Here is a 121,896-nt window from a genome sequence, read left to right as displayed (position 1 = left end):
CACATGTCATGTAGGATTCTGGGGAGATGCTGCCAGGAAAACAAGCATTGCAGTAGAAGAGTAGTTGTCAAATAATGACATGTCAAAGCCCAACTTTTACCAACTCTAAATCATTTAGTATATATCAGTGTAGATACCTTGACATGTTTCTTTGGGTCCAGGAAAGAAATGAATAACCCACTGTATCTTGTGTATTCAATGCAGGGGGTAATTTGGACAAAATGATGTAATGTTTTTGAAAGCATGACAAGAAAATTAAGGATGAATAAACTCCAGAATGACTTTATGGATGAAAAGAACCTGCAATTGCTTTCCATCCCTTGACAGATGTTACTTAAACTGACATACTATATCATGCAACAAAGCTTACAGGGGAAATACAGGATTATGAGAAAATGTATAAACCATTACCATTATTGTAAAAATTTCTTTTATTCTTCACAGAAAGACAAAGAGAGGAAGGATACTTTTTAGGAAGAACTTGATGTAGAGTACTGTAGCAGTATTTTCAGGAATCAGCAAAATTAATCTATTCAAAAAAAGAATGGAATTAAAAAGAAGGGAGAACTTTCTGCTGTATCCCAATCCCACACAATCTCTCCCTTTCTTCTCCTGCCATTGTAGCATCTGGGAGACTTGCCTATGTATTAAAGTAAAAACAAGAAGACTCTTTCCTGCCTTCTTCTATGTGGAGAAGTAAAAGAATCAGAAGGGGAGGAAACAGTCATTGTCAAGAAATAATAGGTGAAGAAATGAATATGCCTTGGCTGTAAACATTCTCAGTTGACCTCAGAGGGAGGTTTACAGCTTAGGACTGTTGCGGAGTGCACAAGTCTCCACCCCTCACTGGTTTTGCTTCTGACTTTGACACTTCCCTGCTCTTGATGTGTGTAAGAAACAGGGGTGCAGCACACACAGAGTAGGAGGGTGCCTCAGTACCTCAGACCTTCTCCAAAGCAGCCTCTGGAGATGAGCATTTTGGGTGTCAGCCCCAATGAATGAAGAAACCCTCGAAGAAGTAGGGTTTAGTATATGTTCTTACCAACCTATATGACAGAGCAAGTAGAGCACTGTTTTGGACCAAATGAAGCTTTAAAAGATTCACAAAATCTCTTTTGGAAAGATTCATTTAATTCTGAGGTACAGACCTTAACCATAATGAGGCTGCAAACTCAAAGTTTGCCACAGCCAAGTTCAAGTCTGGTATAATGTGTCTGAGTTTTTTGCTCATCTATGGGTCCTTTATTTTTCTCTACCTGATTTTTGGCATTGTATTCAATATGAAAGCATCACAGAAGAGTCACTGAGTAACCATAGTGGATAGATTGAGTGTAGCAGTAGACAGATGATGAAGATTTTTCCCCAAAGTCAGTACTGGTGGCTGGGGCATATTTTTACTAATTGTTTTTTTAATGCCTTGCTACCTTTTAAAAAGGTTTAATATTGGTGGATTTTTAATAGCGTGGGTGTTCTCTCATGCTAAAGACTTCTTATTGCTTACTTTTGTTGTAAGGAACATGAGAAAAGAAGCAAGAAACAAAAAGGCATTTTAACAGGAGACTTGGAAGTATTTAACAAAGAATCATAGAAGCAAGTTAACTTTTCTTTCTGTTTATCAAATTATGTGAGGATTCAGGCCAAAAGAGCAATCGTTATTAATAATCTAATAAATTACATAAAGTTTCTCTCTTTTTGCCAGAAGTTTCAAAAACATTAAGTGTTAAGGCACTGTTTTGCCATTTATCCATACAGATTTGACACTGATACCCTAAAGCAGCACAAAAAAATGAAATATTCATCCATATTAAAATATCTCCAAACATTTCCAGACCTTTGTATTTGGAAAGCCGCCACTACTCCCATTTCAACTGCCATACTGTGTCTGCTTTGGAAAGGCTACTTTTTGACGTTTTGCAGAACAGCCTCTAATCGTCTAAGGCAACTCTGGATTGAGATTAGCATCCACAGCAGAAAGGCATCTACAGACACTACTGTGTGTGAGTAATGCTGTGGGCGTTCGTCCAAGCTCAGGAACGAGTGGAATGTACCCCTTCTCCAAGGTATGGGTGAAAAAACATCACTGAAGTGGAAGTGGGGTTTGAGTGGAACTGAAGCAAGAGAGAAACTCATATATATGTCATTTCCATGTGTATGAAAATGGCTGTCTACTTATTAAAAAAAATATCGGCAGCCAATATTTTAATTATTCACTGCATATATTTGCTTCTGATGGCATAAATAATCTATCATCTTAGCGTGCCACACAAAAAGTCAGAGGAACATTTCCACTTCAAGTCAAACGAAAAAAAAAATAAATCAACGTAATGGGACTTTTCTGTGAACTCACATAATGAATTTCTTTGTTTAATTAAACACTTCAGCAAACCAAATACCTGAATTTAAATTGCTGTTTATTATGGCTTCCCCTCAGATACAGGTGAAAGACTGCATAGACATATGTTTTCCACGGTGACTGGCATTACCAAGCAAGCTGATGGAGAGCTGACAACACCTTGGCAAGCAGGAAATAATAAGGTAAATTATCAGCAATATTAAGAGAACCCAGTTACGGGCTGCACCTTTACTTTGGCCTGCAACGTCTGGGGCTGTTACTTGGGAAAAAAAAAGAGACAACAGCCTCCCTTTTTACCTTCAGCTTTCCCCCTGTGTGTGTGGGTGGACATGTGGGTTTATACGTGCACAATCGCACGCAGACTGGTGCTTAAATACGTTTCGGTGTCCGAGGCTCCATGATGAGTTTCCCACCGTGCCGGGAAGGAGCGGGACAGGAGGGGGAGCTCTCGCCGCAGCCGCCGGGCGGGGATGCTGCTCCTCGGGCCGGGGGCGGAGGGGCCGCGGCCCCTTCTCCCGCCCGCCGCCCCCGCCTCCCACCGGGCAGCACCGCGGCCCCGGGGATGACCCCTCTTGTCCCGATTTTGCCTCTGAAACCGTCACGTTGTTTCCAGAGTGCCCCCAGAGCACCGTTCGCTTGTTGCTGTTGCCTTCTAAAACCTTTCGCTTTGAAGCCGTCGTGCTGCTTACATATTTAGCAGCTGGAAAAATCAGGCCTGCTTGTTTATCTCGTCCTCCCCAGCAGGCAAAAACCGAGAAGAAATAGCTCATTAATAATATTAAAGCGACTTACGCATTAATAAAGGCCAAAATGAAGAACTTGGAGCAAAGTATTTCTTTTGTGTTACCTAAAAAGCAGCTCTGGTATGTGGATAGGTCCCCTTTTAAAACATGTAAACACTGATAAATAGGACTATGAATAATAGAATATAAATTAAACCTGGGGTGATTTATTTTAGGCAATTCATTTGCACATGTCATTTTATGAACGATACTTGTTTTACAGAAGTCCAAATTATTGTGCTTGCAAAAACCCAAATGCAAATTCAGAGCTGGAAATAAATCCATGATGGAACAAAAATATGGGGATTGGTAAACTATGGAGCCTTGGGTGTAAAGCATGTGCTCCAGCAATGGAAGGAAAAGCTCAGGTTCTTGCCACGACTTAGGGACCACCAAACGGCAGAATCCCATAGTTTCTTCCTGATTTTGAAAGTGACCAAAAAACCAACCAGCTTCAAACCCTTGAACCGTCATGAGAGTGAGGGACTTTCTCTATTGCACTGTGGTTAGAGAGAGCACACACTCTGATACATTGATTTTAAATCACCTTGGATATTTCACAAGGAATTTGGTTTCATTAAACTCAGGAGCAAAATCTCCACTGATTCCCACAGGATCAGGGTTTCATCTTTGGCTGCAAACTGCTTACTGATACCACATATCCTGGTATCTCTGTCTCATGGAATAAATCTGAGCAGTTCTATTGATCCAATCAGTCACCTTTATTCACCTGTTTAAGATGCTTGCAGAATCCATATTGAGAAGTACTGAACCAGGATTCTTTACCAAAAAATATAGGTTTTCATACAAAAAATATGTGGTCCTGCCACACTTCAGTAAATGTGTTTAATGTTAGGATGCCTGTAATGTAAATAGCAGATTTGTTTTCTCATAGCTTTTTGGAGATGTTCAGATCAATGCCATTGTACGGCTGACAAACACTTGGGCTTCCATAGATTCTGTTATTCTGTCTCCCCTGATGAATTCACGAGCTACCACTAAAACCTGAAAGCATTCTTTTTTGTTAGTCATTCCCTCCCCCTTAGTAACAAGTGGAATAATTAGATAGTTTCCAAAACTTATTTCGGTACCTCCAATGTGTGTCAGATACAGTCTGAGCACTCTAAATGCATGAACTTCTGTGTTGACAGTTGATGGTCCTCCATATGCTATCACTAGAAGAACAACTTCCCAAGAATATGCAGTGTAATAATATGCAATATATAAAGGTAATAACAGCTCTAGAAAAGTAGGAATCGTGACAGTCACAGAAATAACCTGCTGTCAGATGGAGATATTATTATTAGGACACAGAGAGGTAGAACTTTTGTATCTGTCCCAGTCCTACATTAAATACTGAAAAAAACAGGGTATGTTTTAAGACTGTGTCTTTCATCTGGTGGTTGACAAGGTACTGGGGGACTGGAGGTTCTTTTTGAAGAGCTTACCAGAAGTAGCTGAGAAAATGAACCTACTGTCAGGAGAAAATAAGTTCACATCTCCATTCAAAAGCATTCAGAAAAATACTGTGAAAAAAACCCAACTGAAAGCTGCTACTTTTGGTGATCAAAAGTGAGAATTAGCATTCAGAACTGGTAGTAAGAGGGGTGGGAAGTGCTTCAATTTGCAGCCAAACCTTCAGGTGTTAGTCAGGAAAACTGGAATGACAGACTTGATCCTGAAGACAATTCATTCTGGTCTACTCACTGTAACCTGCTGTAGTCAATTCACATCACCTGGGCTTGCAAATACCTTCTCCAAAGTATCTTCCAACATTAAAGGAAGCTCTGTTTATGCAGGGAGTCTGAGATTAATCTTTTTGTCAGATTGCAACTCAAACCTGTTAAATTTATGCAGTGAAACAGTGCCAGTGCTTTATTACAATACACATAGTAAGTGTTTAGGTATAGTCCTCTGATGTTTCCCTGAACAAGAACCATTTGAGGCAATACTCCGTTTAGCAGAAGTTCTAAGGTTTTCCTTAAAACTCCTCCATCCACTCTACAGAGAAACTAGCAATATGTCTAATACAAGAACTAGTTTTGCCTTCTTGATTAGAATGACTTAATGTATCAGCAAGGTGGTGGCCGTTCAAAGCAGAATAGTGGTCTGAGGTTGGCTGGCTTTTTCCAAAGAGCCATGTGAGGTTGTGTTTAAAAGTAACTTCCCCTTGTGCTGCTTGTCTTATCGTGTGAAAGAATACACTGAGATTCTAGGAATATCTTCTGTACTTAATGAGAGATCAACTGTACCAATTTGTAATAGAATACAGTAAGCAAAACATAGAGGTGAGTTTGCTGGTGGCGGTGGGGCACAGGAGGAGGGAAACCTCCCTATTAAGCACCATCCTTTGGAGGTTACCTGTAGTCACAAGTTAGCTTCCACAAGTTTGAGAAATCACTGTATTTTAAAATACTTCAAGCAAGAACAAAATAAACCTTGGTTTCTTCTCGTGCTTGCTGCTTGCTGGGTTTGAGCCCAGACCTTGTGTTCCCTGGGGTGTGCAGAATGGACTGAGCCCACAGCACGAGCCCTGCTGCAGCTGAACTCCTGCAACTCTTTGCTGTCAGCAGAGCCTTCTCTAGGGTCTCTCCGAGGTCCTGCTGCTCTGTGAAAAACAAACGATCAGGGCTGGGTTTTTTCCAACATCTGCCTGATTCTTTCAGGCAGCGAGGGGAGTGGCAGCACCTTCGCATCGCAGCGGCCGTGACCTTACCACTGCGGATGTGCTCTAGGATTTTACAGGATCAATCTGGTTGCTATCTTACCTTTAGATGGTAGATGCTCTAACAGCTGAGACTGTGCAAAATCCCAATTTCTTCTTATTCTCAAAGTCACGGGGGAAAATGTGCCCTGTGTCTCTAATCGCTCTGACAGGCAGGCAGGCAAGGCTCATTTTAGCAACAAAACGAACAAAGTTGTGCTCAACTTTTCATACTAAGAAGTGCCAGTGATTTACAGCTTCGGAAACAGAGAATGTAAATTAGACATTGTTGCACGCAAACCGAACTTGTCTTTGACAGGCTAAACAGAGATTTTTATGGGGAGCCTACTCAAGCCCACACGGAACGCAGTTTATCTTTCGACTGTGGGTTTGGGTGTTTTTATAAAATAAATGTATCATTTTAAGGTGCACCGTAGTCATAATGAGAAACCCCGTACCATTACAATTTTGACAATCGGAACAATGGACACCCCCGTGCCGTAATGCGTTGTATCGGGGAATCAGGGACTGCCAGGGAAAGCGGGAAAGCAGAGCCTAGGAATAATCAATGTATCGCCCACAGTGAGTGCTGTAATCCGGCACCTCCTCGCTGAAGCGCGTCCCACCAAACCATTCATCCGCACCTCCCCGCCGCAGATAAAAGGAAAAACAGGAGTGATCAGGGGAAGAGCCTCGGCTGAAGGCGGCGGGCACGGGACGGGAGCGGACGGGACGGGACAGGTCGGGACGGGGCGGGTCGGCTGCGCAGAGGAGCACAGGCGGGGCAGACCCCTCGGGTGCTCGTGGGGGCACCGGGCCCCCTCCCCACCCCGGGCTGGGGGCGGGGGCGGGTGCGCACCGCCCCCTCCGCTCCGCTGCGCTGCGCTCCGCTCCGCCCGGTGCTCGGCGCGGCGCCTCCCCCCTCCCCGGCTCCCATGGCGGGCAGCGGCGGCCGATTCGGTGCCGGCAAGCCCCGCCCGCCGGCGGTCCGGGGCCGGCCTCCCCCTTCCCTCCGCCGCCCCCTCCGCGGCAGCCCGCCAGCAGCGCCACAGCAGGCGCGGGGCCGGCTCGCTCCGCGCTGCCTCCCGCCCGCCCGCCCCGCCGCTCCCATGCGGGCCGGCGGCGAGGCAGAAGATGGCTGACTCGCCGGGGCACCCGCGCCCCTGCCCGCCCGCGCCCCCCGCCCGCCCGCCGCCGCCGCCGCGCTCCCCCCGGGCCCTCCGCGGCGCCGCCTGCCACCACTGAGAGCCGCCGCCGCCGCCCCCCCGCGCCCCTCCCGGCCCCCCCAGAGCACCAGCAGCCATTTCATCTCCACCACCACCACCACCAAGTAGGCGCAAAAAATGGCAGAAATGGAGAAAGAAGGGAGACCTCCCGAAAATAAAAGGAGCAGGAAGCCGGCTCACCCGGTGAAGCGGGAGATCAACGAGGAGATGAAGGTAGGTGCCTGTGATGGGGACGGGAGCGGGGTCCCCCCCCGCACCCCCCGCCTCCGAGCATGGAGATGAAATAAGAAAGGATCTCTTGTCATTTTTTTTTTTTTGTAGGATGCACTGAATGTGTCTCAACTCCGCCTCCTGGGCTGCAAACAGAGACGAATTCACAGGCTGCAAATCCTGTTCATTGACCAGCTTTATTTATTTTTTAAAAATAACTCTCTCTCGTTGGGCTTTTAAGCTCCTCGGGTGCCAACGATGAGCCTTTTTCTTTTTTTTTTTTTCCTTTCTTTCTATAGCCACCCCCTCAGGTAGCTGGGAAGCCCTTAAAGTTAGGAAAGAAAGGGATCTCTTTTAAACACTGTATTTTTGTCCATTTTTTCAGTAGCCAGCTGCAACTGTGTAATTAAATTGTCAAAGTGAAACGTTGCGGTCTGAGCCGTGCATCAGTCTCGCACTTCAGCGCCGAGACCCCTTTTCTCTCCTGCTCCCTCTCGCCTCCTCCTCTGCTGTACCGCTTCGCTCCGCGGTTCATGGCAGCGCAGAGGTGTCGCTGGAAGGTGGCTTGTCCGAGGGCTGCTTTTGATGGAAGTGTATTTACCGCGCGGAGGGCTGTCCTGCCCGATAGGAACCGCTGCCAGTCCAGCTGTGCTCTGGCGGCCGCTCCAGATGTTGGGATGGCTGCGATGGCACAAACCCGCTATTTTGGAACTTCTTTTATCATTAGGTCGCTGTTCCAGGCTTGACCGGTCCTATTTTTCGCGCCTGTTTTCGCGTCTGTTTCATGTCTGTTTGTTTGATGTCTCTAATTCCCCAGAGTTGGTAACAATGTATTGCTAGACTTCTGCTGAACTTGTTGTTAAATGCGCAGATAAAGTGACTAAAACAGCATAGTCTGGCTACGAGATAAAGCTGCTGAGATTTAATTTGAATATGTCATTTATTAAAAGGCTGATTGTAAGTGGAAGACTGCCTGGAAAATGTCACTCGTTCACATAGTATGTATACTATATAGGCGAGTGTATAAATATGCATGATGCCTAGTGAAAATATCTTTGCTTTCCAGAACATTGATCTCCCAATGTAAAATTAAACGGGAATGCACAGTCCCCTCCCCTCTCCCCTCTTTTGCACACCACTAATTTCGGCTAGGTGCCCTTTCCTGCCCAAGGCAGGCGTTCTTGCTCCTGCTGCCTGCGTAAAGAGCGTGTACACGGTGCTGCGTGCACTTCAAGTGTAAATGTGGACAAGAGTAGTATTAGGGGCACGAACAAAATAATGTGTTGCTGCATCTCTTTGGAAACAAACTGTAGTAGCTTCAAGTCCAGAGGAGTGGGATCTTTCTTTGTGAGATATGTGACACATCCTATTTTCGGAGAGGTCTCTGTTGCAGCCACCGGAGAGTCATTGCTCATTGTAATCCCACATAGTTTTGGAGACTGCAGAGGTCTGTAGTACAGGGCATTGGCCCCTCAGAGCATCGCCTAACGCGATCTATATGGATTGCAGCTTTTAAGTTTCATAGGTTCTAGAATTACAAATTAGCTAATTTTAATCAAAACATGTGAAATGTTATCCTGGCTGGATATAAAGGCTGACTGTGCTGGATCCTCTGGGTTTGTTTTGTTTACTTTGGCTGCAGGCGCACTCAGCGGTTTGGGAGATAGTTGTTCTTCTACAGTATAACAGATGTTTGTCTGAAAGGGTGAGGAAGAAACAAAAACAACATTGTGTGAAGGAGAAAAATTACACAATTTTAAACTAATGCTTTGGTATTAAGCACTGGCATTAACCTTCATGTAGAGAGTTCCTCTTTCTTAATCACGGATAACTGCTTAAGGTTAGGAACCTCAAGATTTCAGCTGACTTAAAAACTGAAGGCGGGTAGAAAGGTCATTTTGAACCCATGTAATTTCTGGTTGAGAGTGGGACAGCTGGTGGCAGAACCTTCTGTGGCCCACCTTTCAATGTTAACAATGCTATATATGCTGTGCATTTTTAGTAGGACAGTTGGCTGCTATCACCTAAGAAGGGGAAAAATAAAGGGGAGGAAAAAAAAGTAGTTTGAATTTTTGACTGGTTGAGAAAGTTAAAGTCCTGTGGTGATCACTTACCCTTTTTCTTTACTGATGAATTAAGATGTCTACTTGTTCTTAAAAAACCCAGAAAATACAATAATGTAACAAATTTGTTACAGTGTGCAAAATGTTTGCAGTGAGATGACAGAGGGAGCACAATGTGCCCTTGTGTAGGTTTGTATCTGTAATGTTCAAACAGGCTGACTGTTTCCCTTCATCTGAACTGCTTTCATCTGGACCAGTGTAAAATAAGCTCTGGTAAGTAATCACGGCAGAGCAGAAAGAAAGGAATGTATACAGCAATAGACAGCCTAAGCTGTAAAAACTGTAACTTGAGTATCAGCAGCAGATCAGATATCAAGGCTTTAAGGTAGGGGAAATGAAAGAGATGAAGGGGAGGAAAAGACGAGAGAGGGAATGGAAAAGTCAGTTGGAAAGTAAAGGAGAAGTAGGAGGGCCCCCTCAGGGAAATTTGGCTCAGGGGTTAGGGAATTTTATCATGGTGTACAGTGACCTACTCAGGTTTCAGCCCATGTTGGATCAAATTCCCTCCCTTTGCTAGCAGAAAGAAAAAGGACTGGTGTATATGTGATTTCTGTCTTTTCCCCCCTTTGGAGAATAAAAAGGCCATTGGTTCAAGTATCTATTTTAAGTACAGCAAATTCAAGGTACTATGAATGAGCAATAATATTACCTCATCACAGAGACTTCCTTCGAGATTTGCTGTTTGATACAGTCAGATATTTACTCAAGAAGGATCACAACACCTAACTGCTTGCTTTGGTGTTTTCCAACAGTAGTGTCACAGCATGGTTTTAACATGACTGGATGGATATTCAGGTTGCTCACTCTTTCCTTATGCCAGATATTGAGTTACGTTTTTGTTATCGCTAACCTAATGTACACGATGGTTATAACAAATTTTAATTTGATACAATGTTGTGTGCAAAAGGTACATGACTCTGCACAGTTTTCTGATATTACGTTTCAATGAAAAATATATTCACGAGGAACTGTTTTGTTACACTGTGACCTTTACAACCACTCTTCCTTATTTTCTAGTTATTTTTTCTTTTGTCCTCCATCCTCCTTCAGACGATACTTTCCAGTTTTTCTCACAGAGGTAGAATTCACCTCGCGCTTTGGAAGAAAAGCAGATAGTTATTCTGAAATTCAGTTTGGTGCCATTTTTCACTTGCTGGTGTATAACAGAACACCTCATAGATCCAAACCTGTTGTCATCAGGGAACCCACTACTATTTTAAGACCAAAATATTTTTAAAAGTTTAATTGATGAAAGCACTTGTCGAGGCACAGTGGTGGATCCCCCATCGATCTCTCCTCAGCTTATTTCCATTTGCCATCCTGCTTCCAGGAAGCAGTGTTGCTCAGTAGGGATAGCTAGGTGCTCGGCCATGCTGTGAAGTGAGGTTACATCCAGTACTGAATTGCACTGGAGTTCTGCACAGATGAGACAATGTATCCACGTGTCTCTAGCAGTTGAAAGGTAAGCAATTAATTTGCGTTGTAATTTCACAGGGCTGCTCCATGTGCCCAAGGAGTTTGCTGTCTATAAATATTCTCAATAACTAATTTGTATCTAAAATGCGGCTTTGTTCACGGTGCCTAAAGCTTAGGGGAGCCCCATCTGTTATCATTTAACAGTAAATTCATCAGAATATCTTTCAGTTTAGTGTTTAAATAGTCCCCATTTGGCATTTGAAAGTTCTACTGTCAGAAGGAGGAAAGCGGTGAAGCAGGCGTAGCAGCCCTGGGCCTGGAGCGAGCCAGTTTGCTCAGAGTGCTTGGAAGATTCCAAGGAAACTCCTCCCTTCTCTCCTGAAAAGCAAAAAATGTCTTTGGGAAAGTGGAAAAGCAGACAGACTTTATCAATTGTATTATTTCAGGAGACCAAGGTTTTTCTGTGGAGTCTGCGTGGAAGGAGTTTTGTGGGACGGCTGCAAAGGGGTTGCCTGTCTGCACAGGGAGCCTCACCTGGCGGGGCACTGCAGAAGTAGTGCTTCCCCAAACAAAGTGGGTGATACAGAACTGAACGTCCATGAGAGGACTAAGGAAAGTAAAGCATCATGGAATTTTGCTTTCTGATAGCATAAAGGTCTAACCGTAGAATTCAGTATGACAACAACATATACAAGCAAAGAATGTGAGAGCTGGAAAAAAAGATCCAAGTTTGTATTGGGCCTATAGAAACATTTTTATTTCCTTGATGCAGTGAAAGTGAAAAGTGAATTTGTGGGGCTTTGCACCGAGTGCGTTATGCAGGCAAGGAAATGGAATGGAGCCTCTATGCTTCCTCTCAGATCTGAAATAAACATTCAGCAGTAAAACCTAGAAGAAAATGAGTCTGACAGACTCATTCTCCCCTGTGTTTCCTGCCTCCATGTTTGCCAGGCCTCATTCGGTGAAGCCAGGCCTTGCCCCCTGTGAATAAGGTTCATAGAGAAGGAAAGACAAGAGATCCAAGATGGAAAGAGATGCATGGCATAGCTTGAGAATGTATTAATTAGCAAAGATTTGGGGAAATGATGCATTGTAATATAAAAAAATCAGACTGTAGGTGTACTGTTACAATGGAATGAATCCTAAAGTGGGAATAAATGTGATTATATTTTTACTGCCTAGTGTGTAAGTCAGACTCAGAAAGGAGGGAAACCACAGTCTAGCGAGTCAACTCACTCTTCTTCATCTTTCAGAGGAATAGGAAGCAAATTCAAGTAGAAATACCAATGAGCATAACAGTTACTTATCGTGGCTTTTCCAGTAGGGAAGATATTTCTGTGTAGTACAAGAACAGAGAAATCATACAGTTAAAACATGTAAATTACACATTGCCCCACATTGGTGATAAATCGTTTGGACTTAGCAGTGAGCAAAAGCTGAATGGCCATCTATTGGGAAGGAAGGGCTTTGGCTGTGGTGCGTGACTGGGGCCACTGGAGTGTTTTTGGGCCAGTTCCTTTGGCAGGGATGAGCTGGTTGTGCCGCAGCCATAGTGAATGCTCTGGCAGCTCAGCAGCCGCAGTGGTGCTCTGTCAGCTAGAGAAGAGCAGGAGGTTTGGCTCCTGTGGGATGTTGACCAAGTGCCTGGGTGCACTGGCAGCTGCAGAGGGGATTGTTGTTTCCAGTGTGGTCTCGAAAGCTTGTCTGCTTGTTGCATGGTGTGGCAGAACGAGCATGGAAGGATGTGGGACAGGATTTCTGTGGTTGTCTTCTCAGCTCAGATGCTGACCCACACTGTGGGTGGCCACAGGGGACTGAGCATTGCCTCCCCACCTGGGTGAAGTTCAGCTCCATGCTGTACATTTGCAATGAAATCTATGGGTCCCTGCAGAGGGGGGCTCCCTTTGGATGTAAGGTGGATGTAAGGATCCCAGCTTAGCAGTATGATTGCTGACCTGGGATTTTATTGGTTATGAGCAAGGTTTTCTCTCCGTGCTAGTCTTTCTCATCATCCCAGCCTTTTGGCACAGCTGTGAGATTGGGGTGGCAGCCTCATCCTGCATATGCTCCACGTCCTTTTGGAGAATGAGTCTGAAAGTAGGCATGGACTAGCTTAATGCCTCCGCTGTCCTGTTCCTGCAGAAGCTCTGAATCGCAGCTCCTTGCACATCCTTCATCTGGTCATCCCCACCTGCCTTCACATCTCCTCCCTGGTCTTTGTCAGGTCTATTATCTTGCAGTTCTGCTGGCTCCTGTCTAAGCCTGCTTGATCACTGCTGCTTCTGCTTTCCTGCTCCAGTGTTGAGTCCACATTCCTCCTTTTCTCAAGCCTCACTGTTACAATCATCACCCTTCCTTTCACTAAGCCTTTGAAACTTGTGTATCTTTCCATGAGGTTCTGCTCTGCATGTGCAGGTTGTGTATTAATTTGCTTTCTTCCTTTCCTTAGCTTCACCAAGAACTGGTCTTTGTCGCTCTTATTTTTCTTTTTCTTCTTTCCCCCCTCACCTGCATTCACACAGAGAAAAATTATCTCATCTCATCTTATCATTTGTGTTTTGACTATTGCCACCGCACTGGTCTTTACAAATCCCGTCTTGTTACCATGTCTTGAATCCCTGTGGATTGTGTCTATCATTGAAATGGAAGAAGGGAAAATACATGAAAACAATGAATTAATAGTGGTCAGCTTCAGGGCAGCAGCTTCAGCATGATCTCAACTGCCAAGGCGTTAGACATCACTACGAGTGGGTGCTGTAGTCAGGAGTCTGAGGGAAGGTGATGTTGTTGTTCGTTGGATACCCATCTACGCAAGAGAGTCAGTGTGGAAAATAACATTTCTCAGATTTGACACTCGGCTTGCTGAGGACAGGGTCATGCTTTCCGTTTGCTGTGTATGAGGTGTGGTGTAATGAAACTCTGGCTGTTAGCCACTGAGAGAATGGTATTAAGGGTGACCTGCAGCATTGCAGTAGGTAAGATAAATTTTGAAGGAGAATGGCTTAATTGGTTTTTTCTTTTTTTCTTTCTTTTTTTTTTTTTTTTTTAAACCCAAGACACTCTTTTTGGGAAATCAGTGTTAAAAAGGTGCTTACTTTGTTACTGCTGCCATGCAACCTCATTGTACTCTTACTGAAGTTAGTAGAAAAGACCCCATTGATTTGCTATTTTATAACAGAGTCAAATCTCTGTGATGTGTGATTTTGAAATCCAATGTATTTTTGTCAGTATGAATGTTCATTTTGTTGCATCACTTATCATGGATAGTTTAAATGAGACGTGAAAGGTACTTAAATTTGGTGCCATTACAAACCCAACCATTTTGACTACATTCTGAAGGGACAGATACATGTATGAATTTTCAGGAAAAAACAAACATATATACAACCTTGCTTATGTATTCCTTGACAAGTAATTAGAAATTATTCATTGTCTGAGTGGATCAGCAGTGCAAATAAAACACAAAGCATCCACAGGAGGCAAATTTAGAGCTACTCAATTAATTTGGTTGCATGGGGTTTAAGTCAGTAAGACTTTATCGATTGGTCTCTACCTTGCTAGATTAGTCTCTAGGGCTGTCTCTCCATAGATGAAATTCAGCAAAGCAAGGAAAGCTGGCAGACCTTGTCTTTGGGCCTCCCCAGACCCTTTCAGGTCATTTTGGGTGAGCCGCAGAGGTAAGATTTGACTCCCCAGGTGCAGGTATTTTTGTTAGTGGGTTCCCAAAGGTTACAGACAGGGTGAGTGCATTGGGACTCTTCAGCGCTAAGAGAGAAGTTTTCTAAAAAGCTAAAAAAGAAACCAAACCATAAAAACCAATGAAAAACAACATTTAGAAAAATTTCACCCCATTTTTGCTAGTATTTCAAACACAACACTGCATCATTCAAATGAGTTAGGTAGTTGTTAGCCACATTTACACTGCACTGTACTCGTTGAAAACTGTAGTAGTGGCATAGTTCAGATATCATACTTATAATGCTGAGTCTAGAAGCAGAGGTGGGATGATGGAATATTTTCCAGCAATTTGGGGCTGCACAGGACAGCCACAGAATTGTGACTTCCATCAAATGGTAAGGTGAAAATGCAAAGGGGAAAAACCAAAAGCAGATGGATGTTTCAGGGGTCTGCTCTGGGGTTTTGTTTTGGGTTTTCTTTTCCTGAAATGTGTTTGTAGCATAATTGCACAGATGATACTCTTGAAAGAGTACAAATTGCTTGTGTTTATTGCTTATAGCTGCTTTACAGCGCTCCTTGAGTGACAGGAACACCTATGTAATCTGGTGTGATGAATGAGCCAGGAGCAGTGCAGCACTCCGAGGTTCTGGGGCACAGCGCCTGCTGTAGCTTTGAATTCGAAAGCAATTATCATCTGATTAATTTTATTTATTTGTTTAAATGACTGGAGAATTGCTGTGTTCTATCATTAGACTTTCTCCCACTCAAAAATTAAGATAGAGCAGTTACTAGACAAAATCTGGCAACCTGCAAATTTGACATGTACCATTTGTTTTGAATTGGTGTTGTATTCTCCTTATTTCTTTGCCAGAGTCCTGGGAGACGGTGCTTATCAAAAGCATTATTTTAGAAGTCTTGGAGGAATATGAAGTTTGGAATTTGTTTTAAAGAGTGTTAATACAAAAATAGCGAAAATCAAAGAGAAAGGCTCTGTGTGTGGTTTTTTTGTTTCTACTTACAGTTGTCATACTACTTTAAACTGATCTTTGCCATCACAATAATTCATTAGCTGGTTTCCTTTGGTAGTTTCCTAAATCCATAAGCTGTAGAGCTCTGTGGCACTATTTGGTTTCAGAAAGCTTTGTTGCCTGGCTGCAGATTTCTTACTCCACTAAATCTCCTGGCCCAGTAATGAGCATTTTCTACAGAAACACTTTTGCCTCATGACCTAGAGGACATATTTTTAATAGAAATTGAGGGTTATGACGGTCATGTTCCAGACTTTGCATTTCCATACAAACATAAAATGTAACCACACAGCTGCTTGGAAATTGGTTTGAAAATAAATACGGCAAAATTGAGAAAGGTTTTCTTAGACAAATATAAGAGATATTTGTATGAAAAATGATGGTAAAATGCTTTCACAGTGAAGAATCTTTAAGTGCTTCAACTGTGCAAGGGTTTATAACCGAGGAAAAACGTCTGCTGTGATTTTATTTGATTTGGTTCATGGGCACCTCAAGGAACTGTAATTGTGTCAGTGACCTGCTCCAGCTGAAAAGACTGTAGCGCAATAAGATTGATTAACTGCTGGTTGAAAAAAAAATCCTGGTTTTCTCTTATTCTCTTGCTGCAGTCTTAAATATTTTATGGCAACACAGACAAGTTTGTGTGAGGAATGTATGTTAAAATATTTCTGACATTGAATGTCAGAGCAAAAGTCATAAATAACTCTCCTTTTCATTTTCTTTAAATTGCAGACATATGAGTCTCCGTCATAATTACATGTGCCAGTTGGAGATTTAAATGCATTTCACTTTATGCACTTGAGTTATGAAATGAACATTAGTCTTTGAGGAGGTGGGCCAAACCTGACACTTCCTCATGTAGCACAGATATGGTTCGATTTATGCAGTCCTCCCTTCCTTCCAAATGGTTATTGATTACATAAATAAGTAGGTAATTTTTCTCTTTCAGAACTTTGCTGAAAACACTATGAATGAGCTCCTTGGCTGGTATGGTTATGATAAGGTAGAACTGAAAGATGGAGAAGATATTGAATTCAGGAACTACTCAGCAGATGGGGAAAGCCGCCAGCACATTTCTGTTCTCAAAGGTAACGAGACTTCGTGTTTCTGTGTTCATGTAAAGAAGGATTAATAGAAGGATTAATCAACCTGTCTGAATTGGTGTGGATTTCGAAGCATGTTCTCCAGCCTGTGTCTTGGTTGCTTTACATAAAAATATCTGAGAGTACTATGTGGTACAGGGAAGCCAATAGGCTACAAGGAAAGTCACTTAATAAATTTGCTGTTAGTATATTGATATACTGTTATGTATTGATATGTATCTTCACAAATAATGCCTTTTGTGTGTCAGTTGAAAGTTGAGTACCTGTGGTATCAACAGACTACTCACAACTGGAGAAAGAAGGGAGCACTTTCTTAGCAGGGTGGCTTTAAGGAACCCTTTTGCTTCCCATACTAAGGCTGGTTGGCCTCCAACTTTTTAAAATGTTAAAAGATTTTAGACTGAAATATTCACACATGTAGGAACAAGTGTGAATGTTCACAAAAGGCTTCTCATCCATGTTTGTACTATACTGTCTTCTGTACTGTGGTATAAGTTTTCCATGGATGGAATTTGTTTGAGACGTTGCTGAATCTTTGTGATTCAAAATGTAAAGGATGAGATCTTGTTGTTTTCTTCAGTCATTCAGTTTTTGCCTTCTGACTCCTCAGTCTCAGGGAATGTATAGGGGCTTGTCATCAGAATAAGGAGAAGAGTAGAAAATTGCTGCATGTTGATTTATCCAACAGGAGTTCATCAAAGGTGAGGTAAAGAGAGGAAATTCCAGCAGCTTTTAAGCAGGTGGAGTGCTACTTTTCACTGTATTCGTGGACAGCAGTGTTTGGGTTTTCTTTCTGATAGACAGCAGCAGCACTGTATTCAGTGAGTGTTGCAATGAGTACTGACTCCAGAGGGACCAGTGCTGAGGGACAGATGGCTAGAAAAAAGGGGAAAAAATTAGAGGTAAGGTGAAACAACCTAATTGTGTTAAAATTGAATGTTTGCAGCTTGTTAGTTCTATAACAACATTGGTGATCAATATTTATTTTTCATTGAAAATGTAATGTTATTAAGCTACCTTTGAAGAAACTTGGTCCTGTGTAGTAATGCACTTAATTTATTTCTGTTTTAAAAAATATATCTTTTACTGAATGATTACTAGCTCCAGTCTATACTTGATGAAATTTGTGACATACTTTTTTTATCGGCACATGATACAAATCATATGTTTTATGTACCATAGATGTCAAATGCCTATGACAGGTAGAAATTTTTGGTGTATGCAGTTTTTGGGAGGGGGAAAAAAATCTTGTTCTGAGACATGGGAGAAGAGGAAGTAATAAGAATTAAGTTGTGCCCCATGGCGGAGGTGTATTAGAGAAATTCCTACAAATAAGAATCCTGAGGTGATTTGGGATTAAAGAATTATAATAATAACTGTCAGCATTTTATGCACACTTTGCTGTGATTTCAATATTTTGTTCCTTTCTTTAAATTCTTTCATAATTACTACTCATATTATTTATAGAGAATAGGAATTCTTTTTTCCTTCATTTCATGCTCCTTGTGCTGGTGAAGTCACAGTACACCGAGTGTGATCACCATGCAAACAGTAGAAATGAAGTGCAAGAGTAGGATGCTGTTGACTAAATCAGACATACCAAGGATATGCATGACAAAATAATCCCACCTTTTACCTTCTGCAGAAAGAAAGTGTGAGTTTGATTTTGAAAAAAATTGAGCATTTCTGAAGATTACTGGAAAGTATCAATTTCTTTAAAAGGGAAAATGTCTGGGGGTTTTGTGCACCATTCTTATATTAGAGTAAGTAATTTAATGAAGAGATTGGTGAAAGTATGCAGGGCCATTTAAGAAATATATGTGTCATACTGTTCAATGTGTTCTTTGTGTTTTACAGAAAATTCTTTGCCAAAACCAAAATTACCTGAGGACAGTGTTATTTCACCATACAATATAAACCCAAGCTACCCAGGGCTTGCCACAGGAAATGGACTGTCAGACTCACCAGCAGGGTCGAAGGATCATGGGAATGTACCTATTATTGTCCCATTAATTCCACCACCTTTCATAAAGCCACCAGCAGGTAAATGCTAATGAATATGTAAAAATGGTTACTGGTTATTGTCAACGTCCTGAGATTACTGGATCATAGTGTCTTAGCAAGAGGGCTGATTTCAAAATTATTAAAATCCAGTCCCAGGGAACTTTAAAAACGAACGGGAGAGTGGCTTTAGTCACTTTAGTATTCTTGAAAAACTCCTTCAAATGCAATGACAACAAACTTGCTCTGCTTGTGAAACTCCTCATGCTGGATTATGTTCTCAGCAGTTCAACAGCATTTGCTTTTAGGAAAAAAAAGGTTTTGTTCTGGTGAATAAAGCCTTTAACTAAATTAATGGAAGATTATTACATTAAAAATAGGCTGCATGAAGGAAGCAGTGAAAGAGAAAAACCCATCAAATCAGTATCATGTCTTTATATCTAGTTAACAAGCTCATACTGAGAAAACTGTCTCTTGATTCCCATTGAAATCCCTGACTGCTGTCTCTCAAGGGTTTAATATGATCTTGACTCTACCTAGGAGACTGCACTGAGATGTTTTACATTTTCATTAGATTTTTATCAGGAGTGGTTTTCTAACATGCCATTCCTCAGAGTTTGCATGAAAAATGATTTATTCCCCTCTGCATGCTGCTTACCGTAATCTGTGAAAGGAGCTCTTAGGGCTACACCAGGGTGATTAATTGTTGTGTTATCATTTACTGCTCCACACGGTGTGAAAATTGGTGAATCCAGATAGGAGCAGGCTGAGTCCTGCTTCCATGGACGTCCATGGGTGGTGGTGTGGTTGTTCTTTAGTGACCAAGGCACTGAGGAATACAGGGTGACATGCATCTCCTACCCAAGAACATCATCTCTCCACACACAGGGCTACAGAGATGCCACCAGGTGCCAGGGTGCTTCTGCAGAGGCAGAACTGCTTGCAGGATCAGGTCCCAGGTGTTAGATGGTCACCTCTGCCCTTTGTAACATTGTCTAAAGGTAGCTGTAAAATACTGATTGATCCAAGAAAGTGTTTGCCTGTTGTCGGTCGTGTAATAGACTGCAGTTGCCCCTCCTAAATTATTGTTATGCCATTGAGTTTTATCTCTAAAGAAGTATCTAATATGCTATGAATAATTTTCAAATGTTACTCAATATGCACTCCCTGCCAAAGATTTTCAATCTATTTTATACGATATTTGCTAATTACCAAAGCTATTTGGGCCCATTCCTGCAGCCTTTACACAGCTAAAGATCTCAGGCCATATGGGCTGGATCCTCAGCTGTTGTTGATTTGGCCCTAAAGCTTTAATCAAGGGCTTGTGCCATCCCAAGCTATTTTCTACTCCAATCTGAGTCACGACTGAATCCAGAATGCTGAATTTGTGGTATGTGAACACAAGGCTATAGCATGCATTGTGCAGATTGCCACAGTTGCTGCGTTTTTATGACACCAAAAAGCAGGAGGAGATTGAACTATGAAGTAGAAAAACAAATTACTGCAACAGTAGTTAAGTGGACACAAGGGAATCTTGGCCAAGTCAACTGCCTTCTGTTCTTTGCCTGTCCACCTACAACATATGATCCTGTGTTCAAATGTACCTCTAAGGGTAATGTGTAGAGAGAGCTTTTCGTAAGTGTTTTCCACCTTTAGGTTTTTATTTAATTCATTAACAATGAATATCATTGTTTTACCTGCACAGGAGATACAAATGCATAATCTCTGCCTCCTCTGACTTTATCCCACGATTGGTAATGAGGACTAGATTACCATGACTTCTGAGCAGATGAATGTATTTATCTCACCTTTGTTTTAGAGACCAAAGCTTGGGAGGGTTGGAGGGGGAGGAGAATCACAACCTTTGTGGGATTTGCAGTAAGCATGGGTAGTAATGGTTTTGTTTTATCTTAGGGCGTAGGTGCCCTAGTCATGATCATCCCAAAGAGCCTGGCAAGAAACAACTGGTAGGAAAGGGAGTACAAAGGAGCCAGGAGAGCCAGTGTGCGAGGCAGTGGTCTTGGCACTGCACTTTGACACCATTTTGTGGGCACTGCATCAAAGCAGAAAACTTCAGAGTGATACAAAGCCAGACAAGAGTAACTCTGGGGATGTTTTCTCGGAGTCCATCGCAGGCACAGGGGATGACTTTGGAAACAGCACAAAGGTGCTTCTTTGACTTGAGCAGGTACATGGTTAGACTCACATCATTAATTAATAAGGTGAAGATTGACATTTTCAGCATGGAGTACAGACAGGCTATGACTGAACTGTCACAAACACCAAAGCATTTATCCATGTTTGAGTGGATAAATGAAGTAAGGGGACAGGAGAGAGAGGCAGAAGGAGGCCAAGAGAAAGCTTCAAGGTTAAAATGCTAGGCAGGAAAAGGGGTCTTTGCAGCAGATTTTGTGTGGACACACAGAGGACAAGGTTACATTACAGGCCAGAGAGAACATCGGGTGGTAATGCACTGTAGTGACTGAGAGGCTAAGAATTAGGATGCATCCAGAGTTTGTTAATGGATGAAGAAAGCTTTTAGATATTGTACAGGGAAAAATCTACAAGACTTAAATATAGCTCAAAAGGGAGTGTCCACAGGTGAAAATGATACCTAAATCATGGACCTGAAGGATAGGAAAGATGGTGCAGTCCATCCTTATTGAGCAAATAATATGGAGTGAGCACTCAGGGAGAAATTATTAAGACTTTAATTCTTGCTGTATTGATCTTGAACAGAAGGGTCAGCATGAGTAAAGAGGTGTCAGAAAGACAGGCTGAGGTATTCATTTGGACAGGAGTGTAATGGTCTGAAGAGGATAAGCAGATCTGTTGAATTATTAGTTGAATAATTTTTGCTGATAAGATTCAATACAGGTAAGAGGAAGAAGAGAGAGCAGAGCATAGGGGCTGCTCACAAACCTGAAGAGAAACAAGAAGGATACTCTGCAATGTGCACTGACGTAGCAATTGCAGAGGTAGAAAAGACACAGCCAGGAAGCCAAGGGAAACAGGATTTCTAGGAAGGCAAATATGATTCTTTATCAGAAACAGCTATCAGTTTGGAAAAGAGGAGGAAGGAGTGTTGGTCCTAAACTGTCTAGGAAGCTGTCATTGAAGATTTCAGCAGATTAGGTTTTCCTTGAGCATGCTGGAAAGCTTTGAACAGTGTCCTGTCTGCATTCATATTTTGTTTGACCAGGCTAAAACCTTGAAGAGTTAACAAAATTACCTTTTTTTCCTTCATGCCTATTTTGTAGTAAAGTGTTTTTTGTTTTGGTTTGGTTTTTTGTAATTTGAAAACCAAACAATTTTGAGCAGTCTGACTAAAATTTTATCTTCAAGCTGTTCAGATTTCTGTTTTATATGTCAGTCAGATGAAATGTAAGGTTCCAATTTGCCTATGTGATTCTGGAAAACATTAGGGTGCTACTAACCAAATATAAACAGCTCCAATAAAGGCACTCTCTCCTTGCTGTACCTCATAATTAAACCCAAAAAATGCTGAGTTAAATGCATGGGCCCTATGTGGTGCACTGAGTGTCTATAGACTCAGGTTATGGTGTGTCAATGCAGGATGCTAAATCCAGTCATGGGAAGCCTCCACCAGGAGAATGCAAGTTACTCAGATGTGGAAGCTATCTGCAAGAGCACTCCTCTGATCTCCAGCACCAGGCAGGGAGACCTCACTCAAGCAGTGCCCAAATCAGACATGACTTTATAAGCCAGCATCAGCTGTCCAACCTTCATCTGGAAGCAAATAAGAAGTCAGTGCAGCCTCCAGAGAGTTGCTGTAAGAGTCTCTATGTGGCTGGTAAGAGTCCATCTTGCTCAGCAGTCTGGTAACTACGTTTAGACCTGGCAGCAGATTCTGAGTGATCTTCAGGGCTAGTCTTGAGTACAGCCTATTGCAACAAACTGATCCTAAGATTAGTTCTACTTGGTGTTAGAAGGTTCTTATTTTCTGCACAGCAATGTAAAGAAAGCTGGTGGGGTTTTTTGTTTGTTTATTTGGTTGGTTGTTTTTTCCAATTTAAAATTTGCATAGAAATACTGAGGAACAGAAATGCAATAGCCTGGAATGACCTAGAACTAAAAATCTCACCACAGTTGTGCAGGGTATAGGGCCTTAGTATGTAGTGTGCAAACCTTCTGCTATTCTGCAACCCTTAATGATAGAGTAAATTTGAGAGGGCACTTAGGGTGACTCTGCCCATTTGCTCGGGCAAGTTTGGACAACTCTTGTTACCTGGGATGAAGGAAGGCTGAAATCAAGAGCAGTTGAAGAAGAATGCAAAAAATTCTTTCAGTGCGGGTGAGAACAAGCTGCCTCCTTCCCCTGGCACCTGCTGGAGGCTATGGTGTCTCAGTTTTCCCATTTCTTTGAGTGCTCTTTGATTTGTTTTATCTTGTGATCCCCACAGCAGTGCATTGGTAGGGGATACAGCTGCTGGTTGGTCTATCCTTTGAGCATGAGGGTCGACAAAATCCTTCCCTTTCCTGCGTCCTTCTGTGTACAAGTGATGCACAGAGTGTGCCTGTTGCTCTGAGCATCCCAAACAAGAACTGGCTTCCTGCAATGCTGTGCCACTGCCAAGGGACACAGTACAAGGGGAGGCAGAAAGGATGATGTCATGTAGTTGACTGAACTTTCCACAGAGGGAAAAAGTACAAGGGAAAACTAATGCTCCCTCCCAAGGTTTTCACAAGATACCGAAGGAAAGGGGATGTAAATTCTACAACCCACTGATGAGTGTCTCTACATAATGTTGGATTCAGTGATTTCCAAATTATAATGATTGGAGTTGTACCAGAAGTTATCAGAAACTTGCGGAAGTGAAGGAGGACTGGGCTGGAGGAACTGTATCTGGTGAGGCAAAATGTCTTAAAGGAGAAGCAGAAACATTTCCAATGCTGACTACCTTGTAAAATCAGCCTGTTACCAAAGCTGGCAAAGAAATACCAGATTCAAATACTAAAACAAGTATTTAGTTATTTTATACAAAGGAATGAGTGATTTTCTGAGTTATAGTTTAGCATTGCTTTAGAATTAAAGTTTATAAGAGATTTTGTAAATACAAGTGCAGATAAGTAACTTTGTGCAACACAGTGGAATAAGCAGAGTTCCTGCCCTACATTCTGGAACTGCCTGCTGTAACCTCTCTCAATACTTGAATTGTATTGGAGGAATCTGAAACCATTAAAGATGTTTTAAATGGTAGTTAGCAGGCCACTAAAAATTAATTCCAAGATCATCTGTCAAAATTCACTGAGGAATTGGATCTATGACTACAGTACCAAGAAGTTTGATTCCAGGCAGAACCCAGTGGCAGTTTTCATTAAGTAAAGACTACACTATCAGATCTAGTTAAGTCTATATATGGAATAGACTTTCATTTTACTATTCTCTGCATCCCTCTTCAGTATTTCACAAGTATCTTCTGGTTGCTGAACAGCGTTACAACTTCTCTAACTGTAGGTAGGCTTCACCCTTTGATAAAAACCACTGCAACAAATCCTATAGTCTCTAGTTTTCAGTTTGAAACATCATCAAATTTACACTGATCGTAGAGTTATTACTGCCTAGGTTTTTAAATGCCAGTGGTTGCCAGGATGCCTGCCCCATCTAGCCCACTGTTGATGTCTTTTGCTCTCTGTGGAGGGCCAAGTGTTTCCTTTGTGCTAAAAAGAAAATCATAAAGTCCATGTATGCACCTTAATAACATATATTCAAAGTACACAGGGAGTTCCCCCTCTATTAGCTGAAATAGGTGCTTTTTTTGTTTGCATGTTTAAAGCCTGCCTAACTGCCAGCTTTTGTGTTGTGCATTCAGTCCCCACTGAACTATGCATAAGAATGTGCCTCAGCTCATGCATAGAAAACATAGGCAGGCTGTGGTTCCCCAAAACGATTTTTTCAAAAGGGACTGGGACATTTTGCTTTATTGGCAGAGTAGTGAACTTGAAGAGACTGGTCCTTAAAAGGAAATGCATGGTAGAGGCTCTGAGGTATTTCCATAGCGATGGCTGCATCGAGCTTTCTGTTGTCAGCCTTATATTTTAATCTTCCTCTGGTAATTCCTTTTTTTAAGGCACTTCTTCTACCTTAAGTTTGTCACATGCCCCATCTGTTTAGAGGATCAGTACTTAAGGTGATATCACAAGGGGATCTGTAGCAATGTCTCAGGAGTTTTGTTTCTTCACTTTTTTTAGTTTGAGATTAATTTGCTAAAGCATTTCGGGTGTAAGAAAATTGACTGTAATGGTGCTTCTGCTTTGCTTGGGATCAACAACCTCAGGAACTACTTTGGGATGAAAAATCTGAATACATGCTACTTGGTTTTCTTCAATGGCGATCTGGGATTTCAGGAGCAGCAGGCGGGTAACTCAGAATTATCCAATTCTGAAATCCTGGCAGGTCCCAGTGGAAACAGTGAGCCTTTACTGTTATTGCTGCAGATGCTCAAGTCAAGATCTAAAGTCTTTAAAAAGGAAGTTTTGCAGCTTTTCAATAGAAAGTAATAGTGAAAGCAGCTAAAATATTTAAAGATGTATATACCAGTGGATTGAGTGCAGTTCCCAGCTCAAGGTAAAAGGGCTATTATAGCTCCCTACCCAGAAAACCTGGAATCCAAGCTGCCTCTGTGAGGGGGTGGGATGCAGCAAAGAGAAAAAAAGAGGAAAGTGGGTGAAAGCAGTAGTGGAGAGACATGGCTTCTGATAGTGTGGTGGAATGAAACTCATGCCAGAGATGAGCTGGTTGGTTGGGAGACATGGAGGAGGGATGGGATGCCAGAATATTTTTTTGTATCAACAACCACAGTCAAGGTACAGGTTTCACAAAGGCTCACTCAGTCCAGGTGCTGTACTTCAGATCTCAATCCCAAACACTGTCCTCCTGGTCTTCCTTCTGCACAACAGTACTGTGGTTGGGCACCTTCAGGAGAGATGTTATCTTCTTGCCAGAAGAATTGAGTATCTCCTGCTGGATTTCTTGCAAGGAAATATGGAAAGTAAGGTTTTGAAGTACCTGCCCTTGAATCATCATAACATGCAGGATTAGAGCTGTAGCTGCATTTAATTTCACCCAACTTTTTGAAGCTGGAGTTAAAATTGAAAATACATCTTAGTTCAAACCAGTAGAGTGTTGCAACCCAAAACTTAGTAAACTGATCAGGATTTAACTCCAGAATTTTAGGGATTTTAGGAACATTGCGCTAAACACTGTAGGTCATGCTGGCTTGCTTAGCTAAAGAGCCAGGGCTGTTCATGCCAGATTTACTCCATTGTACTCATTGCCTTCCTTCACTTCCCCCCACCTCTTTAAATTATGTCTCCATGTAAGATCGATTAGTGTAAACTGCTGCTCATTGGGTTTAAGAGGAACAGTTTTCTTCAGCTCCTTCACACTGGTTTGAAAGGAAAAAAATACCAAACATTCTGCTTAATTAAGACTTAAAGAGGCGGTGCAAACTTCTGATGATTAATTGAAGCATGCTTTAGACTGATGCATATTTAGTTATTATAATGCGATAATTTTATCTTGTTATACAAACTACTCCCTTTGGGAACATGATTTAACACTGCAAACACTCTGTGTTTATTGCATTGTTCATTATGAAAAATACACAGGCTAAAAACCACAAGGAGATGTAACTGAACAGTATCTGTGTGGTGGGTGCAGGGAGTACTTCTTCCACCTGTAATGACACAACCCAGAGGCAGAAAAACACAATACTATAACTCCCACAATATCTCTTCCTGTGAAGAGTTGAGAACTAGAAAAGTAGAGGCTGGAAATTTAGATCTTGTGCAGTACACAGAAAGAATTTATCTTTCTATTACCTGATCTAATTACAGAGGACAGCAATACGTATGTTCTGCTGAATGCCCTCCTGTTACTCTTCAGTTGTGTCAGTCCCATCTCCTCTTTGTCTCACCTGTAAGAGTGCCCATGCTACCTGTCGTAAGTGTGACAGATCTGAGAACATGCTAAACACTTTGCAAAAGCAGGTCATAAAGTTGCAGGCCCAGATGGAGGGGAAAAAAAAAGCAGTTATTAAAGAGTATTTTCTTTCACTTCAAAATGATCTGTGCCAGGACTTGCAAATGATATTTTTGTACTTTACAAACATGTGTCAGCACGGCTATATGAGTTCTAAAAGTGATGGTGAATGATCTTCATCAGAAGAGCTGCTCCAGTGAGAGCTCACATGATGGATGTAGGCATGGTGTCAGGATGAGCTCATGTTACTTTAAGCAGATATGCTAAGCTAGACTACCAGCAAAAGTCTGACTATGAGCAAAGGAGAACATTGCCGATGTAATAAACTGGTATAATTATTGTGGAGAAGCTTTCTTAGTCAGTTCTCATCAGGAAAAGATTAGAATAAAGATTGAAGACAGATAACCAGTCTTAAACTACTGGATTTGAAATTTCCTGCTTCCCTGTGATCTCTTAGCAGCAAGTTGTTCTAGCTGAGCACTCTAGGAACAGGGATTTGATACATTTTCCTGAAAGCAGGGCGGGAATCGGGTAAAATGATTTTCAAAGAATTTGGCCTTGAAAAACAAAAGTCTGTGAAAAAGTGAGAGGAATTTTATCTTGAATGGAATGCAGGATACAAATTTCTGGTTTCAGATTATTCCAATCTGTGTTTAGCAGATGACAGCACTTAAATCCCAAGAGTCTGTCTTCTCTTATTTCACACAGTCTTAGTGTTTTTAGACTACGTTATTGCTTCTCATTGCTCATAGAAATACATGAAGTACTACTTTCTGCTAATGTTGCAGTCCTCTTTTTTAGTTGCTAAGCTTAATACACTGTAACAGACATGCCTAATAGTTCTTTTCACAAGGTCTGCTCAGATCTCTACCACAACTGATATGAAGAAGGAAAGCACACAGTCAGGTTTGGACCTTTATCATTGTCCCCAGCCTGTCATCCAGGCCTTAGGGCACAGCTCTGTACTCTCCCAGGTACCAAGCATGGGTTCCTTTCTCTGCTGTTCTTAGCTTCACTTGTAGCTGAAAGAAAGGATTTGATTTTAGACCAAGTTTTCCTCCTGCTGGGCTGGACACATTTCCTATTGATGGTCCATAGATGTGTGATACTGGATGTTTTCTATTTCACTTAATGAACTGCATTACAAAGAATTCATCAAAAATTGACTTGGGCAAATGTGCACCTGAGGGAGCAAAGATGACTTAAAAAGTGACGTATTAGTGTCCTATCCCAGGAATTGTGTACTCTGAACCCCCTTCTGAAGTATTGCTACTTCCTGGCTGCTTCATGTGGTCATACTCAGTTAATCCTTTTGTAGCAGTGTTCCTGAGTCTATTAAATTGGAGAGGCATCTGGTTCTGTTATTGCTGTTACCATGAAATGAAAAGGTTTACATTGTTTGATGACTAGGGTGAGAAAGGAGTAGAATAGAGAAATAGTTGAAGTTCTTTGTATGTAGCTAGACTATTTCCCTCCCTTTCACCCTTTCTTCTTTCAGAATGATGACCATTTTGACTAAAATTGATGATGCCTCCTGGATATCACATATCACTTCCTGGAAGTGCATATAGTGGCTGGAAGTAGTAGTTTATAGACCATTTTGTGCTATTTTTTTGATCGTCATATCCATGGACCATAAGTGAAGCAATGCTGCTTCACAGGTTTCTCTGTGAGGCAATGGTGAAGCTCTGCTGGACAGGGCATGGCAAGACAGCAACTTGACACAGAAGGTCTCTCTCCTCTCCTCCCCTTGCCAGGATGTATCTTAGAGGAAGTCTTTGGTAGAAGGAGGTGGACTGAATCTGACTGTCCTGCATAACTACCTGCAGAAAAGTGGAGAAAAGTGAATAACATGGCTTTTCCATGTAAACAGCTGCTGCTGGGAGCCTGTGTAATTAAAAATGAACAATAGTGTGGATCTTTCTCATCATCCATGGGAGACAGTTCTTGTGAATCACTGAACAGGAATTGAATGACACCTGAGGTGTTCCCCCTATCGAATCACTCATGAAAGCCCCTGAGAATCCCAGTGGTGCATCTCTGTGTTTCCTGTTAAAAACTGTGCCCCAGACAAGCCAACCTGCTTCAAAAAGAGGTACTTCAGTGCCTACTTTGCCAGTGAACTCTCTTTCCGCTCCGTAATATTCTTTTTTCATTTATGAGAGTTCCTCTCACCAGAAATGAAGGCGATTAGAAAGGTATCACTGGTAGATCTCCTCTTTTCCAGAGATAAAATACTTCTTATCAGTAGGGAAATATATGTTACTGTTATCTGAAACAAGAGTCTGCTGTCTGGTTCCTTTGATTCAGAGGATCTTCTGTTGTCCTGGTACATTCAAAGGGGCAGGTTCAGTCTGTAAGGCATTGGTTTATTATGGTGCAAAATTAGCTGAATTGGGGTGCTTTTGTAAAAGATAAGTACTTCAAATGGCTCGGGATAAGAATGGGGGGAAGAGCTCTAGGTCTGTGCTGGAGTAGTGGGCATCCTGGACAAGACCAGCCTGCAGAGAAAGCTGCGACAATCCCATGCAAAACCAGCACAGCAGAACCCTGTGTGCCTGACTTATGTTACAGCCAGCTCAGGGCAGGCTTTTTGACCCTATAGATGGCTAGTGATAATTTTGGCCAAATTGTTTTGATTTCCCTTCATGTTCAGTATATCAAGGCGCTTATGATACTGGCAAATCCCACTGTAAAGGGTAAGTGATACAATACATTAAACACAAATCTGTGCCATAACATGGCCTTAAATATAGGTTTAAAGGTAGGCAGTCTGATTAAAACTAAAAGGTCATTATTTTACATTGTAGAATTTCATTTGTAGCTGTAAATCATAATACAATTTGTGGAAGGAAAAAAAGTTGTTAAACTGGCAATATTTATTCCAATAAGGTGAGTAAAACTCAGCACGTAGTTCTGAGTTATGATACTCAGGGAAAGGAGCCAAATCACTCTGCTAAAAATTAGTTTGCCAATAATTTTACAGAATGATGACAGCGTAGCTTCAAAAACAAATCCTTTATAGGGAAATAGGATGGCTGCATGACAGAATCTCTAAGCTATGAATTCTCCACAGCTCATGGACCAGGAACTGCTTTAACAATTAGTCTCCAGGGATATTTTTTCCCAGAAGTTAGACAATGGCTGCTGTCTGTAACTGAAAGGTCATCCAGTATCATAAACTGGACATAAGAACGGAAGAATTCTGAGTTTTAAAAAAGTCAGATTCCTGCTAACTTCTTGACTTGATCTGTTTAGTAGACTAAACTATTCACTGCTGTTGTCTGTGAAGCTAAGGTGGGAATGATGACCACACAAGGATATTGCTGCACATTAGTAAATAAGCTCTGGGGTCTTTTTACATGGCAGAAGGCACACATGCCACATTTGTAACACACATTAGAGAAGAGCTCAAAAGAGGCTTGGGAACTCTGCCTGAATTAAAATTTGACCAATGAGCATAATGACTGAAAAGTAATCTGGCAGATTTTGCCACAGTGCTGCATCTTCTGCCTTGCTCAAGTTTGTGTTTCTGTGACTGCTGAATTCACACAGAAGCTCCCTGTTTTGTATGCTAGTCATTATTTCAAAATAATGCAGAAAAGGGATGTTTTATGTTCCTTCTAATTTAGAAGAGGGTTCGTGTTAGAGACCTGCCTTGGTGCAGCACCTTCTGGCTGTGTTTTATCGCCAACTTGCTGAGCAGAGCATCTCAGGGACTCACTACAGCAGACTGTAAGTAACAAGCACAAAGCAGCAATACTCACTAAACCTTCAGTCTTGGTTACTCATTTAATAAAGATTTGTGCGCTCTTAAGCGTGCTAAAAAAGTTCTTGAGATTTCCAGAGATTTTCAGCAGTGCACCATTTTTGAAGCTAATCATCTTTTCCAGCCATTTTAGAAGCTTTGCCAGTCCGCTGAGTCTGGCTGGCACAGGTCATTGGCTGCCTGAGGATGAAGCTGGTGATCACAGGCAGGCACAGTTCTGCCCTCTGACAGTGAGGGAGTTAGAAATGAGATGAGCTGCTGCTGTTTGTATCTAAGAGTAAGTGTGCAGATGTCTGAGGAAGGTGTTTGCATCTCATGTAAACATTGTTCTTATATTTTTGTTGTAGAAGATGATGTGTCAAATGTACAAATAATGTGTGCCTGGTGCCAGAAAGTTGGAATCAAGCGCTATTCCCTGAGTATGGGAAGTGAAGTGAAATGCTTCTGCAGCGAGAAGTGCTTTGCAGCTTGCCGAAGAGCATATTTCAAGAGAAACAAGGTAAGAGAAATAAGGAAAGATGTAACCTACATAGACATGGCTTTAATCAGGCCCAGCCTGAGTCTCATTTAGCATCTAATAGAAACTCTTTTCTTTTGTTTTCTCTGTTTCACCTAGTCCCTCCACTTTCCATCTGTATTGTCTGTTGGACTGTCAGCCCTTTACTAACCTTCTTTCTTCCAGTTTCTCTCAGCTTGATGCTTGGGTTTTGTGAGAGTCAGGGAATTTAAATACTAATAAGCATTAATGTAAGACTCCAAATTTGGCCTTAGAGTCTCAGGAACTTCCTACATATACACAACTAAGAGGAAGTATCAAAGAAATAGAGAAAGGCTGTGTAGGGCGGTGCCACCAAGTCCCATGGCATTGGGATCATGGCCAGTGGGTAAATGCTTTTAGGGCCTAACTCTCAGTCCCATCACAATAGTGGATATCTTTTCACTGCTGCTAGTGAGCTCTAGTTTCATTCTTTACAAGTGTATCATTTTTAATAAATTATCATTGCTACAAAATTCAGACACTATACAGTTTTTGGGTTGGGGCAAGCAATGTTAGAACATCTAGAGTAATGTGAAAACCCCTCCTACTCAATTTAAATTTAAGTCCATCTAAAATTAGAAAGCAATCCTAATATTGAATGTCTACAAAAATTGCTGTAATCACTGAAGCACAGTGCCTGAAAATGCCCTCTAGGTTACTTCAGCAGCTGTTCTCTGCAGCAGAATTTGTAACATGTCATTTAAAGAAAAATAGACAAGAAACACTTCAAATTTTTAGTTGTTAAAAAAGTAGCTGTGTCCTTTTGTGCTTAATAGTGTGAGTCTTTGGGTAGATTTATTGTCTTAGAAATGTTTACCGTTCTTGAAACCCTTTTCATTTTGGTTTCCTAAATGATGCCATTTACCCTCATGCTTCAGAACATTCCAAGCCTGTCAAGTTCAAACTGACTTCAGGTCTCTAAATCTGGTCTTTTACATCTGTCGTAATAACAAATAAGTACATATGGATTCTAGACTCAAGATGTAATGTTACAGCAAATTAACCTCCTTTATAAATTTGGGTCACATCATCCTGCCAAAAAGAAAAAAAAAAAAAAAAGCCTGAAGAATTAGGTTGCAAAAATCAGTAGAGTGGAATATTAGTGGCAGTCTTGGAGAATCAAGCTCATAGTGTCTACTGGAGCAGATAAGCAAGTAGAAGTCACATGAGTCTTCTGTGAAGAGTGTTGTTTACATTCTTATTATCTAGAAAAAGTGTAGAGGAGGGAAATACATGCTCCTTAGATGCTCCTCATTTGAAAATAAATTTGCATGGATGAATGTGCATGTGTACATGTGCACATTTATGCACCTGCAGTTCAGTGTGCCTTACAGAGTGGATGGCACAGTCCAGACTCTCTGGGCTGACAGGATACAGATCTCTGTCAGCTGATGCTCCTGTGACTTCCAGTCACAAATTTACGTGGATAAGATACTTCATAGTAATGGAGGCATTGTCAGTGATCCTGGTTAGGTGGTCCTGTGTGTCCAGAACTGATGAGTACATGATAATTTGGGAAACCTTGGAGAGGCAGATGAAAGAACTTGCTGTATTCTTTTTCACCTACAGCTTAGATCCTGAAACAGGAGGTTTACATCCCCAGTATATGAAAATAAATGCATGTTAACATAACGCATAGGCATACTTCAACCTTCTAGTAACCCATTAGTAGCAGGATTCAGTAACAGTTTATGACCATGAATTCAATCAGTGAGGCAGTATAGCAAAAGGTTCCCTTTCACCTGACTTACTATTTATTACCCTTGTGCTTTATTGGAGGCTTTTTTGTCCTTGTATTATGACAAAGGATGAATTAGAGCTTCACATTTTTCTTGGTTTCCTTTCCTACATCTCTGTTAATTTCTTCTGGAAGATGTTGAATATTTCCATCCAGAAAGATCTCTGTAATCATTAATTTGTATGTGTGTGTGTAAATATATATACATACATACACACACATACACACAACAATAGATGTTCCTAATATTTTCATATACCAGCATATCCCAGTGAAATGTCCTATTATTCACTAAAGAGGTTTCAAACTAACAAAATGTCATATGGGAGGACTTGGCAAAACATGGTGAGAAAACATTATCGATAACATGTTGATTGGCTCTGCTTCAAAGTTAAGCCAGTGAGTTACATTTTCTTTCTCTTTGGACCTGTGGAGCCTGGAATTTCACAGGATCTGACAGAGCAGGGCAAATCAGTAGCTGCATGTGTGTTTATGGCATTAGATGATCAGAGGATAGAATATTTAGGAAGTGCTGCTGTTAAATTAAAACAGGCACAGTAGAACTCAGCAGACCCTCATGCTTCTTGTTTTGCACTTCACCTGTTAGTAACAGAGTGGGATCTTGAGGAATAAGATCAAAAGAACCAGGCTGCAATAGTTTCAGATTTAACTGCTGACCTTTGCTCTGTTACGGCTATTCCAGCAGCGTACCTGTCTTTTCCATGAGTCTAATGCTTATTTATGTGTTTTAAGGAGTTATGCCACTCTACACTTTCTCATTTTTCAAACAGAAGAGCAGAACAGTCACGTTTCACCTGCCTTATGCATGTTTTAAACAGTGGATCTCTGCCACAATATAGTGTTGTATTACATTAAATATGTACAGCTGCTGCGTTTCTGGGAGCTGATAGGACTTTGTGGTCACTTTATTTAAAGCTTGAATTTCCTAATGGATCACGTTAAGCAGTCTTCCCTCCCTCCCCTAGATAAGAAGTGCTGTAATAAGTGCTTGCCTCAAATGATAGGACTGTTCAAGTAGCAAAGAATTAGTCATCACTAATGCCTCAAAACAGCACTACGTAGTGCTGTGAATTATCCATCCCTGAATGACAGTTGCTGAGTTCAGAATGAGAACTTTTGTAATCATCCTAATAAAAAAATCTTTTCCCATGCACAGGGCAAATGCACACTGCAGTGCTGCATGCCACAGATTCTCAGCTGGGAGAAGGCTTGACATGAGCCTACAATGAAGTGCCCTGAAAGTGCTCCAGAAAGCTCCAGGTCATCTGGGCACTGGCTGCTCCTGACTTCTAACTCCTTCCCAGCCCTCTCCTGCGCTAGGTTTGGCAAAAGTAGCAACACACTGGAATAAGCTAGTACCTTCCTGGCCTTGGGAGCTTTTGAACCCAAGCAGTGAAGTCAGAGGTGCCCGTCAGGCTTTCCTGCCTTTTGTCCTGCTGGAGTCGTGTCTGTTTGTGTTCCAGAAGATGTGCTCCTGTATCCTCTGCATCCATACATAGCCAGGGTTGTCAGGGAGCTTCGTGCCTGGAATGGGAAGTTTGTAAGGAAAAAGACTGGTGCAACTTTAAGTTGCTTTTCTCATAAGAAATGCAAATTTTGCTCCAGGTATTTTGAAGTCATGACCATATAAAATTATATCAGCCAGCAGCCATGCCTTGCAACAATAGAAATATATATGTTTTGAAATTATGTATGTTTTGAAATTATAAAGGCTCTCCCAAAAGAGTAAGTTTATCTAAATTATCAGAGATAAATGAACAAAAAGTTGAGGCTTTTGCCCCATTAAGCAAAACCCAAAGTATTTAGACAAGATCCAATTTAGAAAGAAACCTAAAAATACCAGCACTGCCACCCCCAAACAAAAATAATCCGAATCTGCATTCCTGTTCCTGTTTTGTCAGTTTGCTGAGTCAAATACACATAACAAATCCTGTATAACAACAACATGTTGTGTATAATAATATTGATTAAAAGGAACCATTGCAGGAAAAGTGAGCATTTGGTACTAACGTTTGTAACTGAAGAGATAAGATTTGGATGCTGCCTTCTCAGATTTAATTTCATAGGCCAACTAATACAAAGTTAAGTACCAAAGAGTCGTGTGAGGGCAAAAAGCACTAGACCACCAAGTTTCAGGATATGAAATTTAAAGGGAATGGCTGGACTCATACTTGGATCCAGTGAGTCTGAAGCCTGAAATGATTAATTTTGAAATTAAGTTGTTTGACTCAATGGGTCAGAAAACAAATTTATTATGACCAAATAGGCAAACGCAGAGTTAGGACTGACTTCACAGAGGTTATAAACTCTGTTCACAGATATATTAAAGAATAATTTACTTGATTTGACTAAGGTTTTGGAGACATAGTGACTGCAAGGTTCTCAGGCAGTATTTTATACTCGACCTTGTCCCTGTTTTGCACTGCCTCCCAATTAGGAAGAAAGATAGATGTTTTTGTTTACAGTGCAGTCCAATTTCATTCATACTAATAAACAAAAAGGCATAAATCAAAAAGTAAAAGTCAACCACTCTTTAGCACCATGAAGATGTAAACAAGGATGACTCTTTTCTCCCTTTATAGTGATGGGCAACACTGTGTGTTGGTAGTGCAGACAGGGAGTGTGGTTTAGGGTCCTTTATCTCATCTGTGTGGCAAAAATGAATGTGAACTATCAAATGGAGCTGTAAGAAGTCATACACATTTATTTAGTCCTGAGTTCTATTGCATTAGATGACTCCTCACATTTTTAAGCTATATTTGAAGATGATAAAGAGCATGCAACATCCTGAAGCTTTAGCGCTCCTGCCTGCATAATTTTTTTGGTTAATTAATATCGATCACTAAGTGATAATATGAACATTTATATACAAACACGTACTATAAACTAGTAGTAAACAGCAGCTATCATTCCCCAGAATTATTACTGAGGATTGTCAGAGAAAGTTTTCTTGATTTCAAGCCTAATTGTGCGGCCTAACAGCACATGAGAGATATTTAACAATCTCACTGTTAAGTCAATGAGTAATGGCAAAAAAAGCACTACTTTCATCTCTTTCTTATGCATCTACAAAATTTAATTAGTAAAATGATCACTACTCATTGAAATTCAGGAAATTGCTTAAAGCAACTTGATGCAAATAATGCTCTGACCCCCCCCCCCCCCAAAAAAAAAAAGCTTAGCTATTCCTTTAGATTCCCTTTCCATAGTACATTCTGAAACACATGGGGCTCTGAATAGAAAATCTATTTCTCCTAGATTTAACTTGCATTAATCAGGTGTTCAGAAAGGTCAGTGCAGAGCAGGTGTCCCACCTTTTTTGCACGCAGTTGCATCCATATTTGGTTCTGTGGAGCTGTAGTGAAAAGCAGGTTTTAATAAATGGTTCACGAAGTTGCTTCTGCCGCTGTGGGTTTGCGTAGAACGTGCGTGCGTGTATTTGTGTGTGCACATCTGCCTGTGTGCGTGCATGTATTTGCCACAGCAGCCAATTAAAAAGGTTTCTTGCAAATGCTTGAAGGTAGAGGGGGAAAAGACAACATATCTCCATAGCTGTGATTGCTTTGTTGAGATATAAATGAGCGCTGATGAGTGAATGCAGATGAGACGCTGAGTCTGCAGAGGAAACAGCTCAAGCTTGGGGCACAATTGCAAACTTCTTTGAGGAACTGGCTGGAGAAGGAGGGATAAGGAAAATAACCTCATTCAGGAGATGCTTTTAAAGTTTGTGGAGGGTTGAAGGCCACAGATAGTGACCAAGAATCTGGAACAGAGACTGAAATATTAAGAAAGTCCTGAGCTGTGAAGGAAATGTGTGGCATTGGTTAGAAAGAAGATTGGCATCATTGTCTTGCTGTCATTAGCTGGCCTTGTTACTTACAGGATGCTAAACCCAGAGATCTCATCGAACTGCTTCCCCAAACCAGAGCTAGGATCTTTCATGATTAGAAGAGGCAAATGAAATTCCAAATTAACCTACTGAGGCCATCAGTCAGAATATCTTGCTGCTCACCCTCGGCAAAGCAAAATGTATTGCCATTGCTAACAATGAAATGGACAACAGCACCTGACTGATGCCACCAGTGACTTAATGAAGGGATCTGGCAAACCCAGTGTGCTTGTCAGTTTGCAAACTCAATGGACATTTTAATGTCCATCTGCTGCCATTTAATACCATAAATTTGAATCAAATTCCCATTGTCTGAATTACTAGCAGGTATCCAATCCAATTAAAAGGCGTGTTCACTTTTAATTTTAACCACCGTGTCACATTACATCAGTCGTGTTGCATTCTGGCTGCTTGGGTTATATCAAGATGAATATGCTAATTACAGCTGCCTCTTGAGGGGCAGGCATTTGATTCAAACAAAGCGACCGGTTTATGCGAGGTGTCCTCACATCAGTTCTGGACGGCTTCAACGGTTGTGCATTTTCTTTTTCCCAGAAGCAGGTTTTGTTTGCATACAGATGGTACAACAAAAAACCACTAATGGTGTTAGGACTTGACTGGAAATGCTTTTAAGTCTTTTGCACACTGGGTGAATGCAGTTTAGAGCAATGATTTGGATTTAAATAGATGTTCTGACACCTTGGTATTGGAGAAGTGAAAAAAGTTGCTACCTGCAGAGTGACTGAGGGAGAAACATGGCCAGTGGCCATTTTACTGGAGGTTACTAAGAAGCTTTACTGAGGTCTTAAATCACTTAGGATGAATTTTTGAAGGGGAGAGGACACTAGAGGATAAACAAACATTTTGCCCCTTTAAAAAGTTTGGCAAGATAGACTTCATGGTCTGCATCCAGGACATTTTTACATCACCAAGGGGTTTTTGATTAAAGAATTTAAATGAATAACAATGATGCATTCAGAAAATGAGCAGATATAATACACACTGGTGCTTATTTTACCTCTGAACCCCTTTGGCTCCAACCTATGTGAGCTAGCCAATTGCTCAAAAAAATATTGCTTTCCTCTGTTTCATGTCTCAGCTCAGGTTGCCTTAGATTAACCTCGGCTTTGTATGAAATTAGGCACCTTCCAGCTTTGTTTTCACATGCTCAACAGAGAATGAGCATCAAGAACAATCTTTATTCTGACAAAAGCTTAGGGTAGATCTTTCAAAGTGAATCTAATTTGCACAGACTGTATTTGGTGCCACTCTTCCCTTTCCTAATGAACACATCAATCATTAATACTAATATGAGCTGGGCAAATAAAGAAATGCATATTAAATGTTTGTTCAAAAATATCATGACATTTGAATAAATTATTGCCTTAATGCATCTGTTCATTTATCAGTCAGCTCATTAACTTAGGGAAATATTGAAAAGGAGGTTGAATATTTTTTTCACTCTATATATTTTTATTTGAAAACCAAAATTAAGCAAATATGGTTTTCAAAAATGTGTTTGGGTTAGGAACAATGTTGTGAGCAATACCATTTGTACACACTTCTAAAAGCGTGTGTGGAATACAGAAATTGGAATTAACAGTGTAGGTTAATGGGGCAAAATTCTGCCCAGGCAGGATAACAGAGTGGGCAGCAGTAGAAAACCTGAGGGGCCCAGCTGAAGGTGGAAGGTAATTTCTAGTCCTGAAGTGTCTCAGGAGCTGACATTGCTGTCACATTTTGCAAGTGGTGAAGTAATTTGTGCCGGTGAGGCAGCAGTTCAGTGGTGTTGCGACATTTCTTGTCAGCTGACAGTCTGTGTTTAATCACTCTATTACTCTCCCATTGTGGCGACTTTCCTCTCCAGCAGCCATAGAAATCTTACAATAAATTCAAGGATGAAACTGAGTCAGACCAAGGGAGTAAATCACATTGTCTATCTTTTTGGCCCCTTCTAGCCAGGAAAGTTTCGTCCCTTTTAGGTTTGTTTGGAAACGTCTGCTGGTTTATGGGAAGACTGAAGAAACCCTTACACCCATTAACCTTGAGTCTGGCCTTGTGAGTTTAAATGAGGCTAGGAGAGGCCAAATGGATATAACTCATAATCTGCCGGATGAACAGGAAAATGTACTACTGGGGATTGTTAGTTGAAGTCAGTTTCTTGCCATAAATCAAGCTGTGCTCACTGTGCAAGTGTTAAACTTGATGGAAGAATGAGGTGGGTTTTATAGAGCAAAAGTCTGAAAATGTAAAATGTCTTTCCTGTAGAAAATCGTTTCTCCAATAATATTTGATCACTTGGCGACCAGATAAATTCAGTGACCAGCTGTGTTCTGTCAAAAACCCAAGCATTTACAACTCACCCATTTGAATTTAAATTGAAAGTAAGCATGTATTGTGAGTTGTCAGACTTGATGCAATTTTGTATCTAAAATAAATGTACTCATCTGTTTCATAATATTTAGAAACAGTCATAGAGTATTTGATGGGTTTGGGGGTGGGGAGCGTGTGTGTGCATATGTGCGTCTTCAGTTGTGTTTGGTCTATTTACTCTCCAGCCTAAGAAGCAGGAGGCCAGAGCCTGCCTCTGTCACACAGAGGGGCTGGTGCAGATGCTCAGGCAGGAACCAGTCCTTTGTCTGGCACGCATGGGACGAGGGGGAGATGTGGCTGTGTTGTTTTCCATTTGCTTCAGAAGCAGAGCATCTCTCTGGCCCTTCTCTGGGCCTTGTGAGGGAAAGGGTCTTTAGTGGGGCATGGTAGCATGGTGCAACCTTCCAACCGTAGAGGACTCGGCAACTCCATTAGACTGGCCGAATCCAGAAATTTTCCTCTTACCACATAGATGGATATAGCACTGCAGTGTCCTGTGTATGCCTGTGGCCCTTCTTTCCCTTGAAATTCGGAGTCTCAAATTAAAAGGGAAACCTGTTGAGTTAGAAATCAAACAGCAACTCAGTCTCAATAGCTCTTATTTTTAATTTAGCCCCCAGGCTTTCACTGTTGTGGTGCACGATGCTACTAAAAAGTAGGTGGAAGAGAGCTCCTCGAACTAAATTACAAGTCTTAGAAGATTAATCTAGAGAATAAAACAGTGCACCAACATTTAAATATTTATGGGGAGAGAGGTTGGAATCATTTCATTGTGTAGTATTAATAATCGACTTTGGCTACTGTTGAACGGTTCAGTCTCATGCCTCTGTTTGCAGAAGCAATTTATTGATATCAATGCCTTGATAAGGCAACTTCCCATGAGTTTTGACTAATACACAAGCACTAAAGAACAAGTAGCTGTACTCCTGACTTCAGTGTGCGAAGATGGTAACTTCATCCTAAAGAAGGACCAGGAGCTCTGAAAGAGGATGTTCTAAAATACCGAGGAAAAGGGTTAAGCAAGAGAAAGTTTAAAAAGGGGGAAAAAAAGAAGCATTGAATCACTCTGGAGGCTATTTAAGAACACCATATTAGATGCACAGATGGTATGTATACCTCTGAGCAAGGAAAAAGTAGAAAGGGGAGAGTAAATCTGGCATAGTTAAGTGAAGAAGTGCATAAGCTTAAAGGGACACTGTCAACTTAAAAATCACACTTTTACTGGAAAATTTGTTACCTACTACTGTTACAAACAACACCTATGATTACTGTAACTGAATGATGAGACAAAAAAACTCCCTCTACTTTTTGGTGTACTTCCTTTGGGCCTGATCCAGATTCCATTTGCATCAGTGGGTGACATCCCACTGCTTGTAATTAGCTTTAGATCAGGCCCTGTGCATATTTGCCCTGTACATTGTGTACATGCAATTCAATTATTTTGCATCTGCTCTGTTTTCCTATTGTTTCTGTGGTTTTTCACACAGCAAGAGAGGAAAAAACAACTTTTTTCCAAATTTTAAGTGTGGTTGTTAAATGATGGAAATGCCAACAGGGTCCTAGGCATACATGGATCTAGGCAGAAATACCAAATGTTTTGCCTTTTTAAGACAGAACATTTCCTTCAAAAAATTTGAAGACACAATCAATCAGTTATAAGTAAAGGTTCCTGAGATGAAGTGCAGAAATTGTCTGAAAGATGCAGGTACCAGGCACTGTAGGAAGTATAGAAAAAGTGGCTCTGTAGAAAACAAGAAGCCACCTGTAGTGGTGGTAAGTGGTAAGTCCCCTGTGCCTGTAGGCCATCCAGCCATGGCTCTGACCTCTTCTGAAAAAGTGGAAAAGCGGAGAAACCAAATTAAATTTCCTGTGTCCGTCTTCACCGCAGAAGATGGTGAGGAAATTCCTGTCCCAAGGACACTATCTGCAGGAAATCAGAGTGTGGCCTTATAACAGAAATTGAAGTCTCTTAGGACGAAGTTATGGAGCAACTTCAGCTACTCCAGAGCAGTAAATCACCAGGAGCAGATGGTACTCAGCTGAGTGTTCCTAAGGAAATAAAAGTGTGAAGCAGCAGAGATATTGACAAGGATCTGCAATATATCATTAAAACCAGCAACTGTTCCTGAGAATTTGGAAGTCTTTTGTGTGGTGCTTAAAAAAAAAAAAAAAAGAAAAGAAAAAGAAAGAAAAGGCAACATAAGAAGGTTGCTTTCTTCTTCAGCATAGGAAGTGAGAGTTCCTAAATAATTTTTATTTAACTTGCTTAACAGCAGAGTAAGGTAACTTCAGTTAGGCATGACCTGGCAGGTAGTAACACTGTAAAGAACAGCTGGGATATAATTTTTATACTTAACAGCTTTTAGACAGAGATATTTAGGTAGTTACTTGGACTCAAGATCATGTTTGCTGGATAAGATTAGTTGGTTTTGATGTGTTGTTTGATATCTATGGATAGTTTGATGCCCTCCACAGAAGCAGTGAATGCATTTTGGCATGGCAGCATTCCTCAGTCCACGTTTTCATAGGAATCTGGACATTTAAATAAGAAAATGATTGCATTGCAAAGGACCCAAGTTTACTGCCCACAGAAGAATTACTTTATAATGTTGAGGAATGTTTTTATATGTTCTATACAAATTTTTAATTCAATTTGCTTGAGAAAAACTAATTGTTTTTTAGAAAAAAGTTGAGTTTTCCAACAAGCAGATATTCGATGCACAAACTCACTCAACCACATCCCCATTTTCTGCAGTTACACCAAATGGGCAAGGAATAACAGAGGAGTACAGAGGTTTTGCCAAGCAAACACGGCTAGTATGTACACACGCACAGAAATCAGCTGAGGAAGGCAAATTAGAAGTTCTAATGGATTTGAAATTTAGTAAAGCACTTGAAATGTCATCTCATGAAATCTTACCCTCAGATTAATTCAAATTACTTTGGATATGAACACTGTCAAGTGGCCTGAAAACAGGCTCAAGGAATAAAGTAAAGGGTGGTGATAAAGAGCAGCATATCAGGTTGTGGATAGAGATGTGCCAGAGGGACTTTAGTGAGGTTGGTCTTGTTTCATGTTTCATTAATGATCTCCAGGAGAGAACAGAGAACAAGTTCACTAACTCTGCAGCTGATACTGAGCTAGGAGGAGTTGCAGATACCTGACAGGACACAAAATAATTCTCTGGAGGAATTAGAAATAATGAAAAAACCCAACTTCTACTTTTACAAAAGTGAGTTAGTATGTCTAAGGGGGACAAAAAAACAGCCAAAAGAAAATATCTTAGGGGAATGAGTGAAGGTAGGCAACAGCCTAAAGCTGAGGATAGGGGAGGGGCAATAAGTTGGATGATGCAGATGTAAGGGGAGTTAAATGGACAAGGGTCTGGGGTGGTGGAGTGTTGAGTATAGTTGGAGGGTTGCTGTGATATGGATAGAGCAAGGAGTGGCAAGATTTGGGGAGAGTTTGGATATGCAGAGGTCAGTGATCAGAAGAATCAAAGATGATTTAGGGAATACGAAAATGTTAAGCCTGTGGAGAAGGAGGAGAGGGCTGAACCAGAGGTTCATCTTTTGCAATTTTGATGTATAATACTTTGAGGTGTTAACACTTGTAACTGGGGCCTGAAATGAGCTGCTTTGCTTGGGACTGACCAAGCTGGGACAAGCAAACATGAGTAAACACTGAAGCTGGCACTGGCAGAGGGAATGCTTACACCCTCCTCTGTGTATTTTCTGTCTCCTGCAGAAATGAAAGGATAGCATATTCAGATTCAGCAGGAGTTATTACTTCCCAAAATTACACTGTTCGTTTTTAGACTGAACTGTTACAAACAGTTAAAGACCTGAGCCACAAGCCACTGAAATAAACAAGAGTGCTCTGTTTGGAGTAGCAGTTGAACTGGTGCTGAAATTAAATGGTGTAGTTGCAGAGGTTTGATAAAACTGATTATTATTAGCAAAATATATAGCTAAACCAAGTGAAAGAGCAATAAAAGCCAAATCTCATTCATGAGAGATGTTGCCCACTGTGTCAGCCCCAGATGCATCCTATAACTCTGTAGATTATGGGAAATTTCCATTCCTTCCTTCAGGTATTGGCTATTGTCAGCTGCAATTTGCCAGATGAGATGAACAAATGGGCCAATCACTACGGCGAGACCCGTCTTCCTAATCAGTGGTTGCACTGCTGGCATAGCAAGCATGAAGGGCTCTGTGACACAGTCCCAATCCAAACTGACATGTCCCATTTGGTTGGGCAAATACATAGCTGGTGTAAGCAGGCGTAGCTTTATTAAAATAAATGGGGCTACTTGAATCAGCAGGGATTTTGGCCCAATGTAGGAGTATACCTCCATTTAGTTCTTACTGGGTCTGGAGGAGCAATAGGTTTGGTATAGCTTTACTGGGGAGTTTTTTGTTAATGTCACTCAAATGAAAATGTTTTGTCTCACTTTCAGTTATTCTCAAGTCTCTCTTACAAATTTTCAGCCTTCATAATGCAGTTATCAGTGTCACCACACTGCTCTTTTGGAATATTTTGAAAATGTCAATATTTTCTAGTATTTGCTGTTGGCGAAAATATGGAAAGTGTAAAAGACTTCTTATAAAAAGACTGAAGCAGTATGTGAGGTTGTGTTCAATCTCACACAATAAGGGCTGTTTTTAAAGAAGGGTCATGTAGAGCTCTAATTCATTGTATCTGGACATTTCAGCATGAAATGTAATTTGTAGCAGCTTCATTATGCCTAACTTTTCCAAAGAACACAACTAGAGATATTACATCATATCACCTAGTTTGTCAGTTGTTTCCTAAAATTGATTTCCTAAAGACGGCTTACAACAAATGTGGTTATTTTGAGCTTTTTATTTCTTCAGCCTTGAACTTAGGCATGAATAACTTAATATAAGTTGCAGAAAGGAGTATGCAATAACATACTGACCACCAGTTTCAAAACAAAGGAAGTAGTTTGGTCTTGAGTGTCAGGGGCAATATTTCCATTTATGTCAGGGGGATGAGAACTGAATCACAGACTTCAAGCCCGTGGTGGGACTATAGCAGGAAAAATGAGGAATTAGATATTTGTGCTCTACAACTATAACCTTTTGCTGATAGAGCTGTATAAGGTATGTTAATTTTAATCTAATTTATACTAAATGAAATAAAGCCCAGGTCTGCCACAGTTAGGCTGGATAGCTCTTTATCCTCCAGTAGCCCAGGGCAGGGAGGTAATGGACATTTTTCCTCCTTCACCATTCTACCTTATCCTTTCCCTTGCTTTATTAAATGAAACCTTTCTAGCCTTCACAATACAGCTACCAAACTTTTAACCTCTCTGTGGCTGTCTTCCTACATTTCTTATTCTCTTTCTGCGTTTTCACTGGTGAGGTTAGGATAAGGTATGGCATTTTCTGTTCCCTGTTGTGTTCTGTATTTGCAGCATGTCTTGTATTGTCTTAAGGATATTTTCTTAGGTTGCTTTTTTTTCAGTGAAAGGTACTGAGGAGAGGAGATTCTCAGTTGTTTTTTCTCTGTGCCCTTAATGGGGTTTAACTTACCACCCCATTAAACAGTCATTTCTTATGTGCAATTGTGATTGCTGGAATGTAGGTTGCTATTATTAATCATCTTTCCATTCTTGCCATTACATTAATCATGTGAGGAGACATGGGTGTAAGTTTGGATCCAACAGGATGACAACTTCTTGTTTGTGGTGATCCGAAATTCAATCCATGAAGCAAAGAATGACTTTTACAAGTCATTTTCATGTTTGCCAATTTTGAAGGCAGCTCTGTGCCATTTTGCAGTACTCCATGCTAATTATGACCCGTGTGGATTTAGGGATTTCATGAATAATACAAGAGATGCAGGAGCAGTTGGAAAAAAAAAAACCCACCCAGTTTCACACGTTGTTTGTGTCAGGGCTTGGTAATGGATTTACCCTCGAACGCAGTCAGCACTAAGAAGACGTTCTGGTTTGCAGGGCCTCACACTGTGCACGCAGGAGTCATTTCACTTTTGCACGCACGGCGCTCTGGCTGTTCTCCCTTTGTTTCCAAGTCGCGCGTGCTCTGCCGCATACATGTGCCCTCACATATTCCTACAGGAAATCTACTTTCACGCCCAGGAGGGAGAAAGTCTAGCACGTTTTCTGCAAATAAGCGTGTTCCTTCGGGAAGCAGACAAGCAAAGAGGACAGTACAGCTGTAGACATTCGGCACGGAGATAATCAGTGCCCCAGCAGGAGCACCTTCCCCACACAGCTGTACAATTCCCTTTGCTCTCTAGAAGGCACTGCACCCTACGTGCAGTTTCCAAGCTACATTTAACACAATTGCCCATCAGCACTTAGGAAGCAGTTACCACAGAAACCCAGCAGAGACCAATTAGTCACATGATTAAATTAATTAAAATAACCCAGGGTATCTGCCATCTTGCTTCTTCCTGCTATGCATAGCACATGACCCAGGCAGAGATGTAATTGGGTAGCATTATTGTGCCTTTTAATCCTAGAATCATCTTCATACTGTACTGTAGGTGGTCTTTGATTTTTCCTTTTCCACGGGTCTGCATAAATCCCTTCCCAGAGATCCGTCTTATTCCCTTGCTGCAGAGATGCTTTATTCGTTTTCTGGAGATCTGTGTTATTGCACAAAAAAAATTCTCCAGCCCCCTCAATAAGCCAAGTAGTATCGAATTTACAAAACATCAGATTTAACAACAGAAAGATTTGTTATGTTTGGGATAAGAGGATTTGGAAACATTTTCAATTGCACAGCTAAGACTTTTGGAGGTCTTTAATGACAGCTCTAACAATACTTGCCAGAGAGAGCTCTGTAATATGTATTAGCACTTGACCTGAGAATTGTAAAGCACTAAGAAAAGACTGTATGTTGTGTCTTCATTTCACAAGTAATACGGTTATTGCAGTGGGGCGCATTTAAGTGGAACAAGCTGTCTGCCTTGTAATACTGCTTCCTGGGAAAGGCAGGCAGTTTGGTTTCCTCCCTCGGTTTTGAAACCTAGAAGTGCACAGTCATATTCTAACTTAGTAAATCAGTGCTTTGTCCTTGGTCGTTTGGCTGCCCTGATAATGGCATCCCCCGAATATCCATGTCAGCTAGGGTTTTCTTCTGTTATGTCAGTGTCATACTTCTGCATGCACACAAATCATCTCTACCTGAAATGGCATAAAACAAAGAACATTGCAATTTTCATCTCATCAGTGATTTGCTGGTCACTGCTCTGAAGTTACCTTGATCCACAACACCAAAAGAAAAGAAAAATTAATACTATTTCTGGCCCCAGAGTAGAGAGCAGCTTGCCTCTCCAAAGCAGATTCCATACAAACAGACTTGACAAAATAGCATGCATAAATTACACGGCTCTGATGCATTAATTCGTGCCTAACAGAGCAAGTGGCAACAACACTACATCTACAATGGGTGGGTATAAGATGGAAGAAATGAAATCTGTGGGTTAATGTATAAATAATCAACTGTTACGGAATTTGCAAATATTATGGAAGAAAACTAGCAGGTTTTGCGTGTGCTGTATTGCTAAAGTGCCGTGCACAAACACATTTGCCAGGCTTAACTGGCTCTGAGTAGCCCGTCAGGAAGGATGTACATGTTTGGCAATGCTGAGGCACAGATGCTCCAATACGAGATAGGGCCTGGTTGTGAAATGAGGTCTCTGTCTACCAGAGCAATGTCAGTGGCAAAAGTGAGCCTTCACTAAGTCATAGCTCATTTCCCGAGGTGAAGCAAGCCTCCTGCCAGGTATAATGTGAGTCTGTGATTTTATAGACATTATCTCCAACTGGCCAACGTCCCCTGCATCCAGAACACATGCACGGACACACACAAATTACCAGGCATAAATGACACCAGTGCTCTGAATGTTTCCATTTTTCTTGAGTTTTACTTGTCATCATTTACCTTACATCATGGGCTGCTGCAGTGTGTGCAATACCTGTGGAAACATTGACTCTCTTCCTTATGTTTGATCTTGCTATTTCTGCAGTAAGTGGCAATAGGAACACTGGGAAAGAAATTCTCCATGGGATCACCCTGTTTTACACCGTAGTATTCCCACAGAAATTGGTTTTATTATGTTTCCAGAGAACTGAGGTTAACTAGTGGAAAATTTGGTTGAAAGATTGTAGGTGCAGCAGCCATGTGCTCTTGTTTCCAGAATTAAAAAAATGTCCCATGAATAAACTCGTGAAAAGAATCATGATAAGAAAGCTTTCTGCTCTGTATTTAAAGTACTTCATCAAGACACCTGCCTGCAAAGTTTTCAAAGCTTTTCTTCCTTTATAATACAGAAGAAAAGTATTTCTTTTCAGACTGCAGCGAGGAAAAGTTTTGACTGTGTTTTCTTGTCATGCTACATAAAATACACATGTCTGAAAGCAGAGAACAGGCTCTTCTGTAACAGCTAGAGTGACAGCAAAGGCTGAGGTAGCTGTTTTGAAGTCTCCAATATAAACAGGAAGGGAAGGGGTTTTCTTTGATGTGCAGGAGCTCTGTGTTATTGGTACAATTTTCTTGGTAGGGTTTCTGGCTTTTCTCAGGGAAAAGACAGGCTTCCTTATCTGAGTATTATGGAGGAGTGAGTAGCAATGGAAATACGGGTCCCTCTCCCAGCTGTCCTTGGAGAGGAGCTCATAAATGAGAAAGCAGGAGCTGAAGTGGGTCAGTACGTATCTCTGGGCCATGGCTGCATTTGAGAGAGTTGTGCCATCCTCTTCCTGAACCAGGAGAGAGAGCAGTTCATAGGGACCCTTCTGAGGTACTGCTGCTGGAATGGTCACTCCAGGAGCAGAGAGTTTAGAGGTAGGGATTGCAGAAAAACAGAAATACTGGAGACTAAAGGACATAATGTTTTGATTGTGGAGGTATCAGGCAGGATCAGCAGGATTCCAAGCTTTCTTTATAAAAAGGTGAAAAGATTATATTTGGCCTTCTTGAAATGAGAAAATGGGAGGATATAAAAGGAAACTTGATAAAGTGCAAGCAAATTTGAAATAACTTTTGTGAATGAATGGTCCAAACACACAGTGAATTGCATGCAAAAATAAATGAGAGCAAATCAAGATAGCAAAAGAATTTTGGTGGAATATTTTCTGCTTTCCACAATAAGCAAAATGAAGAATATAGGGCAGTATCATAACAATTTGATTTTCCTAGATGTTGTAAACACCTCATCTTTCAGGAAGTGTGATGGGGTTTACAGCTAGACATCCACATCTGGGAAAGTCAGGTCATCTTTAGCCTTTAGTTTGAAGGCAGGCTGAAGCCAGTAGGAAGCTTGAGCTGAGTGGCAGTAAGTGATAAGCATTTGGCTTGCATGTTTTTAAACAGGAGGAATGGATAAAGCATGTACTCCTGAATCATTTATGTATGATTTTTTTTGTGTGGTAGAGGACACGTAAGGTAGTCTTCAGGGCCTAAGTAAATAGTCTGATGCATTGCCTGAGAAGGAGTGCCAATGAAAGAGAAATGCAGTGCTCTCTCAGAGTCAGGGAGAAGGTAATCTGGGTGATAGGAGGTTAATTTTGGGGAATTCCTTTTTGAAAGAAATCACTGCTGCTAGTTCAGAAAGAGCTGGCGAGCCCACAGTAGTCTGATATCCAGGATTCATCTATTCCCAATCTCTCCGCTCATTTGTATTCCTAAAATGGCTCTGACATAGAACTAGTTAGGGCAGAAATAACCTCCTGGAGGTCATCAAGGCATTTCCCTACAATGCAAGAGGGTTTGTTTCATTTAATCCTAGTCTGTCATCACAGTGTTACTAGATAAAAGCATATAAAAAATAGTCTGAGAGACTGTAAGAAGGTACTTTCTCTTTTGATATATTTCAGTAGCTCTCCTCAACTCGTTGAAGTTCAGAAAGTTAAAAGAGTAAGTAAAAGTCCACAAACTTTCCCAGATTGTGTATAGAATTGTGGGGTTGAATTCTGGTCATTCTAATCAGTTTGAGTGATTTCTGTAGAGTAAGTATTTTTTTGGAACAGCTGTATTCACAAGTGGACCATTGCTTTAAGCATGTTAGTATGAATGATGTTGCTGGTATTCTTGATTAGAAACAGCATACAATTTTGGATAACCGTCAGGTGAGAACTATCTAACTAAAAGCTGGGAACAGATTCCTAGTCAGCTGGGGTAAAGGAAGGTCCAGGTGATTCCAGTTTAGACAGATTCAGCTTGTTCTGAGGCCATTTGGGTAGGACCCAGTTTCCATATCCTCCATGGCTTGTATTATCATTGAGGCTTTATGGGAACTGGAGGAGGAGTCATTCTGCTGTTGTCTGTTTCTCAAGAATTGCTCTGTCTGAGGGCTCAACTCTTTTTACTTCTCTCGAAAGCATTTCCATTAGTTCTTGATTTCCTATGCCCTTCCTTGTCTCCCTCCTGCCAACAGCTTCTGATTACTCCCTTGACTTTCCCTTTCTGTCCTACCTGCTCTCTGTATCTGCCCTCATGGACCCCAGCACTTCCTACATGCCACTGACACCTACTGTGAATTCCACAGGAAATCACAGGAAAACTGTTTCTCAATTCCATAGAACCAAGTTGGGTTTTTTTCCCCCCGGAAGCACTACCTTGTCTTTTAACATATATTTATACAAATTCTTTGTGCTAGGAAGTTATAGTAACTGTGTCCCTGTTATTGCCCTGGTTTTGCTGGTAGATTTATAGCACAATGGCAGCACAACGTGGCTCTGCCTCAGGAGCTGACTGCCACTGCAGGTGGCAGGGGGCAAGTGCTTATATATGTGCTTTCAACAGATTCTTAGTGGTGGTGTTGTTTTCTGCAGAAACACAACTGGTCCCCGTGAAGAACAAATAGTGACTCCAGGGAAAATTTTATTTTCTGAAGGTGATCTGTGAATTGTCATGCCCCTTTTGCTCTCCAGCTGTCCCTTTTGCTTCCCTCTGGTCCCAAGCACCACGGCTTTCTTTTCATAACTATCTCCAGTCTAAATCCTGGCCCCTTTGAAAGTCAAAGGTAAAAGTCTGTTGGTTCCAGAAGGGCAGGATTTTAGTCCAGCTACTGAGCAGATGCCATTCCCACATTGTGGATGGGTGTGTGTGGCTCTCTCCTGGGATGAGGCAGCAGCGTAGCAGGCTCAGTCAAGGAAGAGTGTGCCAGTGAGAGCCAGAGGAGAGGCTGAGGACACTAAACCAGGATGTGTCAATGTTTTTATTGCTGCCTTTCTGAGCTGCTTACAACACCATGCGCTCCTCTGTCAGTTCCACTCAGATTAAAAGCCGTGGTGGTATGTTCCTTTTTGTGCTTCTGAACGGGAAGTCAGAGATTACTTAGATACCTAATATGTATCTGAAAAGATAAGTGGGAGTTTTTTTCCACTTCTTTGAAGAGTATTGCAAAAAGAAACAGTTGTCATGAGCTATCTATAAGATGGTTTCCTTCTCTAGAGAGTTTATTACGCTTCATCTTTCATTACTCTAAGATATTTGCAGGTAGCATATTCATTACCTCGAACATTCCTGCGTGCTTGTACAGGCACACAGTGTACAGGTGTTTAGGAGACAGGCTCCTTAGTGCCCAAAGACAGGGTATTCTCATTTACCATTTTCATTTCATTGCACCAAACTGTGGAGCTGCAGCACAAGCAGCTTCGGACTTACTCAGCCTGCGAGACTCAGCGACATAGAGAGTTTTGACTGGTCACATTACATGTCATGTTAAAGAGCCTTTTGTCTCCATTCAAGCTTTCTGAAACAAGACAAATTATGATATTTTCCTGTTAATTTCTGTTAATTTCTTTCCTTAATGAGTTTGATTAAAATCAAAGCTTCCGGAAGACTGAGCCATGACAGCTGTCTAAAGACTGTTTCCCTTGCTATGGGCTGTTTGGGCTGAATAATTATTTCAGCTTTGTGAGGATTATTTCTTTAAATAAGAACAATGGCGCTCTGTTTGGGAAGAGAAACAAATGCTTGGAGTAGTGCAGTATAATTTCATAGCTCTGACTTGTAGTACTCAATGGCTTTAGGAATACCTGGGAAAAACACATCTCTCTCTGTTTGACATGTTTCTTAATGATATCACTTAAGGATACAATGGCAGCTATTTCAGCTGGCAAGAGAAAGTGGGTTTTGGTTTTTCATGAAGCAAATCAATTCTGCAAAAGACAGAGGGGCTTATTCTTTGCTCTTGCATTGCTGTGAATGTGACCCAAGAAAGAAAGAAAAAGCAAGTCTTTCTGGCTTACCATTCAAAAAATATTCCTATAAGTTGCAGACCTGATATTTTGATAAGATAATGGCAAATATTTCAGTTCTTTTATATTACCAGCACTGTAATGTCTTAAAGATGCATTGTGTGTTTCACAGCTATTGCAATTAAAAAGACAAGGCTTTTACAAGATAGTTCAGTCTCTTTGCTGAGCTGACCAATTTTTTTTGACACGGAAATTCTTAAATCAAGGGGTGGGAAGATGGGAATTTTACAGTAGTACACTACTTCCCAGTCTGAACTGGACACTCACCACCTGTTTTCACGAGCTGTTGCACCAAATTCCTTGTCAGAGTTGCAGAAAACCCGGCTGGTTTGACGGAGCTCGTGTTCCTATTGTGAGTCTCAGATTTCAAGACCCCAATAGTAGATTTTTGTTTGGGGAAACTGAGCATATTCTGAGATTTAGGGACACCTTCTCAACTTCCTAAATCCTTGTTCCCTGACCCCGGTTTCTAATCCTGTGTCCTTCCTGGTGCTGATTTTATCACACTACTCTTATTCCTTGAAGAATAGAGGCTAGTGGCCTCTGCTTAAAATGAGGTTGTAGTTAAAAACAGCACCTTCTTGTTTAACAAAGAGATTCTGCGTGCTCTTGTGTGCTTCCTGTGTTGACCCAGATGTATCTTGTCCCTGTCAGTGTGCCTGGAGAATGACTAGAGGACTTCCCACCTCAGTAAGAATCATCAGGGTAATGGTCAAGAAAGCCTGACACGCAGATATTTTTATTACCAGGAGTGAAAAAACTTGGAAAAAACACAGCTTAATTTTTGAGTTACAGGTTGATTTTATAAGACAGACCGCAAAGCACAACCCTATCTGGCCTCAGAAAGCCACTGCTGTAATGAAAAACAAAGCCGAGCGTATCTGATGTAGTAACTGTCAAAGGGGGAGTCTGTCAGAACTGGTCTGAGACAGCAGTCGCTGCCTGATGGATACTCAGGACACTGTATGGGTCAAAGTGTTTAAGGTAATTGTGAACTGGCCAGCTGACAGCTGGAGATCTGCAATGAATTTGCAGCTTGGACAGAGTTTCACAGGGAGGAGCCTGTCCCACAAACAAACAGCTACATATCAAGAAAAGGTGGGATTCTGCCATTTTATTTTCCTTTCTGATCGAGAGCTGTAGCAGTCAGAGAGGTGCATGCTCCCATCAGGAGAGGAAGAACACCCACAAAAGCACATGAAAGCCAGGTGGGTGATCCTGCACCACATGAGCCCCTTCCTCCACAGAGCACCCACGAAGGGAGCAGGAGGGTATCCTGCCACCCCACAGGAACACCACATCTCGGCAGCCCTGATGCAGCTGGGCATTTGTGACTTGTCATCATCACAGCTCTGGAATGAGGAAAGTGTTTCCTTTGCTCCTTTTGCCAAGCCTGAAATTTCTGAAAGCACAAGACAAAATTAAGCAACTGATTTCCCTGAAAAAAACCCAAAAAATGGACCTTGTTTGCTTAATTTATACCAGGTCTTCTGAAAATCCAAGCCCAAGTGACCTTGTTAGAGGGAATTGCATGGGCTCCCCACTCCAACACTATTGTATAAATCTAGAACCCACACCACAATCTCCTTCTGTCCTGTCTTAATTACTGTTGTGACATACTTTATAATGGGAAATTTCAGAAAGGAATCAGTTCCTCTTTAAACTTTCCTCTAATGAAAAATGAGAAATGAATGAAAGGAATGAATGAAAAATATTAGCAACATAAAATCAGTCACAATTAAACACTTTTCCCAAGAGACATGCTGTCTTTCTAGTCAGTTGTTGGTTCATTTTGCTTCAGTTCTTTGCGTCTCTGCCTTTACTGTTTCATGATGTTTTACTGCGGAGACTTGATCTTCAACCATGAAGGCTATTTCACATTTTCTGAGAACACCACAGCTTCTGTGCCCCAGGAACCTGTGGAGTGAAAGCCTTTGTGTGCATGATGGGCTTGGCTCTGCCACTTTCTGCTCTTTGGCTATAAGTAGCTGGCATAAAAATTTGCTGTCTTTCTTATTGAGTGGCAGCTTTTAGAAATCAGCCCATCTCCTGCATGTTACATGTAACAAATACAAAGGAGCTGGGTGCTTATCAGAGAACTGTAGTATGGTTTGTTTTGGAAAGAAATTTCAAGAACATACAGTTCTGACTCCCCTGCCATAGTCAGGGACACCTCCCACTAGACCAGGTTGCTCAGGGTCCAAATCCAACCTGGCCTTGAACACTTCCAGGGATGGGGCATCCATAGCTCCTCTGGGAAACCTGTGCCAGTGTGTCACGACCCTCATAGTGAAGAATTTCTTCCTAATATCCAATATAAACCTACCCTCTTTCAGTTTAAAGACAATCCCTCTTCGTGTATGGAGAGAGGATACATTTGGAGGGATGTTTGGAGTTTACAAAAGCATTGGTCACTTTTTCACATTAACTGCCCCTGTCCAATACCCAGCCTGGCAGACAAACCCCAGATTTCTGTGCTTTCAGCCTCAGTGGGTGGACCTGGAACCCAGTTAGTTTTAGCATATATTGTGCATGGATGTCTAGCTGCCTCTCAGTGATGTGAGAGCACTTAATTGAATGTAATCCATGAAAGATTTATTCTCCTGATCAGCTTACTTGTGATTTTAGACTCATCAGATTCCAGCTGTTGCTTAAATCCATTCAGCCATCAAGCCTGTCAATTTTATTGTGTGTATTCCAGGTCTGTTCCCTGCCACAGCCTAGACATGCGTCTCCTATTATTCTGTGTTCCATTTAAGTCAATCTAGAATAACACAGGTTTTCCTGGTGTGTGTGGGGATGAGGAAGAATGTGAAAAACACAAAGCAAGTTCATCTGATCTAGTTTATCCAACATGGGTGGGTTAGAAACTCCTTTTCTGTAGAACTTCTGCTTCCTGCATTGATCTGTCTACAGCAACCAGCACCTGGTGACCAAGAGGGTTGAAAAAATGATAGAAAAAGAAAATAAAAACCACATAGGCTTCTGTGAGCTCTCACAGCATTTGACCAGCCACAGCTATGTGTGGCAGCTCCACCCTTTCGTGAGGCAACTGTTGTAGCTGCTTCACAACAGTTGTAGTTTTAGGATGTTTAGGATGTTAACTAACTTTAAAGTTTCCAGTTACTTCCTGTGAGTAGTGGAACTAAACCTAGAGATTCATGTTCATACATGCATTTATGCACATAGTGAGGCCATTGTCTCTTTTCCTCAGAACCAGCTAAAGAGAAATGGCATATCATGATACAGCCAAGGGTTTTACTTCTTTTCCTTTACTACATTCTACTTTCCATGTCCCAGAACTCCGTAAATGTTACCACATTCCACCTGTTATCAAGCAAGTGACTGACAGTGGCAGGAGACTGTGGATTTGGGTATAGAAACTGATAGAGCTATTGAAGGTGATTTTGAAAGTCGTTTACAACTAGTAAAACTGTAGTGTCAAAGTTTATTAAAAATCTGTCCAAGATTAGTATTTTTTTTTAATCCCATTTTTAGTAAAGCATGTGTTAAAGGTCCTGCTGAGGGTCTAGACAAATTAATTTCCTGTTATCTCTAACTGCCCTTTCCCTTCCTGATCATGTGTTTTAGGTAAAATCTCTGAGTAGCTGGTAATATTTTAGCTAGCTCTCATTCCAGAAGTGGTGTTTTCTAGGATGCTCATTTGTAATTGTCTGAATTCCTCTGAGCAACACTGCATTCCTTAGATTGAGAGAGAAAGATTTAAATCCCTGCTGAAAGCCATCACAAGAGTGATGACATTTCTGGTTGCTTCATGTATCTCTAGGAGTGTGATCTAAGTTGATTTCCTGGATGACCATGTAATTGAACTCACAAATGCAGGTAAAACAGAAGAAAAGAAAGATAGGAGTCAGAGTGAAATTTATTTCTGTTGTACTCATTATATGTGCCTGTTTTCTTGTGGATATTTATGTGTTTCAAATCTAGTTGTCTCATTTTGGCTCAAGTCAGGATATTCAAAGTTGTTGAATTTCAAGAGTGCTGAACTTTCTCACAACAGGAGTAGATTCCTAGAATTTTTTTTGTGGTATGAACAGACAGCTGGAAGGCCAGAAAAGCTGTGACCTCCTGGCTTTCAAAAGCCCTTCAGTGACAAACCTTTCCTAGAGCATCTATAAGAAGAAAAGCTAGTCTGTGTCCCGTACCATCAGGAGATATACACCTGTGTTTTACCCTTCCACCTCTCAGCCAGTGTGTAGCTGTGTTTGCTGTAAATGTTGAAATCAACTCCCATCACTGAAGTTTCTCACCAGTCTCAGAAACAATTTAATTACCCTTTTCTGGAGGCAGAAATGATAGCCCCAACTAATTTCCATGGGTTACTTTCAAGGTTTGAAAACAGATCTAGAGTTCCCATTTCCAAAATCAGTTCCTAGAATTTGACTGCAGGAAGGCATGAATGTCCAAAAACTCCACCTGAGGTCAGCCTGCAGGCCAGACTCAGGGCTCCTTGCCTTGAGGCCATCTCTTCTGGTTCCTTGGAACTACTCTCATGTGGGAGTGTTTATGCTGTTGTTGTTAAGAGCTGAATATGTTCTTCCAAAGGCATTACACTTCTCCTGGATTAGTGCATGGTTTTGACCTGCACACCAGCCAGCTTGGTGGCTTGTTCTGCAAAGACTTATTTTGTAAATTTTTTGCACATTTATTGAAACTCTAGCTTTTTACATTGAGAGAAACAGTGGATAGTTAATGGATAGCTACTAGCTACTTTTGTTTTGGTAACAAAAATATGGGAAGGTTTTTTTGGTGTCATAAAAATATAGCATACTACATAGACTACTATCACATCCCTTGTCTCTCTTTTTTTTTTAAATTTGAGTGGGTAAGTCCTTGTTTTTGAATATCTTATGTAAGAGCTGTTCCAAAGCTCTGATTGCCTTTCATTTATACTATTTCCTTTAGTGCAGACCATGGCCAGGTTTTAAGGAGCCGTCTGCCATGTATTTAAAATAACTTTTGAAAAAGAAAGTTTACCCAGTGTGGAGATGCAATTAAAGTCAATTGTTGAAAATGAACTAACATCAGCAGCAATTAGAGTTTGGGGCAAGAGCTTGTTATTTTTCTCTTCCCTTGCTTCTCCTTTATTTTAGTATAATTGATAGGAGAGGTGACAAAATGTCTAACTGGGCCTTAAATTGCTCTTTCTTGTCTGTCTTCCTCTAAAAGTGTGACAGTCGTGTCCCCCTTCCCCTTTGCCATGGAGCAGCCAGGCAGGAAGAAGGCAGTGGACAAAGTGCAATGTAAAAGCCATGCAACTGTGGTCCCACGAGACGAGGCAGACAGGCTAAAACTGGCTGGGGGTTGTATTTCATCCCCTGCTGCAGGACTCCTGCAATGCCCTTTGGGCAGCCCCAGGAGTGAATTTGGAGGTGCCATCATGACTGTACTAGAGGAAGGAAGTCTCCTCTCAGCTGAGAGGTGAAGTAGCAGCTAGATGAAAGCTTCCTTATGGGATGACTTTCTCCCTCAGCTCCTGTTGACAGGAGGGTTAAGCTCCCCTTTTCCCTTGGAATCAGGTGGAGTCCTGCTTGAGAAAAATAAGTTTCTGTGAGGAGCAGAAAAGGGTGTGATTCCCCTGGATGAGTGCTTGTGGGATACTCTCCACAACCTGTATCTGTCAAGGAAGCTGCTGAAGCCAGAGACCCACCTTGAGAGTCAATATCACCTCGGGCAGTAGAGAGGCTGCACAGGAGGGATTTTTTTCTACGGCTGCGGAGCCCTCACAGCATCCATGGGAGGCAACACAGGTCAGCCCTGACAGGTCCAGCACTCAGCTGCATAAGAAATTCATTCCTATGGATCGGGAAGCAAATGTGATGTTTCCAGTCATGGCTTTCTTATCAGGGCACTTCCTCTGCATCCTAAAAATGCCATCTCACCTGCATTTCCCTTCTCTGTTTTTTTTACTCACCACACTTCCTCTGCCTACACATACATGCACATATGGAGTCTGTCAGTAGGTAGGGAGGGAGATGTACTATGATCTCACCTAACTCAGCACTTCACAGAGATATATGTGAAAAAATCCAGGAACTGTGGACACACAGGCCAAACTAACTTATCAAACCTCTTACACACCCGTTCCCACTGCCCTCAGGGCAGGTCTGTACCTCTGGAAGGACTGGTAGCCCATTGCTCCTCAGATTCTCCTCAAGAGGGTGATACTGGCTGCTGCTGGACACAAACCTGAGCTAAGGTACCTTAGATCTGACCAAGAGTGGCCATTCTTAAGGACCCCCCCAAGTGCTGTCAGTGCCTGGCCTTCAGACAGTTGGGATACTGCAGATAGTTATGCACGTGGTTCAGATTTAGATACAGAGTCCCTGTTTCAAGGTTTTTTACCCTGTGGTAAAAAAAAGTCTACCAGACATCTGCTTCAACCAGCGCAGGAGAATTTCCTACCATGTGTTTCCACTACCTTCAGTCCAATTTGCAGGGGGAGTAGGGAATGCAGGACTGATACCAGCTTGAAGGCTGCTGTGCAAGGCGAGGAAGAGAGGCACAATTGCTTTTTGGCTCTTGCCCACCCCCTCCTTGAATCCTGTCCTAGTGCAAGCTGCCTGCAAGCTCAGTGGGGCACGGGGGGGATGATTTGCCTGTTTGCTTCAGTCACTAGCTGGAAGCCATACACTGGGATTGGGAATCATTGTCCTACAACAAACCAGCAATGCTATTTGTGACCCGTGGCAGTGAAAGTCCAAAACATGAAGCTAGGGCTGACACTCCCTCTCTAACTTGAGCCACTGTGCTTTTCATCACGATGCCAGGAGTTGTCAGCTGTAACTCCGGCTTTTTTTGGCTTGTGTCACAACCTAATAAGTTATAGGCCAGCTTCTCCTGTCGATGTTTTTGCTGCACAGAAGGCTTCACATTTTGTAAGCTTTTACAGCACAGCTGTGCTCAGAGATAAAACAGAATGTGTATACAGTACAGTATGCATTCAACTGATGCACTAGATTCTTCCCACCATATGTATGGAGTGGTGTGCATTTCACTCCGATACCTCACTGCCAAAACTGCCAGAAGCAAATAAACAAATGGCGGAAGAGAGACACCATATGAGGCAGTGCCAGGCACATGACCTAGACTTCCAGAAAGAGACCCAGGCTGCTTTTAAAGGATTATAGTGGACCAATTTTTTTAAGGCTCACCTCCTGCCGTGTGGAATGTTCTGCCAGTGTATGCTGTGAAGTGTGCGGGTTGTTAAAGAGCACTCATAGATTTCCCCTTCCTGCTAAGCAGCTGATGTTGCTGCTTCTTGTGCTCAATACTCATTTCACCTTTCTTCGATGCCAGTGATTCCCCATCAAGTTTCTAAACTGAGGGAGAGGAACAATGGAGATGTGTGAAACAGTCTAATTCTGGAGGGAATGCTACTCTGAAAAGACAGAACACATGTAATTAGGATAATGAGATTAATAATACTAGTAACAATTTAACGATTAATATATAAACAATGGAAGTGAGACAAATGGTTGTTCCATCTCGTTCCCCACAAAAAAAGTCACTAAGTTGCATTTCACAGCATCGATGGTGAAGATGCCTGTAATAAACTGACACGAACATTAATTACATAGTTAGATGCAATTAATTGAAATGGTAATTCTGTTCCTGGAACTCACACTCTGCATATGAAAAGATGATTCCTCGGCTTCTTTTCTCTCTGACCAGCCTGTTGCTAATGAAAAGATGATGGCTACCACCACAGTCCTCTCCTGCTAGTAGTACTGGGAAACACAGATGGATTTTCCTGTCTACTGGCCTCAATCTTATGTTAGGCTGAACATCTGTCACTACCCCAGTGGTTATTTTGTTAGCTCTGGCCTTTGCCTAAGCTTAACTTCACTCATGATTGTGTGAGGGGCAAGTAGCTGCTTTCTTCACTTTAGAGTACCTTTAGGCACAGATGGAAAAAGTGCACAAAGACCAACAGAAGTTGAGACCATTCCTGTGCTTTAGAAAGCTGATGCAAAGTGGTCTGGATGCAGGCAAGAGAATGGGGCCTTGAATTTTAGTGAAATAAGTCAGGGAATAGAAAGTTACGTGAAGTTTCTCAGGTAGCAGCAATATTTAGTAGAGTAAGAATGTGCTTAAAGTGTTTATTTAGAGCTGGTTCTTTGCTTGATGCGTGTATACTTTCATGTAATGGTAGTAATTAGAGCACCAGTTTCCTCCAAGCCTTGCTGCCTCCTACTGCAATATACTCTGTGACCAAGACAGAGACTTCTGTATCTCAAACAATGGGGAATTTGTGGAGCTGTGCACCGTGTATGTTAGACCAAAGGCCACCTTTCTGCAGGTTTCTCCAAACTCTTCTTAGACAGGAACATCCTTTCAATTGAGCCTTAAAGTGAGATAGATTAGTCCCTGTGCTGGAGACAGGAGAGGCAAGCATTCGATTTACAGCCCAGGGGTGGAGAAACATCAGGAGTACTTTGGTCTCTGAATATTGCAAAGCTCACCAGGCTGCCTTAAGTCCAGCCCTCGAATGCAGGACCCAGGGGCACTCACAGTGCCGGGGTGCGATTTTGGCAGCTCCCAGCTCTGCAGCTGTGGTACCAGTTTTGTGGAGGAGTCCTATCCACATCTTTTTTCTTCCCTGTTGAAGCAATAGCTCTGTTTTTGAGGAAAATGAGACAGACCTGTGGCAGCAGACCTATTGCACAGGCCAACAGCTGGATTTCAGCAGGCCCAGCAACACAATGGGTGACACATTTGAGGTGACGCTGAATAGTCCACAGAACAGTGAAGAAGGTCAGGGCTGTAAGCAAGGTTATTGGCTAAGTATTTGCAGTATATATTGGCAAGTAGGAGCTATCTAAGGGGCAAACACATAAGAGTCTGGAATAAACACATGGAAGTTTTAAAAAGCTGACAGTGCCACCATGAAATGGTAGAGGTGGCATGTAAATACTCATACATATGCCTGAGGAGACATCTAGTGCTAACTGGGAGTTTGCAGAGTCTGGTGAAGCTCTAAGGGATGCTTTTCAAGACAGGAGCTGAGAGTGAGAAGTTGAAAAGAGAATCATAGAATCATTAAGGTTGGAAAAGACCTTTAATATCATCAGTCCAACAGTCAAAATCGGTCATCAAGTCCGGCCATCAAAATCAGGATTACAGGATTACATGGCAAAACATGCAGACTTCTACTGTGTGGTGAGGGGCCAGGTGAGTCAGGGGCAGAGCCACCTGCCTGAATGCAGAAGACAGAAAAATGTGTTTCTTTCTGTTCCTTTTTCAAGTGGAAGCATCCTCATTTTTTACGTCTATATTTAAGAGTTAAAGTAGTGTAATCTTTTTTTTCTGTAATAGCAACGCACAGAGTTGAAAAAAAGGTGTACTCTGATAAACCTTGAGGCCTGGAGTAAACTGCTGGGAACAGTTAGAAGTGGATTACTTTAGATTCAGAAACCTGGCCAAAGATCTACTCACAACCACTCCCCGTGGAAGATTGCAGTGAAGGGAGCTGGGAAGACGGAGGTGTTTTTCAGCACATTCCATCTTATTGTGACAGAAAGGAGAACTCAGAATGGGACTTCTCAAATCCCAAGGCAAGTTGGGAGGATAAATTATGGTCGGTTCCCTTCCATTGCCTGAAAAGATCTGTGCGCTCTGAGCTTTCTTATGAGTTTGAACAGACAGTTTCCTGGTTTTAGACATGATGTATGTTCTTGGAATCCCTCCCAATGACAGAGGGTTGCAGTGGGCAGTAGAGAACACAGGCATGCCACTGTGATTTAGGAATAACTTTCTGCCAGTGTTGGGAGCAAGCTCAGAAGTGTTTGGGTTAGGTCCCATTTGTCAGTGAGAGTGTGGCACTCCACACTGTCATGAGTTCTTATTTAAAATAGAGTGGAAATCCTGAAAAAGGAGGGGTTCGTCGTTTGGACTGTATCATCCTAGTGCTCTGCGAAACGTCTTTGAAAGCAAAACTTTGAATTAAAGCCTCAAAAAGAGGTGTTGGGAGATGAGGAGGAGGTATTGTACCTGGTGTTAGACCCAAAGGCAGTGGCAATATTGCGACCTCAGTCCCTGACCTCTAGCTGGGCTGCTGGGAGTTAAAATGAATCGTCCTCACCACCAGGCAGGTTTTGCTTTTTCTCTGCTTGTATGTGCCACTATCCCACCTTTTATTGCAGCCATTCATCATTGGCAGAAAGACTGGGAGATGATATTAAGGTTGTGGAATATGTAATTTGTATCAAAGCTTCCCTTTCTTCCTTTTCACCCTCTCCTTGCCCATTCTCCTGCCTACATTCAGTTCCTGTTGGGTTTTGCCCCCCTCTTCAGACCAGTGGTCCCTTGGCCCAGCTCATAAATGATTGCTTTAATAATATTACAGCCCCTCCATTTTCATGTGTGAATGACCCAAGTGACATGTGGCTTGTAACCAGATCAGGAAGAGATTTCTATTTTCACCCTTTAAAAGGGCACAGAAAATAGAGAGAATAGGATCATGCCTGTCTTGCAGTGACCCCAGACAAGCATTTATGGCTGTACAGTAGCTTGCAGACACAGCCCATTTGAGGGAAAGCTTTACCAGCCAGATCTGGCCATTGTTTTTCCTTCTCTGCATTTATTCAAAGCACAGAAGCGTTTCTGTATCACGAAGATGGGAATTGAAGAAAAAGAGTGCATGTAGAATTTGCCAGCTGTTTAAGTCTTATTGTTACCTTCTGTATCGATCAAATCCGTTGCCTCTTAATTGGATATTGACTGTTGTGAGGCAAATAAGGCAAGCTGTCAGAGGGGGGAGGGATGGGGCACAAGGTTTATCTTAATGGTATGTTGATCATGACTAGTCTGTAAAAGCCAGTAGGAGAGGAGTTCATTAAACCAGCCTGCAATTGCTTTAAAAAAATATGCTCTGAGTCAAGATGATTAATCATATATGTGACACTGCAATCAGAGAAAATCCGCATTGTTGCTCTGGTATTAACAATGCAAAAGCTTGAAATACGCAAATGCATTGAAACAAATTCACTAGGGACAGTGATTTGTTTGGTCTGTGAGCCTTAGCTAAACCTTACCAACATCTGATGGGGTTTTTTTCTGGTGTTTGTTTTGGGATTTTTTTTCTTTTTTTTTTTTCTTCCTCCTTGGTGTTGTGATTTGTCTCCCTGCTTCTCTGGCAGGCTCATTGGAAATGTGTGCTTGCCCTGTGCCCAAATCTGTCACCTGGACAGGGGAACCCTTGTAGAAATGGCAGCGGTGACAAGGGATACTTGAGCTACCTGACAGTGAAACACGCAGAATACTTTGGAAATTGATTTTATCTCATAAACGATAATAATCAGGGAATGTGAAGAGAGAGGGAATGCTTATTGACTATGCTGGTGTGAGCTACCCGTTACAAAAATGGAAGCTACCGGCAAGTCTGTAGTATATTTTCATTTCTTTCCTGGCCATATTTTAGGCTGTGTATTGAATATGTTGCAATAACTGTCAGGCATGGTCCATTAGTGTCTCTGGATCCGGCCTGTTGTGAATCAGGAGGGAGATTAGCAGGATAGGCTCACGTTTATGAAGATCCCACGCAGCTGCGACTTGCTGAAAAAATGTTCAAAGGGGCAATAAACAAAGTTTATTTCAAATTATTTCAATGTTATGTGTTTGTTATTATATTTATTCTTTGACAATTTGGAAGTGGTTATAAAAAATTTATGATATGGTTAAAGGTTTGTGCAGTTTGAAAAATTAGCTTTTGAGGCAGCCACCTGAACACTTCTCATACATCACCATGCCATGAGCTGTCAGGGGAAGGGTAGCACAGTCCTGCGGAAGGTGGGAAAGCTGCAGAAACTGCCCGGGTATTGGCCGATAGAGGAAGGAAAAGTCTGTAAGCCTGGAATGCAGTGGGAATATGAGGTTTAATGCAGAGTTTTCACTTGAGACCATTAGGCAGTTCCCTGCTTGAGCAACTGGATCAAGGCTGTACCACCTCGGCTTGCTTGTGGGCCTGAGTCATTTAACATTTCAAACCTTCTACTCCTCTTCCTACAAAAATCAGAAAAACGATCCAGGGCAGTAGACACTGCTATTTTTGCTTCAGTTGCTCTTTCTGGATGTACTGGGAGGCTGAAAATGATCACCAGTTTTTTCTAGGTATTTTATGACTGTGGTAGAAAGGGCCAAAAATGTACAGCATTGCAAACTGTATTAAAAGAAAATCCTGATTTTTCCTAGAAGGATGAGAAGTCCAGCAGGAAGTCAGGGTTCTTCTACAAAGTATATGAAGCAAAACTGGGGGAAGGGGAGGAAAATGTTTATAGAATCCAGAAAGGTGAATCCATTTTTTGGTGTAAGTTTTAAATGAAGTAGGATGGAAGTTATTACTTTAGCAGGCACTAGAGTAGTACTGTTATTAGTATTTCCTTTTGATCCACTTATAATATTCCTTACATTATAATGGAGTTTGCAGCTTGCATTTTAAACATACACTGTGGAGAATTTTATACCATGAAATCCTGAGTGAAAAATTTAATACATAAAGCTGGACCATTCAGAACCATAGCCTGTGGAAGACAAACATTAAAAAAAAAATTAAAAAAAAGAAAAGATCCTTAAATAACTGTTTCTCAGATTTGCAGGCAGATTTGTTTGGATTTTTTAATGTGCTTCAGTTATGCAAGAAAATGAACGTGACAGTCCTCAGTTGCTTTGACAAGGATAATTTCAGAAACACTGCCCTATCATTCCACAGCTTGGCACCTTCTCCTTCTTTGTTGTAATGCATTTTTTCTGGGTCGGCTTTTCTCAGCAAAACTGCCTGTTTGTCAGGAGATTTTACATGTGTTCAGAAAGGGATGGTGAGGTGGCGTGGGCTGGGTTTGGTTAGAATAGCAGGTTTGACCTGGTGACTATTTATTTTTGAAGTCAGGGAGTATTTCATCTGTCAGCACAGTGGAGAAGTTTGCAGGATATTCAGAATTATGTATTTTCTCAGGGCTTAATCACACTGGCCAGATTGCTGGCTCCTGAAGTCACTTCCACACCAAACCTTCTCCTAAACATGTGGACTAGAGATGTGTTTCTAATCCAGTCTGCCACTGGTAGTTTTGCATTCAGATTTTGTGTTTGCCTTTGAAATGGCAACTGAAGTTTGAACAAAGGTTAGAGTTTGGGTCTAGATTCATCACTGTCTGTACTGGACATGTCACAGTGAGGCAAGAGCAGCTGTGAGCACGAGCTGTGACAATGATAGGGACCCTCGTCTTGCTGAGGATGCCTGCAGGGGATTGAACCTCAGGCTCTGCAACTCCTTAGGGACTGCATCTCTGCAGGGATATCTTTGCTCCTTCTTGGGAACCATGTAACTTCACTCTGGGAAAGGGACTCCACAGTTGTGTAGTATGTACTCTAATGTGTAGGAGCCAGGAGCAGCTGAGTGCCAGGGGGAGACTTCAAGGAAGTCTGTGGAGAGATCCCAGGCAACAAAACGGCAACAAAACCTGTCTCCTGCAGTAGGCCCTCTTCTCAGGACCTGGGAAGAGCTGCACGTGCAGTCCCAAGGTTTGGCTTGTCACGGTGATGCCTTTCAGCTGGCTTCTGTCCACTGGTGCCCTCTTCCAGCATAAACAAGGTCTCGGTTCCTAACTTAAGTACTGGGTGGAGATGTGCACGTGTGTGTTGGTACATGTGTTCATGTGGCGTGTTTGGGGAGAGAAGAGGAGGCAACAAGTCAGCAAAAGCCCTTCTGGTTTTCCTTTGCATACTTAATAAAGAAGTTACAAGAGGGCATATTCCGAATTTCTTTTTAACTTTGTAGATCACCTCCAGTAGACAGATTGTCTCGCGGACCACTTCCCCTCCCCTTGGCGATCAAATAACATTCCTGTGGTGACTACAGCAGTTGCTTACATGGAAAAATAATGTTAGGAAAGTATTTAATGTATTTTTAGCTGTCTTTAAATGCATTTTAGCAGCTGGAAACAAGGGGAGTTAGTAGCACGTGACCTGCAAGCTCTCCGTAGACCACCACCAAGTGTGCAGAGAGCCACTGCTGGTAAAGAGACCCCAGGCTGGAAAATGTTGGGTAGGGTGGTTACCTCTAACCTGTACTGGTCACAGGAGGTCAGGCAAAAGGGATAACCTCAATTTTTGTGGGATGTAAATGATAACAGCTTGATAAACAACCAGTGTGGTTTTCGGTCCTTCCGTTTCACTGATCTGAGTCTTGAGAGATTTTATGCAACCTTGTCTTGACATGTTTTCAAAATACCTGGGACTTTTTCAAAAAGCTTGAGAAGATTTTAGAGGTTTGGAGTGGTAAAATACTACAACTGTAGAGATTAGTGAATAGAGTGCAGCTGAGAGAGGCAACAAGCAAATAAATACCGCTAATTCCATCATTCTGTGATTCAGGAAAATCCTGAAATCCTTGTGAAGAGCAAACCTCTCATCAAACATTAGTGGGAGCTTTTCCTGAGGAAAGACTTTCTCTGAGCTGAGGGCTGGCTCATTCCTGTAACTGAGTGGTTGCTGGACCAGGGAACATCCTCTCTGGACCGTCTTCCCTGGCCCTGTTCCATTCCCAGCACAGCACCACCACCCAGGACCCTGATGCTGGGCTCCCCCACCACCCAGGCCACAGCAAGTATGTTCATATTTCTGGGAAAAATATACCCAGCAGGTGGAAGTTTAGTACTATTTTTACTATTGCTGGTGCAGTGAATGTAGAGAGCATGATAATTGATTATCTGGGACAACAAAAATGAACAGGAACTAGAATTTCAAGGATTAGGGTCTCCCTGAGGATTTCCTTCGAGTTTCAGTGAAAGGAAAGATAACCTTTGTGGTGGAAACGGAAGCACAGCTTTCAGTTCCCATCTGCAGCCAGCCTCTGGAGACAATAGTATTAAGGGTGATGTGAACTTCCTCTGTTCATCACCACGGGACAGGAGCCTCCATGCAGTCATCTGCACTTCTATAGCAACGCTATTCAGCTCCTTGCAGCTTCTTTTCTGTCCTACTAGAGACATCCAACTAATGCCTGCCGCCTTTAACATATCTGGGGGTAACATTCCCGTGTTTCATCTGTTTCAAAGGACATTTATGGAAATTAGGCGGCAATTTTATCCCTAGTAAGCAGACTAATATTCTGTCACTCTGCCTTACCCAAGTGACTGTTGCTCTTAATGTTAGGTGGTTTTGGTTAAGTGGCATTAAAGTTTTGTGGACTAAGTAGTAGGATTTCACTGCAAATGCATTGTCCCATTTTAGTGGAAGCTTTGAATGAGCAAGTTCCATCTTAATGAATTATTTGGTTCGACCTGCCTTGTGACTTATACTATCATAAGATCCTGCCCTTAATATTAAAATGTAAGCACAGATTTCCTCTTCCAAGGCTAAAGCTGCATAAAAAGACTTACACTGAAGCTAAGAAATCCTCTGTCTGGATCAAGATAATTTTCTTCTGAGAATAAAGAGAAACAAATATCCACGCTCCTTGGAGAGGATGAAATTCTGCTGTAGATTGTTCTTCCTCCGTTGTGTTAAAAAAAGGAATCTTGACTGAATATATAGTCTGTTTCCAAACTATTGGCATCTTTCACAAATATAGGCTGGCTGGCTTACGAGCAAATAGCACAGTTTCTGTAGCCAAAGATAGTTGTCATCATGCACTTATTAATGAGCAGACATATCTCTGAACATCAAAAGCTGTACTATTTTCAGACAGGTCCTTTCAGATCCTGTTTTCTGGTTTGGTTTTTTTTCTAATTTTTTTTTTCCTTAGCCTCCTGCCATTTTCTTTCAAAGCTCAGCAATAGAAAGCAGAGAAAAAAGGGACCTAGGACAGGAGATGCTCTCATCTGTCCAGCTTCCCCACATCAGGAGCTACTCCATGTATGTCATTCCTGGCAGATGTTTGCCTCATCTGCTCTTAAAAATGTCCAGTGATGGGGCTTTGACAGTCTCCTTAGGCAATCTGCTCCAGTGCTTTGCTGTACCTCTCATTAAGAAGGGCTTCCTGATATCTAACCTGCAATTAAAGGCCATGATTTCCCACACAACCCATCATCAGGCTGACCTTACAGCCAGACCACCTCCACCAAGTCAACTGCCATTTCCTCACTAGATCCTCTTTGCCAACACCGCTCCTTGGGCAATGTGCTCTATGCTGGCAGTAGCAGTAAGGTGATGTGTGTGTGTGTGTGTGCACCACTGGTCTTGTCAAGTGTCCAGCCCGGTGTCCCCAGGGGCTGGCAATGGGCAGGTTTCCCTCTCGGATCCCATGCAGCTGACGGGAAGGCGGCTGTCTGCCAGTAGAGGGTATTGAATTAGGAGATTCAGTAAATCCCAGGAGAGGCACTGCCACAGTGAAGTTGCAGCAGTTTTGCACTGATAAAACTAGCAGTGCTAACCATGGTTCCAGGCCTCAGAATACGAGCTGATGCCTTTTTTGTCCTGGAACAAAACGTGCTGTGAGAGTAGTCATATTGTCCCATATATTACATACATGCAATCAATCACATCTAGCAGCTCGGATGTACATTTTTTGATGAGAGCATTCCAATAATGATTTTAGCAGTATTAAAGCTTTTTTTTAAAAAAATCAGAGTGATCACAGATTTGGCTTGGGTTTTTTTGCCGTTGTTTTCTTTTCAACAATAGCCTCCCATGGCAGCCAGGCCTGATGGCAAAGCTGTAGATGCCAGCTTGCTGCGAGTGAGCTTGAGATGCTGGGGAACCGAGGCAGTCACTGGTGTGCAGCAGTGGTTGAGAGTGGGTCAGTGTAGGCACAGCTATATCACAATATTACCATTGCAAGATAAATTCTGATCCACTTTTTTAATGTGCTTAGAACAGGGATGAACATTTTAAGAGTGTTTCCTTCTGCAAATTATTTACAACTGGAGTATGGTAGTAATGAATTAATGTTAAGATACTGGAGAGTTAGTCCTGGTCAGAGTAGGTGTTTTTCACAATGGAAACCAGCTAGCTGAATTAGGTATATTTCTGCTGCCTGAGCAAATTATGGCAGTATGTAGCTAAACAGGTTTTGATACTAGAAATTTCAGTGACATCCAAAATTAAATAAAGCAAAGTTTGGATCAGTAGGAGCAGGGGCATGTTGCCATGAGCAGGGGTGAATAACTTTTGTGTAACTGGTAGTTTTGGTAAGCGGGTCAAGGTCAGTGGGGTTTGCCTCTATATTTTGACAGATGCACTGCAAACACCCTGATATCCATTTGTTTTACAAGGTGTGTGTGTGCAGCAAGATAACGCTCCAGAGGGTCACTGGCAGGTTACAGTGTGCCAGCCGTCACATGCACAATGTATTGCGTGGTGCCAAGATAAAATTTCAGGGATCTGGGGGCACCAACAGCGATTCAGAGCCCCACACAACACCTGTGCCCCACCAATATCTCCCTAGCTGTCCATCACTGAGCATCCCATTGGCATCTGTTTTCCTGAGCTGACAGGTCTGTTTCTATTTGTGCAAGGCATTTTTGAGGCATTCATCCCCCAGTCGTCATCTAGATGACCTGGAAGAGCTTCAGTGAGTTGCCCATATTCCTTCATGGAGGAGAGGAAAGGACAAAGTTTGTTTTCAGAATGAGAATTTGGGCGGGGGGAGGTAAAGGGGGGGAGGTTCAGAAAACACAGATTTGAACTTTGCATTCCATGTAGCATGGAGGTAGACAAATTGTGTCAGAGAGGTTTCAGTTTCAAACTAATAATAAGAATGCATTTAAACCTTTGTCAATATAAGAGTGATTTCAGATGCTCAGGAATCCTCTTTCTTGTGGTTTTAAAGAAAAATTTTAAACATTTTTTACCCCACAACTATTGAGGGTGTAGAATGAAAATGCCTATAAACTGCTAGAAACAGAATAAACTTGTTTCCCACTTCCCAGTTCTTGTAATAATCATCACTTTTAGGTACTTCTCAAAATACACCTTTGGACTAATTTTGCACTGTTAAAAATGGCATTTTCTGTTGGGCAAACTGTGTTCACGCCCCATGGCTGGCAAGCAGAGGCCCGAGTCAGAGCCTGCTGGAGTCAAGGGGCTTTCGTTGAGGTGCAGACCCTTCATGTTTTCCTAAAAATCGACAGTGCTGTTAGCCCACGTCTCCCCTTTCCCACCCCGTCTCCTCGGGGAGAGGCAGAAGCCTGTTTGAAGACAAACAAGTCGCAGAGCCTGCAAGGTGTAAATATCTTTCATGAATGCCAACGCTGAAAAGCCTGAGTGCTGGGCGTGTGACATGCGACGACAGGCGGTTCACGCTGCGCAAGGGGCGAGCAATATGCCAGTGCTGCCACAGGCGCCGAGGTGTGCCCGGATGGCACCTGGGCATCCCTGGACACCCCCGCCCCAGGAGCACACACGGGGCAGCAGGAGGGATGGGGAGCAGGGTACCTGCTCCTCGCCCCGCTGCCTCTGCCCGTACCCCTCGCCCCCGATCTGGTCACCCCGCCTCTGCCCTCCTCCTCTCCCTGGCTTCTTTGGGCAGGGGCTGATTTAAATAGGTTGGCAGGGAGCCAGGAGCTCATCATTTTAATGCAGTGTAAAATGGAATGTGCATAATTATATGCAAGCCATATGTGAGGGAGACAGCTCAGCTGTGAATTTCGGGAGGCTGTGAGAGGGAGCGAGCGAACAGTCAGGAATCAGATGAGATGGAGCGGAACGGAGTGCAAGTGTCACTCAAATGAACAGTGTAATGAGCGTATTGCTGACACTCCTCCTTTCACCTGCTTCTCCCTTTTGCTTTAACTCAAAAGCAGAAAATGCTCGAGATGAGAAGGGAAAAATATTATATGCGAGCAGGATTGCTAATGGGCTCTGGTAATGTCTCCATTTAAACTTCAGCTTTCTTAATTAACAGCATAGTTACAAATAACCAGTAACTTCTAATGCATCTTTGTCATTAAATATTTTGACCGCATTTGACTGAAGGATCATTGTTCTCACTAGATGATTGCTCCTTTCAAAGCTTCACTTAAAACATGGAGGGGGAATCAATTTATTTGTAATAGTATTACATGTAAATTATGAGTATGAAAACTTTTTTTTTTTGGCCTTACTGTTAAACTGAAAATACAAGTACATTATCTAGGGATCACTTAAGCATGTCAAAAAGTTTAAACAAGTACATATGTAATGTAATCCTGAAAAATGCAATGGAGTAAATTGAAACCCTGAGTTTCTCACAGTTTCCAGCTCAAATATTTCATTTTGGTTTTGTCTTTTGTTGTTTTAATTATTACTCCACAATGAATTTGCATGTTCAATCTAAGCTATGTAAGAAAACAGCATCCCAAGTTCTCGTATCTAAAAGGTGTACTGACTATTTAAAGAAACTTTTTAATAATGTTGTATTTTGGGATTCCCGTCTGTTTTAATGATCTGAGCTGTTATGCTTTTAGCTATTTTTTTCCTTCCATTATTTGTAAGTCCCTAAATAGGCCATTATATTTCCCTTCAGGCTAGAGATGAAGATGGACATGCTGAAAATTTTCCCCAGCAGCACTATGCTAAGGAAACTCCAAGACTTGCCTTCAAGAATAACTGCGAACTACTTGTAAGAATAACATACTTACAACAAGTCTAGATTGTTACTTTAGCACAGTGAAAACCGTTTTTTTTAAAGGCTTTTGTTCATTATGACATACATTACGAAATATGATAGGTTTTTTTACTGTTTTCACGTTCTAATGCTAGTTCTGCTATCCATGAACAGTTTAAGATCTCAAATTGCTTGAAAAATATCTTATATTTGATGTCAGCACGTGAATGGCCTTGTCTTACTACCTTGACTTGCACTGGTAAATCAGGGAGAGCCATGCAGGGAGTGGCTGGTCATGCACGGAAAGCCCCCCCCCCCCCCCCCCCCCCCTTCCTCAGAAGTGCCCCAAAACTCACTCTCCCATCCACCTTTTATCTCTGCCTTGTTTTCAGGTGGCAGCACTGCATTTCGTTGTGCTAACAGGCAATCCTCCCTTTAGAGCTCGCCTATTCCTCCCCTTCATAGCTGCATGCAATCCAAAGCATCCTCTCCTCTGCACTCCTCTCCATTCCTCTCCTCTGCTGCGGGGAAAGAGCGAAAGCCAGGAAAGCACATACAGGGAGCCTGGAGTGTTTACAAGCCATAAGAGAGATGATATCAGCTGTGAAAGAATCTCTGTTCCAAGGCAGGGTTAATTCGCTGTTCATTTTAGCATTTGCAGCTAGACGAGATTAAAAGCAAGCAGGAATGGCTATTATATTTCTATTAAATGAATCTGTTGGGACCTAATGTTCTTGATTAGCTTGCGAAAATGAGTGCTCCACCATGAGTTTTTCTGTTTGCCTAAAGTAAACAGAGGATGAATTGTAATACATTTAAAAGAGATTCGTGCATGGCTTTAGAAAAGGGAGGTTTAGATACATCGGTAGATCTCTCCCTTGCATTCGCCTTCCTTCTCGTCTGTACTTAAGTAAACTGTATCATTTGGCTAAATGGAAGTGTTTGTGGAGAGTCAGTACATGGGGTTTTGCTTTGAAACAACATTTCTTTTTTTCTTGTAACCAGAGAAGAGGCGGGTGGCAGTGGAGAAGCAAGCTGTGTTTTATCTGCGTTAAAGCCCATGCCTGCCCTCCCAGGATGCAAGGCCAAGCACTACTCTTGGTGCCCCAGGTGCAATAGGCAGTGAAAGTTGAGCTGATGAGCTGATAACCCAGTGCTGAAGTTGGCGCCCAGGTCCAGTCAGCTGGTCAAAGAAGCCCACAGCAGGAGGCAGCAGCCCCGGGGTGGTGGCCAGTCCCTGCACCCCACACTGGTCAGAGTGCAGAGCATCTTGGCCACACCTGCACTACTGGGCCCACACTCTCCTACCCCACATGTGTCCCCTGTGCTGAGCCAACCCTTGGTTAGGTAAAGACAATGCTTTTTAGAGCCACAGGTGTCACTTAGAAGGTTCAGTTTGTTTCCAGTATAATTCTCCCCAGCCAAAAGCAAGGTGACCTGTGAGATCTGGTCTTGGTTCCCCTTAAACCCTTTGTGAAGTTCCTGGTGGTTTCAGGCATAGCAGTGTTACACCCTAAGGGGAGGAAACTAGACAAACACAAAAAGTGGTTCCCTGGTGTACTCATAATTCTTGTGCCAAATAAATGAAGCTGTTTCTTCAAGGCCATGCTTAATTACTGTGCTGCTAATCAGGCCTGACGAACCATCACAGCACACCAAGATGCTCCCAAAGTCAGTAGGGCTTCTTGGTGTTGAAGGAATTTAGGAATAGAGACAACATGATATAAATCATACAGTATTTCCATTGAAAATCTGCTTTATATTTAGTGCAAGCCATCAATGAACCAATTAACCCACTTTGTGCTATTAAAATCAAGCATTCTTTTAATGCCCAGTTGCTTATTCCTCTATTAATACGCATTTAAGTTTTTGCTTTATTATATCACCACTGTGTCTGGCAAAAGCTCAAGTCATCAAAGTTAGTCTTTCATGTGCTTTTTTGGACAAGTTTCAATTCTTGTTTAAGGAAGTAATAAAAGCAATTTGTTATAGTTTTATTTTTCCTATTCTATTGGAAACAAAATTGGCAGGGATGTAATCTGTACTCAATTTGTATGTGAAAAAAAAATAGTAGAAAAATAATGAATATGTACCTCTGCTATCTTTAAAGATGTATTTTAGGAACTTTCAGTGAAAATAAGATGTTGAGCCTAGGTGTGGGTGGTGGGGGAGCTAGTGTTATTTGTTGAAGATGCTGTGTTTCACAGAGAGGTGGTGTTATTCCTTCTACATTTTACTTTTTGGAAACAATGCTATATTAAAATGTGCTCAAATTTCAAAAGCTAATTTCACCAGAACTGGCCATTAAGAAACCTTCTTTCTCTTAAAGGCTAGTCAGTATTCCTTGGGAGAGGCGGGGAAAAAAAGTGAAAGAAAGGAGTGGGGACAGCAGATCCTCTAAAAAAATACTTTCCCAGTGGTGAAAACTTGCCCAGAATCTAACAGCACAAGTCAGATGCCAGCTGAGTGAAAAGACAAGGTTTTTTAAGTGAAAGAGAAACTGAAACTCTTTATACTTTTGAGAATGAGGGAATCCTTGGAGTTTTCTGAGTGCAGTTCAGATAAATAGAGTAATAGTCTGTCAGGTGAAATTGGAGGCTTCAGCACCAAAGTGCTTTCTTTGCTTTAGGGTTTAGCTGCCATTTTCCAGTGAGGTTTGTTTCGGCAAGGGCAGGCTTCTCTGGGAAATGCTCCTGCTGGGAGAGAGCTGCCAGGCAGGATCCAGGGCTGGGTTGCTGCTGCTGGGTCTGCATGCCAGGGCTCTCCCGCAGGAGCCAGACTACACTGGCTGAATCTTAACATCCCAGGTCACAGGCACACACAGCAAGCTTTAACTCTTCAATACTTGGAGAGATTTTAAAGCATGGTAACATAGCGTATTGCAAAAGTAACGTGGAGTATTACAAATTTTATGCTTTCTTCATTGCTTACACACCACAAGAGGAGATAATTTGATGAGGTACAACAGCTTTTCTGTTTGGTTTAGGCTTTTTTGAATGTGAGCAAGTTTGATAGGAAATAGAAGGAAGAAAGGTATCATTTAGGCAGAAGAAAACCCTGAAGTGTATTCAGTAGTTCTGCTCATTAGGAAAAGCAGTGACAATTAAATATTTTGGTTAGTATAGAAAGCCATTTTGCAGTTATGGGATTAGAATAGGGTACTCATTTCCCAAGCTAATTCCATATATGTTGTGTCCTGGCATTTGTTGTAGGGCACTAAATCCAGAGGGGTTAAAATGCTCTAATCAATGAGCACATCAGATTTTCCTTGTCGACTTTACAGTATTTTTGAGAATCATGTTGTCTAAAGTTTAGCTATCCATGATAAATATCGGGAACTACATAAAAGAAATCTATTTTTAAAGAGCCAGGTCAGCATGCTGTCTTGGCCAGCCATCCATTCTTCTCCCATAGGCAGTGCCTCAGGATTTTAATTTCTTATTCCGTGAGTGGCTGGAAGCTTTTCTTTCAGGCACATCTCTTTGTTTCCAGAAGGAAAAGGCAGAATTTAGTCCCCGCTGTAAGCTGATTGTCAAGGAACAGTACAGTCCAGCTAATAGTGGATGTGGGGAGAAAGATGGGATTAACTGCTGAGAAAGGGGAGGCTGGAGTGAAAAGGCCAGCAAGAAGCCCACAGCCCCAGCTCTAGCCAGATGAAATTCCTGAGCCATTGCCTAGAGAAAGGAAAAATCCATCTGGCACCTACCCAGGTTAGTCAGGGTAGGAAGAGTCATGCTTGGTTGCCTTTTAACAAAAGTGGGAAAGAAAAAGCAGCAGTTCGTCCTTCCTCCCCCCATTTACTCAGAATATTGAGTCAAGGTTTCAGATTGGCATGCTGCTGTATGAGGTAAGGAGGTTTTGATGGGTTAAGGAAATTAAACATCAGGTTGCTTTCCAGATCATTTGTTTACGGAGATGATGTGAGTACCACCCACTGCTATGGGATTATATGTAAAGCAAACAAGCAACCAAACAAAACATAAATATCCTGAAAAAAAATTCATTTCTAGTCCTACACCCAGCTGAATCCATGCTTTTCCTTCAGTAAAATCATGATCTTTTCATCTTTGAAATCAAAAAGTCTGTTCCTAGTAGTTCAGCTCTGAGAGGATAAATTTGTGAATGCAGTATGAGAAAAATTGTAAGTCCTGGTGCATAGAAGCTATTATGTAAAAGACACAATATTGGATTTAATGCTATTGGATTTAATGCAAACTCACCTACGGCCAGTTGTCTTTAATCACTGACAAAAAGAGGCAGAGAAAACTCTGAAAACACATCTACAAGGGAAACATGAAATGCAGAATGTTCTCTTATGAGCAAAAGGCCTTTGGGGAGGCTGTGGCAAAGCTGAGATGAGCCAGAGCTAGAGCTAATGCTTTGCTTGAAGTTGTGTCACTCTGCTCTGCTGTTCCAGCACTAGAGGCAGAGTCAGGACAAACAGCACATGTGGGGCACCCAGACAGGGCAGCGGGCATGCAGGCAGGTTAACTTCAGAATTATGGCACTGGAACATGGGAAAGATTTCATACCTAGACGGACATTAAAAAGCACTGAGAATATTTGTAATCAGATGATGCCAATAGGTTTTGCAGTTGTAGTCAAGTTAAATGTAAATATGCATATTGGTGTCCTTTGAAGGCCATGAGAGTTTTGGTTTCAGAAAGTGAGGCTTAAATTAATTTTTTTAAGGTGCCTGACCTGCTTACTGTGCCCCAGTGTCAAGCAAAACTGCTCCCTGTTAGTGCTTCAGCAGTAGAAGAAAATACCTCTCAGTCCATTTAAAATCACAGTGCCTTCAAAGAAGGACTGAATTAGGAGAAATAACTTTGCTCGTTCCGTCTCTTGCCCTTCCACCCTTTTTGTCTTCCCTGCTGTCTCCTTATTCCTAGCAGAGTGGAGAGAGAGAAGGAAGTTCACTTCCCCTTGTGCTTTCCCTGGCTCCTCCTTCACCCTGTTAGGTGCAAAGTAGCAGAGGGAGAGGGAGAGCACTTCATTCTGGCCACAGATTGGGGATGCGCAGGGCTTTTGGCCAGATAGCTAGAGCAGGAGTGCTGCCCAGCAGCTCTGAGGGATGCAGGGCCACATCTAGCCTGTCAGGTACCAATCCTGTGATCAGGAGGTGATTCTGCCACACTGGAGAGGCAGGAGGGGAGACAGGGAAAAGACCTGTGACACCTTGTGGAGTTCCAGATCATAGAGCTACCGAGCCTGGTGAGAGTTTAAAACCTCCACAACCATGCTTAAATGCTGTTTCAGCATCATTCGATGTTTGTCTCACTGCTGGTGCAGTTTTTTGGTGGTTTTCTGATGGATTTCATCAATTCCTTGCTCAGTTTGCCATCACAGTCTGAGGGCAGCTGGTACTACTGCATCAGTTGCACTGTGGCACACGCAGTGATTCAACCAGATGACTGTGCAAAACCCGTAACAGCTGCCGGAGAACCCACTGTTGGTTTCAGGGACTTTGGATCAGGCACAGAGAGCTGTCAGAATGGTGGTTATGGCCCTGGAACAAAAAAATGGAGAAAAGCAATTGTAGCAGTGAATTGATACTGATGTTCTTAAAACCTCAGTAATCTTGGCCACATGAAATTCAAGCTTTCTTGTGACTGAAATAACAGTGACGCTTAGGTCATATGGTAGATTAATCGCCTGTAGTGTTTCATTTTCAAAAACTAAATTGTCCATGAGCAATGGCATAGTATTTTAAAAAGAAACTCCCCAAAACCCCACTGAAAACATTGCACTCTGTTTCTTTTCAAGTAAGGGTAACAAACCAGTAAAAATTATTCTAAAGGGCTTTTTGTCCTTAATTGCTGCCAGGCTGAATGAAGGGGTAAGTGGTGCTCGCCTTATGTGCACATTCCTGTTGAAGTCCATGAGTGCTGTGTAAAAGCACTGAAAAAAGGCAGCACTCAGACCATGGGCATATTTGCAGCCCTGGGGAGAGAGAGCCCTGACACCCAGCTCCAGCTGACCCTCCCTGCCTGCTGCCTGCCGGCACAGGTAGGTACCACGGGGCACTGGGTGCCTTGGCATCTGTGCCCTGATCGGCATCTCGCTGGGGTAACAGAGGAGCAAACACAGAGCTGCAGCCTGCCAGCCACCCCGCAATAGGCTGTCCCCAGGAAATGATAGTCTCTGTGCCTGTCTGCACAGATCTATTTACTGGTTTAGAACAAATGCAGCCACTGTCTTGCCTGGCACACAAGCTGTGTCCTTCTTGCCCTGCTTTTTAATGATATGTTTTTCTATCCCACGATGGAAGCGAAGGCCATTCCTCACATTGCGACAGCATGGACTGGAGCTGGGAGGTTCTCTGGGCTGCAAAAGACCTTCTAGGAAGTCTCGAGAAATTTCCTTGGTCTTTCAGGCCTTCTGCTCCCCTTCCCCTGTCCTGCACCACTATGCTGCTAAAGTAATAAACTTTTATTTCTTAATTCATACCATGTTTAGGACTCCACAGCCTCTGATCCAAAGCCCAGTGAAATCAATAGTATCCCTCCTGTTAACTTGAGGTGGGCTCTGAACGGGCTACCTTACGTTCTGTAAACAAAGAAAGGTGAATGCCTGCTTTGAGACATCTTTCTTCTGTCTGACCAAAAACTGCAGTCGGCCAGCTAACAGCTAATTTGAAGTGTAGAAAACATGATCTTATTAATAATATCTAAGCTGAAGGCTGTCATCAGAGACCTGTTGTAGGAACTAATGGAAAACAAAGCACCGTTATAGCAAGTCTGAGGTAGTAGACTTTCTACTGGAAATAAGACCCAAACCTCACTCCTTCTACACCCAGGATTAGCAAGTGACCATGACCTGCAGCGCTGAGGAGGCTGAGGCATTCCCCATGCCTCCTGCAGAGGTGGGCAGGGGAGTGCCAGCCACACTTGAGAGTGTCAAGGAAGGCAAGGCTCTGCCAGTTCCCAGCAACACATAAAATACAAAGAATAAAATTCACAGGAGCATGAGGAATGGGCAGAAGGAAGGGAAGGAAGAGAATCTGTCATCTTCCTTCCCAGTACAAGCATTAAAATTTTCATTAATAAATCTGCACTTACTGATGACCTCTGAATAATTTCTCCAACCTTAATTTCTCCTTACTGCAATACGGTGTTGTATTACTCCAGTTTTACTCTTTACTTTCCTTATTTGACATGTTTACTGAAGTTATAATTTTCATATTAAACATGTTGTCACTGAAAAACTGATTTTTTTAATATTTAAAAAAAAGCCCCACAATCTTTTTATTGACCACAAATTGAAACATGTAAAAAGTTAAGAAACTACTAGATGAAAATGCATTTGTTTATTAGCTGACTAATTCTTAATAATGATTTCAATAAATTTTAAAGTAAAAAACCTGGAAAAAATTGTCAGCCACTCCCCCACCCAAACCTCTATAAATCTGAAGGAAGAAAAAAAAAAAAATCAGTTGAGAATTGTGGCTTAGCTTTAGGAAACTGGCATTCATAACCTGTGTTAGGCACAGCATCTCCAGCCAGGCAAAGGAGGGGATTGCCCCACTCTGCTCTGCTTTGGTGTGGCCACACCTCGAGTCCTGTGTGCAGTTTTGGGCACCACAATATAAGAAAGACATTAAACTATTAGAGAGTGTCAAAAGGAGAGCAACAAAAATGGTGAAGGGTCTTGAGGGGAAGCTGTATGAGGAGCAGCTGAGGGCACTTGGTCTGTTCAGCCTGGAAGAAACTGAGAGGAGACCTCATTGCAGTTAAAATTTCCTTGTGAGGGGAAGAGGAGGGGCAGACACTGATCTCTTCCCTGTGGAGACCAGTGACAGGACCCAAGGGAATGCCTGAAGCTGTGTCAGGGGAGGATTAGTTTAGATATTGGAAAAAGGTTCCTCACCCAGAGGGTGGTTGGGCACTGGAACAGGCTCCCCAGGGAAATGGTCCCGGCACCAGCCACTAGACAGAGTTCAAGGAGTGTTTGAACAAGGCTCTCTGGGACATGGTGTGTTTTCTGGAGTGGTCCTGTGCAGGACCCGAGTTGGACTTGATGTTCCTTGTGGGGCTCTTCCAACTCATCTTATTCTGTGATTCTGTGAAATAAAATTCAGACAGTTTTTATAGAATGTTAAAGAATAACGACATATCATGTTCCAAAGGAAGTGAAGTGTGATAAATTAAAATTCACTGGAATTCCTTCCATATAAATTGGAAATAAAATTTCTGAAGTCATCACTCAAAGCTATAAATATTTTCTCCCTGGGGTCTGTGCAGGAGATGCAGATGACTCAGCAGGGCCCATGGGATACCCTGGCAGCTACCTGGAGGAGCCATCCCTTGCAACGCATCTCACCACCACCATACCTGCAGGACAGGATCAGGCCATAAAACTGGCTTTGGTCCCCAGGGGCTCAAGTCCTTTTTCACCTCTGACCCTGACTCTCAGTCATGCAAGGTGTTAATTAGAATGGGTTTTATCAGGTCTCAACCGGAGCCTACATGAATGAGTGTGACTTTTTGTAATGGTGCAGTTGGCCTATGTCTCATCTTACTGTGTCTGTTGTCTTCCACATTGAAAAGTGTTTGAAGGCTTTGATCCCTTGTAGAGCCAACATACAGCAGTAAGAGAGTAGGGTTTTGAAAATCAGGAGACTCTACTCTTTTTATTTCTCAGACTTAAGATCCAGCTCGTGGGAAGGAGGGTTGGGAAGAGCTTGGCCACCATTCAACTGGACATCAGGGAGGTTTGGGGGTGCTCTGAGATATTGTGTGACTCCATCTCACTGGGAATTCCTGGGACTTCCAGGAATGGGCTTCCAGGAATGAATCCCAAGAAGGAAGATTAGTGCGACACAGTTGTCTGAAGAAGATCTGAATGCTAGGGGCACATATCTCACAGCTCACTGTCTATGGCAGACACTTTTTTTACATCTCAGCAGTGACATGTATTATATTGCTTTTGGGATGGGAAGAAAAACCCAAAATATAAATCCTGCATTTTATTATAGAAGTTAATACCAACAATTACATAAAATCTAATGAATTTCAGTTCTCACTTAATTGCTTCTGAGTAGTTCACTTAACTTATTAAAAAGAAGCAAGGACATAGTCATTTAAAAAGCAGCAGCAGCCTTGGCCTAGCATCTGCCTACATTCTCTTTTCAATTAATCAATTATAGTCCAATGGTGTGTAATTACACATTAAAAAAGTTATTGGATATCACAGCATGGCTGTCCCAGGGGGCTCATGAATACACTAATATAACACACCTGTAATGACCTGTTCTCATATCTGCAAATTGCTCCCATTTCTCTCTCTCTCTCTCGTTGCTAAATGAAGATGAGAGCAATTACCATTAACTTTTTGAGTCACATCTAGTCAATGAGAGAGAAAAAAGATCCCTACCAGCATTCATAATAAATCTGTCTTTTGCTACTCAGAATTTTAACTATACCAGGCATCAGGCTGGAAGGCAGTAAATGTGCATCGGGATCGTAAAGGGTTGTGGGGATCCCAGGGTCGTTCTGAGCGCATGCTACACCTGTAGACAAGAGAAACAGGCAAGCAGGAAGGTCTCGTCAGATCACATCCAGGAATAACTTGCCTGTCTTGGTTCAAATCAAACCAAACTCTGGAACTGATCCCTATGCAATGGCTCTTAAGTCTTTGCATAGCAACTAAGCCGTGTTGCTGTTGTGTTGGTTTTTTTTTGAATGCGAGAAAGAACAAAATTTACTATGTAATGGCAGAAAGGCTTTGGTTGTGCGAGAGGATACAGGCACCAATGCTCTCTTATTAATGCATAACAAATGAAACCAAGGAGAGACTCTTAATCTGCATAATGGAGTCTGACAGAGTCTAAATTGGTGATTCAGTCAACTAAAGGGTCCAAAAATGCTCCATGGAAGTGAGCTTTTTGATGGCTCCATAAGTCAAATGGGGGATGATATCTCTCAACATTTTTATAAATGTTGTCTTGCAGAGTGTGATTTTGATGTGCTGTTATCTCTCACCCTGGGAAGAAGTGTCTGTTTCCCTACAAGAAGTTTTCTTGTTCTTGCTTTCATTTGCAGACAGGGGTCTTTCAGGAGGGTGTACATGCAGATAAATGCACATCAGTATTTTGAGCACAGCCTTTTGCTTGTAGTAATCTGAAATATTCCTATGCTGTACACCTTTCTAGCCCTAACAATTTCAGTGAAATCTTCATCACGCCTGAGGTTGCTTCCCTGTTTAAAATCCATGCACATCTCCTTGTGCTTGATGTCTTTCAGGATAACAGGATAATCCTGTGGGATTCAGGTGATCAGATGTTGTTCTCAGTTGCATTCACAGTAAGGTGATGGGTGTTTCAGTCTGAGCTTCAGCTAGGTCTACATTTCACTCTGGTTTTCACCAGTGCCACGTTTCTTCCCAGTTCCACAGCACCCTTTGGTTTAGGACATGGTTCCATTCACATGCCTGGCTGTCACATCTCAGTATTTGGCACCTGGGCTGGACTCTCTCTCTAGGTCCCATGGTTAACAGAGGAGAGCAAGCACTTGTAGAGTGGGATTTACACAAAATAATTGGGTGTTGATTTAGGATCGGTTAAACCAATGTTTAGGCATGCCTGTATCCACTCATTAGCTAGATAAATACTTTCCATATGACACCTACATTGGAGGTACTACAGTCATTGCCTGAACCACATATTCCTGCGGTAGTCCAAAGTCAAGCTTGCAGGTAGAGCCATTCAATTCAAGCAGAGGGACTGCTTGTGTGCTTGAAGTTAGGTATCTGCTAACTTCCTGTTTAGATGTCTGGTCTCCAGCTTTGAAATGGGGATGCTGGTATTTAATTGCCTTTGCATGCAATTTGAGTTTGATCTTGAGATGTTAGAAGTGCAAAATATTATCTATTATTTAATGTTGTGTTGTACTCCAAATAGTGAACAACTGCATCCTTGGTATGTGCAAAGTTCATTTATTACGAATTGTTACCTGACACAGGAGGAAACAGGTTCCAAGATTTACTTACAGGTATTTAAAAACAATTTGAGTGCCCAGACATAGTAACTGAAGTAAGCAGAGCTGTGTGTGGATCCCACAAAGTGATCAAAGTGTGCATGTGCACAATGTTCTCAAATTCTGCTCAATGCACAGCTTTGTTTATGCTTGGGACCAAAATTAAATTTTGTGCCTTTTTTTTTAACCAGTGCCTGAATAATCAGCTAAAAATGTTTTAAACAGAGAAAGGAACACAGTTATAGTCTAGAGCTTTAATATACAATGCAATATTCAATTTTACAGGCTGGTTAAATATTGGATTAAATTATTGGTTAAAATACCTGTCAGTTGCCTCTCCAGCTGTGTATTTTCTGTGTGTCTGATGGGGAGGAGGGTAATAATTCAGTCAGTTTCAAAAATTTGTTTTTAGCTGTCTTCTCCAAAAGAAGCTGTAACTCTTTGCATGTCACTTTCCTAATTGAGCTATAAACTCTATATTGTACTAATACGTTTTATTATGAGGAATAAACATACTTCTTCTAGACAGGCAGAGGAATAATTGACCACCTGTGGCCTGTCCCAAATGAACATTACTGCATGTGACACTGAAATTAATGTCTCTTTAGTCAAGATGTGAAACAGTTATTTTCTGAGAGCTTCCCTTCCGAGAGGGAAGGTAACACATTCTAACACATTTCTGCTTCATAACAGCATAGATTCCTGACTGGCAAGGGAAAAAACACTTGGTGTTCACCTGGCTACTGCCCCTCTCTCTCTGTCTTTGGGATTCAAAGAGCAGCTTCATTTGTTAAAAACATTAAGCAAAGGACCAGGTTCTGGCCTGAGCTAGGGATGCCTTTTCATCACTCTGGCAATAGAAAGAAGCCTCAGAAGTTGGCACACATGAAATGTACTTAGGTGGCCCCTTTCAGCTGCCAGAGTGGTGTAAAGGAGTCTCAAAGTGGATGAGAATCTGTCCCAAATGTAGGTTTATGTAATGCTGGAAGATAGTTCTAGGACACTGTGCCAGTATCGTGTTACCAGGCCATAGGGGCCAAAGGATGCTGGAAACTGAAATATTAAAGAGCTAAGAGATTGACTCCACAGATAGAAATGGTAAATGCTTCTCTTATCAGTTATTTTTCACTTTGTATTAATAAATCCCTGGGATGGTATTTAATGTAAAATCACTGGATCCTTCAGGATCCTTCAGGATCCAGTCTCTTCCTTAAACTGGAAGCATCTAGTGCCATGAGCAAAGCAAGCAGGTGAGATTCTCAGGTGTGCTTGCACCTGCAGCGTACAGGAGCATGTGCCCAGGGAGGAATGGGGTCCTCGGCAGGGATGGGCACACTCTTACAGACACAGGGCCTGGAAAATGTGCTCAGTTTTATCTTATGCGTATCCTATTTCTTCCTTTCTGAGAGATTGCAGGGGACTGTGTTGAGCAAGTGCTGCTCTCCCCAGTGGGTATGCTCGCTGTATTGCCACAGGGCTCTGGCAATTGCCACTGCGCTGTGTTCCTTCTTTGTCACCACATCATGCACATTTAATGAGGGGTTATAGCTCATGTGCTTGCACAGTTCAGCAGTCCATCTTTAGGCTCCTTTTTCCTCCAGCACAAACAAGGGCTGAAACTCTCCCCAGAAGAAAGGCATGGCCAAGGACCAGATGAGTGCACGCTGTCCAAAGTTCACATGAGATTAGCTCAAGATCACTGCGGTCAGTAAAACGAAAGGCTGCTGTTGTACTCCTTGCATAAATGGAGATGTTTGTCCGTATTGGCTATCAAAATCCTTCTGTTGGGATCTTGCTGAAATCTCAGTTGCCCTAAGTCACCACACAGCTGCAGTGACCTCTGTGTGATGGCTTTTCTCTCTGATGCCACCCTGGTGAGATGTGTTCCTTTGGTATCTCTGAACTGCTGGTGGGGGCTGAGAAGACCACAGCAGCCTGCCTGGGAGAGCTGCAGTACCTTGCTCATGCATTTGGAAAGCATGTTGTGCTTGTCTCCATGGAATTTACTACAATCCCACCACTGTTTGCCTCCAGTTCAGCTGTCTCAGTGTGAGTTCTGGGAAAAGCCCCTGTGTAGAGGAGTTTGACCCAATTTCCCCCCTGTGCTGTTAGAAAAACCTGCTGAAAACAAATGTGATTAACACAGCAGAGAAAATAGTTCAGCTGTAAAATCGTGCATGGCATGAGGAGCACACTTTTTATTTTCAGAGTGCCTTTTTGAGTGGCAGAGTGACAGCACATGGATATCACGATGCACTGATACAGCAGGAGGTACCACATCCCTGGTGTGCAAAGCCCTGGTCCTGCACCAAAATCCATCCGGGTGAGTGCAGATACTCAAGGCAGAGGGATGAGGTGCTGTGGGCATGGGGACATCCCAGTGTTCTCAGGGTTCGAAAACTGCGAAGATGGCAAATCAAAAATAGCCTGGACTTTGTTGATCCTTCAGGAACTCCATGTAGCTCTGTCTTAAAAGAGGGGTTTGGAAAGTGCCTGGGTTGTTGCTCTTGGAGGAAACCAGTAGTATTTAGACTTCACATTTTATGTTTTCTCACTGCTGTGTGTTTCCTGGGTGGGATTTGCTCCTTTTCAGAGGTGTAAACACAGTGCCCAAATCAGTTCTGGGAGGAGCTTGACTTAAGGTAGATCACCCTGAATTTGAGACAGGTGCTTCATCTGAATATATATATAGTGAAAACCTAGAAATGGAAAGGGTCAATTAGTCCCTCCAGACAGTGCTTTAATTCTAAAGCACATCTGTAACACCCCGTAGACTGACACAAGGGGAAGAGAAAATCACTCACTTTTCTGTAAATGAAGAAACAATGATTATCATGATCTGGTCTGAGAGAAACCACTCTGCAGTCTCCGTAGTATGTGCTGCCTTTTAGACAACCTCACTCTTCAGTGAAGGCATTGGGGGCATTTTGAAGCTGTGAGCATGCCCTTGCCTGTGAGGTTGACAGAGAAAGAGAACAAGTGAGAGGAGAAGAGAGAGAAAAGGGCACAGCCTTTTGGTGAGGATGGGGAAGTGATTTCAGGTGTTTGTGACACCACATGAACCTTGTGTGCTTAGCATCTTCCTAAGCGTGATCTACCCTGGGGGGTGGAGGAAATTGTAACAGGTAGAGATGTGGTGGAAGGAGTGAGAACTACCTGCAGATGTGGCATCTAAATAAATCCAAAGACAACACAGCTATTTTTAGGAGAAGTGCAAACAGTGATAGATGCCACGGGGCTGCTGTCACTAAAATTCGTCTATAAGCAACATATTCATATTTAAACAAGTCAGCTTTGCACATTGAAATGAGCAAACACTGTCTCCGTGCTTGTTTGTTTGTTGTGCAGAAGTCATCAGCTTTCACTCCTTATCCCCTCACCGTGGTGGTGATGCAGAGCCATGCTGATGGATCATCTGTCTAGCTTATCTGCAAGGCCACAAAACATTTATGTCTTTTATGGCATGATAGGCTGTTCTCATGCAGCAGTGGAAAACAGAAATTTGGGACTGCCCTTGCAAAAGTACCATCTCCTGCACAACACTGCCATTCTGGTAAGATCACTTGGCACAGTTTGTACAGCTAAGTACATCCACTGTGAAACCTAACACCGGGATGCACATGAATAAAATCACACAAAATCAAGAGAGGAGCAAGCATCAGAGAAGCTTTTGAACGCAGGGGGCAAACCAGCAAGGATGGAGGTTCTGCAGCTCCTCTCCTGCTTAGAGGGGGCCTCTGTCACCTCTGGTATAAGGCCTCCAGCTCACACCAGCATTACACTTGGCCAATTATCTTATTTAGGTATCTCATATATATATAGGTCTTGAAAAAGGTCAACCACAGGGCTTGTCTGGGCAGGGGTTTTTGAAGCTGTAGAACTGGAAGCTTTTCTTCTAGCATCATTAGAAAATAATTGCTTGTGAATGTCCAGGGATTTGAATCTACATGTTGGGGCTCTGAAAAGGAGGGCAGGAATGTTTAAAACATTATTGAAACAGCTATTGCTGATGTTACACTCGCTGCAGACGCTGAGCAGGGAACAGGTGGAGCTCATCGGTGGGCATGGCTGCTGCCCCTCACATGCCTTGGTACCCTTGCACTGGGAGTCCTTCTCCTGGGCTGCTGCTCTTGTGACTGTCTCCAGCACAAACAGCTCTGCTGTCCAAGGTTCATGCAAGCTGGTACCTTTTTACTGAAAGTGCAGCGAGGCAGGGATTGTCCCTGTCAGCTGAGCTGTTTTCACCTAAGTATACCTGCTATTCTTCCATTTAAAATTATTTTTGACCTTTGTTTTTGATTTCCTGCTACTTGCAATTTTTTTTTAAGCCTCTCTTCCCCTTCTGAATATCTCTCTTTCTCCATAACTTTATTTTTGTTTCTTTCAGTTTAACTATCTTCTCCTCAGTTTCATGATAAATCCCCACTCATTCCTGTAGTCTTTGGCTTGTAAGTGCTGTTAGCTGTGGAAAGTCCCCTTCCCTAAATGTTGTAAGGCCCAGATGTTACTAAACGTGAGCTTTACCATCTAAAAGCCTGTCAGAGTTACCTGCCACAGCTCACAGCTTGATTTCTCAGTATGACCAAACTAGGCGGGTCTCAGAATGCAAGCCCTGAGTGTCTTGCAAGGAAGATTGCCTCAATGCATGGTATTAGATCAGTCCTTAATGAGGTGCCTGTTCTTTCCTCAGCTCTGTTCCAGATATTCCCTGTGACCCTGGCCAAGTCACTTTATCTCTCTTTGTCTCTGCTTCCATTCATAAAATGGACATAATTGCACTTCTGAAACTCATGTGGAATTGCAGCGATGAATTCCTCCTGCTTGCTTTGCCTTTACCTCATCCCTTTTGTCTGCACAATTGTCAGAGGGGATAAAACACCACCAAATCAGGGTTAGCCATAGTTAGCGCAAAGCCCCAAACAGCTGGCCCGGCCACTCGCAGTATGCCAATAGCACTGACAGCAGAGAGCCAGATTTGTTACCATTTGCACTGCAGCCTTGTGCACTTTGAGGAGCTTCCTATGCTCTCTCTGAATAGTGAAAAGAGACGTTTCCAAGGCAGGGTTCTTAGGAGTGCACAGTGGTTGTTGCAGGACAAAGGGATAAAATGGCTTCCTTTGAGGGCTTGCTCCACAGGATCCTTAGCAGAAACCATGGGGCCTTGGAAGAACCAGAAGGAGAGGGAGGGAGGCAAGGTGAATGCTCCATTTGTAAAACCCATCTTGGATTTTCATCCCTGTTGTCCAGCCTCTTTCCCTTACCCTCCCCCATTTAGTTCTGTGACAGTAATAAAATAAAGGAATGCAAGCTAAAGGCATCCTTAGGGCTCTCATTGTTAGTAAGTAATCCTAGTAATCCTAACAGCACTTTCTCTCATAGCCCTGTCTCTGAATGCTAATATCATTTAATTATTGTGAGGTTGCAAATGAAGGTGCCCACACACAAATTCAATATGGAATGCAAGTTAAACACACACCAAAGGCAAGTGGTGTGGTTTTGGTTTGTCGTCTGATTTCTTGCCATTTACCTCACATGCCTCAGAGAGCACCACCTGAGTCAGGAGCAGAGAACCAGCCCTTTGTACACATAGCTTGCTCTTAAATCTACGCTTCACAAGATAGCAGCAAGTGACATAAAACATCTGTTTTTAAAATACAACTGGGAGTGTAGTTTTGAAGCATTCTCTCCATCTCAGGCAAGGAACACAAGGGAGGTGTGACTTTTGGTAGACAGATACGTATCTCCAAAAGAAGGCACTGCGTACAATACAGTTCACATACATAACATATGTCAAAAGGCCTTCAGTGACAATCCAAACTATGTGGGGAAGAAAACCCAGCCTGCAACCAGTTTAAATATATTGGCCAAGTCAACTAAGAAGATCTGCAAGCTTGGGCTTCAGTAGCTGGGGGCAAATTGTCTGCCTACCAGGTAATTACTGGTGGAGGGGGGGGGTGGTGTTCAATTTTTGGTTATCTCCTAGCATTGCATTTTTCAGTTCCAGTCAGTCAGCCTTGCATTTTGAGGTGAGCAGCACAGTGCCAGGGAGGCATCCTGCCTTGCTGTGCGGTCTGGACACATTTATCACGTTCTCCTACTCTCCCAACCTGTAAAGAGTCCTTCTTTGAATACTGTGCACTGCTCACCATGCAAGCAGCTCATTATCCCAGGCATTTCAAGACTAATTTATAGGACATTTGGCTAATTTGCATAAGCCATCCAGTACACAGAACATGTCTCCACAATAAAGTAATATGCCAAAATCAGGATTTATGTGAAAACATGAATATGGGGGAGGGACAGGAAGGGACACACACAACAACATTTTAAAGAAGCTGTTGTTAGCACCAATCTCTAAATGAGTACCCCTGACAAAAAGTCACAGAACCCTGACTCTCCACCTACTGTATGTGAAGCTCCCATATAATTTTCTGCTTTGAATCTTGCTCATCTTTTTATTAAGTAAGATGGGGTTTGATCCTTAAAACAGCCTTGAAATATGAACACTTGGTGCTGTTGGCTTTGTCTAAAAATGAAACAAAATCCCCCAAACTGAATCCAAATCGAGGGCTGCACATTCAGGTATCGCTGTGAGGAGCCTCGTGCGTCCGCTGCTCTGATTATTACCTTGACACTAGAACAGGAGGACCTGTAATCCTTGAAACAGCTGACATTTGAAGCACTGATTCTTCCTGTGCTTTGAGTTAGTCACTCCTTGATCTCTGTGCCTGGCATGCAAGCCTAGCTTTCACTGAAACCTGACCTCGTGGTCCCTTCTTCTGCAGCCCTGTTTGTCTTCTGCCATTCAGAAAGGTGCAGCTTCTGTCCTCAGGACTCTGAATTAGAGCTGCATGGGTCAAAGGAGCAAACAGGAGACTTGTCATTATTGGATCCAATGCCTGCCCTTGATTTAGGTGTCCTTACATTGGTGGTTTTTTTTAATAACAATTTCAAAATAAGAAGATTGCAAGGTATTTTTTAAGCAAACCTTTCCTCTCCGAGGTGACACTGGCTTCCCGTGATCTCTAATGCATGTCTGCTTCACCTACTGTGCAGATGTTTTTGCTCCCTTCCTCTCAAAGCCAGCCTGAGGTTTGAAAGTCAAGTTGGTTTCTTTCTTCTCTCCCTAATATGTCTTCTGCCATTATGAGGCCTCTGAAGAGCACATTAAGTCCATATTTACCCCTGTGCAATCTAATTAACTTCCAGAATAACTGTGCAGGTGTAACAGAGATCTCAGTTTGAAGGCAGCTTTGCTCCACTTATTATAATTGAAGGAACTGTTTGGCCAGCAGCATTTCTATTAGTAGTAATGCTATTTGAAAAGGAAATAACTTAGTTTTGGACTGAATTTGTAGGAATACCAGCTAGAATTGCATAAGTGGATGCATATATATCTGCTTACTTGCAAATAGAGGCTAACTGGAGCTGGAAATCATACCTATAATAAACATGTAATCCTGATGCCAGTGCTACAAATTCATTTCCCACAGCAGAGCTATGGTTTCAAGCACCTATTTCAGTGCTGTGTTGTTTTGGAGGTTTGAACAGTGTTGGTTATTCATTTCGGTGCATCACATGTAGTTCCAGTTAGGTGAAACCTGCTGGGTATTTTATGTCTTGTTCAGCTTGAACTAGAAGCAAATAAAAGGAAATAATGTGTTGAGGAAGACAAGAATTCTAGATAAAGAATATTTTTTTCCTGCTCTAGAGTCTGTTACTCTGTTACATGTGTTATTCTGGGCTTTGATATTAGTATTTCTTAATCAGGCTGTACTACAGGTTACATGGAACTGGCAGCATTATCTTGAACATAATTATTATGTTCAACAGGAAAAATCTATGCAGTTTTTCATTTCACTGTCTTCCAACTTGAATCAGTTTTTACTGTTCTGAGATGTAAGAAGCACATTTTTTTTCTCTGAGGATTTGCAGTTTCTCTTAGTGTTTTGATTGCTTGTGAATAGTTTGATAAAAATCCGCAGTGACGTACAGCATCTAGATTGGATTTGGTTTTTGAGTGATCCCTAATAGCTGAAGTTACTGTATACAACAAAAACATTTGTAATGCTGTCAGACAGGAACAATCTCTCTTCTGCAACTTCACTCAAATTTGTTATGTGTATAGCTCCGTGAAGTTCACTAGATGTAAATACAGATTAATTATTTAAAAAGTAATAGGAATGAATGAGCTTCCAAACATGTAGTGTTTAATTATTTAAAACCTGTAATGGAATTTCAGCCCTCGTGCATACCTCAGATCTCTCACTGTGCTTGGACAAGTGCCTGAGGTTAACTGGCATGTCCCCACCTCTTAGTCACATCCCCTCCTATAGCACAGGGTGATAAATGTGCCTGGTACATGTGGAGAACAGCCAATATTCTCAGTCATGTCTAATAGTAAATACACTATACTTAACTCCATCTTCCTTTCCCCCGCTACTGTGTTGCATCCTGCAATCAGCCATTCCATATAACATTCCATATAACAAGCTATGTACGAGTGCGCAGTTGTACTGAGCCACGGAAAACTAAACCTAAAGTCAGAGTGTGAGCAAAGCCCCGCTTGATTCCTGATCCCAAAGGGTGGAAAGAGCCCCACAGGGATGCTGCACTTTGTTTGTTTGATGGTGGTGGATCAAGGCACCGGCTCTGTGTGAGTGACTGTACTGGATGTTGTACACACGTGTGAGAGGACCTGATTCCCATTTCAAAACCCTCATGCTCCAAGTAGGTTAGTCAGATATGGGGAAGTCTTCTCCCAGCTTTAAATGGAGGATCAAAGATACATACTAAAAATAAAGAACATACAAGCCTCCCAGCTTTAGAGACTTGCTTGGTCTCCCTTCATTCCTCTGACAATGGATGGACAGAGAGTTCTGCTGGGAACAGTTCAGAGCCTTAGGTTCCTGCCATGATACACCCTCCCGAGATGCCTACCTCTGTTCACAGACCTGATCTGGGCAATCAAAGTTAATATCTAAAATTGTGCTATTTGGATTATTTCACTGCCTACCCTTCCCCTTGGCCAAAGTTGCTCAGCAGTTTTGTCTTTGCAGAGAATGACTAATGCCTATCTGTAAGTCCTATCTCAGTGCTGTAGCTATGTAACCTTCCTTCTCCTACTGCTCTGGATGAGGAGCACTTGACCCAGGATGGGTGTTAAAATAAATGTAAAGGAAAGCTCTTTAAAGAAAAGCAAACACTTCAGTTGCATTGAACAAATGCACAGTTAAGGAGTCTTTGTGTGTGATGGCTGTGGGTCTTCGTTTGCCAGCCAGATCTCAGCTGGTCTGATGAGGAATATTTCGAGTGCTGCTCTACCCTGTGAAATTGTTGTTAGAAGTAGTTTTGTGGGAAGACCTAGGGAAGAAAAAAGGCTGGAGAAAGCAAGACAGAGTGAGAACTCTTTGAGGAGGAATCTAAAGAGCAAAGCATTCCTGAGAGCTTTGCAGGTTGATGGTTTAAATACATTGATTTCTTTTGTCCTGGTGTGCTGCTTCCACACAGCTGCTTTGCCGTGCATGTCAAGCAAGGAGAGAATCATCTGCATGGTCTTGTAAGTATGAAAGGCTCTGGCATGATGCATTTACATAATAGAATCTGTGCAGTTGCAGCGTGCATCCTGCAACCAGGCAAGGAAGGAGTGCCATCTACAGTAACACAATGCATTGCTAAAGGGTCCTCTGCGATTGTGTTCTTTACTGAATAGTGCATCTGATGCCTTCTGCTGTAATGTACCCTCCTTGGTGAGAAATTGATCATTTGTGCCAAATTCAACTCTCAGTTACATGATTCAGATTGAAAAAACAACACTGGCTTCAGTGGAGTTATCCCAGATTGATCCCAGGATTACTAAGAATAGATTTGATTTATAAATGGCTTGGTGTCAGGTACGTTCTAGTGCTAAACATTTCCTAAACAGAGGGATAAGTAAGACCTTTTCATCTGAATAGGAAAGACCATTTTTTCACTTCCACCCTTACTTAGAAAGGAAGAGGTGTAAATCAGCAAGGAAGAAAACATATTTTGCATTTCTGGAGAACCAGCAAAGGTTTTGGGCCTGAGAGAAGCATCATAGTGGGCAAGCAGGGTGTGTGAAGTGCTTGCCCTTGCTCCCTCAGGTGTTGCACATAAGTAAAGCTGGTTGCTGCCCATCACCCTCACAGCCCTTGGCTCTTGTCAAAGGAAGCCTGGCTTCTCTGCAGGAATGTTCTTAGTAAAACAAGAGAGGCATTAGCAGAAGAAGACAAGGAAGTTTTCATACACATTAGTTCACCATATGTTTGGCTCTAGGCTGCAGTTTCAGACCTTTATAACTCCTCATTTATTATTTTCAAGGTTAAGATCCTGAAAAACCGTGGTTTCAGATAGCTAGGGACCATAATATTCATGGTAAATCCTACCTACCAGAGACAGAGTAATCTTTTTTCTTTTTTTTCTTCTCTCCTCGTTTTGTTCCCCCTCTTCTGGGTTTGCTCCTCTCCTCTCCTCTCCTCTCCTCTCCTCTCCTCTCCTCTCCTCTCCTCTCCCTCTCCCTCTCCCTCTCCCTCTCCCTCTCCCTCTCCCTCTCCCTCTCCCTCTCCCTCTCCCTCTCCCTCTCCCTCTCCCTCTCCCTCTCCCTCTCCCTCTCCCTCTCCCTCTCCCTCTCCTCTCCTCTCCTCTCCTCTCCTCTCCTCTCCTCTCCTCTCCTCTCCTCTCCTCTCCTCTCCTCTCCTCTCCTCTCCTCTCCTCTCCTCTCCTCTCCTCTCCTCTCCTCTCCTCTCCCTGTTTGAAGGATGTGAAGACTGTTGCAATCCCCGTCTCTCCTATTCCCTGGCCATTATTTCAGTCTTCCCTGCTGCATATGGGAGTGACCAAGAGTGAGCCTAAGAGTTGCTCAGAATAAGCCTCTCTCCACTGGTGATTTTGTGCTAATAGGAGGGGGAAGGGGAGCTGGGTCTGTACCAATGGGCTCTGGGTTTCAGCCAGGATCAGTGCCTTGCAGCAAGAGAAAGTAGAGGATTCAGAATGTTTCCTCTGTGTGCGGCAGAGCAATTTCCCTTACTTGGCTTCGTCTTCTCCAGCCCCCAACTCCAGAGGAAATGGGAAAATGAATTCCACTCTCCGTGCCCAATCTGCAAGAGATGTGACATGTCTCAGTCCTGGGCTGAAACTGATGTGACACATGTTTCCCTGATCCAGGCAGATTTTGGATCTGGCCCAGGGCTGTTCTAATCAAATGTGGTTTCCAGAGAGAGGGCTTTTTAAATTGAACATACTCTGGGACGCAGGGTGGTGTGTACCATTACCAGCAGCGAAACCAGCAGTTCTCAAAGTCACACACATTCAAATCTCAAACAGCTTTGACTCTCTTCAGAGTTCTGTAGACTAAAACCCAGCAACACCTCTCTTCTGAAGTTTTGTGGGATTTTTTCATCCATTTTTACTAATGGTCAAGTAAATCTTTCCCTAATCAAGTCAATCTTTCCTTAACATTATTTTTTCAAGTTAGCAGATGATGCAGTCCCTCTAGGATTTTTATGTGTTTGGGAAAGGTGGTGAAACATTCAGGGAATCTGCATCAGGTAGACTGTGAGACCCAGCCAGTTCTGCTGCAGCCCATGCTGTGGCCATGTATATGTTAGAGCACCCAGTGTAGTGGGTCCTGGCCTGTAAAAATTATTGCGTGATAAAGATTAACATGTAATAATAAAAATTGAAGATCCCTGAGCTATATGGATAGGGGGAAAACAAACACATACACACACACACACACACATATATATTTTTTTTTTCAAAGCATCCAAAGACTTGAATTCTGTACACTTCTTGCTTGTACAAGCATAAATCAGAAGATGCAGCACACCAGTCTGAGAGAGTTATGCCACTGTAAAACGGCAATAGGTGTGAGGGAGAAATTTGACTTGGAACCCTTCATTACAGGTAAATAAAGATTTCCCAAGGTTTCAGATTGCATTTCTGCTTCCTATTCTATGGACTAATGAAATTTCAAATCTGGATGACACTACTATTCTCTAGATCCAGTAATACTACATTTAACTCTGAGTGATTTAATGACCATTCAGTGGTGATTTTGGTTTCAGGTGAAGTGGTATTGGCCTCCAGCAATGCCTTAGGCTAAAAGCATTATATGTTAGCAAAAAACATTAACCTGCCCCTCAAACCTCCTCATTATTACACTTATAGTTGTGTCAACCAATCTATGAGCAACTGGAGTCATAACAGAGGGGGTTTTATTGTTATTTTTATATTCTCTTGAATATTAAAAAGAAAATATACTGGGAAAAAATACATATAAGATATTACTAGATATAAATTCTAGACAGATGAGTAATTTTCCACCTCACTTCTGCCATACTATCAGAATAAAGTTTTGATCAGGAAACAAGAAGAGTGAACATGTTTATTCAGATACTGAATAAAGAAGTGAATTGATTAGAGAATGTAAATCTTCATCTGAAGTCATCTGCAGACTTGGTCGCATGAGATTCCTAAAGGCGGAGATTTCTCATTTGGAAAGATTTTGGTCAATCAGTGGGATACTGATTGAGCCTAGTAAAGTGCCCCTTTCATTTTTACCCTTAAGCTTTTCATTGCTTAGCAGCATCTATATTTCTCAAAAGAATTTGATAGAAGAATTTGCAATGTCAGTTGCTCCCTTTCTTTTCCCCGTTGCTGGAGCTGGATGCAGGGAATACTGCAATGCCTAGTGCGTACAGGCTCTTCCTCACTGCACTTGTTGGCAGCTGCTCTGCAGAAGAAACCTTCTGTGACTGATGTTTAGTCCAGTTCTTGAAGGGAGCAGGATCTCTGCAGTCCCTGTGTAGGAGTGAGGAGTCCCTGGCATGACCGAAGTGCTGGCCCTGTTGTCTGTCCTATGAACAGTTCTCTGCCTGGGCACTGGTGGGACTCTGCATCTTGGCCATCCCAAGGATGAAGAAGCTGCTCTGCTGCCTCCTGTAGCTGAACATGTGGAAATGTAGATTATGCAGAAAGTTCTCCAAGGACATGCAAGTAAATGTCCTCCTGAGGAAAGAAATGCATTTCCACTCTCTGAGGAAGAGGAAGGAGGGTATTTCCTACTGCAACCTTCCCCTGCTTGCCCCAAAGAGACAACAGGGCCTGGACACTCTGAGGAAGTATTTCTAAGCCCCAGAAATGTTTTTCCAGATGCTAGCTTTGATTTCTTTCTTATGACTTCCTGAATGTTCAAAGCCAACATTTCTTGTCCTGTTCTCAAGCTGTTTGCAGTGCTTCTCACTGCTGATATTTTGCACAGCTTTAGTGACAGCAGTTTGATGAAGTTCATTTGTGTTGTCTTTAGGAAAAAGTGAAGCTCTTGCTGGGGCACTAACAGCTTAAGGATCATAAAGCAAAGTCCTGTTGTGGAAAGGCACAGGCTGTAGTTCACCAAGACTCCCAGCTTCACCTGCTCGATGTAGTTCTTGTCTCTGGCTGCTGAGTTGTTTCCCAGATCGTTTCAGGACCAGCAGATTTGGGGAGTGCACATCATGAGAAGTGTTGGCCTGCAAATCAAGTGTTGAACATCAAGGTGACCAGTGCCTACATAATCCAAATCAAACTGCTTGACTGACCAGCAATACATTTGAGCTACTGCTCTGCCAAGCTGGCTTCTCACACTGCCACCCATGAGCTAAGGGCCATGAGTAGCGTGGTGGAGACACGCAGTTGACTCCACAGATCCCCCAAATTATGCTTGCCAGGAAGATGGCTACAGATGCAGTTGAATGGTCTCCTGTCAGACTAGGTTAAGCCTGGAAGGGGAACTGCTTCTTGGCCTTTCTGTGTGATGAGGCTTGATGAGGTCTCAGGAGCTGAGTGTGGGACTTGATGGCTTGAGCTCTGGTTTACTCTGCCCCACAGACTCTTTCATGACACACTTATGCTCAAAGGTCAATGCACTTGGTGTGGGATGAGGTTTCCCAGGCATGGGAAACCCATGGCATGCCCTTTTGGAAAGGGCATTCAGACTGAGGTGTTCTTTATATGCTTCTGAAATGTGAATCTTTGTGAGACAGACTGTCTGACCTACTGAGGGCATTTAACCCCCAGCTCTCCCTCCTGCTCTTACCTTCCTTTTATCTTCTGCATCACATTAATTTTATTTGGGACTTCTGCAGTGGTGGACTTAGCCAGTACTGAAACAACCATGCAGACATGCCTTTTAATCAGCTCTTGTACAGCACTCCTGTAAAACCCTTACATTAAAGATTTTAGATTTAAATGCTGTTATTGTCATTCTGTGTTATTTTAGCCAGGAATATTTCTGGGGAGAAGAACTTCCTTTTTGGCAAGCCCCACCTCACACTACATTCATTTTCCCTGAAGTTTCGCCCACCATATTTTGGGCTTCACCAGTGGTTTTAGATCCAAAGTTCCTCCCATGATTTCAAAGCCTCAGACTGAAGCTGAAAACATGGAGCTCAGCTGTTTACATACAAAATCAAATATGTAGCCACTCGGATGAAACAAGACCCAACCCGGATTTCCACCGGGCATTAGCATAACTCACATTTTTTCTTTTTGACTGGGAACATTAAAAAGACCCCCAACACAAAGGAACCCAAGGCCTTTGAAAAGACTATGCTTTAAATACCACAGTTGACAACTGCAATGATTCAAAAAATGAAATCAATTTATCATTAGCCATTAATTACCAAATAACTCTATTTTCTCCTTATGCTTCATGTGGCTTAGACTTTTGCATAATTAGGATGAAAAATGGAGACAGAGTGAGTCTTGCATTTAAATGACATAAAGTCAGTATTCACTCAGAAAACTTGTGAAGACTTTTGAAAGGACAATGCATTTAGGAGGGTAACATCAGGGAAAGAAAAAACAATCAGGGAGGCAAGCTTTGGTATCTTTTGAACAGAGAGAAACTTGTCACAGGACAGTTTTAAGTTGTAGGCAACTGCAGTGTTCTGTTTTGTCAACTGTTTTTACACAAAGCTCCAAACATTGTAAAAATCTGTTTTCCTTCACACCTAGCATCGCTATGAGCTATATTGTAACCACATTCACAGTGTGTTAGAGCCTGCCTCGGGGTTCCTTCGCAGCAGGTTTCAGCTGGAATGATTCTTTTTGTTTTTTATAATAATCACTCCATTCAAATGGAACAATCAGTATAAAAAAATTATCACAAGCCATCTTGGATAGAAAAATCTTGCCACAATAAACATGCTGAATGTTTTACAATAAGACATCAAAAATGGTGATCGAGGCTGGATAACTGCTTAGAGCCACACTTTGGATTATGCCTGTTACAGTATTGTTTGACATTTGGTAGTGAAAGAGCATCAGTTCCCAGTCATGACAGCTGAGGCAGGGACTTAGTCATAGTTATCTTCAAAGAAGATGCTGTGAACTGCCCTTCCCCCTTCAGAGACAGTCTGCTTGCCTGCCGGGGACCCCCAGACAAAGCCCCCAGCCCCATGGGCCAGCACGCAGCGGCTGCAGTGCTGGACATGCAGACCCCTGCACACCCTGCTCAGGCAGTGCCTGTGCCCCCGGCTACCCAGTCAGTCTGAGGAGGAAGCCTGAGCATGGGCATTTTGGAGGAGGATCAAGTAGGGAAATGTGGGACACGTTGGTGAGCGGCAGCGACTTGTGCGGCTTCTGGCAAGGCTGCACCCAGTCTATCTCTTGGCGCTGGGTGCTGGCAGCTGAATACCTTTTGTGATAACTCAATTAGCTGTGAAAAAAGCACAAGAGCATTTGGATATTATGTTGATTATTGCTTACCTCTCAAATGAGTTTGTCATTTTCCATCATCTCTGGGTGGAAAATATTCCCCCCCTGTTCCTCACTCTGACCCCATTGTTCTGAGAATGGCCGTGTCCTGCAGATCTTCACCTGCCCACCTTCCCAATTGGCATGGCAGTGTGTCTACCTTGCTCTTCTTCATATTTGTCTTTTTCTGAGTCAGGAAATGCTAAAACGGAACTTTAATGCCTTGGAACAATCTTTATGTCAAACAAATCAGTGTGTGTGCTAAGAACTGTGCCCCGTGGGGGCTTTGATTCCTGAGGCGCTGTTCTGCGGGGGGGTTACCCTCAGAAGGTGAGCAGTAGAAGAGGTGAAAAGTGGTGCAGACCCAAATTGATGTTTGCAGGAGGTCTCAGTCTGACCCAGAGCCTCACTGGCGCCGCAGCTTCTCTGTGCTTGCAAGTGTTGGATACATTAACACTTGAGGTACAGCTCTTGCCCCAAAGTTTCTCTCTTCTTGATCAGGCAACAGACTGTAGAAGCAGAGCCATTTGTGGGATTAGCATTGCAGTTGGGATCTATGAGGGGATTACCTTGTAGGTGACCTGCTCTGAAGAGAAGCCTTGTTGATGGATAAATGGAGAAAAGAAGGGAGGGTGCAGACAGCCACATTGCCCAATAATCTTGGAGAGCTGTCAAGGACAGTGGAGAGAGGTTTCACACTCCTTTAGAGATAGTTAGGCACACAGTCCTGCAGGACACACAGATCTAGGTTTCTTTCCTTCTGATAGACTGAATTTTCCCCTAGTGTCCTGCCAGGAGTGCTCACAGCCTTGTGAAGTGGCCTGGGTGTTAAGGTGCTTTGGTGTCCGTGCTGCAGTGGCTGCTGGGTGTTCTGCAAAGGGTCTGACTGAGCTGTGTGTTACAACGCTAGTTGTGACTCATTTGGCTCTATACTAGAAACCTCTGTGTGTGTGTTTCAAGCCACTTCCTAATTTCTCGATTTTTGCTGTGTCCAGTGTTTGGCAGACTTCAAAAAACTTGAGCCCTTGCTGTAAAACATGCGGCTGGTGTGTTGGGTTCTCACTTGGCTGCAGGGCAGGAGGGTGAGCAGGGGAGAGGCGTTGTTCCTCACCTTGTGGCTTTTGGGGTGGCAGCCTCTGCCCCCATGGCTCGCACATTCTGGCTGGGTGGCAATACTGGAAACTTCAGGGAACTTCCCAGACCTTTCCAGGACCAGTCTGGGCTAAAAGGAAAGGCAACCAGGGCCAGAAAAGGATATAGGAAATGTGCAGTGGTGTTCGTGAAGCCAGAACATATGCCTGAATGTATATAAAGAGACAGCAGTTGGATACCACAGTGAGAAAAGGAAGTAGGAACCACTCAGCAAAGTCGAATACATGGATTTTTTGCCAAGAAGCGAGGCTTTTATAATCTTCAGCATCTGTTCAACATCTTTGATAAAAGCCTGGTCCTCAGATGTGATTCAGCCCTCCCTCGTGCAAGGTGTCCCCCAGTGGTGCTCTCCTGAGCAAGGAGAGGAGCTTTGTCAGCCACCCTCTGGTTCTGGAGAAGCTGAAAATGGTACATTTTTGCCCTAGTGACCACCTTCTGTCCTCTTGCTAAGCTTTACCATGGAGCTGATACTAGTCCAAAGTATTGTGTAAGAGGCACAGGCTCTCTTTCATCGCAGCAGGGTTTTTTCCATTGCTCCTTGTTCCTGGTTTCTCTCAGGCTGCTGTAAATACCTCTGCAAACAGGTTTTGCCAAGTGTATTTCTTAATGAAGTAGTGTCTGATACTAGATTATTCTTCAAAGGTTAGTGGTGGACTGCACCAATGTGTGAACTTTGTGCCTGCATTTGACAGCAAATTGATTTAAGTATTAATTACCTGGTGCCCAAAGCCTGAGTGCAGCCCTTTTAGGCACAGCAGGATCCTGTGTTGTGCCTGCAAGGCAGCCTCGTAGCCATGTCTGGATTCCACTTTGGATGATTCTATCAAAATAAAGATATGGATGCCAACAGGAATGGCTTTATTTCCCCTCTTTGTATTAGAGACATCTGAGTGTTACAGGATCCCTCAGTCCCAGCTTCCTTGGTGTTCCCGTATCGGGCATGAGCTGTGTTTCTGCTGATGCAGTGTCTTCTGAGTTGTCTCCTGGTGTAGATTGCCGTGTGTTTCACAGGAAAGCGGATAAATGATACCAAGTCACTGAGCTTATAAGTAGCACACTGGCAACCCGCCACTAAAATATAAATACATTAAATGTACTGAAGGAATGTTCATTCTGTTGTTTAGCCTTGGCTATGCCCCAGTTAGGTAAATTTAATCTTCTTGAGGGTTGTTGCGTTACAGCTGAATGAGATAGGCCATTATCTTATTACTGATCTTTATGTCATTCAGGATTCATGTTCTGGCATTCATGGTGTGAAGTGTGCTTGCCCCAGAGCAGTCCTGGAAGTGTTTTCCAAGGTAGATGAAGGTACATAGGGGATCAGTTAGCATCTTGCAAGTTTTGACCCTCTATCTCAGAAATGTTCATGCTTATTGTCAGTGATACCATTGCTGGTCCAACGTCCTGTTGGAAGAAATGTACAAAATGGTGGCTTTGCCTGTGTTTGTTGGGAATGTCTGTAACTCAGACTCACAGCATTTATTTTCTTCCCAGTATTTTTTCTGCAGTTCCTTCCAAAATCCCTGTCCATGCCTCTGCTGCTGTTGAGGTTGGGAACAAAGCTCCTGATGACTCCAGGGTGAGCAGGGGCCAGTGTTAAGCAACAGACCCAAAGCTGATGGATTGCATTAAAGAGGAGTCTCTTCATTGTTTTCCACTGGTGCCGAGTCAGGCCCTCCAAATGTGATCCTACAACATTAATGCTTGTGACTAATCCCACTGAAACCCAGGGAGCTGCTCCCATGTGTAAGCACTGCCAAATCCAATGTGCAGCATTAACAAGCACTGTGCAACAGTTTAGCTCTTTTCTCGGTTGTACAATGAAGGGAAGGGATGAGGCAGGAAAAGGGAACGACAAGGAACACATGAGCAGAGAAATCCTGAGCTGGTTGTGAAGAACAGTCATGTTCTGTACAGAATGCAAGTACTTAAAAAAATAAGACATCAGCTGTGTGTTTTACAGAGAAGAAAATGTTATTTTATTGAATGGAAAGATAGATATGTTTCACCTATCACATCTGAACTAATCAGTGTAGGCTTTTAGAAGAAATCTGTAATTACTCCGAGCATGTCATTAGTTAGATATAAAATGAATGATATTGCTCCATTTTATTACCTCTAGTGATATAGCCATTTGTATCAGAAATTCATTGACCTCATCTTAAATGATCAATTCTGTAAGACAGGCTTGATTCATTAATTCTTAAGTGACATTTTTTTTCTCCTCCAGTAATTTCCTCGTTGTTGTAGAGACCGTTTTTTGCCTTTTAGTATGGTATTGTGAGGCACCACATTACCTGCATATGAGTCCCACATTTTTATTCATTTTATCTTAACTTAGCAGCACAGACAGATTGCTTATGTAAAAAAAGAAAGGAAGGAAGAAAAAAACAGAAGAAAATTATGAAATACATGATTGTGGAAGATGGACATTTTTCATTTTTGATGTCATATCTTCAACACTTTGAGATATTGTATGAAATCAATGAGATAATTATTGAATATTTGGTCTATGCAATATATTCAGAGGAACAGATTTGCTGCCTTTAATTTCTGTGGTTTTAATTAATTTCATCCAGTGATAAAATATACAGAAGGGTCTGTGATCAATATGTGAGTGAGGCAGGCGTACTTCAGAGTTTCTCGTTCCTCAGTGAATTATTGAAAACAGGAGAAATCAGTAGAGAATTTGTAAGCAGGATTTCTAAATATTTTACCAAGGAAGAGAAAATATTTGTTTAGCCAGGAGAGACATAGAGGCCCACTGGAGATAAACAAATCAATACAGCAATGATACAGTGAAGTGCTTCACTGAATTTTTCAAATGTTAACTAATAAAATTAAATTATTAGAAAAGATGCCACAATTTTTTGTGGGGCTGTATTTCTCTTTCAGTCCCTTTAATTAAGGTCATGGATGGGGCTCTTCCTAGAAACATAAGGGGACTGGGTTTAGTCTCTCATATTTCTCAGGCACTTTGGCAGCGGGCTTACAAGGTGGTTTACTTCCTTGTCCCAAAGGAAAAGCAAGTCTTCACTGCAGCTGCATCTGAAGTCCTGCTCCATCCTTTACTGCAGGCGCCTCTGAGGCCAGTCTCCTCCTTGTCTTTCCACTGCAAATAGATGCTGATGGGCCAGGGTGGGCTTCATCCTGCCCCAGCCTGCCTCAGGAGCTTTCTGGGAGCTCCTAGTACCTCTTTGTGCAGCTCCTGGGGTACATGTGGAGACCCTCTGCATCTTTGCCAGCCCTTGGGGCAAGAGCATGCTCTGCAAGCAGCAGGAGGAGTGTGCTGGCGTACATCCCAATTCCATACATGCAAAATGGATAGCATTTTGTGGCTACAGCAGTGAGCTCTTGCTCAGAAATGACTTAAAGGTAAATTCAGCAGCTCCACTGAGTTAAATAGTATCTCATTACCTCGTGGTGTAGACTCACAGATTTCCCTTTTGTCTGCTTCGAAAACAATGGCAAACCAGAAAATTTCAGGAGGTTGATTATAGGATATTTCCATCATGTGTGCTGACTTGCCAGGTGGGTGGCAAAACCCATACCCATGCCAAATACGCAGGATGGTTCGGTGCCCACTGCTGTGTGTTTGCACTGTTTGCAGCACAAGCTCCAGGGCTGTCTGTGATGGCCACTGAGCCTTCCTGTGGGGAGCAGACGGAGAGCTGATACCTGGTAAAATCCAGGAGCTGTTGGAAGTGGGATTGCCCCCTCTTTGCCCTGCTTTCTGCACTCCCGCTTTCCCATCTGCCCCACACTTGGGGGGGAAGCATGCACCACGGCAGTGCAGGCATTTATCTCAACAGTTCTGTGCATTTGACAGCCTTTTTGTCCACATCTTTTAGGGTGTGACACCATCACTGTGTGTTCAATGCAGGGCTGGACTTGTTTGCACTGCGAAATTTCCTTTCTTGCAATGGGGCATCATGCTGGAAATACACCCGTGCCGATGCCACATGCACCAAGCAGCACCAGCACCCCCTCTGCTTTATCTCACTGGGCACATTGTCTGTATGGCCAAGCTAAAAATCTGGGTCCTGCATTCCCAAACTTCAGGGGTGACTTAGTAGTTGCTACGTCTCAGTTGGTTATTTAGCTTGATTTAAATGTTGGGATAAAAGAGAGGGAGTGTGTGCATGTGTGAGTGTGTGAATAGGGAGGGGAGCAGGAGGGAAGTAAACAGCAACCTGACGGGATAGCTGAAAGCTTGAGGAGTTAAATGGGCTAATAGCCATAGCATATAGTGTGTGTATGTGTATATATACATTAAAGATATATTACTGAAAAATCAAGAATGGCACCACTGTTTATATTAAAGGAAAGCTGAGAGTTAAATGAGATGGGTAATCAGATGCCCAGCATATGTTGTTTTGAATTGTTTATATGGCCAATAGTTATTAAAATTAATTATCCTTTTAATGCAGTCTTTTCACAATCATAGTCTTCTTTGGGGTTTTTTAGTGTATTTTTTTCCTTTGTACAAAAGATATAGTCATTTCAAAACAAGCTAATATGGGCTATTTGGAAAAGGCAGAACAAACAATACCAGGATATATTCTGACATGGTCATAGGCTCAACATGCTGATAGAAAGCACCAAAAATCTCTGTCAGTGAAGTATTTTGAGAACTAATGTAAATGACAAAAATGGGGGGGGGGGGGGGAGAGGGGGGGGTTTGTGTGTGTAAAATTCTGTCAAAAAAGTGAGGCACTGAAAAATCTGACATCTGTTTATCTGTTTATAGCTATGGCAAGATTACTCATATTAATTCTTGTTTAAAATGCCATATGAAGGAAAGGCATTTGTGCAAACAAGAGTCATATTTGAATTGTAGATCATGTCTTCACCATCTGTGAGAGCTGTTGGTGTTGCAAAATTAATGTGTTAATGAAATCACAATAATTTCTCTGAAGTAATGGATTCTGAAGCCTAGAATGACTATTTTTTGAACTTTGGTGTCTAGTGGTTTACAACTGGGAAAACCTTTCACAGCTTAATTAGTTCTGCAGCCTTATTTTAAAAAAAAATTGGCTATGCCTTCACCACACCAATAGCAACACAGAAAAGGATTAAATGGAAAGCAGAGAAACAAAACAAAATTGAGCCTGTGATGCAAACTTTTTGCCGTAGTATTTGAGAAGTTGTTAAACAGGTTCTTGCTTGCCAAGAAGTTTTACTCAAAGTGACTTGTACACAAGAGTGGGCAAACAGCTCAGAAAATAATTCCAGCTTGCTGAAACATCACAAATTGGGACTATTCGAACCTTACACAAATATCCTAACTTTTTCCAAGTTTCTCCTTGGAACGAAGGGCAAAGAATCAATGATGCTTTTTGCTTTGTGATGCCATTTTGAAATACCACACTCTTTCCAACTTATTATTTGATACCCTTAGTAGAATACTAAATGTTACTGTGCGCTGCAGTGTAGCAGAAATGGTTTGCATTCATTTCCAGCAAGTTTCTGAGTCCTTTTCCAGTTCTCACACTCCTTGTGTAGCATGGCATCTCAGATGGCACAGGCGTGCTTAGATTACCGCCGAGGAGTCATCACAGCCATACTCATATGGACTTTGCACACTTACATATGCGTGTTGTAGCAGTTTATGCTGACTGAGGATTCTTCTCTGTGCTATGGGTTCAAGATATATAATGCATTATATAAGGCAGAGCTGAGATCATGGGAGCCAGAAAAGGGAGTGGCATTCAATTCATTAATATGTTGGAGAAGAAAAAAGGTGCAGTTTTCACAAATGTAACTTCTTTTTTTCCTGTTAGAAAAATAATGTATTTAGCAACTGAAAAAATACTTTTAAAATAACGCTGTGAAGAGAAGATTGCTTTTCTTACCTGATTTGATTTTATTACTGTGTTGTAGGTATGTGACTGGTGTAAGCACATAAGACACACAAAAGAGTATCTGGATTTTGGGGACGGGGAAAGAAGGCTTCAGTTCTGCAGTGCAAAATGTCTCAATCAGTACAAAATGGACATTTTCTACAAAGAGACACAGGCCAATCTTCCAGCTGGACTGTGCAGTACATTACATCCTCCAGTCGAAAATAAAGCAGAAGGCACTGGGGTGCAGCTGCTGACTCCAGATTCTTGGAATATACCGCTAGCAGATGCTCGGAGAAAAGCCCCATCCCCAGCGTCTGCAGCTGGCCAAATTCAAGGCCCTGGACCATCAGCGTCTACCACTGCCTCTCCGTCTGACACTGCCAACTGCTCTGTCAGTAAAATCCCCACGCCAGTTCCCAAACCTATTCCCATCAGTGAGAATCCAAATATTCCACCAGTTTCTGTCCAGCCACCTGCTAGCATTGTGCCTCCAATTGGTGTCCCACCTCGCAGTCCTCCCATGGTGATGACAAACCGTGGGCCAGTTCCTCTGCCCATATTCATGGAACAGCAAATTATGCAGCAAATCCGTCCACCATTTATTCGTGGGCCACCTCACCATGCCTCAAATCCTAACAGCCCTCTGTCAAATCCAATGATTCCTGGAATCGGTCCCCCACCAGGTGGTCCCAGAAATATGGGTCCCACTTCTAGCCCCATGCACAGGCCAATGCTTTCCCCCCATATCCATCCCCCCACAACACCTACCATGCCTGGGAATCCTCCCGGCTTGTTGCCGCCTCCCCCTCCCGGAGCTCCTTTGCCCAGTCTTCCCTTCCCCCCTGTCAGCATGATGCCAAATGGTCCTATGCCTATGCCACAGATGATGAACTTCGGATTGCCATCCCTCGCCCCACTGGTGCCACCCCCAACTCTACTAGTGCCATATCCTGTCATTGTCCCTTTGCCTGTTCCCATCCCCATCCCCATTCCCATCCCTCACATCAACGACTCCAAACCCCCCAATGGCTTCTCCAGCAATGGCGAAAGCTTCATTCCGAGTACCTCCAGCGAGACGCCTGGGGCAAAGCCAACCAATAGCTCTTCATCCCCTCGAGAGTCAAAGCAAGGATCATCCAAATCCTCTGACTCATCACCGAGCTGCTCAGGCCAGTCCCTTAATCAAGCTCAAGTGCTTCAGGAGCACAGTAAAAATGAAGTTGTTGATTTGACTGTCAGACCTAGTAGTCCAGTGAACAGTAAATTTGGTTTCCCCAGTGTGCTACAGGGTCCGCAGGATGGTGTGATAGACCTAACAGTAGGCCACCGGTCTAGGCTGCACAATGTCATCCACAGGGCTCTACATGCCCAAGTGAAAGTTGAACGTGAACCTAACAGTGTTGTAAATTTGGCTTTTGGTAGCTCAGACAAAAGGAACTGCAGTGACTGCAGGGACAACTGCAGCCCAGTTGACTCAAAAACACTACCGTGCAGTGACGGAGCTCACTGCTGTCCCGTCTCCTTGCCCTCTGGCACGCCAGGACTGGAAGCTGGCGCAGCGGTGTGCAACGTCATTGTGAATGGCACAAAGAGCACAGAGGGTTCCAAGAACCCGGAGCCGCCCCAGGAGCCGAAAAAGCCCCAGCCCCCGGAGGAGCTGGCGGTGAGCGAGCTGGAGTCCGTTAAGGAGAACAACTGTGCGTCAAACTGCCACCTCGAGGGAGATGCTGGCAAGAAGACTGGGGAAGAGCCCCTGGCCGGGGGAGACAAACAGGACCCGAACCTTAATAATCCAGCAGACGAGGACCATGCATACGCTTTGCGGATGCTGCCCAAGACAGGTTGCGTGATCCAGCCTGTGCCAAAACCAGCAGAAAAGACTGCTATTGCGCCGTGCATTATCCCAACGCCAATACTCAGCACAGGGCCAGAGGATCTGGAGCCACCATTGAAAAGGAGGTGTCTCCGAATTCGAAATCAGAATAAGTAAAGGTTTGTGTAATCACTACTGCCTTCTGTGTGAGTAGAATTGAGTATTTCCAGGTATGAGGTCAAACTCATGTGGATGTGGCCTTTATGAAACAAAAAGATACAAATTCCAATTTATGAGCACTTTCAGGAAACTATTGGTATTTGTGTTTTAGTATTGTTTTTGTGTTGTATTGCATCTGTACTTGTCAGTACTCCATTCATCAGCAGCCTCATTACACTTTTGCTCACAGAACATTTCGTGATGGTTCTGGCTGTGAAGTTATTGTGCTGTGTATGTCAAAGTCAGTGATTTTCTGCCTAGAATATGGTTTAGGTCTGGGCCATTAATCTGTTTACTTATTCCAGCTGAGTTACACAGCAACTCAAGCCTTCACAATGACTGAAATTGCCCTGCAGCATAGCATAGAGCCAGATGACCCAGCAGCTTCCTGCTAGCTCAGATCCAATGGACATAGCAAATGGTCACCTCCAACCATCTTACTTTGCTCTGCCTCCAGACTTCACCCTGGCTTTCCACTGAGCTGTTCTCCAGAGGCTGAACTCCCTCTCCATGAGCTTTCTCATCTCATGTATTGGTGCTTAGGGACTGCCTGCTGTTTGGGACCGGCCCACTATAGCTTATTGCAGCAAAACCTCTGCCATGGGCTTTACTGCCTTGCCTGAGGCAGTAAATCTGTCTTTGGTGCAAGTCTCCCACCTTAGAAAAAGCAGCTGAGATTTCCCCCAGCCCTGCCCTTGGTGTATGTCTGTGGTTCCTGGTAGGGCTGCAAAGCAAGGCACAGGTGTGGGTAACTCCACCAACCCCCATGGCTTGTCCAAGGACAATACTCCAGATGCAGAAATTCTTGTCCTTCATTCCCAATTTCCAGCCTACTGAATCCCTCTGGTAATATAGCATCTTTGTAAAACTCTTAGTTTAATGTATGTCTGATGCTTCAAACCTGTGAGCAAGAAACTGTTAAGGAATCTTCCCTGTCTGACCATCCAGGAGCTGCTCGGGCAGTCACTCTCGTACCGCCTGGGCTGGGACAGAAGCCCCTCCACAGCTACACACCCCACACTCAGACAGTCACACCAGGTTTTCTCACCAGCTCGACCCCAGGTTTTCCATAGCAGAGTTCTCAGATACCCCAATCCTTAAAATAATTTCATCATGATGCAATAACTAAATAACAGAACAACAGCTTGAGCTGATGCCTTTGAGTAGAGATCCGGAACAAAGGAACCCCTGGGCTTTTATACGTTTTATACCCTCACAGTCTAAGTACAGGAAATTCTGGGGGTTGTTGGTGGTGAGTGTCTGGTCACCTGTCTGGGCCACAGGTCCCTGTGTGATTTGTTATGGAAAGGATCAGTGCCCATTCCCGTCCTCTTGCCTGGTTCTCAGACTTGGGTGCCTGCCCCCGCAAAGCTCAACCTGCAGCTGGCACTGCAGCTGCACACTGAGCTACCTGCACTGAATGTATTCCTTAACAAAACTAATGTAATGGAATTTATTTAGGTTCACAGGCACGGAGAGCTTCTTTCAGGAAAAGGGGAAATGGTGGGTGTTGCAAGAAATCTGTTCAGCAGTAAAATACTGATGGTTCGCCGGATGTGGCTTGGTGACATGCCAGTTTTCATTACAATCCGTGGAATATTCTGCAGCCTCCAGTAAATCCCTGTCCCTGGTAGCACAAATAGTGACTGCAGTGGTGTTTGGCACCTACAGCCACAGAGAGCAGCAGCAGGGTGTGTAATCTGGGCCATTGCAGTGTCTCCCTGCTCCATCAGTGAGGGCTAATTGCACCAGCAAAGATATATAGTACAGTCAGGACTCCCTTCTCATTTGTTAACACCGCATTCCCTGTGCTGGTTGCAGGGTTGGAAACGTTACTTCCCTTGATCACCAGCAGTATTTATTTACTTTCTTCAGTGGAACACAACCATTATTCTTTGCTCTCAGCATGTGCTGACACATTTAAAAGATACACTAATAAGAATAGAGGACAACTATCACATTCATGGACTAATAACCAGCATATACAATAACTCAGAAGTCAAATGAATATTTAAAATCTTTACATGCTCCTAGGTCCTCCTAGTGGGGATCCCCCTACCCACCCCTGAGGTATGGATTGTATGTCCCTCAGCAGCGATATCTTTATTGCAGACCCCAGTGTTACCTTTGGAGCTTGAAAGATTCCCTTAATAAATGTATGCATGCTTCTACCTAGGGGTAGTGATTTGATCTAGTGAGAAGGGCACTATTTGGCTGTATCCTTTTTATTAAATTTTAGGAGAGCTGTGGTTAACCCTTCCTTTCCTACCTCTCTGAAGCTCCTCGTAGCTGCTTATTTCAACACAGTGCTAGAAGACTTGCACGTTTATGTGCTTACTCTGTAGTCAAAGAAAGGCTGGTTCTTAGCATCTACTTCTGCTTGCCTGGACCATCCAGGCTGCAGCAATGCTGCCTCTTCAAGGTCCCAACCCCAAGAGGAGATTAGTATCATTCAAAGCCAGAGCTTAAACCTGAGGGAGTTCTGGCTTCACCAAGTTGGGTATTTTTGCCTGTTGACGTGATTATTCATGACATCACTTCACAGATAGTATTTGAGAGAGAAAGTGGGCAAACTGAACAAGCTTCATGGGAAAGACAAGGACTCTTTATCATTCGGTTACTGTCCTCAGCCCTTTGTATTCTCTAAATGTCAATAACTGCCACTGTGATTATCCTCAGGAATAACCACTTTCCCTTTCATCCTGAGTTTTACATATTTCTTTGCCTCAATGTAAGGGTTGTCTTACAGGAAAGTTTTCAGGTTGCCAGGCAAGATTAATCTGACCCAATACAGACATTTGGAACAAAGATGCAGCTGAGCTAATTGTCTAAACTCTCTTTAAAATCGACCTAGAGAAGCAGGCACTTCAAAGAGACAGCTGAGCTCATCCCAGAGTCAACAACTAAGACAGCTCAGATGAATTGTGCCCTAGGAGTGCCTATTTCTGCCTGCAATGAGGGAAACCTAGGGTGACCAGCACAGACATAGATGTCCACACAGACGTTGGAAGTTAAGAAGCCCAGCCTAGGTGTCTGCCGTACCTCTGGGGCTTGTGCAGTAGCATAGCACATCATGGTGGTGGTTATTAGTCTGTGCTCATCCCCTCGTTCCTCCAGAAAAAGAAAAGAAGTAGCCTCTGTGCAGAAGAGATGGGAGACCAGGGTCCTATTCCGAATACTCTGCAGAAATAAACAGCGTGGTAACCATCTCATTCCAGTGGGTACCTCAGTGAAATGAGGGTGGGTTTTGAGCGTCTCAAGGCACGCACAAGTGATTTGCACAACTCTGATGACTGATTTGAGGTGAGGACTCTCTGGTTTCATGCAGAGCCCTCTTGCTATTTCGCTATTGCTGGTCATAGCCAGTCCAGGGGAGAAAAAGGGCTCTGCCTTAGATTTCTGCCCTCCCTGCCTGTGAGGACTGAGCAGGGCTCAGAGCCTGTCTGTGTCTGTGCAGAGAGGGCAACAGGGGGAGGAAACACCCGTGCAGCCTCTTGCACTGCAGCCCTGACCTCTGCCGTGCCCATGGGTTAGTTCCTCCTGCCTGGGCCTGGGGAAACAGGGGGATAAAACCCTACTCCTTAGGCAATCCAGTTGTGGGGACGACCCCTTGAGACAGACTCCTAACCTCATAGAAATGCTAATAAAGTGCAAAGAGGGTAGAAGCTTCACTAACAGATGTGTTGATTTGGGCCCTTGGAGGTTTGTATTGATTGCGCTGGTCACACTAACCTGGGAGAAAAAAAGTCCAACCAATTGTCTTTTTTGCTCTTGCTTCTCATCTACTCTAATTGGAAAATCTGAGCATATTGCCCTAATGTGCAACTTTTCCTGGATTTTATTTCCCATCAAATTGTGTGACAAGAAGGAAATTAGCCAAATATTTTTACACTAGAGTTCTGGACAGACAGATTGAATTCATGTAATAGCAACATGGACTCTCTAAAAAGGAATCAATGCAAGCGTGACCTTTTTGGGCAAGTTGCCAATCTCTGGATTATTTAATGTACCAATTACTTGATTATTGAAAGTGCTAATCAGCAACATAATCCTTGATGTTAAAGTTTAGTTTCTCCATCAGGACATGGACTGTCAAGCTGTTCTAGCTTGATGCAATTTGAAGAACTATCAAAAGATGTCTCGGTGCCAAAGTCCTGCTATGATAAAGGAATGAAGCTAGGAAGAATATTCTGTTGAGTGTTACATTTTCAAGTTTGAGCAATGTGCCTTTCTAAAATTAGCAGTGTTAGTGTTGCCTGCCTACATGCTTTATGCCCTGGCGGGATCAGTTTTAACCCGCCAGCTTTGATGTCAAGGTTTCCTAAAGCAAAGAAATGAAAACACTGAGGTCTGCTTGGATTTAAAATGATGGTTATGTTAAACTGAATGAGAAAATGAAGTGGCACATGCTAAACTCAAAACTAGCTTCTGTATGTGTGTGTGTGTGTTGAGTAATCCTGTGTTGGGGACAGAGGGGTAAGGAAAGGAAGGAGTTTTTTTGCTTGTGTCAGCAGAGTTTCTTCCAGAAGTAAAGGAAATAGTAGGTGTATGGCCACCTACAGAGCCAACGTGTATGTCCTGGGGTCAGCATCTGCTGAATGAAAGGCCCAAACCTTCAGCTGTCTAGTTCATGCATTCTACTCGTAAAAATATACAGCATGCAGAACACTCAGTTCAGAGCAGAAGTAATATATATCCCACTTCGAGCTCCTCTGCCCATAATGGTCCAGCACAAGATTTCCTGCTCATGTCTGAATTCCTGAGGCAAGGGACATAGCTATTAACCTCCTTTTTCTAGCCTAAGAAATTTTATTTCTCCTCTGTCTCTGTGGTGTCTATCTATCAACATCTTACCTCTGCCCAGCTTGCTATGATCAGGACAAAATTTGACCTTAAAGATACACTTGAAAACAGATTTTCTATATTTGAACACATTTCTATGCTAGTCATCTTTGTTGACACGGTATTGCGGGCCAGAGCCTTAGCTAATTTTAACTGGATATAGTTCCACTGATGCCAAACTAATTTAAATCTGCAGAGTAATTGGACTCATACACTTAACACCTACTCTTCTGCTTCAGAAGTTTTCCTTCACCTGGCTTCTTCTGAGCCTACAGAAATTTTCCATTTATCCAAAGGGGGAGAGGAGAGACTTTTACCACCACAAAGCCTTAAACACATTTGCTTGGAACTGAAGCTTTGCCCTCGAGAGCTGTCTGACTCTGGCAGTGTGATCTTATGTTTCAAAATTGCCTGTATACCTTCTCAGGTATATCAAATCAGAAAAAGGATTTCCCAGAGAAAAAAAAAAAAAAAGGAAAGAAAAAAAGGGTTCTCAAAATAGTGAAGTATAAAATGACATACTTCCAGGGTAGCTTTCAGCTCCCACATCTTGCTGCCGGGGTGTGGGAGTGCTAACTTCCGTCTCAGTAGCAGTAAATAGCAGGCTCGTGGTACGCTGCCATAGATCACTGCACACTCTGAATCAAAGGAGCAAGTGCTGATTTCTGATGGGCTCCTCCTGCTTTTCTATAAAACCTTCTAGGGCATATGTTTCAAATATGAAATCTGATTCTTGAACTCAGTTTAGAAAATAACTATACCTCGTCTGATTTGTAAAGGTAGTAAGCATCTAGGGCTGTTGGCAAACAAAACACACAGCCAGAACTTCAGACAGCAAAAAAAGGCATAGCTCAACTGACAGACCCACAGAAATATGCAGAACCTGTGACACCTACATACTGTAGTCTACCTGACAGCTCCCAGAACCTCAGACCACTGATTTCAGAGATCATTTTACTGCTTATTTTCCACTATTAGTTTCAATTGTCTTATGAAATTTAAATTATTTGAACGGAAATACGCATCCAATCCACGCTGTTCCCTAAGTTGGTACAACCCACATTCATATTGAAACAATGAGTTACTCATAATTCTTTGCCAGGCTTTAAAGACTGATCAGGTGCTTTCATACATACAAGGTCTAATGTTCCTCGTATTTAAGTTGGTTCAAAGCAGGTTTGGCTGCACTCAAAAGTGTTAAGTGTGAAACAGCCGTATGTGGAGACTTGAGCTCTTCATCAGACTGTACTTGTGCTGTCGAGCTACCGAAGTCAGTGGTGCAGGGAGATTTTATGGGGGCAGGGAGGAAAGCGCAACTCATAATTAAATACAGAGTCCCTAACAACAAAGACCACAGTAAAACAGACTCTTGTAAAAACACTTGTATAAACATCATCTAGACAACGACTGCCTTGACATGCAGGGGCCAAGATGCTGGATGGTATGTGTCTGATTGCCACTGAAACCTGATGAGGAGCTAAGCACCTCACAGCCTTTGTGAAGCTTGACCCTGAAACACCATGCCGAACTTCAGTGCGGAGCAGTGAGCTCTGAACAACCGTGAGGAGCTTATAAACTACCTTTCGGTATTACGAGCAATACCTGAAAGTGGGAGAGAAGGTGCAAAACACTTTTGAGGACTGTGGTTGTGAAAAAGTTGGACATACTCAAGCAGTGAGCCATAGATTTTAAGATAAAATTAAACTCTTGTTAAAAAAGCACAGTGGAAGATTGAAACAAAGTAGAAACAAAGCTCTTTGAGCAAGAAGTCAGGAGGAAATCAATGGCAAGCAAGACTTTCTGAAGCAATTTTTGTTTCCAGATTACCTGCTGAGTCTCTCCTGTGTATTTTTAGGTCCTATAAAGGTAAGCATGTTTCTGGGTGCCTCTGCCAGTCAAGGCCTCACAGCTGAGACCTACTAATCATGACCTTATTTACATTATTTTGATAACGAGCTGCACTGCACTCACAGGACTGAAAGTTGTGTTTGGAAACGTGTGTGATCATCTCGTGAGAGCCATGAATCGAAGTAACCTCTAACATTCTGCAGAACCCTCAACTATTTAATGTTTGCTTCTACCATGAAAATTACAGCTGATTAAATATCTGGGCTTGATCCTGCTCAGTACTGCGTGCACTCAGCGTTCGGTGCCTCTAATGCAAGTTGAAGGCCCTCGGCACGTTAGAGATCGAGGTCCTGCCTCTGACTCCTTTGCATGGCTTTACTTCCCCAGACACAACTTTGGTATTTGAAGAGAATGGTATTCCTGTACAACATGTGCCTCAATTTGTAATGATATCCACCCTGCAGCTGGCTTGCTTTTCCAAGAGTTTCTGAAACATTGCTGCCTCAAATTTGAGCCAACCTTCAATAGCAAATTATCTAAAGGCAAAGAGGCTGAACTGCGTTTGCTGAGAGGACACCCATACTCCCTGCTGTGCTCCATCTTCCAGTCCCAGTTTTGGACTTTCATGTTGTGTAATGTAATCATCTTCTATGAAGGCAGATATTAAAAAAAAAAAAAAAAAAGTGGTTTAGGGATTGGGTAGTGTTGAGTGAAATAACTATGGAGTTCTGACCTCTCTGGAAAGATCTGCATCCCATCATCAGGCGATTGATATTGAAACCTATGGTTAGAGCAATTTTCAGCCATTTATTTGGAGCCCACGTGGTTAAATGTAAAACTTTGTGTTGCCTGCTTATGCTCCAAATATTTATAAGCCTTCCTTGAACCACTTGTGCTGCCACTTCTAAGTTCCTTATCCAAAAAGAGGAGAAAAAAATGCTCTTACCCACAGGAATTCTCCAACTGAGAGAATCTTGAACATGACTAGAAAAGATACATGATTAAGTCATTGAAAATTTGAATTCTGACCCTAAATTTCAAAGTTCAGTTAAAATGCAAATTCAGTTTCATTTGAAGCAGTTTACCAAATATTGCTGAAATTGTTATCTTGGTGGTAAAAATATTGTTCCTGTCTTCTTGAGGTGGGAAATAGAGAAAATCTAAAGCAGTATTTGGGCCCAGTGCAGGTTTTTCAGTGCCCAGCAGTGCTGGGCGTAAGGGAGATGCCCTAAGGGGCCTGGCACTGCACTGAGGTCAATGCTCAGTCTCACCCACTTGCTCCTTATGTGTTCTGGGTGGGTTTTTCTTCTTCATTCTCCCACAATATAATCCACTTGACATTTTTGCCACCTGAGCATGCTCCCGTGCTTTTGGATGAGCATCTGCTCTTGCTTAGACTTGAAAAGAATGAGGGCTGTGAAAACCAGGGAGAAACCCTGTGGGGACCGTATCAGGCATGCAGTCCTGGACGGTTATGGGCAGTGGAGTTGTTCATGGGAAAATGGGAAAGTGTTGATTGCTTCCTGATACTGGATGCTGAAACTTTTCACTAAGAAGGTTCATTGCTGCTTCAGAAAGTTTTGTTATGATTGTTATAATTTTGTGGCCCACAGTAACATTTCAGGTTAAAAAGCCAGGCCCAGGTATGGCCCGGGTGAGGAGGAGAACTCTCAGAGGGAGGTACAGGCTGTGGCTCAGCAAGATACCCATCCTCACCATCCTGCATACCACTACCAACAGTTAAACTGCCTTTCTCTGGATATATAACTGGTTTTACTGGAGAGATCAGGTTGAATAAGAAAATTGAGAAGAAGAACCTTGGAATAGCCAAAAGCATAGTGGTTTAGGCCCACAAGAGACAGCTGAAGTGCAAGTTAAAGTTCCTATTCTGATTCAGAGAAAATTGGAGGTTTAAAGAAGGGTAATCACATCACAGTGGTTGCCTGTTTTCAGGAAAGGAGAGTAGAAACTGTCTGGATTTGGTTTACCTTTTTCAGTTTTGGAATTTTTTTTTTGTTTGGTTCGTTTTTTTGGTGTGGTTTTTTTTGTTTTGTTTTGGCTTTTTTTTGGGGAGGGGGTGTTGTTGTTGTGGTTGGTTTTTGAGGAGGGGGAGGGTGTTTTGTTTGTTTGTTATTTTTTTTTAAATACCTTGCAGAAGTCCAACTTTATCCCAGCTTAGAATGGGAGAACTTGTTGAAGATCTGGCTGGTTTTTTTCAGAGGAAAATCGTGTCTTCTGTCACATCTGCACACTAGTGGGGCAAAGCACACTATTTACAAGGCTGGAAAACACACTGGTGCTGCATTAGCTGGGGGACACTGGGCTGCCTTGTTGTTGTGGAGATATACCCAGTTACCCCAGTGTAAGTCAGGACTGGTCCTGGCAGGCTCTGTGGACACTTCCAATGTAGAGATTAGAAGTCCAGAACTGTGATGGCATGTTCCTCTTTGCATGATCCATGTACATACCTCAGAGTCCCCCAAAATATAAACCAGAGACCCACTGTCAGTAATAGCCTGGAGAAAATGGTGCAACAAGTTGGGGGTGTCCTTACCACTTCTTCTGCCTAGGCATAAAAGTCAAATCACAGGGCTCTTCCCCAGTGCACTCCCTGAAGTCACAATGTCTGCTCAGACTGCAGCTCATGTTTCAGTAGAAGGGAGAGCCTGAGTTCCACAGGTGACCCAAAGCTGAGGAGGATCTTTGGCTTACAAGGTCAGAGCAGAAGGAAATCACTATCTTTGAAATCCAGAGGTGGTGCTTAAGGACGCTGCTTGTTTTCCCATTTGTGCTAAAGGTCCTCCCTGTCTTTTGCAATATGGCATCCCTTCAGTTAGCTCATGGAAAGACAAATCACAGAGTATTCAAAGGGGAAGGTTTTAATGAAGAAGCTTGAACTGCTTTAAGAATTGTGAAAAAAAAAAAAAGAAAAAGAAAAAATTACAGAACTATTACAAGTAACAGATGATTCCCGAGTGTTTCCAGGGCTGAGCTTGCTCCCATGCTGACTTTAGCTGCACTCTTGTGGTTTATCTTCAGAGCAGTTTCCCTGAGAAAATACTTGCAGTGCCTTTACTCTAGAGCCATGCATGTCCCAGATGAGCTAGGCCTCTTTTAGCACATCAGCATTCATTGTCTGGGTGAATTAAGTGCTGTGCTATATTATGGGAACTCTGCCATGCCAGTCCACATCAATGATTTTTTCAGCCTTCCCCACCCAGTCTCTAATTTTTCCTGAACAATAAGATGTGAATCTGGAGACAGAAATGTTCAATGGGGCATAGAATGACAGGGAAGCAACCATGGAAAAAACTGTGTGTGTGTCTGGATGTGTGCATGAGTCCAAAGGCATGTCAATGACATGGCCCCTCTGAGGGGACAGGACATGACTGGGGAGGCCATCACTGCCAGCAGGAGCATGCTGCCATGCTTGTCTCCTGGGGCAGTGCTGGGAGTAGACACACAGGGATCAGTGCTTGGGGGTGGGGGAGCAGAAGGACATATCCCCACAGCTGAGCCACCCAGCTCCTCAGCATGGAGGGGCAGGGAGGTGATGCTTCTAGCATTTGGCTCTGCCAAGCAGGGCCAAGCTTACCACCACAGGACAAAGGGCTGTAGCTCTGCAACAGCACCTGGAAAGAGCTGGATAACTGCAGAGAGGGAACAGAGAGCGGGGAGGCTTTGCCTTAGCTGCCAAATTGACCTGCCGTGCTCTAATTCTGTGCTGCTCTGAGCAAGGACTTAAATCCTCACGTGTCAGGCATCAACCAAAGAGGAAGCTCTGTGTGGGTGAGTGCAGCCTGTGCCACAGCTGCCAATGGCTCAGGTTTTGACTAACAGCCACACAGCACCAGGAGAGAGTGCAGCTCTCACTTACTGCATGGAATCACTGCATCACTATCTGAGCCCACAGATGAACCTCCAAGCACCTGCTATAGCTGGGTCATCATCCAATTGAGTTATTCTCCTTCCCCGCCCCCCCCTTTAACAATAGGGCAGAAACGATCCTTCTTACTTGTTCTCTTTCCCTCATCTTTTCCATGCTGTCTCCTGGGTTTGAACTACAGCCTGCCTCTAACTTCTAGGTGGTCTTCCAATCCAGGATCAGCCCAGCCCTACTTGACTTTGGAAAGCAAGCAAAACCCAGTGTGCTTACCTCAGCACAACTCACATAAGCTCAACTCTATGGCTTTATCCTGATGAAAATTCTTTTGTGGTTGATGCAATTTTTCTATCTGATCAGCAATATTTGATGTGTGTTGAAGGCAGGTTCAGCTAGGGTGAAGAGCATATGTCGATCTCCTAAAAAGTAATTTGGGGTTTTTTGGGGGGAGATATAAATAGCTGACTTTATTGTGCTGGTCATGCACGCTAGTGCTGGCACGAGGTGCATAGCATTGAGCTCTGAAGCAGTGATGACTAGCGTGTTCTCATTTCTTTATAGAACTTTGCCTGCTATGCCTGATACAGATTTTTATTTTGTAACTTGATTGCTACAAAGATGCATTCATCAAACGCAATTACTGCCAGATGAGCCAGTGACCAGGGAAGGTCCTTCTTGCCATTCAGCACAATGGCCACTGAGTCCATTGGCAGCAGGGGAAAATAGACAGAACTTACACAGCAAGCTGACCACTCCAGGCAGAAAGCATCCTGAGCCACTGAACTTCTTTATGCCTCCCCTTGCAAATCTCTTATTGGTCTGTGCCATGTACCATGAGACTGGTTAGTGAGGGATGGAAATTAATTTCCATTGATGTATGGAAAGAGAGTAGAGTGAGGTTTCATACAGACATTACAGGTTTAATTTGCTCTGCTTCCCTTTTTACACCAAGACTTCAAGCCAAAAAATGTGACAGAAAACAGCTGTGTACTTCACCTTAGTAGGTGGATACATCCCAATTCTCAGTCTAGTTCTTGTTCACAGCTCTCTGTAGACACAAAGAAGCTCATCTCACTGGGCACGTTGCCTGAAAGCACAAACGTTACTCCTTAACCTAGATGTGGTGGCCTCCATGCCATGGAAGTTTATGCTGGTCGACATATTCAATGTGCCTTCCAGTCTCTGCTTTGAGGAGGGTGGAGGTTTGGCAAGGGGATACAGGCACATTTTTGAGAGGGATTGCAGAGGAGCCAGAGTGAAGGGGAGATTGTGGAGCAGACGGAGAAGGAAAATGTACCCCAGCACCAGAACAAGGCTGATCAGTACTGCTGAGTTTCAGGCCAAATCTGTAGGGGACAGCAGATCCCATCCAAGGAGATAGAGTCCAAAGCTCACTGTGCAGGGAGAGAGAGGGGACAATCTCTGCTAGGTAGCTTACATGGTCAGCTGACAAGGGGAGCAGAAGCACATGAAGCAATGGTGTAACTCCCAGTAGCCCCTAGAAAAACTAAGACTCAGGAGCTTTTAACTGCCCGGGTGTTGTTGAGAATGAACTATAATTATATCAGTTTCCACCTTTTTATCACAGGAATTCCTTCGTCTTCCACTCCAGCAACCTTGAACGCTGCGTGTCCCGATGGCCCTTGAGGCACAAGGGGCAGGCGAGGCTGAAGTGGTGGACTTGTGCCTCAGCCTGACTGCCTGCCCACTGTGAGGCTGTGTGGGAATTGAGCTCAGGCAGTGCCCAGCCTGCCTGCAGTGAGCCTCCTGCCGCTCACCCTGACCCCCTCTGCTTGTCTGCTTTGCAGGAGCACTCGCTGACAGGGTACCTTGCATGGAGAAAGGGAGCAGAGCAAACCACGTCACTCCACCGAATGACACCAGCTGGTCCGCTCACCACCCCCTCTGGCTGAAAGTCCAGCAAAGAAAGCAGCTTCCTGTCATGAAGCCCCTCCGAGGAAGTCTCGGTCCCACGGGTGCCTTTGACCCAGAAGACAGCACATCATGGATCCACACAGTGTGCTCAGCATTCCTGCGACCACCCCTCTTCTCCTCTTGGAACGCTTTTTCCTCTTGGTTTCTTGCTGGGGGGGATTTTTCACCCGGGTTTCAAAAACCACACGGACCAACATAGGTACTTTTCCCTCACTGACTTCGGAGTTCAGATATTTGAGATTGGACAATGATACGGATTTTTTTTTAATTTTTTTTTCCTTTGAAAAACTGCTGTGGTTTTGCTGCTACACTAAGAATCGTGATTTGCATTGTATGGTTTTGGACCTATTCAAGTTTTGATGGGGGAAAGGGGTAATACTGGAGTAGCAACGCTTCAGAGTCATCTCTGTCCTACCCATGATGCACTTTTAAATGAAGAGTTAGAATATTTTATTGGCTAATATACTTTTCTTGTTATTTTTACAAAGGCCACCTTTATCCTTTCTAATGCCATATTTTCAGTGTTACACTTTTATGGCTTTTAATTTTTGATTTGACAGATGTAAGAAGCAGCATGAATAGTTTATACTGTGGTTTTTCAGAGACTGAATGCCAAGAGTACTCAGTAAATGTTTATTCTTCTCAGCTTTCTCTTTAAATTCCCCTAAATAGCGCCCCATTTGGGAACAGAGCAAGAGTGTTGAACTAAAGACCAAAATTCCCTCAAGGTGTAAAATAATCTGAGGGGAATATTTGCTGGGCGTCACGAAAGACTTGGATGAAATTTCAACCCTGATGGTTTTCAGTGATCCAGGAAGGCAGTGAGACAATCTCTCCATATGCATAGCCCTTTCATGATAATTAGAATGGTATGGACAAACCAATGAAAACAAGGGTAAAGTGAGAAAGATCCCCCATGATTCTGTTTCACTGTTTGCTTTCTCCTGTCATGGTTAAGAGAAATGTGCAATTTGATCCTCAATCAGTGGGTGGAGGATAACAGGGTAGAATTTACTTGTGTGCACTTGTACAGTTGTAGCCAAGAGTCCAAAAGTACACTAGAGCATGTTATACTGGCACTGAATTGGTAAGAGAGTTGTGGAGTATCCCATTCTGACAAATAAAAAAGAAAAAAAAGAAAAGAAAAAAAAATACAAAAACCCATAAAAACCCCACAAAAAATCAAAAAGAAAGAAAAAAACTTAAAAAAAATTTCAGATCACCTTGTGATTCAGTGTAACTGTTTACTAACTCGAATAAAGCAATTGTTCACTCTTGAGTGTTCAGAGTACACCTTTTCTATAAGGCTGCTGCGAGGAAGACAGGAGCAGTTTGCAGGAGCAGAGGCTCTGTGTCAGTGGTGTTGGGAGCAGGGCAGCAGGGTCAGTTGAACCAGAGCCTTGTAGTGATGGTGCACTATGAGCACTATGTATATACTGTATTTCTATATTTTCCTTTGTACAGATTCACTTAAGTCAAGCTACTGTTTTACAGGTGCTCCTTATTTATTAGAGCTGTGAAAGCTTGGAAATCACACCGGGCGAGTAAGCTCGCTTTTTAAAAAAAACAAACAAACAAACAAAAAAACCAACAAAAAAAAAGGGGATGGGGGGGGGGGGGGAATCCAACAACTCCTGAGTCTAGGGAGAGAGCTCAAAGACATTTTGATGAAACATCTTCAAGAGAGCAAGAATTTGAAGCACCCTTAGTGTGCTCTGCTTTCCTTTTGGTCTTGCAGCGCTTTTCTCTCTCCCTGACTGGTGTCAGATTTATTAAAACAAAATAAATCTCCAAGAAAAAAAAATGCACTTAAATGTGCTGTTGTTTTATTTTTCTTTTTTTTTTTCCCCCCTCTTTGTGCATGCAGTTATTCATTTCTCTACCTGCCTGGTCACAGACAAAAAGACCCCTGAGTCTGAAGCCACAGAAAAATATGTGTAAGTTGTTCTTGAAAGCTGTATCTATGTCCCTTCCATCTTCGTGCCTCCCTTGACACTTCTCAGTTTCTGCAGTGTTTAAGGCATGGGGAGAAAAATCCCTGCACTTAGCACAGTGCAGAGTTAGGTCCTGATCTTGGAGAAGATCCCTGGGTAGATGCAGTGGCTGCAGCTTCATTGATTTTGAGAGGATCTGTGCAAGCACAGAAGCCTCATGCTGCATCTGGGGCAGCGTACAGAGGGTATTCTGCCTGCCTTTTGTGAGGATGGGGCTTTTCTGTGCATGGACTCCCCCTGAAACCTGAGGTTCTTCAAAGGACCAAACTCCTCCCAAGTGCCCCCAGGCCTCTGCAACTGCTATCTCACACAGTAGCATTTGCTTCCCAGCTCTTGGCCAGCACAGCCAGCACTGCTGATGGAGGGCTTGGAAATGTCCGGTGAGTGCTGGAACTGTTTGACTGATTTCATTACCCAGCTATGTAAGGCAAACAACAGCAGCCTAAGCGTGCCTGCTTGGAAGGGCACATAGAGTAAAGCTTGTCTCCCCAGTAAACAGCTTGCTGCATCTCTATTTATTCATCTGAACTTGGCTGTAAAACGAAGGCCGTGTGTATTGATCTTGATTTTGTCAGTGGTCCAGAATTGTTAGCACACATTTTCACTCTTCTGAAAAACAACAGACTCTTTAGAGAAATCTTTCTCTCTGATGAACCGGTTTTTTTTCCAGAAATGGAATCAGCTTGTCAAAAATCATCAGGACAGCAGAGGTAGAGAAGGTGATCTAGGCTAGAGCTGGCATCACATGTTTCCACTGATCACAAACTTACCTTAGCTTTCCTGAGAATTTGCTCACCTTGTGCTTTCTTAACATCTTACCCCAAAATTCAGAATGTGAACAACTGCTTTGGACAGCTGAATCAGTTCATTGT

General features: G+C 42.7%; 1 protein-coding gene across 3 annotated transcripts; it reads left to right on the top strand.

The window, feature by feature from the left end:
* The first annotated feature begins 6,878 nt into the window (after positions 1-6,878).
* SOBP (sine oculis binding protein homolog) lies at positions 6,879-119,016 on the top strand. 3 transcript variants are annotated; one of them, XM_082302536.1, is made up of 8 exons: positions 6,879-7,278; positions 16,470-16,608; positions 18,481-18,666; positions 30,746-30,897; positions 70,680-70,775; positions 104,528-106,482; positions 113,187-113,230; positions 118,904-119,012. In XM_082302536.1, the coding sequence occupies exons 1-6, from the start codon at positions 7,183-7,185 to the stop codon at positions 106,478-106,480; spliced, it is 2,622 nt and encodes an 873-aa protein (XP_082158662.1). In that variant the 5' UTR covers positions 6,879-7,182; the 3' UTR covers positions 106,481-106,482; positions 113,187-113,230; positions 118,904-119,012. The 3 variants fall into 3 exon arrangements, with proteins under 3 accessions (XP_082158662.1, XP_082158663.1, XP_082158664.1); XM_082302537.1 differs by lacking the exon at positions 113,187-113,230 and having other exon boundaries at positions 118,904-119,016; XM_082302538.1 differs by lacking the exon at positions 70,680-70,775.
* The last annotated feature ends 2,880 nt before the right edge of the window (positions 119,017-121,896 follow it).

Source organism: Coloeus monedula (assembly GCF_965178545.1).
Source record: "Coloeus monedula genome assembly, chromosome: 2".
Taxonomy (NCBI): Eukaryota; Metazoa; Chordata; class Aves; order Passeriformes; family Corvidae; genus Coloeus; species Coloeus monedula.
This window is presented reverse-complemented; position numbering and strand designations above follow the sequence as displayed.

Coding starts and splice junctions, on each gene's coding strand:
- SOBP (XM_082302537.1), top strand. CDS start 7,183: ATGGCAGAAATGGAGAAAGAAGGGAGACCTCCCGAAAATAAAAGGAGC. Junction 18,667..30,745: donor TTTCATAAAGCCACCAGCAG/GTAAATGCTAAT, acceptor TTTTTGTTGTAG/AAGATGATGTGTCAAATGTA. Junction 30,898..70,679: donor CATATTTCAAGAGAAACAAG/GTAAGAGAAATA, acceptor ATTTCCCTTCAG/GCTAGAGATGAAGATGGACA.